The sequence below is a fragment of the Molossus molossus genome, unplaced genomic scaffold (genome assembly GCF_014108415.1).
Source record: "Molossus molossus isolate mMolMol1 unplaced genomic scaffold, mMolMol1.p scaffold_m16_p_2, whole genome shotgun sequence".
Lineage (NCBI taxonomy): Eukaryota > Metazoa > Chordata > Mammalia > Chiroptera > Molossidae > Molossus > Molossus molossus.
The window spans coordinates 8,859,433-8,960,450 of NW_023425355.1; the positions used below are offsets into that span (position 1 = coordinate 8,859,433).

The 101,018-nt window shown below is 39.0% G+C and overlaps 2 protein-coding genes across 6 annotated transcripts; both read right to left on the reverse strand.

The window, feature by feature from the left end:
• Nucleotides 1-41,489: 41,489 nt before the first annotated feature.
• Nucleotides 41,490-98,484, reverse strand: CYSLTR1 (cysteinyl leukotriene receptor 1). Of its 5 annotated transcripts, none has more exons than XM_036271740.1 (3): nt 98,254-98,484; nt 47,193-47,278; nt 41,490-42,640 (listed from the first exon to the last, which is right to left on the reverse strand). In XM_036271740.1, exon 3 carries the CDS (start codon nt 42,611-42,613, stop codon nt 41,591-41,593), a length of 1,023 nt encoding a protein of 340 aa, XP_036127633.1. In that variant the 5' UTR covers nt 42,614-42,640; nt 47,193-47,278; nt 98,254-98,484; the 3' UTR covers nt 41,490-41,590. The 5 variants fall into 5 exon arrangements, 3 of the variants coding, with proteins under 3 accessions (XP_036127633.1, XP_036127635.1, XP_036127634.1); XR_004960673.1 differs by lacking the exon at nt 41,490-42,640 and adding an exon at nt 43,054-43,104; XR_004960672.1 differs by lacking the exon at nt 41,490-42,640 and adding an exon at nt 46,421-46,433.
• LOC118636612 (tetraspanin-6-like) lies at nt 61,352-62,271 on the reverse strand. The gene has a single exon (XM_036271743.1). It carries the CDS (start codon nt 62,199-62,201, stop codon nt 61,464-61,466), a length of 738 nt encoding a protein of 245 aa, XP_036127636.1. The 5' UTR covers nt 62,202-62,271; the 3' UTR covers nt 61,352-61,463.
• Nucleotides 98,485-101,018: the final 2,534 nt, after the last annotated feature.

Sequence of the window (101,018 nt, forward strand, 5' to 3'; positions counted from 1 at the left end):
GGTTGGTTTTTTTTTTTGTACGTGTCCTTAGTGGGAACCAAACCCGGGACTCTCTGGTCCACAGGCTGACACTCCAAACACTGAGCCAAACCAGCCAGAGCATAAGGATGGGTTTTTTAAAGCCAGAGATTTAATTTGCTACTATCACTTTATATGAATGAAAATATAAATAAGACAAATGTAGACATTTACTTCTATAAATAACATTTTACGATAACAAATGACTATGCATTTAAAAAAATTTTCAGATAAATCATTCCTTCTAATTCTTCAAAAAAGGAAAAGAAATATTTTTGCTAATTTAATATAAAAATATAATTTTAAAGTCTAAGTTCCAATAGGAGTTCTGGTGAATAATTTCTGCCTAGAGTATATTTTGAAAGATGAGTATCATTTTAAAAAATGCTATATAAAACATAAATACTTTTGGAGGACTTCCATATGTACATATATGCATAGAGAAACGATTGGATGGAAATATATGATTTTACTAGGGGTTATCTTTGATTAAGTGGGATTACAGATGACATATTAAAAAAATGAGTGTTCTATATTTTCTAAATTTTCTAATATTACTCTATTTTATTCTTAAAATTATTTATTTATTTATTTTTGAATCCTCACCCAAAGATATTTTTCTATTTATCTTCAGATAGAGTGGGAAGGAGGGAGGGAGAGGGAGAGAAGGGGGGGGGAGAGAGAGAGAGAGAGAGAGAGAGAGAGAGGGAGAGAGAAACATCACCATGAGAGGGACACACCGACTGGTTGCCCCCTGCACAACTCTGACCAGGGCCAGGGATGAACTGCAACTGAGGTATGTGCCCTTGCCCGGAATTGAACCTGCAACTCTTTAGTCCATGGCCAACGCTTTAACTGCTGAGCCAAACCAGTTGGGGCTTATTCTTAAAATTAAAACATTATTTATTTTATAAGCAGGGGAAATGAGAGGGTAATACTAGGACAAATTTGCATCTGTACAACAAATACTGAAACACCAGAATCAAGATCCTCTTCTTCCCCACTTGAAGTCCGAAGAAATGATTTTAAAGGAAAATAAAAAGAAGTAAAAGGGTACATCTTTCAAGTAGAAATCCTAGCTGAGATTAAATATAGAGTTTGTGATTAAAAATTTGTATATATAGTATATGAATAGATTTGAGAATGGACTAGAGAAAATTCCAAGATCATCTATAAATAATGGATTATTAATGAAAACTGAAGATGTATGAGATACATACCCACTCTTCAGAAGCTGATATTGTAGATGGTAGTTATGTTTTTTATGAAGTGTTTTTTGGTGTCACCACAAGTCATGGAGTATAGGAATACATGACCATTGCTGACCTAGTATGGTATTTCTAACCTCAAAATTTCTCCATAAAGAAATACTTAAGTTACAAGTATTTTTTTTTTTCAAAAAATCCCCTAAGAAAAGCCAGAACTACAAACATCAGCCATAATTTTAAAATTATGTCTAGTTCTGACAAAAGCCCATGGGATTACATGTTACACATGTTATTATTCCTAGACACACTCTTGAGTTTCTATTTGAATGTTGTGACCTTTTACCCTGTCATGAAAACAATGTTACTGGTGAAACAGTTTTAAAGAATGAAGATGGTATACATATTATATCAGATAATATATTTATAAATACATTCCTTATGCTGGTCTCATATAATCCTGACTAAAATTATTTTAATCTCCAAAAAATTTAATTTTCTATGTTGAATAGAATAACATATATATAATAGAGGAATAAGATGTTATCATTAAAATGGTTTATTGAGATTTCAAGATGACTGCAGAGTAGATGGAAGCTACACACACCTGCTCCTGGCACCAAACCAAATTTACAGCTAAATTATAGACCAACCAACCTGAATACACAACTGAAGGCTAAACTAAAACATTATAACCAAGTATTTATAGAAAAAGCCACATAGAAACTGATAAGAAGGGTGAAGACATGGAAAGGGCTGGCCCCCACACCTATTTGTGATGGCTGAGAAGCCTGGAGGAATACCTTGGCTGCAAATCTCTCTACCCCCAGCAGCATGGGGTCTCAACCCTACACAGGGATCCCCAACTCAGAGCAATAGAGATAAGAAGAGCCCACATAGCACCTGGAAGTGAAAATCAGTGGGGATTTAGTCCACCTGGCAGAGAAGTGAGTCTGCTAGAGACCCAGACGCTGCCTTCCCATGGTTATACACTCTTATTGTTAAAGCCCTTGCCTGAGGAGTGCACTGACCAGTCCTCTAAGTATAGGCAACACCACTCTGCTGTGCTCAGGTGCTGCAGAGGGGTCTGCTGGTGGCACCCAGCAGGGACCTTTGGGGTAATCTTCTTCTGGAGAAGCTCTTGGCAGAAACTCAGACAATGATTGAACTGTGTAGCTTGGGGAAGAGGACCATTCTTCCCCACCTCAGGTGCACAGATAACCTCCCCTGCCTGTTGAATCACTTGATCTGCCCTTACACTCCTGTGGCCCTACCCTGCTAAGTTCAGTCATGCAGGGGGATCAGAGTGCCACACAAAGCTGAGAATTTTGGAGCACTGTCTTCTGGGGAGGCTTTTGTCTGGGAATCAGACGGGCGGGTGCTAGGTTGTGTGGTTATATCACAACATTGGGGGGCATCTCTGTCTCCCCTGTGAGCTCGGCCCATGCTAACCTGAAAGGGGAAGAAGTGCCTGCTTCCCTCCTACAGGCTTGCTGGCACCATCCCCAATGAGAGACTCCTTTGATCTGTCCTCCTGAGCCCCACTATCTCCACCCTGCTGACATTACTCCTGCAGAGGGGAGAGCTGGCTGCACCCAACCTGAACCTGCAGTATGCTTCTCCTGTGGGAGCTAGAGTTAGAATGCATAGCAGAGACTTGATAGTTTGGCTATGGAGTAGGGGCCACTTTCCCCTCATTGAATGCATGACTACACAGCCCCCAAGAAGGAGACCCACTAGTCCTGTCCTCCGGACCCCGGTTGCCCCACCCTACTGAACTCACAACCTGTGGAAGAGTCTGTGCACTGTGGCAAGCCTAGGCCAACTCTATAGTCTTTCTTCTAAAGGCTCTGGAGGAAGACCAGGTAACCTCAGGGAGAGGTGAAGTAGCTGACAGGTAGAGGCAGACCTCAGAGAGCCTCGAACCATTTATAGATCTGTCCGCAGTTCTAAGCTAGAGGAAGCTGACCCTTGTACAAAGACTTGCCCCTCCCAGGCACACTCAGGCCCAGTAGACACAGACACAAACAATGAATAGTGTGGTAGCTCCAGACACGTAGCCCAAGGCTGGTTACACACAATGTCTGACATCAACCTGTATCTGAACCCTGACCAGTGAACCCAGAACCAACACAACCAGTGGTGAGCTTTAGACCACTCCAGAGCTTGACCCAACTAGCCACACAAGCAGCACACTCAAAAAGGGATTCTGGCAGGCAGCAACCCTGCTGGGAATAACTCTGCCTCAGTGGGCAGCCCCTGCACAGTGTTTCATACATGATGACTGAGGTTTAGTTTTATAGTCAACCAGCCTGAAGGGTTAACTCCACCCATGAAAATGCCAACAGAATTCAAGACTTAACTATAACTGGGGGTGCACATAACTCACAAGAGACATTCCTGGAGCAAAGAGTTCAGGGGATCTGAAAGATTGCACAACTGAGCCCAACAAGACACCTTCATCATAAAGCCATCATAACAAGTTTGGGAGTCATAGCAGATATACCTAATACACATAGACAAAACAAAGAGACAGAGAAATATGCCTCAAATGAAAGAATGAGAGAAATACCCAGAAAAAGAATTAAATGAAATGGGAGCAACCAAAATGCCAGATGCAGAGTTTTAAAAAATGGTTACAATGATGCTCAAATACCTTAGGGGAAGAATGGTTGATCTCAATGAGAACTCAAACAAAGAGATAGTAAATATTAAAAATGACATATAAACTATAAAAAAGAACCAATCAGAAAGGAATAATACAATATATGAGATAAAGAATACACTTGAAGAAATTAACAGCAAGTGAGATGAAGCAGAGGATCAAATCAATGATTTAAAGGACAAGACAATAATAAGCACCCAAGCAGAGCATCAAAAAGAAAAGGATGTTAAAAAATGAGGAATGTAGCCCTGGCCTGTTTGGCTCAGTGGTTGGAGCGTCGGCCTGCGGTACAGAGAGACCCGGGTTCGGTTCCCGCTAAGGGCGCATACCTCGGTTGCAGTTTGTCCCCGGCCCTGGTTGGTCGTGCAGGTGGCAGCCACTCGATGTGTCCCTTCACATCGATGTTTCTCTCCCTCTCTTCCTCTCTCTCCCTCCCGCTCTACCTGAACAAAAAATGGAAAAATGTCCTCGGGTGAGGATAAAAAAAAAAAAAGAAAAAAAAAAGAGGAATGTATAAGAGACCTCTAGGATAACACCAAGCATGACAACATCAGCATCATAGGGATACCAGAAGAAGAAGAGAGTGAGCAAGGGATAGAGAACCTGTTTGAAGAAGTAATGGCTGAAAACTTCCCTAATCTGTGAAGGAGAAAGTAATACACATTCAGGAAGCACAGAGAGTCCCAATCAAGATAAACCCAAGGAAGGCCACACCATGACACATCATAATTAAAATGGCCAAGGTTAAAGACAAAGAGAGAATATTAAAAGCAACCAATGAGAGACAGTTACCTACAAAGGAGCTCCCATAAGACTGTCTGCTGATTTCTCAACAGAAATACTTCAGGCCAGAAGGGACTGGCATGAAATATTTAAAGTGTGAAAAGCAAGGATGTACAATCAAGACTACGCTATCCAGCAATGCTATCATTTAAAATTGAAGGCAACATAAAAAGATTCCCAGACCAAAAATAAATCTAAAGGTGTTCATTACCACCAAAGGAGTATTGTAAAAAATGTTAAAGGGTCAGCTTTAAGAAGAAGAAAAAGGTGTGTGTGTGTATGTGTGTATATATATATATATATATATATATACACACATACATACACACATACATACATACATATATATGCCTTTATATATATAAAGGCATAAAGAATAAAGTGGCAATAAATAAGTACCTATCAATAATAATCTTACATATAAATGGATTAAATGCTCCAATCAAAAGATACGAGTTAGCTGAATGGATAAGAAATCATGATTCTCTCTCTCTCTCTCCCCCCAAGAAACCTACCTCATACCTAAAGATACACACAGACTGAAAGAGAAGGGATAGAAAAAAATATTCCATGCAAATGGAAACAACAACAAAAGTAGGGTAGCAATACTCATATCAGGAAAAAATAGACTTTAAAACAAAGGCCAAAACAAGAGACAAGGAAGGTCAATATATAATACTAAGAGGATCATTCCAGCAAGACGTTATAACCCTTGTATACATATATGCACTCTAAATATGAAGAAAATCTTGGTGGACATTAAGGGAGAGATCAACAGCAATATAATTATAATAGGGGATTTTAACACCCCACTGAGATCAATGGGTAAATCTTCCAGATAAAAAAATCAATAAGGCAACAGCAACATTAAATGACACACTAGATCAGATGGATTTAATTTATATTTACAGAATATTTTATATAAAAGCAGCAGAATATACATTCTTCCCAAGTGCACATGGAATATTCTCAAAGATAGGCCAAATGTTAGGACACAAAATAAATCTTAATGAATTCAAAAAGATTGAAATCATATCAAGCATCTTCTCTGAACATAATGCTATGAAACTAGATATCATTTAGAAAGAAAAAAAACAATGAAAAGCATTCAAACACATGGAGGCTAAATAACATGTTATTAAGCAATGAAGAGATTAACAACAAGATCAAGGAAGAAATAAAAAAAGTTACTGAAAACAAATTAAAATGAACACACAACCCCAAATCTATGGGACCCAGCAAAAGCAGTCCTTGGAGGGAAGTTCATAGCACTACAGGCCTACCTCAAGAAACAAGAAAAATTTCTAATAAATGATCTAACCCTACAACTTAAAGAATTAGAAAGAGAACAACAAAAAAAGCCCAGAGGAAGTAGAAGGAAGGAAATAATAAAGGTTAGAGTGGAAATAAATTACATAGAGACTAATAAAACAATACAAAAGATCAATGAAACTAAGAGCTAGTTCTTAGAGAAGATAGACAAAATTTATGAAATATTAACCAGACTCCAAAAGAAAACAAAAAAGAGTGGGCTCAAATAAATAAATCAGAAATGAAAGAGGAGTTGTGCTGGCTGTGGCTCAGTGGTTAGAGGGTTGGTACATGCATCGAAAGGTCGTGGGTTTGATTCCCAGTCAAGGGCACGTACCTGGGTTGCAGGTTCCATCCCTTGCCCAAATTGGGGTATGTGTGGGAAGCAACCAATTGATCTGTGTCTCTCACATCAATGGTCTTTCTCTCTCTCCCTCTCTCCTTCCCATAGTCCTTTCCACTCTCTCTCTAAAAATCAGTGGAAAAAATATACTCGAGTGAGGATTAAAGAGAGAGAAAGGAAAAACTGAAATGAAAGAGAAGTAACAAATGACTACAAAGACACAAAAGATTGTAAGAAAATACTATGAACAACTATATTCCAACAAATTAGACAACCTGGGCAAAATGGATACATTCCTAGAAACATATAATCTTCCATAACTGAACCAGGAAGAATCAGAAAACTTGAAAAGACTGATTATAACCAATAAAATTAAAGCAGTAATTAAAAAAGAATACACCTCTCAGCAAACTAAGGTCCTGGACTGGATGGCTTCATAGGCAAATTTTACCAAATATTCAAAGAAGAACTAACACCTATCCCCCTTAAACTATTTTAAAAAATTCAAGATGAGGGATGAGCTCCAAGCTCTTTTTATGAGGCCAGTGTTATCTTAGTTCTAAAACCAGATAAAGACATTACAAAGAAAGAAAAGTATAGGCCAATATTCCTGATGAACATAGATACTAAATCCTCAACAAAATATTAGCAAACCAGATCCAGCAATCCATTAAAAAGATCATACACTACGATCAACTGGGATTTAATCTGGGGATGGAAAGTTGGTTAAATATTCGTAAATGAATAGAATACACGTGATACACCACATAAACAAAATGAAGAATAAAATCCCATGATCATATCAATAGAAGCAGAAAAAACATTTGATAAAACCCAGCACTCATTTTTATAAAAATTCTCAGCATTGTGGAAATAGAGGGATCATACCTCAACATAATAAAGGCCATATATGACAAACCCACAGCCAATATTACACTCCATGAGCAAAAACTGAAAGCGTTTTCCTTAAGATCAGAAATAAGACAGGGATGTCCACTTTCACTACACATATTCAAAATAGTACTGGAAGTCCTAGCCACAGCAATCAGACATGAAGAAAAAATAAAGGGATCCAAATTGGAAAGGAGGAAGTGAAACTGTCATTATTTGCAAATGACATGATATTGTATATAGAAAACCCTAAATACTCAGCCATAAAAACTACAAGATCTAATAAATGAATTTGGCAAAGTAGCAGAATACATAGTTAATATTCAGAAATTGGTGGTATTTTTATACATCAATAATGAACTATAAGAAAGAGAAATTAAGAAATCAGTCCCATTGACTATTGTAACAAAAACAAAATATAAGGTATATAGGAATAAATTTAACCAAGGAGTTAAAAGACCTGTTCTCAGAAAATGATAAGATACTGAAGGCAGAAACAAAGGAAGATACATATGAGTAGAATCATATACCGTGTTCATGGATAGAAAAAAGTAACATCTTTAAAATGTCTATACTATCCAAAGCAATGTACAGATTCAATAAAATTCCTATTAAAATACAAATAGCATAGCTCTCAGATGTAGAACAAATATTCTGAATGTTACATGGAAACCAAAAGACACTGAATAGCCTCTGCAATCTAGAGAAAGAAAAACAATGTTAGAGGTATCACACTACCAGATATCAAACTATACTACCAGGCCATAGCAATCAAAACAGCATGGTATTGGCACAAGAACAGGCATATAGATCAATCGAACAGAAAGAGCACAGAAATAAACCCACACATTTATATTCAATTAATATTTGACAAAGGAAGCAAGAACACACAATGGGCTAAAGACAGTCTCCTCAATAAATCGTGTTGAGAAAATTGGACAGATACATGCAAACAACAACAACAACAACAAAAAACTAGACCACCATCTTACACCATACACAAGAATAAATTCAAAATGGATTAAAGACTTAGATGTAAGTTGCAAAACCATAAAAAAATTTTGAAGAACACTGAGACATTTATCATAGCAATATTTTTGCCAATATCTCCTAGGTAAAGGAAAACAAAGAAGAAATAAACGAATAAGACTACTTCAAATTAAAATTCTTTTGCAAGCAAATGAAATAATCTACAAAATGAAAAATAACCTATTGTATGGGAGAACATATTTGTCAATGATACATCTGATAAGGGGTTAATTTCTGAATTATATAAAGAACTTATACAAGTCAACACCAAGAAGACAAACAACCCAATTAGTAAATGGGAAAAGGACCTGAATAGACACTTCTCCAAAGAGGACTTACAGATGGCCAATAGACATATGAAAAATGCCCAATGTCAGTAATCATCAGGGAGATGCAAACTAAAACCGCAATGAGATATCACCTTACACCTGTCAGAATGGCTATCATCAACACACCCACAAACAACAAGTTCTAGCAGGGATGTGAAGAAAAGGAAACCCTTGTGCATTTTTCAAAATGCAGACTAGTGCAGCCACTGTGGAAAAACAGTATGGACTTTCCTCAAAAAATTAAAAATGGAACTGCCTTTGACCCAGCAATCCCACTTTTGGGAATATATCTGAAGAAACTCGAAACAAATTCGAAAGAATATATCCACCCCTGTATTCATTGCAGCACTGTTTACAATAGCCAAGATCTGGAAACAGCCCAGGTGCCCATCAATAGATGAATGGATTAAAAAATCTGTGGTACATGTACACAATGGAATACTACTAGGCCATAAAAAGGAACTCTTACCTTTTGTGGCAGCATGCATGGACCTGGAGAGTATTATGCTAAGTGAAATAAATCAGTCAGAGAAAGACAAATATATGATGCCACTTATGTGTGGAATCTAATGAACAAAATAAACTGATGAATAAAATAGAAACAGAGGCATGGATACATGGAACAGACTGACAACTATCAGAGGGGAGAGTAGAGGGGGCTGGATAAAAGAAGGTGAAGGGACTAAGCAAAATCCCACATATATGTAAAACAAATAGACAGATAAACACTGTAGTGATAGCCAGAGCTGAACATTAAGAATGTAACAGAAATAGATTATCTTAAGTGTGAAATTTTATATTTCAGTCATTTAAAAAATTTAAATTTTAGCATAGGTGAATTATTTTTAATTTTTGAAAGACTTATATAGAAAGGAGAGCTTGTCCCAAGCAGAAAAAGACAAATACCACATGATCTCACTTATTTGTGGAATATAATGAACATAACAGTCTGAGGAATAGGGTAGACCCAGAAACATGGAAGTAGGGTACAGACTGGCAACCCTCAGAGGAGGTAGTGGGGGTAAGGAAGAGATAAACCACAGAACTTATATGCATGTACGCATAACCAATGGACATGGACAACAGAGCCAGGGATGGGGGGGGGATGGGGAGGAGGGTGTCAATGGGGTAAAAAAGGAGAAAGATCTGTAACAAAAATAAAAATAAAAATAAAATAGCCTCTCTCTCTCTCTCTCTCTCTCTCTCTCTCTCTCTCTCTCTCTCACACACACACACACACACACACACACACACAAGGGCTGGTCTATTTTTAGAAAAAAAATAAGTTTGATAAATTTAAAGTTGCTATGTTTTTCTTTTTAGAGACTATATTTAATTCACTAAGTAGTGTAATTAAAACAGAATGAGCCATGGCCGGTTTGGCTCAGCAGTTAGAGCGTCAGCCCGCAGACTGATGAGTCGTGGGTTCGATTCCAGTCAAGGACACGTACCTCAGTTGCGGTTTCTCCCGGCCTTGCTTGGAGTCATGGGGGGGGGGGACCAGTCAATGTGTACCTCTCACATGGATGTTTCTCTCTCTCTCGCTCTCTTGCTCTCTCCCTCTTTCACCCTCCCTCCCATTCTATCTGAAGATAATGGAAAAATATCCTCAGGTGAGAATTAAAAAAAATGAATGAGAATTTGTGAAAATATATATTTTCACTTAGAGATGAAAATACTGGTGAGCACTCCAAACTCTAAATCCAAATAATAGCAAAACAAACAAAACCCAACACACACACACACACACACACACACACACACACAAACGGTGTGTTAAGATTTTAGAGACCTTGAAAGCTGGCAAGTTTAAGTGACAGGTCATTATATTTTTTACTTTTCCCCCAATATTTCCAGAACAAGTTGCATTATGAATTGCAATTTCCGTTTACAGCACCATTGACATAGTAAAAGGGATGTTAAGATTAAAATTTACTAATTTAATTCTGTAATAAAATGCAAGGAATTTTAACTAGAGTTTAAAACTTGATCTGGAGACTTAGAATGTTAGGTTTGTTCTGATGAGCAGAGCAATTTAAATTAGGAGCTGGAATTGATTTTTCAATAAGCGCTTCAAGAGTTCAATAAAAGGAGTTAGCGCTGTAAAAGGTACTTATTCTTCTGCTAAATTCTGGCGCTTAGCAGTGATGAGCTGCATGAAGCCACCTTGAGTCTTGGAAAGATTTCACCACAGACTTGCGCTGAGACAGACAGAAAAACAGGTGGGAAAAAATAATTTCCAAAAATAAAAAAGAAACAACAACAATAAAAAACATCCTTTGCTAATTCTGCCATTCAGGTTTCTATTTATCACTTAATGAAAACTTATTATTAGGAACTTTCCAAATAATCTATTTTTGAACTTGAAAAGCAGTATAAAATAAAACTTTAAAATTTATTAACGAGAGTTATTTAAAAGTATTCTCAGGATACAAATGAGTTGTATCATTAATCTGCCTCCCTCCCTGAATATTTTATTCCTTTATCTTTGATTAAAAACAATTTATATGATCACTTATAGAGAAAAATATAAACAAAAGTTTCCAAGACAGAGTTTAATTTCCATTCTTTGCAAAAAATTTTTTTAGATAACAAAATACTTTAAAAAATTGTCATGGTAACTTACAAAAATAAACCATGAAAGCTCCTTGGTATTTGTCACCCACTTTTTATCACATAGATACTACTTTAAGAATCCTGTTTCACTTATATTAATTATGCTTTCAACCTTCTAAGAGAGAGTGGCGTGTCAAAGGAGGGGAAGCATGCAGGGGAGTGGGGTGGGGCCAGGCGGGGGTGGGAGGTAGTGGTATGTGGGTACTGGAGGGAGGAAAGGGTAGATTTCTCCCTGTAAAGTGTTTTAAATTATGAACTAATGCTTATGGTCCTTGATTCCTTTGAATATTTGTCAACATACTGATACATAATTACTTTATTCAATTCATTCAGCATCAGCCAAACTCCTTTAAAACAATTTGTCCTGTTGTCAAGGGATTGCTTATAATAAGAACAAATTTGAGAAAGAAAAAACTTTCAAGTATACCACTGAGAGAAACTCAGACAACTTGATTCAAAGGATTTCACAAGGTGCCCATTCAAGTCTTTAATAATAGAAATAATAATAATAATAATAATAATAATAATAAATTGCAGGTAGAAAAAGCAAGGGTTACCAGTTAGTTCTCTTTTTAGTTTTAGAAAAGTCAATGATTCACAGACATTGTTATAAAGGGTACCCTTGAGGTGTGATGCAAAGGATAAAGAAAAATCCCCAATAATTTCCAAACAAATCAACCTTTCCACCCTAAACCACAAATACTGATCCTTTAGGTGGTTAAATAAAAAAACAAACAAACAAACAAGCAAACAAACACCCAGCACTGGGCAAAACTCTTATGTACATTCCTAAAGGAATCTACATTTCCCCCTTCAATAAAATAAGCACCTAATAGCCAGCACTTACCAGTCAATGTCTACAGAAAGGGAAAAAAAGGCAGATTAAAATCAACACTGGGCAGAAATAGACAAGATTTTCCTGGAAACCGCCCTCTGACCCTAGGAGCTTCAGATTCTACAACTAACTGCACAGAAATCTATAGATGTTCCAAGGTTCAGGAACATAGAAAGTAGAGAAAAGAATGTCCAGAACCAGATCACTCTCCAGGTATTTCCTAGTCGGGACAGTGCGTTCCCATCAGGAAAAGAGACCGAGCTACAGTGACCAGTCCAAAATTAAGAAAGATAAAAGACCAGGCTGGAAAAGCAGTTACCAAATACAAAAACAAGCGGTGAAGTGAAGCTAAGCGAAGAGAGGGGAGCAGGAGGGACCTGGGGGCGGTGGAAGGAAGGTCCTTCCACGCGGCACCCAATGGCTGGCGAGGGAATGTGCCTTTCATACGGTCCCAATCTAAATGATTGGGTTCCCTTCGCCCTGACCCCCAACTCGGAAACTCTTCCCTCCAAAAATATCCCCTCACCTACTTGAGCTGGCCCAGCAGCCTTGTAACCCTATCCATCAGCATCCCAGCAACAGGCGAGCTCAGCTCTCCCGCCTGGCGGCACTGCGTCCCCCGCCCCCCGCCGGGTGCTATTACGCGCATTTCTTCGGGTCACTGCATCCACCCTGTCCTCTCCTAGAGCAGAAATCCCCACATAGAAGTCCTCTTGGAGGCTGTTCACGCCCCTTGGCATCTCAAAACACACCAACAGCCCTTGGGGGCAGAAGAAAGACACAAAGTTAGGAGCTACAGCAGCAGCTGTTCCTAGCCCAAGGACTGGGAGGGGAGGGGCAAGAAAGAAAAAGAAGAAAAGAAAGAGTGGCCGCAGTGGACTCAGCGGGGTCACAGGCCTGCCGGCCTGGGCCAACACTGACAGGTCACCAGGTCAGTAGGAAGGGCATGGCGGGAACTTCCAGGCTGCCTCCAGTCCCAGGGTGCTAAAAGAGACCTATTCTTTTCTATTTTACTCGTCTTCTCCGCGCTTTAAGAACTTGTGTCCCCTGAACGTCATCGTCACCTTTGTGATGGGCACGAAACAAGTTACCTCAAAAAGAACTGGGGTGGCGGACAGAGTAACTTCCAGACCTCAATGTCTGGGGTCAGCAATAGGCAGGGTAAGACCTGGACACCGCACGTCTCTGCTACTGAGCGCTGGGCAGGGAGGACAAAGTGAATCGCCAGGGTGCCAGGTTGGATGAAAGATGGTTCCTGAAAAGCACCCACCAGCGGAGGTTATATAACAGATGGAACTTTCTTTGTGGGCCCTAAGTAGCCTTTTGCATTTTTCTCTAGTCCTTTTAGTCAAGAAATTAGGGGTGACCATGGAGTGGCCCCCCCTTTTTTTGCCTAGTTTACAGGTCCTTCCCAGATATGTCCAGCACAATTGCCAATCTCTTCAGCCTCGCCCTTTTAAAGAGACATCAAAGGACTCAGTGTGTGCCTGTCCAGGCAGGGGAGTGGAGAGCTATTGTTCCAGAGTGCTTTGACGGGAGGGCCATTACCTCATTGTATACCAGGCTATTCACTCATTTGCGCAATTGTGGGACCCACCAACCTTTTCTTCCGTTCTCTTGAGATTAGCGCTCCCAATTTGCAAACCTATCTCCTTGGCCATTTCATTGTGTGAATTCTGTTTCTTCAGGGTCTGCAGCAGCTGCGCCCCCAAATGAAAGAGGAAATTGCTGAATCATAGGGTTGAACACAAGTGTTAGCTAACAAAAGGGTTTGTGAGGGGAAAGGGCAGGGGCACTTAACAAATACTATAACTCACAATGACCTGTGTGGCCAGGCTCCCTCTTCCCCACCAATCCCCATGCTTTCCAATAAGTTGATGTGAGAGTTTCCCCAGCTTGGCTGAGGCAAGAGTAAACAAGCTGTTATTTAAGAGTTACAGGGATGCTAATATTTGACAAGAGACAAATACCAGGAGATGAGTTTGGGGAATGGTGGGTCTTAGACGGGAGTTCAGTGAATTCAATGAAATCCAACTGCCTTTATTGAGAATTTACTGCTGCCGGCATCAGAAAGAGAGGAATATTTGTAGAGGAGGTGAAATATGTTCCCTACTGCCTAAACTGAGGCAACCTGGTGAAAAAGTTTGGGAGGTTGGAGAGTACGTAGGGGCAGCAAGGCCTGAAGACATCAGGCAAGCAGGAACAGCTCTGGGGAGTGGAACTGGGTGCTGCCTATACCAGAGAGACCAAGGTGAGACCAGTGTAGAGACAGATGGAAGAGGTAAGGACAAAGTGAGCTCACAAATAAAGCATTGGGATGGACACGTGGGAATTGAGAATAAAAAGTTAACAAGAAAGTCAATAAATCCCCAAGGTTTAGAGTACTAAAGGAGCCAACTGGTCTGATCTGGAGGAGAAACAAAGAGGGTCTGGAAGAGACTGGAGCAGGAGGACAATTAAAAATGAAAAGAACACTGACAGATGTACTGTAACTTACTTATGGAGTCAAATGTTTTAGTTTTTGGACCAGGGGCTGTTCAATCATCTCATTTAAGGGTGAAAGTGAGTCCAGTGAAGTGAGGAACTTGCTCTTTAGTGGCAAGACTGGTCTCCTGAGTCTCAACTCAGTGCTTTCCACCACCTACACCTTCAAAGTTTAGATAAAGAGATCTACACTACACTTTGCAGCACTACAGTTTACTTAGTTTAAGAGAGATTGTAGACTTGAGGTCTGTCACAATTGAAAGAAGGGAGAAAGGTTGTTTCTCTTTAGTCCTCAGGCTGTTGCTCTAACCACTGAGCAACCAATCAGGGCGAAAGGTTGTTTCTCAAAGGGCAGGTACCATGTCTTACATTTTTTACCCCGTTCACATGATCTCCTGGGTGGTAACCTCAAAATGACCCAAGAAATAGTAAGATCAAGCTGGGGAGTATGATTAGGGTCTTTATGTAAGCTGTTTTGGTCACTGAGGGTATGTTTATATGTGATCTTAAACAGGATTTCTTTGTAGAGACCTTTGACAGTGCACACAGAGACAGATAACTTATTTGCCAGGCAAATGACAAGCAACTCAGGAATTTACCACTAAAAGAATTTAGTCTATCTTTGGGCATCATGAAAACTTAGACAATTCAGAAAAGTAGAATATGAAGTTGGTGTACTGAAAACACCCTCCCTCATCCAAGTGTCGAAAATAAATAAATAAATAAATAAATAAATAAATAAATAAATAAATAAAGTCACTTTAAAATGAAGCCAGAGCTGCAATGTATTATGCCTCAAATCCCTGGAATGTTAAAACAGGGCAATATAACCCTTGGCCTGCACCTGGGACATTTATCCCAAAAAAGTGTTTGCAAAGATAACAAGAAAGCAGTTAGAACTACTGACCTGATGGCTACTGAGACTGAAAATTAAAAACATTGTTTAGAATTAACATCACTTTGTTATGTTATCTGCACCAATAGAAATGTGTTCCTTCCATTGATGTAATTGTTCTCCTTGTCTTTCTAATAGAGACCCTCACCTTTGTCTCCAAATTGGAACACTATTTGGGCTTCTGCCTAAAACAATGAGTCCTAAATAGCTATTCTTTTTCCTTTTAATATTGTTTTATTAATTGATTTTTGTTACAGATGTTTCTCCTTTTTCCCCCATGGACACCCTCCTCCCTATCCTCCCCCAACTCCCACCTGGTCCCCAGCATTGGTGTCTGTGTCCATTGGTTGCACATATTTGCATATAAGTCACTTATAAGTGGTTTATATCTTCCCTCCCCCCACCCTCTCTTCTGAGGTTTGTCAGTCTGTACCCTTCTTCTATGTCTCTGGGTCTATTTTGTTCATCAGTTTGTTTTGTTCATTATATTCCACAAATAAGTGAGATCATGTGATACTTGTCTTTCTCTGATTGGCTTGATTCCCTTAGGATAATACTCTCCAGGTCCCTCCATGTTGTCTCAAAGGATAAAATATATTCTTATTGATATCTAGTAATCACTTGTTGCCTCTTACTTTGAAGGGCCTTTTTGTTTTTTAGGTTAGCATATCTGACATGGTCAAACAGAATCTAATGTGACCTCACCTTCATGGTCCATCATCCCCTGGGACTTTTATGCTCACCGCTTCCATGGATGGTTTCTCCTTGTTTGTGAAGCCCTCATAAGTTCATGAACCTACCTTCTTGTTTGGGAGAGGTCAAATAACTTCATTTGAAAGTAGGAGAGGTTTCTCTCTCAAGGGGGTGGTTTTCCCCTCAAGTGTTGCAATTGCCCCAGGTGCCCACATGTAGTTGAATGCCAGTGGAACAACAGAATGCCATTTACTGATAGGTTGTTACTCATTCGATTGTGCCCCATTGTTTCTTTTTCTTGTCTCTGTTATGTGGTTTATCAAAGAAAAAATATTTTATTAAATTTTTTTTTTCTTTATTGATTTTAGAGAGAGAGAGGAAGGGAGAGGGAGAGCGAGATAGAAACATTGATGAGAGAGAACATCAATTGGCTGGCTCCTGCACGCCCCTCATTGGGGATCAGGCTCACAACCTGGGCATGTGTCCTGACCAGGAATCGAACCAGTGACCTCTTGGTGCATGGGACCACACTCAACCACTGTGCCACACTGGCTGGACTAGAAAAAATATTTTATAAGGAGACTAATCCAAACCTCTCAGGGACAATAAAATGCATTCTTTAATTTATAAACAGAAGTTTCTAAAAGATAAACTAACTTCTAAATAAGCCTAAAGAAACTTTGGCCATCTGAGCTGGTACTTTAAAATTTCTTACTGTTTGTCCTGTCTGAAACTTGACAAGATATTTCAAAGAATTTAATAATTGGTAATGGGGAAATTGCACCACAGTATTACCGGCAATCGGACCTTGGTTCAGCAACCTCAGTACTTGAGTTCTGGTTAAGAAAGAATTCAGATACAAGACTCAAATTGTAAGATAAAGTTTACATATAAAGTCACAGAGGTAGAAAGAAGTGAGCCAGCTGGGCTGTGTGTGCTCAGGAAACAAGTTACAGAGTCAAAAGAAGGGCCTTGGAGCTTAGAAAAAGGAAAGCAGAGGTAACACACCTGGGGGAAAGAGACGGAGGAGGCACAGGTGTGCTCCAGAGGAGAAAAGGATGCCCTGGGGAAAGAAAGGGGTGGGGAAATTCCTGGACATGCTCAAGAGAGGGAACACCTCACTGGGTCCTCCATCCTGAGGGTTTGTATCCCTTCTCTAACCGTGGGGATTTTAGGGGAGGTTCCAGGGGAGGTGCTTAATAGAATATTCATCAGCTTTCCAGGTGTGTCCCCTCAGAGTTGTGGTCTCCACTGATTGGTTTGCCTCAGGGAAGGGTGTCTTTAGTCACTGTAGCTGCCCTTGATGTCGGCCATGGCGTTGCTCTGCCTGGACTTGTTGCTTTTCTGAGCCTGGAGCTGAAACACAACTGAGGCCTAGATGTTATCTCTCGTTTGACCAAATTTCTGTCTCTGTGGCCAACAGATCTGAGGCTTTGTTCCTAAGATTATTTAATGTGATCCAGAACCTCATTGTCCTGAGGGCTTAATGCTTAAAGGAGTGGTCAGGCAAGGGCTTATATGGGAGTGGTATGGGGCTATTGTCCTGCCCCCTTTATCCTCCTCTACGGGGGTCTAAAACCACATGACAGGCAATATGCCAAGGAAGGAAAGGTCAGGAAAGTGTCCAAACCGCATGACCAGCAATATGAAAGATCAGGGGGTCTAAACCAGTGATATGCTAGGGGAGGAGAGGTCACCCTGGGGGCTTTCTGCCCTAGTGGTATTCCATACCTGGGTTTAGAAAAAATAAGTTTATGTTATCTCTGTTACAGTGTTTGTCAACAAGAAAATAGCTTAGGATAATAATTGACTTTGCCTAATGTCTTGTAAAAATTTTATAAATAATCTAAGTATAATTAGTTAGAATTAATAAATTAAAGAGATAAAAGGTTTTTTTCTGGTGAAACTTTTCAATAATAATCGTTTTATGGTACATATATTTAAAAAGTTCTCAAATACTTTGGTAATTTGAAAACTTAGAGTTTTATTAAATTAAAAGATGGAAAATAATTGAATATCTAGATCATTTCCACATAATATGGAGCACTGAAACATTAATTACTAACAATCTATATTTATAGATTTTTAGCTTCTTTAAAATTTTTTATTGCATTTATTGGAGTGACATTGGTTAATAAAGTTATATAGATTTCAACTGTATTATCCTATTAATACATTATCTGTATATTTTATTGTGTTTATCACCCTAAGTAAAGTCTCCTTCCCTCACCATTTATCCCCCCTTTATTCTCTTCTACATACCCTACCCCCTTTCCCTCTAGTAATCACCATCCTGTTGTCTGTGTCTATAAATTTTTATTTTTTGTTTAATCTCTTCACCTTTTTTACTCAGCCCCACAACAAATCCCTACTCTGACAGCTGTCAGTTTGTTCTCTGTATCTATGGCTCTGTTTCTATTTTGTTTGTTTATCTTGTTCATTAGAGTCTACATATAAATGAGATCATGTAGTATTTTTCTTTCTCCGACTGGCTTATTTCCCTTAGCACAATACACTCCAGATCCATTCATGCTGTTGCAAAAGGTAAGAGTTCCTTCTTTTTTTTTTTGCAGCCAAGTAGTATTCCATTGTGTAAACATACCACAGCATTTATATCCACTCATCTACTGATGGGTGCTTGGGCTGCTTCTAAATCTTAGTTATTGTAAATAATGCTGCAGTGAGCATAGGTGTGTATATATTCTTTTGAATTAGTGTTTTGGGTTTCTTCAGATATATTCCTACAAGTGGAATCACTGGGTCATAAGGCAGTTCCATTTTAATTTTTGGAGGAAACTCCATACTGTTTCAACAGTGGCTGCACCAATCTGCATTCTCACTAATGGTGCACTAGGGTTTACTTTTCTCCACATCCTTGACAACACTTGTTTGTTTATTTATTAATGTGAGCAACTCTGACAGGTATAAGGTGATATCTCATTGTGGTTTTAATTTTCATTTCTATGATGATTAGTGATACTGAGCATCTTTTCATATGTCTATTGGCTATACATATGTCCACTTTGGAGAAGTGTCTATTCAGGTCCTTTGTTCATTTTTAAATTGGATTTGTGTGTGTGTGTGTGTTTAGTTGTATGAGTACATTATAAATTTTGAATATTAACTCTTTATTAGGTGTATTTTTTGCAATTATGTTCCCCTATTCAGTATATTATCTTTTGGTTTTATTGATGGTTTTCTTTGCTGTGTAAAAACTTTTTAGTTTGATGTAGTCCTTTTTGTTTATTTTTTTCTTTTGTTTCCCTTACCTAAGACAATATATCAGAAAAAATATTGCTAAAAGAATGTCGAAGGCTTTACTGCCAACGTTTTCTTCTAGAAGTTGTATGGTTTTGGGTCTCACATTTAAGTGTTTAATCTATTTTGAATTTATTTATTTATTTATTTATTTTTGGGTTACAGATATTTTACCTTTCTTACCCCATTGGCACCCCCCTCCCCACCCCACCCCCGCCCCATCCCCGGCTTAGTTGTCCATGTCCATTGGTCATGCATACATGCATATAAGTTCTGTGGTTTATCTCTTCCCACCCCACCTTCCTCTTCTGAGGGATGTCAGTCTGTGCCCTACTTCCATGTTTCTGGGTCTACTGTATTCCTCAGACTGTTATGTTCATTATATTCCGTATATAAGTGAGATCACATGGTATTTGTCTTTTTCTGCTTGGCTTATTTCACTTAGGATAATACTTTCCAGGTCCCTCCATGTCATCTCAAAGGATAAGAGATCTTTCTTTCTTATAGCTGCATAGTACTCCATTGTGTATATGTACCACTGCTTTTTTATCCATTCGTCCACTGATGGACACTTGGGCTGTTTCCAGCTCTTAGCTATTGTAAATAGTGCTGCTATGAACATGGGGGTACATATATTCTTCCTGATTGGTGTTTCAGGCTTCTTAGGGTATATTCCTAGAAGTGGGATCACTGGGTCAAATGGAAGTTCAATTTTTAATTTTTTGAGGTAACACCATATTGTTTTCCACAGCGGCTGCACCAGTCTGCATTCCCACCAGCAGTGTATTAGAGTCCCCTTTTCTCCATCCACACCCTCGCCAACACTTGTTGTTTGATGATTTGTTGATGGCGGCCATTCTGACAGGTGTGAGGTGATACCTCATTGTTGTTTTAATTTGCATCTCTCTGATGATTAGTGATGTTGAGCATTTATTCATATGTCTCTTGGCCATTTGTATGTCCTGTTTGGAGAGGTGTCTATTCAGCTCCTCTGCCCATTTTTTAATTGGGTTCTTTGTCTTCCTTTTGCTGAGTTGTGTGAGCACTCTATATATATTGGAAATTAACCCCTTATCTGATGTATCATTGGCAATGATGTTCTCCCATACAGTGGGTTGCCTTTCCATTTTGATGATTGTTTCTTTTGCTGTGCAGAAGCTTTTTAGTTTGATGTAGTCCCATGTGTTCATTTTCTCCTTTGTTTCTGTTGCCTTAGGTGATGTATCAGTGAAAATTCTGCTCCGTATGATGTCCGAAATTTTGTTGCCTACATTTTCTTCTAGAATTTTTATGGATTCACAGGTCACATTTAATTCTTTTATCCATTTTGAGTTTATTTTTGTGTATGGTGTAAGTTGATGGTCTAGTTTCATTTTTTTGCATGTAGCTGTCCAATTTTCCCAACACCATTTATTAAAGAGGCTGTCTTTACTCCACTGTACGCTCTTGCCACCTTTGTCAAATATTAATTGGGTGTATTGCTTTGGGTTCATTTCTGGGTTTTCAGTTCTGTTCCACTGGTCTATATGCCTGTTCTTGTGCCAGTACCAGGCTGTTTTGGTTACAATCGCTTTTTAGTATAACCTGATATCTGGTATTGTGATCCCACCTACTTTGTTCTTCTTTTTCAAGATTGCTGTGGCTATTCGGGGTCTTTTTTGGTTCCATATGAACTTTTGAAGTATTTGTTCTAGTTCTATGAAATATGTCATTGGTATTTTGATGGGGATTGCATTGAATCTATAGATTGCTTTGGGTAGTATGGACATTTTAATGATGTTAATTCTTCCAATCCATGAACAGGGTATGTGCTTCCACTTTTTTATATCTTCCTCTATTTCTTTTTTTAATGACCTGTAGTTTTCTGAAAATAGGTCCTTTACTTCTTTGGTTAAGTTTATTCTTAGGTATCTTAATTTTTTTGGCGCGATGGTAAATGGGATTGTTTTTTCAGTTTCTCTTTCTGTGAGTTCATCATTGGTGTACAAGAATGCCGTCGATTTCTTCACATTAATTTTGTATCCTGCTACTTTGCCAAATTTATTTATTAAGTCTAGTAGTTTTTTGATGGAGTCTTTAGGGTTTTCTATGTATAATATCATGTCATCTGCAAATAATGACAGTTTCACTTCCTCCTTTCCAATTTGGATCCCTTTTATTTTTTCTTCATGTCTGATTGCTGTGGCTAAGACTTCCAGTACAATGTTAAATAAGAGTGGCAAAAGTGGGCATCCCTGTCTTGTTCCTGTTCTCAATGGAAAATCTACTAGACTTAATAAATAAATGTTTTTAGTTTCTGTCAATTGAGTATGATGTTGGCTGTAGGTCTTTCATATATGGCCTTTATTATGTTGAGATATGATCCCTCTATTCCCACATTGCTGAGCGTTTTTATCAGAAATGGATGCTGGATTTTGTCGAATGCTTTTCCAGCATCTATTGATATGATCATGTGGTTTTTATTCTTCATTTTGTTTATGTAGTATATCACATTTATTGATTTGTGAATATTGTACAAGCCTTGCATCCCTGGGATGAATCCCACTTGGTCATGGTGAATAATTTTTTTGATGTATTTCTGGATCTGATTTGCTAATATTTTGTTCAGGATTTTGGCGTCTATGTTCATCAGGTATATTGGCCTGTTGTTTTCTTTCTTCGTAGTGTCTTTTCCTGGTTTTGGAATGAGAATTATGCTGGCCTCATAGAACGTGTTTGGAAATCTTCTTTCTTCTTGAATTTTTTGAAATAGTTTGAGGAGAATGGGTGTTAGTTCTTTTTGAATGTTTGGTAAAACCTTGCCCGTGAAGCCATCTGGGCCTGGGCTTTTGTTTGCTGGGAGAGTCTTGATTACCTCTTCAATTTCCTTAGTTGTTATTGGTCTGTTCAAGTTTTCTATCTCTTTCGGGTCCAGTTTTGGGAGTCTGTTTGTCCATTTTGCTTAGATTGTTGAATTTGTTGCCATATAGTTGTTCATAGTAGTTGTTAACGATCTTTTGTATTTCCGTGGTGTTGGTTGTTACTTCTCCTCTTTCATTTCTGATTTTGTGTATTTGGGTTCTCTCTCTTTGTTTCTTGGTGAGTCTAGCTAAGGGTCCATCAATCTTGTTTATCTTTTCGAAAAACCAGCTCTTTGTTTCATTGATCCTTTGAATTGTTTTTTTGGTCTCTATGTCATTTATTTCTGCTCTGATCTTTACTATTTCCTTCCTTCTACTTGCTCTGGGGTTTTCTTTTTGTTTGCTTTCTAATTCTTTAAGTTGTGAGGTTAGACAGTCAATTAGAAATTTTTCTTGTTTTTTTTTAGGTAGGCCTGTAGTGCTATGAACTTCCCTCTCAGAACTGCTTTCGCTGCATCCTATAGACTTTGTGTTGTTGTGTGTTCATTTTCATTGGTTTCCAGGAAGTTTTTAATTTCTTCCTTGATCTCCTCGGTGACCCATTCATTGTTTAATAACATGCTATTTAGCCTCCATGTGTTGAAATGTCTTTGCATGTTCTTGTTGCAATTGATTTTTAGTTTCATGCCATTGTGATCTGAGAAGATGCTTGGTATGATTTCAATGTTCTTGAACTTGTAGAGATTTAATTTGTGTTCTATCATGTGGTCTATCTTTGAGAATGTCCCATGTGCACTTCAGAAGAATGTTAATTCTGTAATTTTGGGGTGTAATTCTCTGTAGATATCTATTAAATCCATTTGGTCTAGTGCTTCATTTAGAGTCTCTGTTTCCTTGCTAATTTTTTGCCTAGAGGATCTATCCAGTGCTGTCAACGGGGTGTTGAAGTCCCCTGCTATGACTGTATTGTTGTCGATTTCTCCTTGGACGTCCTCCAGAAGATTTTTAATATATTTTGGTTCTCTTATATTGGGTGCATATATGTTTATCAAGGTTATATCTTCCTGTTGGATAGATCCTTTAAATATTATGTAGTGGCCTTCTTTGTCTCTAGTTATGGTCTTCGTTTTGAAATCTATTTTATCAGATATGAAAATTGCTACCCCAGCTTTTTTTTGCTTTCCATTTGCTTGGAAAATTTTTTTCCATCCCTTCACTTTCAATCTATATGAGTCTTTTGTTGTGAGGTGGGTCTCTTGTAAACAACATATAGATGAGTCATGCTTTCTTATCCAATCAGCTACTCTGTGTCTTTTTATGGGAGCTTCAATCCATTTACATTTAAGGTGATTATTCATATGTACTTATTTATTGCCATTTTTGTTTAGTCTGGTTCTAGTTTTCTTCCCATTTCTACTGCTAATTACAGCAGTCCTTTTAACATTTCTTGCAGTGCTAGTTTGGTGCTAATGTATTCCCTTAGCCTTTTTTTTTGGTCTGGGAAGCTCTTTATTTGACCTTCTATTTTGAATGATAGCCTTGCTGGGTAGAGTAGTCTTGGATTCAGATCCTTGTTTTTCATGACTTTGATTATTTCATGCCATTCCCTTCTGGCCTGTAGTGTTTCTTGTGAGAAGTCAGCTGAGTGCCTTATGGGGTTTCCTTTGTGGGTAACCTGTTGCTTATCTCTTGCTGCTTTTAGGATTCTCTCTTTGTCTTTAATTTGTGGCATTTTAATTACTATGTGTCTTGGTGTGGGCCTGTTTGGGTTCTTCTTACTTGGGACTCTCTGTGCTTCTTGAACTCGAATGCCTTCTTCCTTCACCAAATTTGGGAAGTTTTCTGTCACTATTTTTTTGAATATATTCTCTATCCCTTGCTCATTTTCTTCTTCAGGGACTCCTATGATGCGAATATTATTACGTTTCCAGTTGTCCCACAGTTCTCTTAAGCTGTCTTCCTGTTTTTTAATATTTTTTTCTTTTGTTTTTCTTATTGGTTGATTTTTTTCTACCCTGTCTTCTAATTCACTGATCCGTTCCTCAGCTTCCTCTACTCTGCTTTTTAAACCTTCCAATGTGTTTTTCATTTCTGATATGTCATTTTTTATCTCTTCTTGATGGTTTTTAATTTCCAGTTGGCTTATTTTCAGTGTCTCTATGTCCTTACTCATGCTGTTCAGCTTCCTCAAGATCATGGCTCTGAATTCTAGTTCTGTTTACATGCCTAATTGCTCCACATTGATCTTATCTTCAGTGGAGGTCTCTTGCTCTTTCATTTGGCTTCTGTTTCTGTGTTTCACCATTTTGGCTATCACTGTGGGCTTTGGAGCCTGTCAAGTTTTCCCTGTGTGTGTTGGTGTTCTGCTGTTTGTGGCTCCCTCTCCTATGTTTAGATGAGCGAGGGAGGACCCACGTTAAACACCACTGTCAAGTCTTACTTTCCTAGTTAAAGTTGCCAGCCCAGGAAAGGTACTGTTATCCTCTAGCTTTTTGCCTGGAGGCTAGCAGTCTAGGTTACTTGATGAGTTTTGGGTTGTCAGTTGATTGAAAAACTCCCTCAGATATTCAGCACAAGGGGCTTTCATGAGGGTGGGGCAGATGCTGGTTGTTAATGAGCTTCAATTAGCACTTCAGTGGCCCACAGGGTGCCGTTGGATCTCAGAGCCAGGGGCTGCTGCCTCTCCCCAGAGCCCTGGGAAGGAGCAATGTGGCCACCGTCCTGCGTGGCTGGCACTCAGCAAAAGCTCCGCGTGCCCTACAAATCCCGAGTGTCCCGACACATTTCCAGTCCAATCTGCCCTCCCTCTGCCGGAGCCCAAGGTGAGTGGCTGTGGCTTTTTTAGCCTCTGTCCCAGCTCTGCGCTGTGGAGCCGCTTGGGAGTGTAACCCGAGGGTGCTGCTCCCTGTTAAAGCTGCTGCCGAGCTGCTGACCATGGGCTCCCAGCCCCTGTCTCGCGCCTTCACAAGCCTACTGGGATGGAGCCAGTGTTATATGGTCCTCGCAAGCTGCTTTTCTGTTGCTTATCCCCATCAATTTGTCTGTGTTATAGTTGTAATTCCAGTTTGGTTCTGGGAGACGGTCTGTGTAGCTTCCGTTCACTCCGCCGCCATTTTTCCTTGAATTTATTTTTATATATGGTGTAAGAATGTGGTCTAGTTTCATTTATTTGCATGTATCTGTGCAATTTTCCCAACACTATTTACTGAATAGACCATCTTTACCCCCTTGTATGTACTTGCCACCTTTATAATATATTAACGACGAGAAAGCCTTGGGTTTATTTCTGGGCTCTCTATTCTGTTTCATTGATCTATGTATTTGTTTTTATGACATCACCATGCTGTTTTGATTACTATAGCCTTGTAGTAAATTTCAATGTCAGGTAGCATGATACCTCCATCTTTGTTCTTTTTTGTCAAGATTGCCATGGATACTCAGGTTCTTTTTTGTTGGTTTCATATAAATTTTAAGATTTTTTGTTGTATGAAATATGGCATTGTTATTTTGATAGAGATTGCATTGAATCTATAGATTTCTTTGGGTATTAAGGTCATTTTAATGATGTTAATTTTTCCTATCCATAAGCATGCTGTATCTTCTTTAATTTCTTTCTTCAATGTATTATAATTTGCTGAGTACAGGTCTTACACCTCCTTGGTTCAGTTTATTGGTAGGAATTTAATTTTTCTGATGCAAGTGTAAGTGGAATTGTTTTATTAATTTCCCTTTCTGATAGTTTATTATTGGTTTATAAAAATGCAACCAATTTATGATTTTTTTTTTTTTGCATTCTGCTATGTTGCTGAATTCATTCATGAGTTCTAGTAGTTTTTTGGTGGAGTCTTTAGGGTTCTCTCTATATAGTGTCATGTCATCTGCAAAGAATGATAGTTTCATGTCTTCCTTTACAGTTTGGATGCCTTTTATTTCTTTTTACTTGTCTGATTGCTGTGGCTAGGACTTACAATATGATGTTGAGTAAAAGTATTGAAAGTAGATGACCCTGTCTTGTTCCTGATATTAAATAAAATACTAGGGAATATAGGCAATAATATTAAAGTAACTATGTATGGTGACAGATGGGTGATGATTTACTGGGGTGATAACTTAGTAGGTTATATGATTTCCAATCACTGAGTTATATAATTGAAACTAACATAACATTGTATGTCAACTGTAATTGGAAAAAAAATTAAAAAATGCTTTTAGCTTTTCCCCATTGAGTATGATGTTAGTTGTGAATTTGTCATATATGACTTTATGTTGTGGTATGTTCCTTCTAATCATATTTTCCTCAGAGGTTTTATCCAATGGATGTTGGTTTTTGTCTAATGTATTTTTTTGCATCTATTGATATAATCATATGATTTTAATTCTTCATTTTCTTTTTTTTTTTTTAATCCTCACCCGAGGATATTTTTCCATTTTTTGTACAGATAGAGTGGGAGGGAGAGAGAGGAAGGGAGAGAGAGAGAGAAACATCGACGTGATGGGACACATCGAGCAGCTGCCACCCGCACGACCAACCAGGGCCGGGGACAAACTGCAACCGAAGTACGTGCTTTTAGCGGGAACCGAACCCGGGTCTCTCTGGACCACGGGCCGACGCTCTAACCGCTGAGCCAAACTGGCCAGGGCAATTCTTCATTTTCTTTATGTGATGTATCACATTAATTGACTTGATGCTATTAAAAAAACCTTGTGCCCTGGCAGGTGTGGCTCATTTGGTTGGGCGTCATCTTATGCACCTAAATGTTGCTGGTCAATTCCTGGTCAGAGCATATGCCTGGGCTGTGGGCTGGATCCCTGATGCAGGGTGTATAGGAGGCAGCCAATCAATGTTTCACTCTCACATCAATGTTTCTCTTTCTCTCTCCATCTCCCTTTAATTCTCTCTGAAAATCAATACAAATATTAAAAAAATAAAAATAAAAAACCTTGCATCCCAGGAATAAATTCCACTTTATCATTGTATATGATTGTATTAATGTGTTGCTGAATTTGGTTTGCTAATGTTTTGTTGAAGATTTTTTGATTCTACATTCATCAGAGATATTTTTATATAATTTTTTTGGTAGTGTCTTTATCTGATTTTCGTATTGACATAAACTCAACATGGATTTGGGAGCCTTTCTTTGATTTTTTTTTGGGAATTGTTTGAGAAGGACAGGTATTATATTGTTTTTTGTTTTTTTATTTTTATTTTTTAAATTAATTTATTTTTCTTACAAATATTTCTCGGTTCCTCCCACTGACTCCCCCTTCCCCTTCCCTCCCTGCCCTTACCCCAGCTTTTTTGTCCATGTCCACTGTTCATGTATACATGCATATAAGTTCTGTGGTTTATCTCCCCCCACCCCCCCTTCTGGGGATTGTCAGCCTGTACCCCACTTCTATGTCTCTGGGACTACCCCATTCTTCAGACTGTTATGTTCATTATATTCCACAAATAAGTGAGATCATATGATACTTGTCTTTCTCTGTTTGGCTTGTTTTGCTTAGAATAATATTTTCCAGGCTCCTCCAAGTCATCTCAAAGGATAAGATATCTTTCTTTCTTACAGCTGCATAGTACTCCATTGTGTATATGTACGACAGCTTTTTTATCCAATTGTATACTGATGGACAATTGGGCTCTTTCCAGATCTTAGGTATTGTAAATAGTGCTGCTATGAACATGGGGGTACATATATTCTTTCTGATTGGTGTTTCAGGCTTCTTAGGGTATATTCCTAGAAGTGGGATCACTGGGTCAAATGGGAGTTCAATTTTTAATTTTTTGAGGTAACACCATATTGTTTTCCATAGTGGCTGCACCAGTCTACATTCCCAAGAGCAGTGTACTAGAGTCCCCTTTTCTCCACACTCTTGCCAACACTTGTTGTTTGATGATTTGTTGATGGCAGCCATTATGACAGGTATGAGGTGATACCTCATTTTTATTTTAATTTGCATCTCTCTGATGATTAGTGATGTTGAGCATTTGTTCGTATGTCTCTTAGCCATTTGTATGTCCTGTTTGGAGAGGTGTCTAGTTCCTCTGCCCATTTTTTAATTGGGTTGTCTTCCTTTTGTTGAGTTGTATGAGCACTCTATATATATTGGAAATTAACTCCTTACCTGATGTATCATTGGCAATTATGATCTCCCATATAGTGGGTTGCCTTTACATTTTGATGATTGTATCTTTTGCTGTGCAAAAGATTTTGAGTTTGATGTAGTCCCATGTGTTCATTGTCTGCTTTGTTTCTGTTGCCTTAGGTGATGTATAAGTGAAAATTCTGCTGTGTATGATGTCTGAAATTTTGTTCCCTACATTTTCTTCTAGGATTTTTATGGATTTATGAGTCACATTTAAGTCTTTTATCCATTTTGAGTTTAATCTTGTGCATGGTGTAAGTTGATGATCTACGTTAATTTTTTTGCATGTAGCTGTCCAATTTCCCCGACACCATTTATTAAAGAGGCTGTCCTTATTCCACTGCATGCTCTTGCCATCTTTGTCAAATATTAATTGAACATATTGCCTTGGGTTCATTTCTGGGTTCTCTGTTCTGTTCCACTAGTCTATCTGCCTGTTATTGTGCCAGTACCAGGCTGTTTTGATTACAGTAGCTTTGTAGTGTAACCTGAAATCTCATAATGTGATCCCTCTTACTTTCTTCTTTTTTTTTTTTTCAAGATTGCTGTGGCTATTCGATGTCTTTTTTGCTTCCATATGAACTTTTGAAGTATTTGTTCTAGTTCTGTGAAGTATGTCACTGGTATTTTGATGGGGATTGCATTGAATCTATAGATTCCTTTGGGTAATATGGAAATTTAATGATGTTAATTCTTTTAATCCATGAACAAGGTATGTGCTTCCACTTTTTTATATCTTCCTCTATTTCTTTTTTCAATGACCTGTAGTTTTCTGCGAATAGGTCCTTTATTTCTTTGGTTAAGTTTATTCCTAGGTATCTTAATTTTTTTTGCTGTGATGGTAAATTGAATTGTTTTTTAGTTTCTCTTTCTGTGAGTTCATCATTGATGAATAAGAATGCCGTCGATTTCTTCACATTAATTTTGTATCCTGCTACTTTGCCAAATTCATTTATTAAGTTTAATACATTTTTGATGGAGTCTTTGGGGTTTTCTACGTATAGTATCATGTCATCTGCAAATTATGACAGTTTCACTTCCTCCTTTCCAATTTTGATCCCTTTTATTTTTTCTTCATGTCTGATTGCTGTTGCTAAGACTTCCAGTACAATGTTAAATAAGAGTGGCAAAAGTGGGAATTCTTGTCTTGTTCCTGTTCTTAAGGGAAATGCTTTTAATTTTTGACCATTGAGTGTAATGTTGGCTGTAGGTTTTTCATATATGGCCTTTATTATGTCGAGATATGATCCCTCTATTCCCAGATTGCTGAGCGTTTTTATCAGAAATGGGTGCTGCATTTTGTCAAATGACTTTTCAGTGTCTATTGATATGATCATATGATTTTTATCTTTTATTTTGTTTGTGTGGTGTACCACATTTATTGATTTGTGAATATTGCACCAGCCTTTCATCCCTGGGATGAATCCCACTTGGTCATGGTGAATAATTTTTTCGATGTATTGCTGGATTCGATTTGCTAGTATTTTGGCATGTATGTTCATCAGGGATATTGGCCTGTAGTTTTCTTTCTTTGTAGTGTCTTTTTCTGGTTTTGCAATTACAATTATGCTGGCCTCATAAAACGAGTTTGGAAGTCTTCCTTCTTCTTGAATTTTTTGAAATAGTTTGAGGAGAATGGGTATTAGTTCTTCTTTGAATGTTCAGTAAAATTCCTCCGTGAAGCTGTCTGGGCCTGGGCTATTGTTTGCTGGGAGAGTCTTGATTACATCTTCAATTTCTTTTGTTGTTATTGGTCTGTTCAAATGTTCTATCTCATCCCAGTTCAGTTTTGGGAGAGTACATGTTTCTAGAAACTTGTCCATTTCACTTAGATTGTTGAATTTGTTGCGGTATAATTGTTCATAATATTTGTTAATATTCCTTTGTATTTCTGTGCTATCAGTTGTTACCTCTCCTCTTACGTGTCTGATTTTCTTTATGCGGGTCCTCTCTTTTTGTTTCTTGGTGAGTCTGGCTAAGAGTTGATCAATCTTGTTTATCTTTTCAAAGAAACAGCTCTTTGTTTTATTGATCCTTTGAGTTTTTTTATGGTCTTCCTGTCATTTATTTGTGCTCTGATCTTTACTATTTCCTTCCTTCTACTTGCACTGGGGTTTTCTTTTTGTTAGCTTTTTAGTTCTTTAAGTTGTGAAGTTAGATATTCTATTAGAAATTTTTTGTTTCTTGAGGTAAGCCTGTAGTGCTATGCACTTCCCTCTCAGAACTGCTTTTGCTGCATCCCATAGATTTTTTTGTGGTTGTATGTTCATTTTCATTGGTTTTTAGGAAGTTTTTAATTTCTTCCTTGATCTCCATGGTAACCCATTCATTGTTCAATAACACGCTATTTAGCCTTCATGTTTTCAAATGTCTTTGCATGTTCTTGTTGCAATTGATTTCTAGTTTCATGCCATTGTGATCTGAGAAGATGCTTCATATGATTTCAATCTTTTTGAACTAGTAGAGGCTTAGTTTGTGCCCTAACATGTGGTCTGTCTTTGAGAATGTCCCATGTGCACTTGAGAAGAATGTGAATTCTGCAGTTTTGGCATGTAATTCTCTGTAGATATCTATTAAATCCAGTTGATCTAGTGCTTCATTTAGAGTTTGTGTTTCCTTGTTATTTTTTTGTATAGGAGATCTATCCAACCATGTGAGCCAGGTATTGAAGTCCCCTGCTATGACTGTATTGCTGTTGATTTCTCCTTTGAAGTCCTCCAGAAGATTTTTAATATATGTTGGTGCTCCTATATTGGGTGCATATATGTTTACCAAGGTTATATCTTCCTGTTGGATAGATCCTTTCAATATAATGTAGTGGCCTTTTTTGTCTCTAGTCATGGCCTTCATTTTGAAATCTATTTTATCAGATATAAGTATTCCTACTCCAGGTTTTTTTTTTCCTTTCCATTTGCTTTTAAGATTTTTTCCATCCCTTCACTTTCAACCTATGTGAGTTTTTTGTTGTGAAGTAGGTCTCTTGTAAACAAAATATATGTGAATCATGGTTTCTTATCCAGTCAGCTACTCTGTGTCTTTTTATTGGAGGATTCAAACCATTCACATTAAAGGTGATAATTGATATGTACTTATTTATTGCCATTTTTGTTTAGTATGGTTATATTTTTCTTTCTTTTTCTTCTACTAATTACAGTAGTCCTTTTAGCATATCTTGCAGAGCTGGTTTGGTGTTAATATTATTCCCTTTGCCTTTTTGTTTTGTTTTGTTTGGAAAGCTCTTAATTTGACCTTCTATTTTGAATGATAGCCTTGTTGGATAGAGTAGTCTTGGATTCAGAATCTTGGTTTTCATGACCTTGATTACCTCATGCCACTCCCTTCTGGCCTGTAGTTTTCTGTTGAGAAGTCAGCTGGGAGCCTTATGGGGTTTCCTTTGTAGGTAACCTGTTGCTTATCTCTTGCTGCCTTTAGGATTCTCTCTTTGTCTGTCATTTTTGGCATTTTAATTACTATGTGTCTTGGTGTGGGCCTCTTTGGGTTCTTCTTACTTCGGGCTCTCTGTGCTTCTTGAACTTGAATGCCTTCTTCCTTGACCAAGTTAGGAAAGTTTTCTATCACTATTTCTTCAAATATATTCTCTAACCCTTGCCCAATTTCTTCCCCTTGGGGTCTCCTATGATGTGAATGTTATTACATTTTCAGTTGTCTCACAAATCTCTTAAGCTGTGTTCCTGTTTTTTAATTGTTTTTTCCTTTTGGTTTTCTGATTGATTGATTTTTTCTATCCTGTCCTTTAATTCAGTGATCCGGTCCTCAGCTTCCTGTACTCTGCTGGTTAGTCCTTCCAATGTGTTCTTTATTTCTGCTATGTCATTCTTCATTTCCATTTGGTTGTTTTACAGTGTTTCTATATCTTTACTCATGGTGCTGATGTCCTTACTCATGCTGTTGAGCTTCTTCAAGATCATGGCTCTGAACTCTACCTCTGATTATTTGCTCAGCTGCATTTCATTGATATCATCTTCGATAGAGTTCTCTTGTTCTTTCATTTGGGATTTGTTTCTTTGTTTCACCATTTTGGCTATGTCAGTGGGTTATGGAGCCTGCCAAATTTTCCCTGTGGGTGTTGGTGTTCTGCTGTTTGTGGCTCCCTCTGTTGGGTTTGGATGGGCCTGGGCAGGCCCACATTAAACACCTCTGTGAAGTCTTACTTTCCTGGGTAGATTTGTAAGCGCAGGAAAGGTTCAGTTATCCTCTAGCTTTTTCCTCGTGGCTAGTAGTCTCAGTTTCCCAGTGCCTTGGAATGTAGCCCTGGTGTTCTGCGTAAGTGGATTTCCAGAGGATGAGATAGATGCTGGTTGGTAATGAGCCTCAGTTTGCATTTTTTTGCCTCTGGGAAAAGCTGAATCTCCCAGGGAGGGGTCTGCTGCTTTTCCCCACAGCTCTGGGAAGGAGCACACTGGCCACCGTTCTTTGTGGCTGCAACTCAGCAAAAACTCTGAGTGCCCTCCAAATCCCAGGTGTCCCCACAGAGTTCCAGCCCAGTCTGCCCTCCCTCTGCCATAGCCACCAGTTTAGTGGCTGTGGGTATTTTAGCACTCTGTCCTGGCTCTCTGTGTTGTGGAGTGGGCTTGGTCTTTATTCCCCAAGGGCGATGATCAGAGCTAAGACTGCTGCTGTGTGTGGACTCCCAGCCCACCACCCTCTTGTGCCTCTCCAGATCCTACCAGTGTTTTTGGTTATATGGTCCTGTCCCGCTGCTTTTCTGTTGCTTTTTTCTGAGGATTTCTGTTTATTTTAGTTGTAATTCCCGTTTGGTTCTAGGATGTCGTCTGCGTAGCTTCTATTCACTTAGCCTTTATTTTCACATCCTCTATGCCTGTCTTGTATGCAGCTGGGTTGCACAGGCCTTTCTGGTGCCCCTGCACCTTGCGGGTCCTGCGGGTAACTGGATCACCCAGTCCCTTTGGGGACCTCCCTCTATGCCTATGTTATGGGTTGCTGGGTCGCACAGGCCTCTCTGGTGCTTCAGCACTCCTCAGGTCCCATGGGTTACTGGATGGCACAGTCCCTGCTGGGTTGTGCTGGCCTTTCTGCTGCTTCAGCACTCCTCAGGTCCCGTAGGTAACTACATCTCACAGTCCCTACTGGGTCACACAGGCCTCTCTGGGGCCACCGCACCCTGCTGTTCCTGTGGGCGGGCAGCTGGATCGTACCAGTTTCTCTGGGGCTCCACCTTCCCACTGCTCTTGTGAACTGCTGGACTGCACAGGCCTCTGTGGAGCCCCAGGTCCTGCCACTGGCGGCTGGAGAGTGCTGCTGCTCAGTGGAGCACTCAACTCTTGCTCAGCCTTTGCTGTAGTTTTTGGGTATGGGTCTCAGCTGCTGGTCTGTGCTTCTGTTGCCTGGGGATAGATGTCTGCTTCCCAACCTCTGTTGCTGGGGGTATATCTGGACTCTGATCGATCTTCTACTATGGGGGATGGTGCTGGGCTCCGGGCTGTCTGTGGCTTCCGTGACCAGCACCTTAGGTGCTCCACTACTGTGCACCGGTCTGTGTTGACACAGTGTACACTGGTCCGATGGTGCCAGGTGTGCTGGTGGGCTCAGGTTGCTGGGCCCTAACTGCTCCCACTGCCTCCTCCCAGGGAAGACCCAGGATCTTCCAAAATGGTGGGACCTACCCAAGGTGCCCGGAGAAGCGCTCTGAAGGACCGCTTACCTCGGTAGCCGGCTCCTCCTGTCCACAGCACAGGAATTTTCTGCTCTGTGGCTCTGCACTGCTTGGGTTTGGTTGTTCACCTTCAAGTCCACTCACACTCTCTCACACACTCACCCTTCCTCAGGTCTTGCCCGCCACATCTCCTTGATTATTTTTTTAATGTTTGGTAAAATTCACCTGTGAAGCCATATGGTCTAGAATTTTTTTTTTTGTTGGGAGTTTTTTTGATTACTAATTAGATTTCTTAGGTAGTATCCTCTGTGTTAAGGTTTTTTGTTTCTTCTTGATTCAGTCTTGGAAGATTGCATGTTTGTACAAATTAATCCATTTTTTCCCAGATTGTCTAATTATTGGCATATAATAGTATTTTTATATGATTTTTTGTATTTCTGTGATGTAAGTTGTCACATCTCCTCTTTCATTTTTGATTATATCTATTTGAATCTTCTGTCTTTTTTTATGAGTCTGGATAAAGGTTTATAAATTTTGTATATCTTTTCAAAGAACTAGCTTTTGGTTTTATTATAATTTTTTAGATTTTATTTCTTTTATTTCTGCTCAGACCTTTATTATTCCCTCCTCTACTCCCTTTGGAATTTGTTGTTGTTTTTGGTGCATGGTTAGATTGTTTATGTGATTTTGTAATTTGTTTGTTTCTCAAGATATACATGTATTGCTATATATTTCCTTCTTAAGATTGCTTTTGTTGTGTCCCATAGATTTTGGTCATAGTGTTTTTATTTTCATTTGTCTCAAGGTGTATTTTGATTTTTAAAATCTCATTGTTAACTCCTTCATTGTTCAGAAACATGATTTTTAACCCCATGAGTTTGTGTGTTTTTCAGCTTTTCCTTGTAGTAGATTCTAGTTTTATACCATTTTGGTTAGAGAAGATATTTGATATAATTAAGCTACTTAAATATATTGAGAATTGTTTTGTGGCCTAACATGTCATTTATCTTGGAAAATGTTTCATGTATGCTTGAAAAAAATGTAATATTATTCTGCTTTAGAGTGCAATGCTCTGAAAATATAAATTAAATTCATCTGGTCTGTGCATCATTTAAGGCTACATTTTGTAGTTGATTTTTTTTTGGTCTGGAAGACTTTTCCATTGATGTCAACAGGATGTTAAAATCTCCCACTGTCACTGTATTATTGACAGTTTTTCTCTTTATGTCCATCAAGATTTTATTTATATATTTATGTACTTCTATGAATGGGTGAATAAATGTTTACAAGGGCTATATCCTCTAGTTAGATTGATCCTTTTGTCATTATGTAGTGCCTTTCTTTGTCTTTTATTATAGCCTTTGTTTTAAAGTCTATTTTGTCTGTATAAGTATTGCTACCCCTCGTATTTTTCATTTCTATTTGCATGAAATATCTTTTCCCATCCCTTTACTTTCATTCTGTGTGTATCTTTTATTCTGAGGTGGGTCCTTTTAGAGAGTGTATATAAGGGTCTTGTTTTTTTTTTTTTTTTTATCCATTCAGTTAGTACCCTATGTCTTTTGATTGAAAAATTTTATCCATTTATATTTAATGTGACCATTGATAGTTAAATAATTATTACCATCTTATTATTTATATTTATGTTCCTTTTCCTCTTCTTCTTCTTGAAAATGGCCCTTAAATATTTCTTGTAATGCTGGTTTGGTGGTAATAAACTCCTTTAGCTTTTTAATGTCTCTGAAGCCCTTTAATTCTAAATAATAGCTTTGCTGGGTAGAATAGTCTTGGTTGTGAATCCTCGCTTTTTATCATTTTGAATATTTCATGTCGATCTCTTCTGGGCTAAAATGTTTCTGTTGATAAATCAGCTGACAGTCTTATGGGAACTTTTTTGTAGGCAACAAACTATCTTTCTCTTGCTTTTATTCAGATTCTCTGTTTATCTTTAACGTTTGCCATTTTAATTATGATGTGTCTTGGTGTGGTATATTTTGGGTTCACCTTGTTTTGGACTCTGCACTTCTTGGATTTGTATTTCTATTTCCTTCACCAGGTTAGGGAAGTGTTCAGTCATTATTTCTTCAATCCCTTGCTCTCTCTCTTCTCCTTCTGGTACTTTTATGTTGCGAATGTTGTTATGCCTGATATTGTCCCAGAGGTCTCTTAAACTATCCTCATTTGTAAATTCTGTTTTCTTTTTACTGTTTTTAAAAAATATTTCTTACTGATTTTTTTTTGTAGAGAGAGAGGGAGAGAGAAATATATATGTGAGAGCAAAACATCAATTGGCTGCCTCCTGTATGCCCCCTACTGGGGATCAGGCCCACAACCAGGGCATTTTTCCTGATTGGGAATTGAACCAGCAACCTTTTGGTGCATGGGATGACACCCAACCAACTAAGCCACACTGGCTGGGGCTCTTTTTACTGTTTTGATTGGGTGTTTTTTTATGACTTTGTCTTTCAAATCACTGATTTGATACTCTGCTTCATCTAACCTGCTGTTGATTTCTTCTAGTGTATTCTTCATTTCAGTTATTAAGTCTTCATTTCTGACTGGTTCTTTTCATGATTTATATTTCCTTTTTTAATGCTTACTATCTCTTAGTTTAAGTTTTCATAGAGTTCTTTGAGCATCCTTATAATTAGTGTTTTGAATTCTGTATCTGGTCAATTGTTTGTCTGCATTTCATTTAATTGTCTTTCTGGAGATTTCTCCTGTTCATTTTTACTTTTTTTTAGACTTTTCTTTTTCTTTTTATTTTATTTTATTTTATTTTTTTATTTTTCCCCACATCTTTATTGTTGGATGTAAAATGTATTACAGATGTTCCACATTTTTCCCCCATTGACCCCCTCCTCCCCACTCCCGCCCCCCTCCCTCCTTTTCCCAAACTATTGTCCGTGTCCATTAGTTATGCATATAAGTTCTTTGGTTTATTTCCTCCCACCCCCCCCCAACCCCTTTCCCTTTGAGGTTTGTCAGTCTAGCAATGAATTTGTGCTTCTTAATCCCTTCACCTTTTTCATCCATTCCCCCAACCCCTTTCCCAACTGGCAACCAACAAAATGTTCTCTGTATCTATGAGAATGTTCCTGTTCTTCCTGTTCATTTTGTTTGTAAATTCCATTGTTGATAGATATGTATTCATTGCCATTTTGTTTGTTCATACATTTTATCTTTTTCTTTAAAAAGACCCTTCATCATTTCATATAATAACGGTTTGGTAGTGATGAACTCCTTTAACTTTTTCTTGTCTGGGAAAGTTTTTATATGGCCATCGATTCTAAATGACAGCTTTGCAGGATAGAGTAATTTTGGTTGTAGGTTCTTGGTTTTCATCACTCTGAATATTTCTTGCCACTCCCTTCTGGCCTGCAAAGTTTCTTTTGAGAAATCAGCTGACAGCCTAATGGGAACTCCCTTGTAGGTAACTAGCTGCCTTTCTCTTGCTGCTTTAGGATTCTCTCTTTGTCTTGAACCTTTTGCATTTTGATGATGATGTGTCTTGGTGTGGGCCTCTTGGGGTTCATCTTGTTTGGGACTCTCTGTGCTTCCTGGACTTGTATGTCTGTTTCCTTCACCAAGTTAGGAAAGTTTTCTGCCATTATTGTTTCAAACAGGTTTTCGATTTCTTGTTCTCTCTCTTCTCCTTCCGGCACCCCCAAGATGCGAATGTTGGCACGCTTGAAGTTGTCCCAGAGGCTCCTTACACTATCCTCATTTTTTTGGATTCTTTTTTCTTTTTGCTGTTCTGGTTGGGCGTTTTTTGCTTCCTTATATTCCAAATCGATGGTTTGCTCCTTGGATTTACGTACTCTATTATTGAAGCTATGTAAATTATTCTTTATTTCAGTTAAAGCCTCCTTCGTTTCTAACTGTGCAGCGATCGTTTCTGACTGGTACTTTTTTATGCTCTTGAGGCCCTCACTGAGTTCATTGAGCATCCTTATAAGCAGTATTTTGAACTCAGCATCTGTTAGGTTGCTTATCTCCATTTCGCTTAGTTCTTTTCTTGGGGTTTTGTTCTGTTCTTTCATTTGGGACCTGTTTCTTTGTATCCTCATTTTGGCTGCCTCCCTGTGTTTGTTTCTGTGTATTACTTAATGAGAGGTAAGGGGCTCGCTGAGACCCGATGCTGCTCGTTTGAAAGAATTTAGGAAAAACCTGAAGCAGGATCCAAGACAGGCCAATCCTATGGTTAAGCAGGTAGCAACAGCTTGGGTGGGCTTGAAAGTTGTGTGGGGCGGGGCGGGGCGGGGCCTCAGGGAGTCAGCAGGGCGGGGCTACCAGTGTGAGCCAGGTTGCTGGAGTCCCAGATATGGCGACTGTCTGCCGCCCCAGGGAAGGGCTCACCAAAGGAACAAAGGCCTCTGACAGCACGTTTGTCCCCGAGGAAGCCCCCTCTCCAGCGCTCGCTCCAGTGCCAAACAGCTCAGTTCTTCCCTGTGTGTCTCTGGCGCCCCTCGAGCTGCCTCCCCTCCGAGCTTAGAGGGAGAGAGTCCCATAAGTCCGTGCGCGGGCCCTTTAGGGAGCTGCCTGTGGTTTCAGCCAGGTCAGCTTCCCTGAGCCTCAGTTTCTGCTGGTTTTTCCAGCCAGAAGTTATGGGGACTTCTCTTCCTGGCACTGGAAACCTGAGCGGGGCACCTGGTGTGGGTCGGGGACCCCTCAGTCCCCAGGAAGGACCTTCCCAGCCGCGGGAGCCTCCTGATTTTTATCCACCACACTTGGGTGTGGGACCAGCCCCGTTGCGCCACCGGGCCTCTGCCACCACCCCTCGCGCCTCCGCCCCTCCTACCGGTCTGGATGTGGCTGCTTTTTATTTTTTAATTCCGTAGTTGTAGGACTTCCATTCAGCTTGATTTCAGGCGGTTTTGGATGATGGTTGTTCTGTAGTTTTGTTGTAACTTGGATGTGGTTGTGGGAGAACGCGATACTGCGTTTCCCTACGCCGCCATCTTGACCGGAAGTCTCTAGACTTTTCTTTTTCTTATTTCAAAAAATTTTATTGAGGTAACATTGGTTAATAAAATTATATAGGTGTCAAGCATATAATTCTATGATACATCATCTGTATATTGCATTATGTGCCTACAACCCGAAGTCAAATAATCTTCTGTCACTATATATATATATATATCCATCCCCCTTTACTCCTTTATTACCTCCCACCCCCTTTCCCTTTGGTAACCACCATACTGTTGTCTGTGTCTATGAGTTTTTATTTGTTTTTCTTGTTTGTTCCTTTGTTGCTTTCAGTTTTCTATCCCATATATGAGTAAAATGATGTGGTTGTTAACATTTTCTATCTGACTTATTTCACTTAGCATGATATTCTGAAGATCTAGCTATGCTGTCACAAATGGTATATTTGATCTTTTCTTATGGCTGAGTAGTATTCCACTGTATATATGTACCATATCTTCTTTATCCATTCATCTATGGAAGGGTATTTTCATGTCTTGACCAACATGAATAATGCTGCAATAGGGGTGCATATATCTTTGTGAAAATTTTTTTTCAATATTTTGGGGAAGATACCCAGAAGAGGGATTGCTGGGTCATATGGTAAATCTGTTCTTTATTTCTGAAAAACTTCCATACCATTTTCCATAGTGGCTGTATAAGTTTACATTCCCACCAGCAGTAAATGAGGGTTCCTTTTTCTCCACAACTTCTTCAATACTTGTTATTACTTGTCTCGTTGATAATAGGCATTCTAACAGGTGTGAAGTGGTATCTCGTTGTAGTTTTGATTTGCATTTCCCTAATAGCTAGTGAAGATGATGTGGCCAAGACATGGAGATAACCAAAGTGTCCTTCAATAGATTATTTGATAAAGAAGATGTGGTACATATATACAACACAATACTACTCAGCCATAAGAAAAGATGAAATACTGCCATATGCAATGACATGATAATGTCATGCAAAGTGAAACAAGTCAGACAGAAGAAGTTAAGAACCATGTGATTTCAATCATATGTGGGATCTAAAACTGAAAACAACAAATGAACAAACAAGAAAAACAAGCAAAAACTCACAGACACAAACAACAGTATGGTGGTTACCATGGAGAATGGGGGTGAGTAGGTAATGAAAGGTAAAGGGTGTCAAATATATGATTATGGGAAATGATTTGACATTGGGTGATGGGCACATAATGCAATATACAGATCATGTGTCATAGAAATGTACACTTGAAACCTATATATTATTAACCGATGTTACCTCTATAAATTTAATAAAAAATGGGCATCAATTATTACTAGGCCTTTGAGGTCCTCTCTTTTTCATGTTTTGAATTTTTTTCCCTATGGGGTTGCAATATTAGATGTGAAATAGAAATAACATACACATTGAGAAAGAACTTCTCCTTTCATAACTGTACCTTTTCTTCACTATTATCATTTATTTCCTCTGGGGTAATGTGCCTTTTGCAACACAGAATTAAGGAACAGACCACACTTTGGCAAAAGCTTGTCTATGAAAATTATATTTCAGCCATAATCAAGTTGTTTCTGCTGTTTTAAGAACAAAGCTTCTCCTGTAATATAAAAACCACTATAAACATATCCTTGATATTCCTGTCAATGCCAATATAAAAGTAAAAAGTATAAAACAATAATAAAACTTATAATTAACTTCTACTCATAAATGTATATCATAGAACAAAATCTCTTACATATATTTATACATGCATAAATATAAGTATTCATTAAAACAGTCTGTAATATCAACATTTACATTTTTACTTAAAAACCCATTTTAGTTGAATTTGATCTCAGTAATAATCATGTAGAAAAGTAGACCTTTTTTCATCTTCTTTAGATAAATTTTTAATTACTTCTGTTCAAATATACAAATGCCAGTTGTTTGGTTTCTTAAGGAAGGTCTGTGTGTCATGTAGGGAGAGAATTCCCTTTAAGAACCTCAAAAATTAACAAAAACTCCACCATTCTCTTTTGAGGGCTGAGTAAGCAGCAAAAGAAAATTGGACACAAACTAGCCTTTGACCATGTTTATCTTCTTCAGATTCCAGACTGTACATTGCATGGAGCCTTTAGGGCCATTTGGCCAACTACCAGATTGTTCTAGCACTTGCACATTCTCTTTTATGGAAGAAATGGCCCTACTTTGCCTACCCAGTCAAACTACAAAGGAATAATGTGACAGCAGAACATTCTCTGTAGCTCCTAGGTCATTCCAGTTCTCATTTGATGGCATGCATGCAAAGGGATATGTTAGTATGATTGAGAACTATTGCTAATTTTACATCTCAAAAGGCGAGTTCTTATCTATCTTTTGTAAAGCTTTTATTTGAGGCAGAAAACCTTGATTTTGGATCCATTATTTTTAGTACCAATACACAAATATTCTTCACCTTTTGGCAAATGATCAAATATATAATTTAGTTAATAGTTGTGGGCTATAATTTAAAATACTTTTTGGATCTCTGATAATGTGGATGCATAAATAAGAGAGACTTATAGGTACACATTCAATTATTTGTAAATTGTTAATGGAATTTTAAATTTTTATTGTAAACTATTTGAGAAAATACTTGCTCAGGAAACTCCTTTTCATTGATTTGCATTGGAGATGGGTTGACACTATTCTTTAAATATTTCATCTCCTTTTTCTGGCAATGAGGCCTTCTTCTTGGGTACGTAAGTCATGCTGGACAAAGAATGCTGTCTAAATGTAGACAGCCTTCTCCTAAAGTTCCCCCCTGAAAAAAAATATAGGAGAGGGTCAAAACAACAATTTGATGCAGCCAGAGATAAGGTTATGACCACTGACTTTTGCATTCTAAGGACAGAATCACAAGGTTTTGTTTCATTGTGTAAAAAGTGAAGGTGGATGGTACGTTGAATATGATATGGCATAAAGCTAATAAAAAAGGCAGCTGTCACAACTATAATCATTCCTATAGCCTTTTTACGACTTGACAGATTTTTCTTCATTGAATTTTTTAGTAAGGTCAAAATTATCATTGTGTAACAGACAATTATGATAATAAAAGGAATGATAAATCCAATAAACAATGACACATAATGCAAGACCAAAATGTAATTTTTAGCTTGATTATCCTGTGGAGGCTCAAAGCACTTGGTATGGTTTTTCTCATCTTTGTAAGGTGGGGACATTAAAAATGGAGAACTGGTCAAAATCACAAAAATCCAAATACTAACACACACAAATCTGGCTTTTTTCTGTGTAACCAAATTAATGTTCTGGACCGGGAAAACAATTGCAATGCACCGGAAAAAGCTCATGGCTGTCATAAAGAAGATGCTACAATAGAGATTGACATACAAGGCATAGGTGCTGAGGCGGCACAAAAAGTCACCAAAGAGCCAAATGCCTTTGTGAACATAATACACCACGCGGAGAGGCAGTGTACACACACACAGAAGATCTGCTATTGCTAAATTAATCATGTATATTTGGAATGCTGACTTCTCATGGTATGTTTTTATGAGAACATAGAGCACAAAACCATTGCCAAAGAAACCCACAACGGAGATCATAGAGTACAAGGTGGAATACACTTGATTGCGGAAGTCATCAATAGTGTCATTGCATATGATATTACTGGCAGAAGATACTGTCATATTTCCAACTCCATCCATGTTTCTCTAGGAATGTCTGCTTGGTGCCTACAATATATATATATAAAAATCTTGTCAATTTTTACCAGACCATATGTAATAGGAGCTACTAAGTTTTCACTTTATAGTGTCACTATGTATGCATTTTAAGCATGGCAGGAAGCAAGGGTGGTGGGGCAATGAGGAAGAATTCAACTGCACCTAGTCCCCAGGAGAAGCCCTCTTTTTTCCCTCCTTTCCCACCCATGTTTGCCTGATGGACTTCCTCTTAATCGTCAAGATCTAGCTAAAACAGCTCTACTTTATTTTCAATCTTGTGTCCTGGCCAGTTTGGCTCAGCGGTTAGAGCGTCGACCTGTGGTCCTGAGAGACCCGGGTTTGGTTCCCGCTAAGGGCACGTACCTCGGTTGCAGTTTGTCCTTGGCCCTGGTTGGGTTGTGCGGGTGGCAGCCACTCGATGTGTCCCTTTCACGTTGATGTTTCTATCTCTCTCTCTCTCCCTCCCACTCTATCTGAAAAAAAAAAAGGAAAAATGTCCTCAGGTGAGGGTTAAAAAAAAAGTATTTTCAATCTTGTTACTCTAGTATTATTCTGTAAATCTTCTTTTAAAGTAAGTTTGTTTTTCAGTTAGAGTAAAGCTCTAAAGAGAGTGGTTTCGTAAATATGAATCTATCTATCAATTTATTTATCATCTATCATGTATTTATTAGAAGAGCACTGAATTCTCGTGGAGGATAAAATCTGGGTGAAAATGTGTGGTTGTCCCAAGAAGAGGGCTTCCTAAATAACACATGCTAGATGATGCTCTTACCTAGGGAAAAATAATTGGATTTGTTATTCATGGAACTCACTCCCCAGGGAGATAATCTTTTTTTTTTTTTTTTTATCCTCACCTGAGGACACTTTTCCATTTTTTGTTCAGGTAGAGTATGAGGGGGAGAAATGAAGAGAGAGAGAAACATCGATGTGAAAGGGACACATCGAGTGGCTGCCACCCGCACGACCAACCAGGGCCGGGGACAAACTGCAACCGAGGTACGTGCCCTTAGCGGGAACCGAACCCGGGTCTCTCGGGACCGCAGGCCGACGCTCTAACCGCTGAGCCAAACCGGCCAGGGCTAATCTTTTTTTTTTTTAATCCTCATCCAAGGAAATTTTTCCATTTTTGGTTCAGATAGAGGGGGGGGGGGAGAGAGAGAGAGAGAGAGAAACATCGACGTGAAAGGGACACATCGAGTGGCTGCCACCCACACGACCCAACCATGGCCGGGGACAAACTGCAACCGAGGTACGTGCCCTTAGCAGGAACCGAACCCAGGTCTCTCTGGACTGCAGGCTGATGCTCTAACCGCTGAGCCAAACCAGTCAGGGCCTGGGCAATAATCTTAATCTAGAATATGATTGATTCTATTTAGAACCACAGAACACCAAGGCTAGAGACATTTTAGAAGCCATCCAATTATTTTAATGAAGAAAATACTTACAAAGAAGTAAAATGCTTTTCTAAAATCTGTACCATAAGTTAAGGCTTTGAGGAAAGTCATAGCATAACTCATTGGAATATACCTTCTGGGTGAGGATATTGCAGCTGTCCATCCTTGTTCTCTTCCTAGACTCACACTCAAAGCCTTACTGTTGAAAAATACATGATCATTTCTTTCATAGCAAGAAGTTTTTACTTAGTCTAGCCTAGTTTAACTATATCAGGGCAGTTAATCAGGGCAATCAACAAGCTCAGATCAGATAAAAATGGGGAAAGGATAGTATGGAAGCAAGTGATTTCTTTAGTGTTCCTTCAGATTATTTTCCTTTATTCTTTAAGGAGTTGGGAACAACTCATCAATATATAATGTGGTAGATAACATTTAAAAATATTTATTGTTGAGAATATTACAGATGCCACCCCCTTTTCTTAGATAACATTTGATTGGAATCTAATTTGTTGGTCTTTTACATAGCTCTTGCTCCATTGTAAGAGCAGAGTCGGGATTTGTAAGTTGAAAAGACTGCTTGAGCAAAAAAGAACTGCCAGCAATAGAGGGGTCTGGTCTCGTCTCTGCATTAGGGACACAGAAACAGACAGCTATGGTAGTGGTTGTAGGTGGGATATAACTGCCCAGGCTTACTACTGCTAGCAAGTATATTTGCTGCAAAGATGTGTCATCCACCCATCCATCTAGGTTAGGTCCATTGTTTCCTTTAATTAAAAATGTCATTATTTTCACCAAGAACTATTGGTATATGATAAAAAAAATTGAAGATGAGTCGTTCTGAGGGTGTATATTTTAAGATGATAGAAAAAAATGAGTTTGCTATTCCCAACCTCTGCATTATTTCTGTTTGCTTTCCAGGTACCTACCTGCCTCTTTCACTATTTGTCCTCTGAGCTCAGGTGTAATTGTGGAAGAAAGGGAAACGGCCTAAATTTAATGTAGTTTTTTTTTTTTTTTTGGTTCCCTTGTATTGGCTTTTCCCAAAATAATACAGCAGTGTTATGTTGTGAATCACTAGATGGTGCTGTTGAGATTATTGATGTAGCCTTTGTTTTAAGAACTACTATTGAAGGGTGTTAGATAATTACCATCTGTCTTTTCTACCACCATCGGTCCGAACTATACCCTGCCACAGACTCTTTCCAGAATAATTCCCCATACATTCTAACTTTCAATTACATCATGTCCTTGCTCTAAAACCTTCAGTGGTTCCTGAGCACCTTCAGAATAAAATCCAGATTCCTTGGCTCTGTACAGTCTGGTTGCAACTAAACTTTCCTAGCTTCTCTCTCACTTCTTCCTTTTGCAGATCCTACAATTTGATGGAACAACTATATAGTATATATAGCTATATATATATATATAGTATATATAGCTATACTAAGGATAGGTTTTTACATGTTTTCCCACCTGCCTATCTTTCTTCATGAATTTCTTCTTCTTGAAATGCCATTTCCTCAATCTATTTGCAAAAACTACCCATCCTTCAGCTCAAATTACACCATCTTAACCAAGCCTTTTCTCAGCCTCTATCCAAAGTAATTTCTATACATTTCCCTCCTAGGGGACTTTTAATCTATCTTGAAGATCAATGATTTGTATGCATGTGTTATCTTCCTTCACAGACTTTCTGGATGATACATAAGATAGCATCACACACTGGGCTAACAAATATGTACCTTGCTCATAAGTGCTCAATAAATGTTAATTGAGTGACTGAGTAAATGAATGATGGAATAAGTTTATTATTTGAAAAGATTGTGTATCCTTCTAAATCATTTAAAGTTATCTTTTGATTCTAATATCACTGAAAACCTTTCCAGCCCCAGAGTCTAAAGTGACTGTTGCCCAGCTGGTGTGGCTCAGTGGTTGAGTGTTGACCTATGCACCAAGAGGTCGGCAGTTCGACTCCTGGTCAGGGAATATGCCCAGGATGTGGGCCCAATTCCCCGTGGGGGGAATGCAGGAGGTGGCCAGTCAGTGCTCTCTCTTATCAATGTTTCTATCTCTCTCTCCCTCTCTCTTCCTCTCTCTCTAAAAATCAGTAAAGAAAGAAAAATAAAATGGCTCTGTTAAGTAAAACTGCTTCCTAAAGTATTAAGGAAGGCTCTATTGTAAGGCTAAGTGTAAGATTAAAAAAATAGCCCTGGCCGGTTTGGCTCAGCGGTTAGAGCGTCCGCCTGCGGTCCGGAGAGACCTGGGTTCGGTTCCCGCTAGGGGCATGTACCTCGGTTGCAGTTTGTCCCTGGCCTTGGTTGGTCGTGCGGGTGGCAGCCACTCGATGTGTCCCTTTCACGTCGATGTTTCCCTCTCTCTCTCTCTCTTCTGTTCTCTCCCTCCCACTCTATCTGTGCAAAAAATGGAAAAATGTCCTCTGGTGAGGATTAAAAAAAAAAAAAACCCATATCTTGATACAGAGTAATAATTTGTTTATTTGTCTGTTAAATATTATAAGTACATTAAAAATTTCCAGATCTTTGAATAAGATATGCCAAATAAAACTGATAAAGAAATGCATAAAAACAGACAAAGCAACAGATGATCTTTAGTCCCATTAAAGGACTTCTCAGTTCTTGCAGACTGAAATAAGCTTGCCTAGTAATTTCTATATTTAGGTTCCATGGTTTATTTTTTAACGAATCAAGTCAACTGACTTAACAGTAAGCCATTAAAAAAGACTGTAAAACTCTCAGACAAATAATAAATCCTAAAGAGGTAGGGATATTTTAGTCCAAGCCACTCATTTTACAGATGATGGCTTTGCTTGCCTTAAACAACATTTAATTCATATTTATAGAAATACTGTGAGCCCTTAATAATGAGACCCACACTATGCGGATATAGAGATGCCTAATATCCCATCTCTGCCTTCAAAGAGCTCACAGTCTGATGGGGGAGAGGAGTGATGACTCAGAAGTATAGAGAGGTTACAATACAGTATGGTAAGAATTATCTTAGCACAAAACAAGTGGGTTATTAATTGATTAATATAAGCAAGCAATAAACATAAATGAAATTAATTTTAGTGCAGATAATAAAGGAAGTTATTTTTTTGGGATACTTTGTAAGTGGAAGAAACAAGAATCATTTAGAAAATGAAGCCATACCTCCTTGTAGCACTACAGTATTCTTCACAAATGTTCCTGGTTTGCGGTCAGTGTCTCTTATGATGTAATATCAGATGAAACCTGAACTGAAATCATAATGATGAAAAGGAAGTTAATGATATTAGAAGCAATCTAGAAGTGTCACGGGAACTTAGCAGCTTTAAACACAGATCCAGGGTGTGTGATGGGACATCAAAGCTCTAATGACAGATTTAAGACTAGTTATTGGATTCCATGCCTCATTCTTTTCTCTTTATTCATTTTTATACCCCCAGGGGCAAAACTTGGAAAACAGACCGGGGCTGATCATTGATGTTTGCTTCTGTGTGCATGTAACTTCTGTATCTAAAGCTAAACACAGTACTATAAACATTCCTTTTGCTATGAAACTAGGGTATTTCCCCCATTTTCTCTTCTAAATGGTTTTTTATAAGTTCAAAGGGGAAATAATTTAGGAGTTCATATCTAAGGATCTAGTTTTTTTAAAGAAGAAGAGTTAGAACATCAAAAATATCAAATATATCTCTTTGGGATGTCTGAGGGACAATTTTCCCTGAATGAAGGATAGCTTAGAGGACCATGGACTTTTCTCTCTAAAAACTCATAATAGCAGTTATTATTTATATGATTAATTTGGCATATATTATATACCTTTGGAGATCAACTGTTTCGTAGTTTGTATAGTTAACTCTTCATGAGTGCATGTCTATTCTGTCCAATTAAACTATATCACAAATTCTAACAAAGTATAACAAGTCTTCAAGAAATGACCAAAGAAGGGCTTTCTTGGAATAGTAGCAACTTGAACACTTTTCTTCTAAATTTGTGTTGCCGAAGATTGAGTTGGCATCACTTACTTCTTATTTAGGCCACAGGAACATGAACTGACTCCTCCTAAATTAATTTTAACAGCTCACACACAATAGTTACTGGGGAGTATTGTTGACTTCTGTTTTGACTTTCCTTCATTCTGTTATTTGCATTTTTAAAAAAATCCTCACCCAAGGACATGCTGAGAGACAGGAAGAGAGAGACAGAGAGAGACAGTGATTGGCTGCCTTCCGAATGTGCCTTGACCCGGAATTGAACCAGCAACATTTTGGTGCACAGACGATGCTCAACCAACTGAGCCACTCTGGATAGGCTTTTATTTACCTTTTTATTGTTTGCCCCTCAAAATAATTGTTTACTTTAAAATATATATATCTTGGGGAAAAATTAATATATTTAAAAAAATAAACCACAGAACTTACATGCATGTATGTATGAATAATGGACATGGACAACAAAGGTGGGGACAGGGTGGGGAGGGAAGAGGAGGGGGAATCAGTGGGGGAAAAAGGAGAAACATCTGTAACAAAACTAAATAAATTAATTAAAAAATTAAAAGATTCTGTGAATTATAAAAAATAAAATAAAATATGTTTTGATCGATTTTTTTTTGGAGAGAGGAGGGGAGAAAGAGATAGAAACATTGATGTGAGGGAGAAACATTGATTGTCTGCCTCCTGCACAACCCCCACTGGGGATGGAGCCTCCAGCCCAGGCATGTGCCTGGACTGGGAGTCGAACCAGGACCTCTCACGACACGGGATGACACTCAATAAGTGAGCCACACTGGCTAGGCAGGAAAATATTAATATTAAGAAAAAATTTGTGTTTCCCTACCAATTTGGTCCTTGTTTGCAACGACCCCAGAGGCTTGGCGCTTTAAAATAAACATCTTCCTGACATGATACTATACGTAAAAAACCCCAAAGACTCCATCAAAAATTTACTAGGCTTAATAAATGAATTTGGCAAAGTAGCAGGATACAAAATTAACGTCAAGAAATCAATGGCATTCTTATACACCAATGATAAACTCACAGAAAGAGAAACTAAAAAAACAACAACAAAAAACCATTTACCATCGCGGCAAAAAAATTAAGATACCTAGGAATAAACTTAACCAAAGAAATAAAGGATCTATTCGCAGAAAACTACAGGTCATTGAAAAAAGAAAATAGAGGAAGATATAAAAAAGTGGAAGCACATACTTTGTTCATAGATTGGAAGAATCAACATCATTAAAATGTCCATACTACCCAAAGCAATCTATAGATTCAATGCAATCCCCATCAAAATACCAACAACATACTTCACAGAACTAGAACAAATACTTCAAAAGTTCATATGGAACCAAAAAAGACCTCGAATAGCCACAGCAATCTTGAAAAAGAAGGACAAAGTTGGAGGAATCACATTACCAGATTTCAGGTTATACTAAAAAGCCACTGTAATCAAAACAGCCTGGTACTGGCACAAGAACAGGCATATAGACCAGTGGAACAGAACAGGGAAAGGTTACCCTGATATGCTGATTTAGAATTCTGACAGTCTTGCCAGGCATATCCCTTGACTGTAGTATAGTGCCTGGCCAAAGTAGGCTAATATCTTTGCTCTTTAGATCAGTGATTTGTCCTGAGACCATCTTATAGTACCACAGTTTAACTTCTTTTTATTTTATCCTATCATCATTAACATTTTTTTATTAATTTATTTTTATTACAGAGGTTTCTCCTTTTTTCCCCATTGACACCCTCCTCCCATCCCCTGCACTCCGTCCCCAGCTTTGTTGTCTGTGTCTGGCGGTTATGTGTACATGCATATAAGTTCTGTGGTTGATCTCTTCCCTCCCCCTCCACTACCTCTTCTGAGGGTTGTCAGTCTGTACCCTACTTTCACATCTCTGGGTCTACACTGTTCCTCAGACTGTTATGTTTATTATAGTCCACAAATAAGTGAGATCATATGATATTTGTCTTTCTCTGCTTGGATTGTTTCACTTAGGATAATACTTTCCAGGTCCCTCCATGTTGTCTCAAAGGATAAGAGATCTTTCTTTCTTACCGCTGCATAGTACTCCATTGTGTATATGTACCACAGCTTTTTTATCCATTCGTCTACTAGTGGACACTTGGGCTGTTTCCAGATCTTAGCTGTTGTAAATAGTGCTGCTATGAACATGGGGGTACATATATTCTTCCTGATTGGTGTTTCAGCCTTCTTAGGGTATATTCCCAGCAGTGGGATCACTGGGTCAAATGGAAGTTCAATTTTTAATTTTTTGAGGTAGCACCATATTGTTTTCCATAGCGGATGCACCAGTCTGCATTCCCACCAGCAGTGTATTAGAGTCCCCTTTTCTCCACACCCTCGCCAACACTTGTTGTTTGATGATTTGTTGATGGCAGCCATTCTGACAGGTGTGAGGTGATACCTCATTGTTGTTTTAATTTGCATCTCTCTGATGATTAGTGATGTTGAGCATTTCTTCATATGTCTCTGGGCCATTTGTATGTCCTCTTTGGAGAGGTGTCTATTCAACTCCTCTGCCCATTTTTTAATTGGTTTCTTTGTCTTCCTTTTGTTGAGTTGTGTGAGCACTCTATATATATTGGAAATTAACCCCTTATCTGATACATCATTGGCAATGATGTTCTCCCATACAGTGGGTTGCTTTTCCATTTTGATGATTGTTTCTTTTGCTGTGCAGAAGCTTTTTAGTTTAATGTAGTCCCATGTGTTCATTTTCTCCTTTATTTCTGTTGCCTTAGGTGATGTATCAGTGAAAATTCTGCTCCGTATGATGTCCGAAATTTTGTTGCCTACATTTTCTTCTAGAATTTTTATGGATTCACGGGTCACATTTAAGTCTTTTATCCATTTTGAGTTTATTTTTGTGTATGGTGTAAGTTGATGGTCTAGTTTCATTTTTTTTGCATGTAGCTGTCCAATTTTCCCAACACCATTTATTAAAGAGGCTGTCTTTACTCCACTGTATGCTCTTGCCACCTTTGTCAAATATTAATTGAGCGTATTGCCTTGGGTCCATTTCTGGGTTTTCAGTTCTGTTCCACTGGTCTATATGCCTGTTCTTGTGCCAGTACCAGGCTGTTTTGGTTACAGTCGCTTTGTAGTATAACCTGATATCTGGTATTGTGATCCCACCTACTTTGTTCTTTTTTTTCAAGATTGCTGTGGCTATTCGGGGTCTTTTTTGGTTCCATATGAACTTTTGAAGTATTTGTTCTAGTTCTATGAAATATGTCGTTGGTATTTTGATGGGGATTGCATTGAATCTATAGATTGCTTTGGGTAGTATGGACATTTTAATGATGTTAATTCTTCCAATCCATGAACAGGGTATGTGCTTCCACTTTTTTATATCTTCCTCTATTTCTTTTTTCAATGACCTGTAGTTTTCTGCGAATAGATCCTTTACTTCTTTGGTTAAGTTTATTCCTAGGTATCGTAATTTTTTTGGCGCGATGGTAAATGGGATTGTTTTTTCAGTTTCTCTTTCTGTGAGTTCATCATTAGTGTACAAGAATGCCGTCGATTTCTTGACGTTAATTTTGTATCCTGCTACTTTGGAAAATTCATTTATTAAGTCCAGTAGATTTTTGATGGAGTTTTTAGGGTTTTCTATGTATAATATCATGTCATCTGCAAATAATGACAGTTTCACTTCCTCCTTTCCAATTTGGATCCCTTTTATTTTTTCTTCATGTCTGATTGCTGTGGCTAAGAATTGCAGTACAATGTTAAATAAGAGTGGTGAAAGTGGACATCCCTGTCTTGTTCCTGTTCTTAATGGAAATGTTTTTAGTTTCTGTCCATTGAGTATGATGTTGGCTGTAGGTCTTTCATATATGGCCTTTATTATGTCGAGATATGATCCCTCTATTCCTACATTACTGAGCGTTTTTATCAGAAATGGATGCTGTATTTTGTCGAATGCTTTTTCAGCATCTAGTGATATGATCATGTGTTTTTTGTTTTTTTTTTCCCTCACCCAAGGACATTTTCCCGTTTTATTGTTCAGGTAGAGTGGGAGGGAGAGAGAGGAACAGAGAGAGAGAGAAACATCGATGTGAAAGGAACACATAGAGTGGCTGCCACCCGCACGACCGACCAGGCCCAGGGACAAACTGCAACCGAGGTACGCGCCCTTAGCGGGAACCGAACCCGGGTCTCTCAGGACCGCAGGTCGAAGCTCTAACCGCTGAGCCAAACCAGCCAGGGCGATCATGTGGTTTTTATTCTTCATTTTGTGTTTGTGGTGTATCACGTTTATTGATTTGCGAATATTGTACCAGCCTTGCATCCCTGGAATGAATCCCACTTGGTCATGGTGAATAATTTTTTTGATGTATTTCTGGATTTGATTTGCTAATATTTTGTTCAGGATTTTGGCGTCTATGTTCATCAGGGATATTGGCCTGTAGTTTTCTTTCTTCGTAGTGTCTTTTTCTGGTTTTGGAATTAGAATTATGCTGGCCTTATAGAACGTGTATGGAAGTCTTCCTTCTTCTTGAATTTTTTGAAATAGTTTGAGGAGAATGGGTGTTAGTTCTTTTTTGAATGTTTGGTAAAACTCCCCTGTGAAGCCATCTGGGCCTGGGCTTTTGTTTGCTGGGAGAGTCTTTTTTTTTTTTTTTTAATTTTTTTTTTTAATCCTCACCCCAGGACATTTTTCCATTTTTTGTACAGATAGAGTGGGAGGGAGAGAGAGGAAGAGAGAGAGAGAGAAGCAGCGATGTGAAAGGGGCACATCGAGTGGCTGCCACCCGCACGACCAACCAGGGCCGGGGACAAACTGCAACCGAAGTACGTGCCCTTAGCGGGAACCGAACCCGGGTCTCTCCAGACCGCAGGCTGACGCTCTAACCGCTGAGCCAAACCGGCCAGGGCTGCTGGGAGAGTCTTGATTACCTCTTCAATTTCCTTAGTTGTTATTGGTCTGTTCAAGTTTTCTCTCTCTTCCGGGAATAGTTTTGGGAGACTGTGTGTTTCTAGAAATTTGTCCATTTCGCTTAGATTGTCGAATTTGTTGCCATACAGTTGTTCATAGTAGTTGTTAACGATCTTTTGTATTTCCGTGGTGTTGGTTGTTACTTCTCCTCTTTCATTTCCGATTTTGTGTATTTGGGTTCTCTCTCTTTGTTTCTTGGTGAGTCTAGCTAAGGGTCCATCAATCTTGTTTATCTTTTCGAAAAACCAGCTCTTTGTTTCATTGATCCTTTGAATTGTTTTTTTGGTCTCTATGTCATTTATTTCTGCTCTGTTCTTAGTATTTCCTTTTTTCTACTTGCTCTGGGGTTTTCTTTTTGTTTGCTCTCTTGTTCTTTAAGTTGTGAGGTTAGACAGTCAATTAGAAATTTTTCTTGTTTTTTGAGGTAGGCCTGTAGTGCTATGAACTTCCCTCTCAGAACTGCTTTCGCTGCATCCCATAGATTTTGTGTTGTTGTGTGTTCATTTTCATTGGTTTCCAGGAAGTTTTTAATTTCTTCCTTGATCTCCTCTGTTACCCATCCATTGTTTAATAACATGCTATTCAGCCTCCATGTGTTGATATGTCTTTGCATGTTCTTCTTGCAATTGATTTCTAGTTTCATGGCATTGTGATCTGAGAAGATGCTTGATATGATTTCAATGTTCTTGAACTTGTAGAGATTTAGTTTGTGTCCTATCATGTGGTCTATCTTTGAGAATGTCTCATGTGCACTTGAGAAGAATGTGAATTCTGCAGTTTTGGGGTGTAATTCTCTGTAGATATCTATTAAATCCATTTGGTCTAGTGCTTCATTTAGAGTCTCTGTTTCCTTGCTAATTTTTTGCCTAGGGGATCTATCCAGTGCTGTCAACAGGGTGTTGAAGTCCCCTGCTATGATTGTATTGTTGTCGATTTCTCCTTGGAAGTCCTCCAGAAGATTTTTAATATATTTTGGTGCTCCTATATTGGGTGCATATATGTTTTTCAAGGTTATATCTTCCTGTTGGATAGATCCTTTCGATATTATGTAGTGGTCGTCTTTGTCTCTAGTTATGGTCTTCATTTTGAAATCTATTTTATCAGATATGAGAATTGCTACCCCAGCTTTTTTTTGCTTTCCATTTGCTTGGAAAATTTTTTTCATCCCTTCACTTTCAACCTATGTGAGTCTTTTGTTGAGAGGTGGGTCTCTTGTAAACAACATATAGATGAGGCATGCTTTCTTATCCAATCAGCTACTCTGTGTCTTTTTATGGGAGCATTCAATCCATTTACGTTTAAGGTGATTATTGATATGTACTTATTTATTGCCATTTTTGTTTAGTGTGGTTCTATTTTTCTTCCCATTTCTACTGCTAATTACAGCAGTCCTTTTAACATTTCTTGCAGTGCTGGTTTGGTGCTAATGTATTCCCTTAGCCTTTTTTTTTTTTTTGTCTGGGAAGCTCTTTATTTGATCTTCTATTTTGAATGATAGCCTTGCTGGGTAGAGTAGTCTTGGATTCAGATTCTTGTTTTTCATTACTTTGATTACTTCATGTCATTCTCTTCTGGCCTGTAGTGTTTCTTGTGAGAAGTCAGCTGAGAGCCTTATGGGGTTCCCTTTGTATGTAACCTGTTGCTTATCTCTTGCTGCTTTTAGGATTCTCTCTTTGTCGTTAATTTGTGGCATTTTAATTACTATGTGTCTTGGTGTGGGCCTGTTTGGGTTCTTCTTACTTGGGACTCTCTGTGCTTCTTGAACTTGAATGCCTTCTTCCTTCACCAAATTAGGGAAGTTTTCTGTCATTATTTTTTTGAATATATTCTCTATCCCTTGGTCATTTTCTTCTTCTTCGGGGATTCCTATGATGTGAATATTATTACGTTTCCAGTTGTCCCACAGTTCTCTTAGGCTGTCTTCCTGTTTTTTAATATTTTTTTCCTTTTGTTTTTCTGATTGGTTGATTTTTTTCTACCCTGTCTTCTAATTCACTGAGCCGGTCCTCAGCTTCCCCTACTCTGCTTTTTAAACCTTCCAATGTGTTTTTCATTTCTGATATATAATTTTTTATCTCTTCTTGTTGGTTTTTAATTTCCAGTTGGCTTATTTTCAGTGTCTCCATGTCCTTACTCATGCTGTTCAGCTTCCTCAAGATCATGGCTCTGAATTCTAGCTCTGTTAACATGCCTAATTGCTCCACATTGATCTCATCTTCGGTTGAGGTCTCTTGCTCTTTCATCTGGCTTCTGTTTCTGTGTTTCACCATTTTGGCTATCACTGTGGGCTTTGGAGCCTGTCAAGTTGTCCCTGTGGGTGTTGGTGTTCTGCTGTTTGTGGCTCCCTCTCCTGTGTTTAGATGAGCGAGGGAGGACCCACGTTGAACACCACTGTCAAGTCTTACTTTCCTGGTTAAAGTTGCCAGCCCAGGAAAGGTACTGTTATTCTCTAGCTTTTTGCCTGGAGGCTAGCAGTCTAGGTTACTTGATGAGTTTTGGGTTGTCAGTTGATTGAAAAACTCCCTCAGGTGCTTTGCACAAGGGGATTTCCCGAGGGTGGGGCAGATGCTGGTTGTTAGTGAGCCTCAATTAGCCCTTCAATGGCCCACAGGGTGGGGTTGGATCTCCGAGGGAGGGGCTGCTGCTCTCCTCAGAGCCCTGGGAAGGAGCAATGTGCCCACCGTCCTGGGTGGCTGCAACTCAGCAAAAGCTCTGAGCGCCCTCCAGATACTGAGTGTCCCGACACAGCTCCAGTCCAGTCTGCCCTCCCTCTGCCGGAGCCTAAGGTTAGTGGCTGTGCCTGTTTCAGCCTCTGTCCCGGCTCTGCGCTGTGCAGCCGCCTGGGAGTGTAACCCGAGGGCGCTGCTCCCTGTTAAAGCTGCTGACGAGCTGCTGACCATGGGCTCCCAGCCCCTGTCTCACGCCTTCGCAAGCCTACTGGGATGGAGCCAGTGTTATATGGTCCTCGCAAGCTGCTTTTCTGTTGCTTTTCCCCATCAATTTGTCTGTGTTATAGTTGTAATTCCAGTTTGGTTCTGGGAGATGGTCTGTGTAGCTTCCGTTCACTCTGCCACCATTTTTCCTCCGCCCGATTTTTTAATTGGGTTCTTTGTCTTCCTTTTGTTGAGTTGTATGAGCACTCTATATATTTTGGAAATTAACCCTGTATCTGATGTATCATTGGCAGTTACGCTCTCCCATACAGTGGGTAGCCTTTCCATTTTGATGATTGCATCTTTCGCTGTGCAGAAGCTTTTGAGTTTGATGTAGTCCCATGTGTTCATTTTCTCCTTTGTTTCTGTTGCTTAGGTGATGTATCAGTGAAAATTCTGCTGCGTATGATGTCTGAAATTTTGTTGTCTACAGTTTCTTTTAGGATTTTTATGGATTCATGAGTCACATTTAAGTCTTTTATCCATTTCAAGTTTATTCTTGTGTATAGTGTAAGTTGATGGTCTAGTTTCATTTTGTTGCATGCAGCTGTCCAATTTTCCCAACACTGTTTATTAAAGAGGCTGCCTTTACTCCATTGTATGCTCTTGACCCCTTTGTCAAATATTAATTGAGCATAATGTCTTGGGTCCATTTCTGGGTTCTCTGTTCTGTTCCACTGGTCTATATGCCTGTTCTTGTGCCAGTACCAGGCTGTTTTGATTACAGTGGCTTTGTAGTATAACCTGATACCTGGTATTGTGATCCTACCTACTTTGTTCTTCTTTCTCAAGACTGCTGTGGCTATTCAGGGTCTTTTTTGGTTCCATATAAACTTCTGGAGTATTTGCTCTAGTTTTTGAAATATGTCGTTGGTATTTTGATGGTGATTGCATTGAATCTATAGATTGCTTTGAGTAGTATGGACATTTTAATGATGCTAATTCTTCCAATCCATGAGCAAAGTATGTGCTTTCACTTTTTTATATCTTCCTCCATTTCTTTTTTCAATGACCAGTAGTTTTTTGCAAATAGGTCCTTTATTTCTTTGGTTAAGTTTATTTCTAGGTATCTTAATTTTTTGCTGCAATGCTAAATGGGATTGTTTTTTCAGTTTCTCTTTCTGTGAGTTCATCATTGGTGTATAAGAATGCCTTTGATTTCTTGACGTTAATTTTGTATCCAACTACTTTGCCAAATTCATTTATTAAATCTAGTAGATTTTTGATGGAATCTTTAGGGTTTTCTATGCATAATATCATGTCATCTGTGAATAATGACAGTTTCAGTTCCTCCTTTCCAATTTGGATTCCTTTTATTTTTTCTTCCTGTCTGATTGCTGTGTCTAAGACTTCCAGTACTATGTTAAATAAGAGTGACGAAAGTGGGCATCCCTGTCTTGTTCCTGTTCTTCAGGAAAATGTTTTTGTATTTTGCCCATTGAGTATGATGTTGGCTGTAGGTCTTTCATATATAACCTTTATTATGTCGAGATATGATCCCTCTATTCCCAGATTGCTGAGCATTTTTATCACAAATGGATGCTGGATTTTGTCGAATACTTTTTCAGCATCTATTGATATGATCATGTGGTTTTTATTCTTCATTTTGTTTATGTGGTGTATCACATTTATTGATTTGCAAATATTGTACTAGCCTTGCATCCCTGGGATGAATCCCATTGGTCATGGTGAATAATTTTTTTGGTGTATTGCTGGATTCGATTTGCTAGTATTTTGTTCAGGATTTTGGCATGTATGTTCATCAGGGATATTGGCCTGTAGTTTTCTGTCTTTGTAGTGTCTTTTTCTGGTTTTGGAATTAGAATTATGCTGGCCTTATAAAATGAGTTTGAAAGTCTTCCTTCTTGAATATTTTGAAATAGTTTGAAGAGAATGGGTATTAGTTCTTCTTTGAATGTTCGGTAAAATTTCCCCCGTGAAGCCATGTAAGCCTGGGCTTTTGTTTACTGGGAGAGTCTTGATTACATTTTCAATTTCTTTTGTTGTTTTTGGTTTGTTCAAGTTTTCTCTCTCTTCTCGGTTTAGTTTTGTGAGACTGCTTGTTGGTAATTCGTCCATTTCGCTTAGATTGTCGAATTTGTTGCCATATAATTGTTCGTAGTACTTGTTAACAATCGTTTGTGTTTCTGTGGTGTCAGTTGTTACTTCTCCTTTTTCATTTCTGATTTTGTGTATTTGGGTTCTCTCTTTTTGTCTCTTGGTGAGTCTAGCTAAGGGTCCATCAATCTTGTTTATCTTTTTCAAAAGCCAGCTCTTTGTTTAATTGATCTTTGAATTGATTTTTGGTCTCCATGTCATTTATTTCTGCTCTGATCTTTACTACTTCCTTCCTTTTACTTGCTCAGGGTTTTTTTTTGTTTTTTGTTTGTTTGTTTGTTTGCTTTCTAGTTCTTTAAGTTGTGTGGTTAGATAGTCTATTAGAAATTTTTCTTGTTTCTTGAGGTAGGCCTGTAGTGCTATGAACTTCCCTCTCAGAACTGCCTTCACTGCATCCCATAGATTTTTTGTTGTTTTATATTCATTTTCACTGGTTTCCAGGAATCTTAAAATTTCTTCCTTGATGTCTTTGGAAACCCATTCATTGTTTAATAAACATGGTATTTAGCCTCCATGTGGTCAAATGTCTTTACATGTTCTTGTTGCAATTGATTTCTAGTTTCATGCCATTGTGAACTGAGAAGATGCTTGAATCATTTCAAACTTCATGACCTTGTAGAGACCTATTTTTTGTCCTAACATGTGGTCTATTTGAGAATGTCCCATGTGCACTTGAGAAGAATGTGAATTCTGTAGTTTTGGGGTATAATTCTCTGTATATCTATTAAATCCATTTGGTCTGGTGCTTCATTTAGAGTCTTTTTTTTTCTTGAGAATTTTTTTGTCTAGAGGATCTATCCAGTGATGTCAGCGAGGTGTTGATATCCCCTGCTTACCAAAGTTATATATTCCTGCTGGATAGGTCCTTTCAATATTATGTAGTGACCTTCTTTGTCTCTAGTTATAGCCTTCATTTTGAAATCTACTTTATCAGATAGGAGTATTGCTACCCCACTTTTATTTTTTCCTTTCCATTTGCTTGGAAGATTTTTTTTCCATCCCGTCACTTTCAACCTCTTTGAGTCTTTTGTTGTGAGGTGGGTCTCTTGTAAACAACATATATATGGGTCATGCTTTCTTTTTTTTTTTTTTAATCCTCACCGGAGGACATTTTTCCATTTTTCACTCAGATAGAGCGGGAAGGAGAGAGAGGAAGAGAGAGAAACATCGATGTGAAAGGGACACATCGAGTGGCCGCCACCCACATGACCCAACCAGGGCTGGGGACAAACTGTAGCCAAGGTACATGCCCTTAGCGGGAACCGAACCCGGGTCTCTGTGGACCGCAGGCTGTGGGTCATGCTTTCTTATCCAATCAGCTACTCTGTGTCTTTTTATCAAAGCATTCAATCCATTTACATTTAAGGTGATTATTGATATGTACTTACTTATTGCCATTTTTGTTTAGTGTGGTTCTATTTTTCTTCCCATTTCTCCTGCTAATCATAGCAGTCCTTTTAACATTTCTTGCAGTGCTGATTTGGTGCTAATGTATTCCTTTAGCCTTTTTTGTGTGTGTGTGTCTGGGAAGCTCTTTTTTTTGACCTGCTAATCTGAATGATAGCCTTGCTGGATAGAGTAGTCTTGAATTCAGACACTTGTTTTTCATGACGTTGATTACTTCATGCCATTCTCTTCTGGCCTGTAGTGTTTCTGTTGAGAAGTCAGCTGAGAGCCTTATGGGGTTTCCTTTGTAGGTAACCTGTTGTTTATCTCTTGCTGCCTTTAGGATTCTCTCTTTGTCCTTAATTTTTGGCATTTTAATTACTTTGTGTCTTGGTATGGGCCTCTTTGTGTCCTTACTTGGGGCTCTGTGTGCTTCTTGAACTTGAATGCCTTCTTCCTTCACAAAATTAGGAAAGTTTTCTGTCAGTACTTCTTCAAATACATTTTCTAACCTTTGCTCATTTTCTTCTTCTTCAGGGACTCCTATGATGCGAATATTATTACAGTTCCAGTTGTCCCAAAGTTCTCTTAAGCTGTTTCCTGTTTTTTAATGTTTTTTTTTTTTTTCCTTTTGGTTTTCTGATTGGTTGATTTTTTTCTACCTTAACTTCTAATTCACTGATCTGATCCTCAGCTTCCTCTAATCTGCTCTTTAGTCCTTCCAGTGTGTTCTTTATTTCTGCCATGTCATTTTTCATTTCTTTTTGGTGGTTTTTAATTTCCAGTTGGTTGATTTTCAATATTTCTATGTCTTTACTCATGGTGTTGATGTCCTTACTTATGCTCTTGAGCTTCCTCAAGATCAGAGCTCTGAATTCTAGCTCTGTTAACTTGCTTAATTGCATTTTATTTATCTCATCTTTGGTAGAGGTCTTTTGTTCCCTCATTTGTATTTGTTTCTTTGTTTCACCATTTTGGCTATCTCTGGGTTTTGGAGCCTGCCAAATTTTCCCTGTGGGTGCTGTTGTTCTGCTGTTTGTGTCCCCTTCTACTGGGTTTCGATGAGCATGGGAGGACCCATGTTAAACACCACTGTGAAGTCTTACTTTCCTGGGTAGATTTGCAAGCTCAGGAAAGGTTCAGTTATCATCTAGTTTTTTTTTTTTTTTTTAGAGGAAAACAACATTTATTGTGTAAAAGTCTTATACTTATTAAAGGCACAAACTAAAACTAAGATTATTAAAGTTAACCACAATATTGGTAATTAAGTCATATCAATCTGGTAAGGAAATACCAGCTACAGCTAATGAAGATGAGTTGCTTTAAATTTCTCAGGAAAACACAATAATCCCGACACCATTAATTAAAACCTTTCAAGTGATAGAGGTAATATAAACATCAGTATGAACACCTTAACTTGGAGGCAAAGAAATGTAAAGTATAAGTGTGCTGCTATCTGATGTGTCACAGAACATGGCGGTGCCCTTTAGTCTTGGGTACCTTAGGTCAGAGACCATTACCACCATCTGGCAACTCTGATGGATGCCATCCAACTCCTGGCTGGAATTAAATTACACAATGTCACTCTCCATCTACTAGCAGAACAGAGACTAATCGAAACATTTTAACTTCTTGATGCAATTTATGCAATCAAACCAAATAACCTTATCAGAGAAGGGGCCAGTTAAAAGGGGTATAGTACATCAAAACAGAAAAGCCACAGTGCCTTTCAAAAGCCCTACATTGAGAAAAAACAATACTCAAGCGGAACACAGCACTGTTTCATTTACAATTTACTAGCTCTTCCAGTGTTTCAGAGTGATAAGGGAATTTCAATTAACTTACATAATGAATAGGACAAAAGATGGACTTATTACATATTGAACACATATCTAGATTGAATCAGACTATATTGGTGTAGTTTTTCGGTCTTTGGTGACATGAGGTAGTTTTCCAACCAGGTAATCTAGTAATTCACAGAGGGGAATGTAAATGTCCTTAAAGTTGGAGAGGAGTAAACTTGTGTAATGTTGGTTACACTATCTCATACTGGTTGTTTGTTATAGCGTGAGAGAGGCAGTAGGTGAGAAAGATTCCAATCACCTGGAAGCAAGCAACTCCAAAGGAAATTCCAGCAACAACTCCCATTTCTGATTCTATAATGGTCATCACCTTTATAAAACAACCTTTACTGTTTACTTTATCGGCATCTCTCTGAGGAGAACAATCTTCAACTTTACAGCAGCTCTTAGGAAATCCTTTTTCTATGAAATAATCAGTCTTCTCCCAATCTCTAAAGTTGGTGGCACCACAACAATGCAACATATTTTGAATCTTGTCTACTGCATTGCTTCTATAATCTCCCGTAGCATTATACTGCTTTAAAGCTTTCTCATAATTACTCTTAGAGCTTGCCTTAATCTCATGTCTGAAAACAAATCCTATGATGGCAGCAACCAGTTCAACCAAAAAAATGAGAGTCAGAAACATTGCATACAGTTTTAGCATCCACGCAGAAGCTCGGCAGGTAGCAAAACAGCCAAAGGTGCCCAAAAGAATGATGACAGTGCCAGTGACAATGAGCACAAAGGGAACATTGATGGCCTTCTCATTTAAAAGGGAAAAATAATTATCCAGGCTCACCTTGCCCCAGATGCCAACAGCAAGAAGGATAACACCAGTGATCCAGAAGATGAAAGTGTAGATCAGGAGGACACTCTTGAAACAAGTAATGACTGGTTTAGTCTGCAGTCTCCTGGACGGGGACGCCATTACTAGCCCAGTACCCTGCCCTGCCACACTTGGCGATCAGAACAGAGAAAGCAAAAAGCGGCATCCTCGAGTCTCCCCGGAAACTGCCGAAAACACGAGCATCCACAACTCTATCATCTAGTTTTTGTCTGGAGGCTATTAGTTGTGGTTACTTGAAGAGTCTTGGGTTCTCAGTTGAATGAAAAACTCCCTCAGGTGTTCAGTGTAAGAAGTTTTCTCAAGGGTGGGGCAGATGCTGTTTCTTAATGAGCCTCAATTTTCATTTCAATGGCTCACCTGGGTGGGGTTGAATGTCTGAGGGAGAGGGCACTGCCTCTCCCCAGAGCCCTGCGAAGGAGTAATATGGCCATCGTCCTGCGTGGTGGCAACTCAGGAAAATCTGTGAGCGTCTTCCAAGTCCTGAGTGTCCCCACAAGTCTCAGTTTAGTGTTCCCTCCCTCTGCTGGAGCCCAAGGTGAGTGGCTGTGGCTATTTTATTTTTATTTATTTATTTATTTTTTAAATCTTTATTGTTGGATGTAAAATGTATTACAGATGTTCCACATTTTTCCCCCTTGACCCCCTCCTCCCCCTCCCACCTTTTCCCACACTATTGTCTGTGTCCATTGGTTATGCATATAGGTTCTTTGGTTTATTTCTTCCCACCCCCCCAACCCCTTTCCCTTTGAGGTTGTCTGTCTAGCAACGAATTTGTGCTTCTTAATCCCTTCACCTTTTTCACCCATTCCCCCAACCCCCCTCCCAACTGGCAACCAACAAAATGTTCTCTGTATCTATGAGAATGTTTCTGTTCTTCCTGTTCATTTTGTTTGTAGATTCCATTGTTTTTTTGTTGTTTTTTTTATCATCCTCACCCGAGGACATTTTTCCATTTTTTGTTCAGGTAGAGTGGGAGGGAGAGAGAGGAACAGAGAGAGAGAGAAACATCGATGTGAAAGGGACACATCGAGTGGTCGCCACCCACACAAACAACCAGGGCCAGGGACAAACTGCAACCAAGATACATGCCCTCAGTGGGAACCAAACCCGGGTCTCTCCAGACCGCAGGCCGATGCTCTAACCGCTGAGCCAAACCGGCCAGAGCGATTCCATTGTTGATAGATATGTATTCATTGCCATTTTGTTTGTTCATATATTTTATCTTTTTCTTCATAAAGACCCTTCATCATTTCATATAATAACGGTTTGGTGGTGACGAACTCCTTTAACTTTTTCTTGTCTGGGAAAGTTTTTATATGTCCATCGATTCTAAATGACAGCTTTGCAGGACAGAGTAATCTTGGTTGTAGGTTCTTGCTTTTCATCACTCTGAATATTTCTTGCCACTCCCTTCTGGCCTGCAAAGTTTCTTTTGAGAAATCAGCTGACAGCCTAATGGGAACTCCCTTGTAGGTAACTAGCTGCCTTTCTCTTGCTGCTTTTAAGATTCTCTCTTTGTCTGGAACCTTTTGCATTTTGATGATGATGTGTCTTGGTGTGGGCCTCTTGGGGTTCATCTTGTTTGGGACTCTCTGTGCTTCCTGGACTTGTATGTCTGTTTCCTTCACCAAGTTAGGAAAGTTTTCTGCCATTATTGTTTCAAACAGGTTTTCCATTTCTTGTTCTCGCTCTTCTCCTTCTGGCACCCCCAAGATGTGAATGTTGGCACGCTTGAAGTTGTCCCAGAGGCTCCTTACACTATCCTCATTTTTTTGGATTCTTTTTTCTTTTTGCTGTTCTGATTGGGTGTTTTTTGCTTCCTTATATTCCAAATCGATGGTTTGCTCCTTGGATTTACGTACTCTATTATTGAAGCTGTGTAAATTATTCTTTATTTCAGTTAATGCCTCCTTCAATTCTAACTGTGTATCCATGGTTTCTAACTGGTCCTTTTTTATGCTCTTGAGGCCCTCCCTAAGTTCACTGAGGTTCTCACTAAGTTCATGGAGCATCCTTATAAGCAGTATTTTGAACTCAGTATCTGTTAGGTGGCTTATCTCCATTTCGCTTAGTTCTTTTCTTGGGGTTTTGTTCTGTTCTTTCATTTGGGACCTGTTTCTTTGTCTCCTCATTTTGGCTGCCTCCCTGTGTTTGTTTCAGTGTATTACTTAATGAGAGGTATGGGGCTCGCTGAGACCAGATGCTGCTCATTTGAAAGAATTTAGGAAAAACCTGAAGCAGGATCCAAGACAGGCCAATCCTATGGTTAAGCAAGTGGCAACAGCTTGGGTGGGCTTGAAAGTTGGGTGGGGCTGGGCGGGGCCTCAGGGGGTAACCAGGGCGGGGCCTCCAGTGTGAGCCAGGTTGCTGGAGTACTAGATATGGCGACTTTCTGCCACCCCCGGGAAGGGCTCATCAAAGGAACAAAGGCGGCTGTGGCTATTTTAGCGCTCTGTCTCGGTCCTCTGCACTGTGGAGTTGCTTGGGAGTTTAACCCCGAGAGCACTGCTCACCGCTAAGACCGCAGCTGTCCATGGGCTCTCAGCCCCCTTCTCACGCCTCTGCAATCCTACCAAGATTGATTCAGTGTCCCTGGTTATATGGTCCTTGCAAGCTGCTTTTTTGTTGCTTTTTCCTGATGATTTGTCTTTATTTTAGTTGTAATTCCAGTTTGGTCCTGGGAGATGGTCTGTGTAGTTCACATTCACTCTGCCACCATTTTGGCTCCTATGCTGTCATCATTTAAAAGCATGCATGGTTTCCACCCAGTACATCCCCCCATCACTCCAGGGTCTACCTCCAGCCTTGCCCCACTTGAATCATCTTTTGAATAATGAAACATCTATTTTGACCTTATTATTTATTCAATTCAAACAAATCATAAACATTTTTGTTTCCTTAAAAGTAAGATCTTGGGATGTACTCAAGTATACTTGATGTATTCAACAACCCTAATCAGGGGAGATGCCAGGGTCAAGTTTGGTCAGGAGGGTGAGAGATGGGAGTTCATTTCCTTTCTAACATTTGGACTTTAAAATTATTTAGTTGTGGGTTCCTGATAAACTTATTAAGAAATTGAGGAAACAAGAGAAGGAGTGGAGAAAATGAAGATTACTGGAGGGGGCACCACTTATCGTTTTCCTCTACCAGCCAATGTCAGAGTTAATCTGCCAACATGGGGTCAACTTAAGTAGCTGACTCAAGAGGGAGAAAAATTGGTAAAGTGTCAAGGAGCTCCGCTTACCCCATCCTCATTATTCTTGGCTAGCCTTGCAATTGTGATGATGCAGGTGAGCTCTAGTAAAGGAGAAAATTTTACTTATTGGTCATATATTTCTAACCCACCTTTGACGTGAGGTATGTCTTGGTTTGATACTACCATAACTGTATATACTAATGAAATTGCCTCATGCCAGGGCCTTTTGATGTTCAAGAACCTTTAAACCAGAAGAGGAAGAAATGATAATGCCTAACTATACTACAGGAGTCATAGGTCCTCCTATATGTATAGGGAAGGATAGCCATTGTTTAACTCCTTGTTTACAAGTATGGCTGTCAATTCAAAGAAATTCTACAAAAAGGGAATCAGGTAGAAAATTGTTCTTATTAGCAATGCAAAACTTTAATGGCACCTGAAACCAATGACTCTAGGGGACCTCCAGATCTACCTCCATATAACACTCCTGTCTTTTCTCAAATGTCTGAATGGGTACATTGGACATTATGTAGGGGAGAATGTAAGTGAGTTTTAGTTAATACTTCCTATGGAAGTGTTATTCATTGGAGCCCTATTGGCTCTGCTCACTCTAAAGGCTCAGGAGGAGATCTGAGGTGGCATGGGAACCTATTACTGCATAAAATTTCTACTTCAGTGGATAGTCCCATTCATTGGAATGGAGGAAGATTTTTTAGTCCTAGTCCTTACATTACTGGGTTTGCTACTCAACACCATATATGGAAAATTGGTGCTGCTATGCATTCTTTAACTTCCTGGACTGGAAAAATGTTTAATGTAAGTGATCATAACTATACTTTGACTTTAAACCAGAATTTAACCCACTATATTCAAGCATGTGTTTGAATATATTATCTGATTCTTAAAGAGAGATTACCTAGAATGCCATTACTGGAGAGATCAGTTGTTATAATTGTTCCTTGTATTCCTGTATTAACTCTACCATACAGTTACAGGCGAACGAAAGGTTTTATTTCCTAAGAGCATGGACAGGGGTGTGGATTCCTGTCTCTCTTGATAGACCATGGCAAGAGAGCCCCATGATGAGAATGCTTTGGAATGTTGCCAGGAGACTCTTAAAAAGAAGTAAAAGATTTCTGGGACTTTTAATAGCTGCAATATTAGGACTCATAGCTATCACAGCTACGGCGGCTATTGCGGGAATAGCTCTGCATAATGTAATTCAGACTGCTAAATATATTCAAGAATGGCATAAATCATTGGAACAACTTTGGGTGGCTCAGAGACAAATTGATATTGAAATGCAATCTGAAATAGCTGACTTAAATCAAGCTGTAATTTTATTCGATGATCAACTACAGAGTTTAAAAAATCGTGTAACTTTAAAATGTGATTGGAGTCAATCTTCTTTTTGTATTACTCCTGTACCTTATAATGCAACTGAGTTTCCATGGGAATGTGTTAAAAAACATTTGTTAAATCATGATAATTTGACTGAACATATAATGGCTTTGCAAACTAAAATCCATAGTACATTTGTGAAACAATTAGAGCTTATCCAAAATGGAGATATTCTTCAAGGAATGATGGACGGGTTGTCAAAATTAAATCCTGTGGAACACATAGAGGGTTTAATTGGTTCAATATCAGGAACGCTATTACTAATTCTTGTTATATTCTTTATTCTATTTTCAGTCTGCCGCAGGCACCAGCAACAACAAGAAGTAATATTGGCCAAAAGTGCTGGTTTATTTTTCTATTATGCTTCACAAGCTGGCACAAAACAAAAAGGGCGAAATGATGGATTCCTGAGAATCAGAACACAGCCAAGGACATTCGCCCGGAGTTGACTTGCAAGCAAGTCACGCTGGCCAAGCAACTGCAAGCGGTTTTTGGAACAGTCTTGGACTGTCTCTGAGTTCTCAGGGTCATTATGACCCTAGTAAAAGAAAACATATATTGTTATGCCTTGCAGACATGGGAAAGTCCCTTTACAATAATCTTAAAACACATAGGCTACATTCCTCTCTTTCTTTCTTTTTCTTTTTTATCCTCACCCGAGGATATTTTTCCATTTTTTTGTACAGATAGAATGGGAGGGAGAGAGAGGAAGGGAGAGAGAGTGAGAAACATCGACATGAAGGGACACATCGAGTGGCCGCCACCTGCACGACCAACCAGGGCCGGGGACAAACTGCAACCGAAGTACGTGCCCTTAGCGGGAACCGAACCCGGGTCTCTCCGGACCGCAGGCTGACGCTCTAACCGCTGAGCCAAACTGGCCAGGGCTACATTCCTTTCTTAAGACATCCTGTTAAGATGGTTTTTAACCTTTTTCCTTTTTTATAAATTACAGTTAAGCATTGTTTGAGCTTAGATGTAACCTTGGGTGGTGGGACACTGATTTATGTAACATTACACAATAAAAGCCATGATGTTTAGGAGGAGTTTTGCTACATGCCTGAGAGAGCTGTAGTCCTCCGTTCATCTTGAATAGATCTTGCCTGCTGATACTTTCTTTGCCTCTCCGATCATTTTGAATGCAACACTTAAGTATACTTGATGTATTCAACAACCCTAATCAAGGGAGATGCCAGGGTCAAGTTGGTCAGGAGGGTGAGAGATGGGAGTTTGTTTTCTTTCTAACATTTGGACTTTAAAATTATTTTAGGAGATGACTTTAGTTCTGGAAGTTGGTTCCCAGAAGATTGTGAGAAAATTTCCAAAAATGGACAAATAAGAACATCTGTATTAGTCTAAATTTTGTGGGTTATTAAAGGTACAAGGAACCAAAGTAGTTCTTATTAGAGGAAGATATACTTTCTATGAGGGGCAAGGAAATAAGTGAAAATTTACACTGACACTACTTTGTTTTCTGAAATATAGGAACATAATGGAAAAATTCAAAATTAGAGAAAAATATGGTTTATTTTAAGGTCAGCTTGTTGATTTTACAAAAAGTACCTTTTTGAAAGGTAGATATAGTGTTGAGGGGGTGGCAGTAAGTCTCTCCAGTTCACATTATGGGAAAGTAAGAAGGCTAAAGATGTTTAAAACATCCAAAATTTCACAGCGAGATGATAAACTTAAAAAAACATTAATTTTCAACTTCAGTTTACACTCAATGTTATCTTGTATTAGTTTTAGGTTACAACATAGTGGTTAGACAATCATATAGTTTACAAACTATTCCTCTTATATTTCCAGTACCCACCTGGCACCATACACAATCAATGCGATATTATTGACTATATTCCCTATGCTATACTTTACATCCCTAGGACTATTTTGTAACTACCAATATGTACTTAATCTCTTTACCTTTTTCACCCAGTCCCCCAAACTCCCTCTCCTCTGGCAATCACCAGTCTGCTTCCTGCATTTATAAGTCTGTTTCAATTTTGTTTGTTCATGAATTTTGTTCTTTAGATTCTGCATGTTAGTAAAATTATATGGTATTTGTCTTTCTCTGACTGACTTCACTTAACATAATACCCTCCAGGTCCATCCATGCGGTTGCAAATGGTAATACTTTATTCTTTTTTATGACTGGGTAATATTCCATTGTATAAATACACTTCAGCTTTTTAAAAAAATTAACTAATTTATTTTTGTTACAGATGTTTCTCCTTTTTCCCCCACTGATTCCCCTCTGCCCCTCCCTCCTTGCCCTGTCCCCAGCTTTGTTGTCCATGTCCATTGTTCATGCATAGATGCATATAAATTCTGTGGTTTACCTCTCCCCCACCACCCCTTCTTCTGGGAATTGTCAGTCTGTACCCCACTTCCACGTCTCTGGGACTACCCCATTCAACAGACTGTTATGTTCATTATGTTCCACAAATAAGTGAGATCATATGATACTTTTCTTTCTCTGTTTGGCTTGTTTCGCTTAGGATAACACTTTCCAGGTCCCTCCATGTCACCTCAAAGGATAAGAGATCTTTCTTTCTTACCGCTGCATAGTACTCCATGGTGTATATGTACCACGGCTTTTTTATCCATTCGTCTACTGATGGACACTTGGGCTGTTTCCAGATCTTAGCTATTGTAAATAGTGCTGCTATGAACATGAGGGTATATATATTTTTTCTGATTGGTATTTCTGGCTTCTTAGGGTATAGTCCTAGAAGTGAGATCGCTGGATCAAATGGCAATTCAATTTTGAATTTTTTGAGGTAACACCATAGTGTTTTCCATAGTGGCTGCACCAGTCTGCATTCCCACCAGCAGTGTACTAGAGTCCCCTTTTCTCCACATCCTAGCCAACTCTTGTTTGATGATTTGTTGATGGTGGTCATTCTGACAGGTGTGAGGTGATGCCTCATTGTTGTTTTAATTTGCATCTCTCTGATGATTAGTGATGTTGAGCATTTCTTCATATGTCTCTTAGCCATTTGTATGTCCTGTTTTGAGAGGTGTCTATTCAAGTCCTCTGCCCATTTTTAATTGGGTTCTTTGTCTTCCTTTGTTGAGTTGTATGAGTACTCTATATATTTTGGAAATTAGCCCCTTATCTGATATATTATTGGCAATTATGCTCTCCCATACAGTGGGTTGCCTTTCTACCTTTCTATTTTGGTGGTTATTTATTTATTTATTTATTTATTTGTGCAGACGCTTTTGAGTTTGATATAGTCCCATGTGTTCATTATTCTCCTTTGTTTCTGTTGCCTTAGGTGATGGATGTATCAGTGAAAATTCTGCTGTGTACGATGTCTGAAATTTTGTTGCCTACATTTTCTTCTAGGACTTTTATGGATTCATGAGTCACATTTAAGTCTTTTATCCATTTTGAGTTTTTTCTTGTGCATGCTGTCAGTTGATGGTCTAGTTTCATTTTTTTTGCATGTAGCTGTTCAATTTTCCCAACACCATTTATTAAAGAGGCTGTCTTTATTCCACTGTATGCTCTTGCCACCTTTGTCAAATATTAATTGACCATAATGTCTTGGGTCCATTTCCTGGTTCCCTGTTCTGTTCCACTGGTCTATATGCCTGTTCTTGTGCCAGTACCAGACTGTTTTGATTACAGTGGCTTTTTAGTATAACCTGAAATCTGGTAATGTGATCCCTCCAACTTTGTTCTTCTTTTTCAAGATTGCTGTGGCTATTCGAGGTCTTTTTTTGGTTCCATATGAACTTTTGGAATATTTGTTCTAGTTTTGTGAAGTATGTCGTTGGTATTTTGATGGGGATTGCATTGAATCTATAGATTGCTTTGGGTAGTATGGACATTTTAATGATGCTAATTCTTCCAATCCATGAACAGGGTATGTGCTTCCACTTTTTTATATCTTCCTCTATTTCTTTTTTCAATGACCTGTAGTTTTCTTTGAATAGGTCCTTTATTTCTTTGGTAAAGTTTATTTCTAGGTATCTTAATTTTTTTTTGCTGTGGTGGTAAATGGGATTGTTTTTTTAGTTTCTCTTTCTGTGAGTTCATCATTGGTGTATAAGAATGCCATCAATTTTTTGACATTAATTTTGTGTCCTGCTACTTTGCCAAATTCATTTGTTAAGTCTAGTAAATGTTTGATGGAGTCTTTGGGGCTTTCCACGTAAAGTATCATGTCATCTGCAAATAATGACAATTTCACTTCCTCCTTTCTAATTTGGATCCCTTTTATTTTTTCTTCCTGTCTGATTGCTGTGGCTAAGACTTCCAGTACAATGTTAAATAAGAGTGGCGAAAGTGGACATCCCTGTCTTGTTCCTGTTCTTAATGGAAATGTTTTTAGTTTCTGTCCATTGAGTATGATGTTGGCTGTAGGTCTTTCATATATGGCCTTTATTATGTCGAGATATGATCCCTCTATTCCCAGATTGCTGAGCATTTTAATCAGAAATGGGCGCTGGATTTTGTCAAATACTTTTTCAGCATTTGTTGATATGATCATGTGATTTTTATCTTTCATCTTGTTTATGTGGTGTATCACATTTATTGATATGTGAATATTGTACCAGCCTTGCATCCCTGGGATGAATCCCACTTGGGTCGCACAGGCCTCTCTGGTGCCCCCACACCCTGCAGTTCCCATGGGCGGGCAGCTGGATCGTACCTGTCTCTTTTGGGGTCCGGCTTCCCACTGCTCTTGTGGGCTACTGGACTGTACAGGCCTCTGTGGAGCCTCAGGTCTTGCAGCTGGTGGTTGGGGAGTGCTACTGCCCTGTGGGGCTCAACTCCTGCTCTGCTTTTGCTGTAGTTTTTGAGGATGTGTCTCAGCTGCTGGTCTTTGCTTCTGTGCTTCTGTTGCCTGGGGATGGATGTCTGCTCCCCAGCCTCTGTTGCTGGTGCTATATCTGGACTCTGATTGGGCTGCTACTGTGGGGGATGGTGCTGGGCTCCCGGCTGTCTGCGGCTTCTGTGACCAGCACCTTGGGAATTCCACTACTGTGCACTGGTCTGTGTTGACACAGATTGTCCACTGGTCCGATAGTGCCAGGTGTGCTGGTGGGCTCAGGTTGCTGGGCCCTAGCTGCTCCCACTGCCTCCACCCAAGGGAAACCAGGGATTTTCCAAAATGGTGGGGCCTCCCTGCGGCACAGGGAGAAGTGCCCTGAAGGCCCGCTTACCATGGTAGCTGGCTGCTCCCATCCACAGCACAGGAACTTTCTGCTCAGAGTCTGCACTGCTCGGGTTTGGTCATCCACCTTCACATCCACTCACACTCTCTCACACACTTACTCTCCCTCTGGTCCTGCCCGCCGCCATCTTCCCACATCCCTATGTCAGCTTTTTTATCTACTCGTTTATTGATGTCCTGCTTCCATATCTTGGCTATTGCAAATAACACTGCAATGACCATAGGAGTGAATGTATTCTTCAGTATTAGTGTTTTGGTTTTTTTCAGGTGTAGTCCCTGAAGTGGAATTGCTGGATGATAAGGCAGTTCCATTTTTAATTTTTTGAGGAAACTCCATACTGTTTTCCACAGTGGTTGCACTAGTCTGCATCTCTACCAACAGTGCACAAGGGTTCCCCTTTCTCCCCATCCTTGCCAGCACTTGTTCTTTATGGATTTATTGATGAGAACCATTGTATGAGGTGATATTTCATTGTGGTTTTAATGTGCATTTGTCCGATGATTAGTAACATTGAGCATCGTTTCATGTGTCTATTGGCCATCTGTATGTTCTCTTTGGAGAAGTATCTATTCAGGTCCTCTGCCTGAGATGATAAACTTTTGTCATTTTAAAGTTTCAGATTTAAAGGAAATGTTCAAAGAGACAATCCTTTAATTAAGCTTTAAAAATAGGAATGAGCCCTGGCCGGTTTGGCTCAGTGGTTGGAGTGTTGGTCTGTGGTCCAGAGAGACCCAGGTTCGGTTCCCGCTAAGAGCACGTACCTCAGTTGCAGTTCGTCCCCGGCCCCGGTTGGGTTGTGTGGGTGGCAGCCACTTGATGTGTCCCTTTCACGTCGATGTTTCTTTCTCTCTCCCTCCCTCCCTCCCTCCCTCCCTCCCTCCCTCCCTCCCTCCCACTCTATCTGAACAAAATATTGAAAAATGTCCTCAGGTAAGGATGAAAATAAATAAATAAATAAATAAAAATAGAAATAAGACTCACATAAGTTGCAGAGGACATATTGTATGTTAAGTCAAATTGGTTCTGTAATAAGTTGCAAAGAGAAAGAGAGCTTGTTTCTTGTCATATTTATTGACTGTCTAGTGATTTGTAATTGCCTGTGCACTTTCATTTTTCATAATTCTTGCAAACTACTAAAATTTTCAATCTAAGAGATCTATGTAGATAGTTATTGCCAAGCAGTCAACACTTACTGAGTGATTATAGAGAAGAACTTAAGAATGACCTTGTATGGGAATGAGAAGACTTGGTGAGAAATGAAGCCAAATAACTTTGCTTTCCCTGGTGGATCCATCATCCCTGTATTTTACTCTGAGATTAATTTTAGTTCTATTCTATACCATCTCTTATTTACAGCAAGGTATCTGTTTTGTAAATGAAGATATTTTGGTTATACTAAACTACTCCTCCTTCAAGAAAGGAGAAAAACTCAGCTTAATTTTCTAATAAGAGAAGGTCAATTTGGACATGGTGGCAGAAACACAGTAGACTTTAAGTCAGGATAAGTCTGATTTTGATTCTTGGTTTCTCCACTTACTAGCTGTGACCTTGGGTGTTACTTAACCTTGCTGATACTCAGTTTTCTTATCTGTAAAATGAAGATAATGAAGGATAAGAGACAGCTAAGAAATACCAAAGAGAGACAAGAAGAAAACAAAAAAACCTCTACTCATGTACAAGTCAAAAGAGCAGTTTTAAGGAGGACTGTGGTCACTGATTTCAAAACTTTCCAAGAGACCAAAGAAAATTTAGTTTAAAAATGGCTATTTTATTTGGTCATTAGGAAGCCAGTGGTGACCTTGGAGAAAATATTTTCAGTAAAGCATTGAGTTAAAAACCAAAATACAAGGGTTAAAACTTTTAATCAGACTTCTTGGTCTCCATTAAATAATCATCATCAATAAGAAGATAAAAAGGATGAAAGAAGGTATATTAATTTTCTACTGTCGTGTAACAAATTATTGCAAATTAAAATAGCACCCTCTTATTTTCTCATAGTTTTCATGGGTCAGGAGTTCACATACAAATTAGCTGGCTCCTTTGTTTAGGGTCTCACAGGGCTGTTATCAACTCAGTCTGAACTGTGACCTCATTTGAGGCTAGGGATCCTCTTTCAAGATCACTGGTTGTTAGCAGAATTCATTCCTTGTTATTGTATGATTGAGATCTCATTTTCTTGCTGCCTTTTGGCCAGGAACCACTCTTAGCAACTAGAGGTCACCCTCAGGCTCTTGATGAATATCCCCCTTCTCTCACAACATGGCTGTTTGCTTTCTGCTAGGTTATCAGGAGAAAGGTCTTTCTCTTCAAATCTTTCTGATTTCTAGACCCTTTTTTTTAAAGGGCTCACTCTATCCAATAGTCTCACCAGGATAATCTCCTTTTTATTTAACTGAAAACCACCTGATTAGTACCCTAACACAAGAATAAGCCCCCTTATATTCACAAGCCCCATTTATACTCAGGGGAGGAGATTATACAGGGCTTGTACATAAGGGGGTAAGAATCCTGAGAATCATCTTTGAATTCTGTCTACCAAAGAAAAAATGCCTAGAGGGGATTTTTTTGGGAGGAAATGTAGTCCAAAGCCAAGCTAGAAAAATCTGAAAAAATATGGCAGCCATGGAAGTATGGAATGATAAATAGAAATGTAAGGATAGTTGGTTAAGATGCTTTGGGTGGATGTTCATTTTATCTGAGACACATTTTTTTTCCTGGCAAGTTAAGAGTGAAACAGTGTGTTCTGCGTATAAATATCACAACAAAAGAGGATTGTCAAAAACCTTTTCCTTGAGTCCAGGTGAGATCTCCTGGCTAAATTATAGCAAAAGCTGGGAATGCAGCTAAAGATTTCCAGATAAAGGCAAAGTTTTGCAATGTTGAAAGAATCTCTTTAAACAGGCACATATGCCACTAAAGAAAGATCCTATGGAGAAACAGAAGACCACCCAGTTGCCCTTTAGTGTGGAGCAGCAGATTGTACCTTATTTCTTTGAGTGTTACAGAAAACAATGCAGTTACATTCTTCTCAGGCATACACACAGGTTTGAGACATTGACAAGAACCTTTCCAGGTATCTATTCTTAGTGAATATAGTGAATTGAAAATAGTCTATGAAAATATATGTAAATGTTGTATTACAAGTTAATTGAATTGAATTGAATTGAACAAACCTTTTCTGTTTTTTATTATCTGATTGATTGCTTATTATTTGCCACAAATAGAATAAAATGAAATGTCTGTTGAACCTTGTCTAGATTACCTCAAACTATTAAATATTCAGCTAAACTTACTAAGGTTAAAACTGAAAAATTTAAAAGATAAGGCTGAAAAACTGAATTGCTAAGTTTAACTTCTATATGTAGAAAGATATTGCTAAAGATATAATATCAGTTTATATTAAATACTAAGAATTATTGAGAAGAAATTAAATTGCTTTGATAAAGAGAAGAGTCGGATTTAAAACTTTAAATTCTGTCCTGGCTGGTTTGGCTCAGTGGTTAGAGTGTCAGCCCGCGGTCCAGAGAGACCCAGGTTTGGTTCCCACTAAAGGCATGTACCTTGGTTGCAGTTTGTCCCCGGCCCCAGTTGGGGTCGAGTGGGTGGCAACCATTCGATGTGTCTCTCTCATGTCGATGTTTCTCTCTCTCTTCCTCCCTCTCTATCTGAAGACGCCAAAATGTCCTCAGGTGAGGATAAAAATTTTTTTAAAAAAATAAAACTTCAAATTCTAAATGTAGGCAACAAAATTTCGAACATCATACGCAGCAGAATTTTCACTGATACATCACCTAAGGCAACAGAAACAAAGAAAAAAAATGAACACATGAGACTACATCGAACTAAAAAGCTTCTGCACAACAAAAGAAACCACCACCAAAATGGAAAGGCAACCCACTGTATGGGAGAGCATAATTGCTAATAATATATCAGATAAGGGGTTAATTTTTAAAATATATAGAATACTCATACAACTCAACAAAAGAAAGACAAAGAACCCAATTAAAAAATGGGCAGAGGAGCTGAATAGACACCTCTCCAAACAGGACATACAAATAGCCAAGAGACCTATGAAGAAATGATCAACATCACTAATCACCAGAGAGATGTAAATTAAAACAACAATGAGGAGAGGACCGAAAAATGGCGGCGGAGTGAACGGAGTTACACAGACCATCTCCCAGAACCAAACTGGAATTACAACTATAACATAGACAAATCGACGGGAAAAACCAACAGAAAAGCAGCTTGCGAGGACCATACAACCAGGGACACTGACTCCATCCCGGTAGGCTTGTGAAGGCGCGAGATGGGGGCTGGGAGCCCACGGTCGGCAGCTCGGCAGCGGCCTCAGCTGGGAGCAGCGCCCTCGGGTTGCACTCCCAGGCGGCTCCACAGCGCAGAGCCGGAACAGAGGCTGAAACAGCCACAGCCACTCACCTTGGGCTCCGGCAGAGGGAGGGCAGACTGGACTGGAGCTGTGTCGGGACACTCAGGGTTTGGAGGGTGCTCAGAGCTTTGGCTGAGTGCAGCCACTCAGGACGGTCGCCACACTGCTCCTTCCTAGGGCTCTGAGGAGAGGCAGCAGCCCCTCCCTTGGAGATCCAACCCCACCCTGTGGGCCATTGAAGTGCTAATTGAGGCTCACTAACAACCAGCATCTGCCCCACACTCGTGAAAGCCCCTTGGCTGAGCACCAGAGGGAGTTTTTCAATCAACTGACAACCCAAAACTCATCAATTAACCTAGACTGCTAGCCTCCAGGCAAAAAGCTAGAGGATAACAGTATGTTTCCTGGGCTGGCAACTTTAACCAGGAAAGTAAGACTTGACAGTGGTGTTCAACGTGGGTCCTCCCACGCTCATCTAAACACAGGAGAGGGAGCCACAAACAGCAGAACACCAACACCCACAGGGAGAACTTGACAGGCTCCAAAGCCCACAGTGATAGCCAAAATGGTGAAACACAGAAACAGAAGCCAGATGAAAGAGCAAGAGACCTCCACCGAAGATGAGATCAATGTGGAGCAATTAGGCATGTTAACAGAGCTAGAATTCAGAGCCATGATCTTGAGGAAGCTGAACAGCATGAGTAAGGACATAGAGACACTGAAAATAAGCCAACTGGAAATTAAAAACCAACAAGAAGAGATAAAAAATGACATATCCGAAATGAAAAACACATTGGAAGGTTTAAAAAGCAGAGTAGGGGAAGCTGAGGACCGGCTCAGTGAATTAGAAGACAGGGTAGAAAAAATCAACCAATCAGAAAAACAAAAGGAAAAAACTATTAAAAAACAGGAAGACAGCTTAAGAGAACTATGGGACAACTGGAAACGTAATAATATTCGCATCATAGGAGTCCCCGAAGAAGAAGAAAAGGAGCAAGGGATAGAGAATATATTCAAAAAAATAGTGAGAGAAAACTTCCCTAATTTGGTGAAGGAAGAAGGCATTCAAGTTCAAGAAGCACAGAGAGTCCCAAGTAAGAAGAACCCAAACAGGCCCACACCAAGACACATAGTAATTAAAATGCCACAAATTAAAGACAAAGAGAGAATCCTAAAAGCAGCAAGAGATAAGCAACAGGTTACCTACAAAGGGAACCCCATAAGGCTCTCAGCTGACTTCTCACAAGAAACACTACAGGCCAGAAGAGAATGGCATGAAGTAATCAAAGTCATGAAAAACAAGAATCTGAATCCAAGACTACTCTACCCAGCAAGGCTATCATTCAAAATAGAAGATCAAATAAAGAGCTTCCCAGACAAAAAAAGGCTAAGGGAATACATTAGCACCAAACCAGCACTGCAAGAAATGTTAAAAGGACTGCTGTAATTAGCAGTAGAAATGGGAAGAAAACTAGAACCAGACTAAACAAAAATGGCAATAAATAAGTACATATCAGTAATCACCTTAAACATAAATGGATTGAATGCTCCCATAAAGAGACACAGAGTAGCTGATTGGATAAGAAAGCATGCCTCATCTATATGTTGTTTACAAGAGACCCACCTCTCAACAAAAGACTCACATAGGTTGAAAGTGAAGGGATGGAAAAAAATTTTCCAAGCAAATGGAAAGCAAAAAAAATCTGGGGTAACAATTCTCATATCTGATAAAATAGATTTCAAAATGAAGACCATAACTAGAGACAAAGACGGCCACTACATAATATTGAAAGGATCTATCCAACAGGAAGATATAACCTTGATAAACATATATGCACCCAATATAGGAGCACCAAAATATTTTAAAAATCTTCTGGAGGACTTCCAAGGAGAAATCGACAACAATACAATCATAGCAGGGGACTTCAACACCCCGTTGACAGCACTGGATAGGTCCTCTAGGAAAAAATTAGCAAGGAAACAGAGACTCTAAATGAAGCACTAGAACAAATGGATTTAATAGATATCTACAGAGAATTACACCCCAAAACTACAGAATACACATACTTCTCAAGTGCACATGGGACATTCTCAAAGATAGACCACATGATAGGACACAAACTAAATCTCTACAAGTTCAAGAACATTGAAATCATATCAAGCATCTTCTCAGATCACAATGGCATGAAACTAGAAATCAATTGCAAGAAGAACATGCAAAGACATTTCAACACATGGAGGCTAAATAGCATGTTATTAAACAATGAATGGGTCACCGAGGAGATCAAGGAAGAAATTAAAAACTTCCTGGAAACCAATGAAAATGAACACACAACAACACAAAATCTATGGGATGCAGCGAAAGCAGTTCTGAGAGGGAAGTTCATAGCACTACAGGCCTACCTCAAAAAACAAGAAAAATTTCTAATTGACTGTCTAACCTCACAACTTAAAGAATTAGAAAGCAAACAAAAAGAAAACCCCAGAGCAAGTAGAAGGAAGGAAATAGTAAAAATCAGAGCAGAAATAAATGACATAGAGACCAAAAAAACAATTCAAAGGATCAATGAAACAAAGAGCTGGTTTTTCGAAAAGATAAACAAGATTGATGGACCCTTAGCTAGACTCACCAAGAAACAAAGAGAGAAAACCCAAATACACAAAATCAGAAATAAAAGAGGAGAAGTAACAACGAACACCACGGAAATACAAAAGATCATTAACAACTACTATGAACAACTATATGGCAACAAATTCGACAATCTAAGCGAAATGGACAGGTTTCTAGAAACACACAGTCTCCCAAAACTATTCCCGGAAGAGATAGAAAACTTGAACAGACCAATAACAACTAAGGAAATTGAAGAGGTAATCAAGACTCTCCCAGCAAACAAAAGCCCAGGCCCAGATGGTTTCACGGGGGAGTTTTACGGAACATTCAAAAAAGAACTAACACCCATTCTCCTCAAGCTATTTCAAAAAATTCAAGAAGAAGGAAGATTTCCAAACACGTTCTATGAGGCCAGCATAATTCGAATTCCAAAACCAGGAAAAGACACTACGAAGAAAGAAAACAACAGGCCAATATCCCTGATGAACATAGACGCCAAAATCCTGAACAAAATATTAGCAAATCGGATCCAGAAATACATCAAAAAAATTATTCACCATGACCAAGTGGGATTCATTCCAGGGATGCAAGGCTGGTACAATATTCGCAAATCAATAAACGTGATACACCACATAAACAAAATGAAGAATAAAAACCACATGATCATATCAATAGATGCTGAAAAAGCATTCGACAACATCCAGCATCCATTTCTGATAAAAACACTTAGCAATGTAGGAATAGAGGGATCATATCTCGACATAATAAAGGCCATATATGAAAGACCTACAGCCAACATCATACTCAATGGACAGAAACTAAAAACATTTCCATTAAGAACAGAAACAAGACAGGGATGTCCACTTTCGCCACTCTTATTTAACATTGTACTGGAAGTCTTAGCCACAGCAATCAGACATGAAGAAAAAATAAAAGGGATCCAAATTGGAATGGAGGAAGTGAAACTGTCATTATTTGCAGACGACATGATATTGTACATAGAAAACTCTAAAGACTCCATCAAAAATCTATTAGACTTAATAAATGAATTTGGCAAAGTAGCAGGATACAAAATTAATGTCAAGAAATCGACGGCATTCTTGTACATCAATGATGAACTCACAGAAAGAGAAACTGAAAAAACAATCCCATTTACCATCGCTCCAAAAAAATTACGATACCTAGGAATAAACTTAACCAAAGAAGTAAAGGACCTATTTGCAGAAAACTACAGGTCATTGAAAAAAGAAATAGAGGAAGATATAAAAAAGTGGAAGCACATATCCTGTTCATGGATTGGAAGAATTAACATCATTAAAATGTCCATACTACCCAAAGCAATCTATAGTTTCAATGCAATCCCGATCAAAATACCAACGACATATTTCATAGAACTAGAACAAATACTTCAAAAGTTCATATGGAACCAAAAAAGACCCCGAATAGCCACAGCAATCTTGAAAAAGAAGAACAAAGTAGGTGGGATTACAATACCAGATATTAGGTTATACTACAAAGCGACTGTAACCAAAACAGCCTGGTACTGGCACAAGAACAGGCATATAGACCAGTGGAACAGAACTGAAAACCCAGAAATGGACCCAAGGCAATACGCTCAATTAATATTTGACAAAGGTGGCAAGAGCATACAGTGGAGTAAAGACAGCCTCTTTAATAAATGGTGTTGGGAAAATTGGACAGCTACATGCAAAAAAATGAAACTAGACCATCAACTTACACCATACACAAAAATAAACTCAAAATGGATAAAAGACTTAAATGTGACCCGTGAATCCATAAAAATTCTAGAAGAAAATGTAGGCAACAAAATTTCGAACATCATACGCAGCAGAATTTTCAGTGATACATCACCTAAGGCAACAGAAATAAAGGAGAAAATGAACACATGGGACTACATCAAACTAAAAAGCTTCTGCACAGCAAAAGAAACAATCATCAAAATGGAAAGGCAACCCACTGTATGGGAGAACATCATTGCCAATGATGTATCCGATAAGGGGTTAATTTCCAATATATATAGAGTGCTCATACAACTCCACAAAAGGAAGACAAAGAACCCAATTAAAAAATGGGCAGAGGAGCTGAATAGACACCTCTCCAAACAGGACATACAAATGGCCAAGAGACATATGAAGAAATGCTCAACATCACTAATCATCAGAGAGATGCAAATTAAAACAACAATGAGGTATCACCTCACACCTGTCAGAATGGCCGCCATCAACAAATCATCAAACAAGTGTTGGCGAGGGTGTGGAGAAAAGGGGACTCTAATACACTGCTGGTGGGAATGCAGACTGGTGCAGCCGCTATGGAAAATAATATGGTGCTACCTCAAAAAATTAAAAATTGAACGTCCATTTGACCCAGTGATCCCACTGCTGGGAATATACCCTAAGAAGGCTGAAACACCAATCAGGAAGAATATATGTACCCCCATGTTCATAGCAGCACTATTTACAACAGCTAAGATCTGGAAACAGCCCAAGTGTCCACCAGTAGACGAATGGATAAAAAAGCTGTGGTACATATACACAATGGAGTACTATGCAGCGGTAAGAAAGAAAGATCTCTTATCCTTTGAGACGACATGGAGGGACCTGGAAAGTATTATCCTAAGTGAAAGAAGCCAAGCAGAAAAAGACAAGTACCACATGATCTCACTTATATATGGAATATAATGAACATAACAGTCTGAGGAATACAGTAGACCCAGACACATGGAAGTAGGGCACAGACTGACATCCCTCAGAAGAGGGGATGGGGGGGGGTGGGGGGTGGGAAGAGATAAACCACAGAACTTATATGCATGTATGCATGACCAATGGACATGGACAACTAAGCCGGGGAGAGGGTGGAGGGGGGTGGGGTGGGGGGTGCCAATGGGTTAAAAAGGTAAAATATCTGTAACAAAAAAATAAATAAAAATTCATAAATAAAAAAAAATAAAATAAAACAACAATGAGGTATCATCTCACACCTGTCAGAATGGCCGCCATCAACAAATCATCAAACAACAAGTGTTGGTGAGGATGTAGAGAAAAGGGGACTCTGGTACACTGCTGGTGGGAATGCAGACTGGTGCAGCCACTATGGAAAACACTCTGGTATTACCTCAAAAAATTAAAAATTGAATTGCCATTTGATCCAGTGATCCCACTTCTAGGAATATACCCTAAGAAGCCTAAAACACCAATCAGAAAGAATATATGTATCCCCATGTTCATAGCAGCACTACAGTAGCTAAGATCTGGAAACAGCCTGAGTGTCCATCAGTATACAAATGAATAAAAAAGCTGTGGTACATATACACAATGGAGTACTATGCAGCTGTGAAAAAGAAAGATCTCTTATCCTTTGAGACGACATGGAGGGACCTGGAAAGTATTATCCTAAGCAAAACAAGCCAAGCAGAGAAAGACAAATATCACATAATCTCACTAATTTGTGGAATATAATGGACATAACAGTCTGAGGAATTGGGTAGACCCAGCGACGTGGAAGTGGGGTACAGACTGACAACCCTCAGAAGAGGGCGTGGTGGGGGGAGGGAAGAGATAAATCACAGAACTTATATGTATGTATGCATAACTGATGGACACGGACAACAAAGCTGGATATGAGGTGGGGAGGATGGGGAGGAGAGTGTCAATGGGGAAAAAATGGAGAAACATCTGTAACAAAAATAAATTAATAAAAAATTATATAAAATAGAAAATAAAAAATAAAACTTTAAATTCTATACTTCATAACATACTCAATAATAAAACAAAAAGATGATATAACTATAGAACTTAAGAATTTATGCCTAATATTATAGTCATTCATTCAAAATATTTTCTAAGCCTCCATTATTTCTATTTATGTACTGGGTTTAACTCTTCTTACCTGAATGTCCTTAGGACAGGCAGCTTATCTCACTCATTTTGGTGTTCTCAGCAAGATTAGGTAGGGGTTTGAGACATAGTACACCCTCAGAAGTGTTACTGACTGGTATTGATTGGACAGACTTATGATCTATGTTGGTCTGGTACTGATATAGCTGTATTTCACAGGGTTGGCTTTGGCCTGCCACTCTTGTTAATATCCTCAATAATAGGCAAGAAAGCAGGATTATTACTATTATTATTATTATTTTAATCCTCACCAGAGGATATTTTTCTATTTATCTTCAGGTAGAGTGGGAGGGAGGGAGTGAAAGAGAGAGAAATATTGACATGAGAGAGACACATTGACTGGTTGCCTTCCGCACAACCCCAACCCGGGCCGGGGATGAACCACAACCAAGATATGTGCCCTTGGCCAGAATTGAACCCGTGACTCATTGGTCTGTGGGCTGAATCTCTAACCACTGAGCCAGACCAGCCAGGGCCAGACTTATTATTTACTGCAGATGTTACCAACTGGTGGGTGAGGGTTACAATTCTGAATAACTGGGAAATTAAATTAAATGGGAGAAGTAATTAAGATGAATGCTCAGCAAGTTGGTTATATACCAGTTAGGAAATGTAATGTTTTGTTGTGAGAACAGCTAAAAAGAAAGAAAGAGAGGCAGGGAGGGAGGAAGAGAGAGAGATTGAGAGGAGAAAGTAATAAAAAACAAATAAGCTAGGTATAAGAGGAGAAGGAAATAAAGAACAAATAAGCTAGGTATAAGCATGGAAACAACCTTCACCTTGTTCATAAACCAGCCACGAGGAGGTAGTCCTTACTGAACACTGCCTTGACCATATCTTCCATCTTAGAATCTCCAGATTGCCTTTAGGAGAAAATGTAAATTTCCTTGCACTAGACTGTACTAATTACTTCTTCTAGTCCATTCTATTATTGTAAATCTGTTGGCATAATATCATATTTCCTTCTTTGAGGTATGTGCAATTATTTGACAACTTCTACCAGTGATACCTTGGCATTCTTTACAACACCAAATGGCAGGACAAAAAGTAACTTAGCACTGTCCTGGTGTTCAGGTTTTCATGAGAAGTTGAGACCAGACATCATCACTGAGTCATGTGAGAAGAACGAGAGCTATGTTTCCCCATAACTGTTAGGTGAACAAGTCAGTAAAAAGTAAGTACGTGTCTGGATAATGAAAACAATTCTTAAAAAGCGGTGCTTCATTGAAGGAAGCTTTCAGAAGTGGCTACAAAATCTCTGTTTGGGATCGAATGACCTAGTTTTATAGAATGTCAGAGCCAGAAGAGAACTTAAAAAACATCCAATCCAACCCCACTCTCTTCATGACCCAGAAAGATACAAACAGAATCAGACACAGAGCCAGGATACCTGACTCACAGTCCAGCACTATTTTCATTGTACCACACTATAAACTTTCAGATTCTACAAGACCTGTCACTTAACACTGACATAAGACAAACTCATATACTGGTACAAAGCATGGCTGTTGAACAAACTGTTATGTAGAGGGCCACACAGTAAGCCAAGTATTGGTGCATTTCTTTGTTCTTTCTTTGGTAATAATATGGGGATATTAGAAATTTCAGCTTTCTTTAAAAATTAAAAAAAAAATCCTCACCTGAGTATATGTTTTTATCGATTTTAAGAGAGAGAGGAAGGGACAGGGAGAGAGAGAGAGAGAGATAAAAGCATCGATGTAAGAAACAAACATCGACTAGTTGATCCTGTATGCACCCTGATTGGAGATTGAACCTGCAACCTGGGTAAGTGCCCTCATGGGGAATCAAACACACACCAGCCAGGGCATAGCTTTCTTTTTAATTTTCTTGTTTCTGTTCTGTTGAGTCTGTCTTTATCGCTTATGCTGAATTAGTTATCTTAAAGCACAGTTGTGATCTTATCACTTCCCTTTCAAAAGTCTCCAGTGACCTATTAAGTTAAACTCAAAACATCGTTCAAGATTACAATAATATTCTATCTTAACCTTATAGAGTCACTTTCCATGGTTTATGACTTATTTCAATAGTGTTCAGCAGTCTGGGTGTAAGAGAGAGAAAATACAAATGCTCAAATTGATGTAAGATTAGACGGGTACTGGAGCAAATGTTATGGAAAGAAAATGGGGTAAAGGAAGTTGAGAATGCTACATAAAGAATAGTTAAAAGTAAAGCCATGAAGAAGTTTTAGTGGATTGGAAGAAAATGGATGGGCCAGGAGACTGGAAGTTTCATTGAGATTTAAGAACTGGTGTAGTAGCAATAAGGGAATAAAAGAACTGAAAGTATAGGAGCTTATGGTCAGAGCATGTACATTGGAGTATAAGCTTCCAATTATGTGTTGATAAATAAGGCCCCAAGTATGACCATGGAATGAGTAACCAAGGTGGAATGTGAATGAATGTTTTTCCAGATAAGGTGATCAAGTACATTTGAGGTTATTTTACTGGGTTGGTTGTTCACATGGAAGATGAAGTTACCAGGATTTGGGGTAGAAAGGAAGATTGTAAGCCAAATACCAAAATATTTAGTGAATTTGGGAAAAAGAAGTCCTAGGGCAATAATTGATGACATTAATAAGGAGGATTAGAGGGTAGCATAGATGAATGGCTTGTGCATTATGACCAAAGGGTTTGTTTAAAGTGGCACCAGGGAGTTTTCTGGTCAAGGTGGTGGTGTAGGTAAATGTGGTGCTTGAATCCTCTCACAACCACATCATAATGACAACTAAACTACAGAAAAACCATTATTCAGATCTTCCTGAAATCTAGCTTAAAGGAAGTCATACAACTAGGGATTTGAAGAAGCCACATCAAAACTGGTAGGAGGGTTGGAGATATAGATCAGGCTGGTCCCACATCCATGTGTGGTAGATAAAAATTGAGAGGTTCTCCTTGAGGAGTGAGGGGTCCCAGTCCCACACCAGGCCTCCCAGCCCAGGATTCCAGAGTGAGGAAGAGAAGTCCCCATAACTTCTGGCTGTAAAAACCAGCAGGGATTGTGGCTGAGGGAGACAGAGGGCCTCTAGAGTCCCAGGCATTTTTCATAAAGGGCTCATGCACTGACTTACTCAGACTAACTCTCTCTGAGTTCCAGCTCCTGGAGCAGCAGCTTAAAAGGCACCAGGGACATAGAGGGAGGAACTGAATTGTCTGGCATCAGGGTGAGAGCTGGAGGGCAGCTTTCTCCCAGAGAGAAGTGCTGTCAGAGGCCATCGTTCCTTTTATGACAATCCCTCACCCACCACAGAACTGGCAGGTAGGTGCCATATCTGAGTCTCCATCAACCTGGTTCACACTGTTTGCCCCACCCAACTTGCAGGCCCTCCCAAGCCATTTAGTGGCTTTTCCATACAAATGGCCTCTCTTGCATCATGCTCTGGACTTTCCTAAAATCTCTTAAACAAGCAGCATCTGGCCTCTACATACCCCATACCTCTTATTAAGTGGCCCCAGGCCTGGCACTGTTGGTAGCCAGCCTTAGTTTGCAGCTTGGCTTCTCCTGGGCACCGCCAGGCCTAGCACGAGTAGCAGCCATCTTAAGATTGCTCTGTAGCTTGTGCCAGGTGGCCTCAGGCATGGGCCACACACATTGGGTATACTTGAACTTTCTGGGAGGCCCCAGAGCCAGTGCAACTGTGGACATCTTCAAACCATACCAGATTACAATCCTACCAACTTCATGAGCAACACAGTCAAGGGGTGAACTTTGTAAGCACCAAAGCCCCACTGAAGCAAGTTCTGCTCCACAGGGTCAACAGGAGTTGCACCTGGTCCTAGCAACTTATTGGTCTGGGAGTCAATCCCTCCCAGTGACACTCACAGCAATTAAGGCTCAACTACAACAGGACAGTGCACATAGAGCACCCAGCTCATGTGACTGGGGAGCCTGCACCACTGGGCCCTACAGGACATCTATTATACATGGCTACTCTACCTACCAAGTCCGGGAGATGTAGCAGCTCTACTTAATACATAGAAACAAACATAGGGAAGCAGTCAGAATAGGGAAGTAGAGACAAAGAAAGAGATAACAAATGAAAGAACAGGAGAAATCTCCAGAAAAATAACTAAATGAAATGGATGCAAGCAAACTACCAGATACAGAATTTAAAACAATGGTTATAAGGATGCTCAAGGAACTTAGTGAGAACTTCAATAGCATAGAAACCAAAAAAAAAAAAAAAAAGAATCAGTCAGAAATGAAGGATGCACTAACTGAAATGAAGAATACACTAGGGAAAATTAACATTAGAGTAGGTGAAGCTAAGAATCAAACCATCAATTTGGAATATAAGGAAGCAGAAACCACTCAATCAGAACAGCAATAAATAAATTAATTAATTTAAAAAATGAGGATAGTGCAAGGAGCCTCTGGGACAACTTTAAGCGTACCAGCATTTGCATCTTGGGGGTGCCAGAAGGAGAAGATAAAAAATTGAAAACCTATCTGAAGAAATAATGACAGAAAACTTTAAAGTAGCAAGAGAAAAGCAGTTAGTTACCTACAAGGGAGCTCCCATAGGCCTGTCAGCTGATTTCTCAGTGAAAACTTTGCAGACCAGAAGGGAGTGGCAAGAAATATTCAAAGTGATGAAAAGAAGGACCCACAACCAAGATTACTCTATGCAGCAAAGCTATCATTTAGAATGGAAGGACATATAAAGAGCTTCCCAGACAAGCAAAAGCTAAAGGAGTTCATTATCACCAAATTAGTATTACGTGAAATGTTAAATGGTCTTCTTTAAGAAGAAAAAAAGAAAATTAAAAATATAAACAATAAAATGGCAATAAATATTTATCTATCAACAAATGAATCTAAAAAGTAAATAAATGAACAAGTAGAACAGAAACAGACTCAGATACAGAGAACATTTTCATGGTTGCCACATGGGAGGTGGGTTGGAGGGATGGGTGAAAAAGGTGAAGGGATTAAGAAGTACAAATCAGTATTAATAAAATAGTCGTGGGGATATGAAATACAGCATAGGATATATAGTCAATGATATTCTAATAACTATGTATGGTGTCAGATGAGTGTGACATTTATCAGGATGGTCACTTAGTAAGTTATATAATATCTAATCAATGGGGCATATGCCTGAAACTAATATAATATTGTATGTCAACTGTAATTGAGAAATAAAAAATGATTAAAAAACAAACAAAAAATTAAATAAAGTGTCACCAAGGAGCCAGCAGACATATAGACTCTCTAGGTCTCACAGTACATGGGATACAGAAAAATAAGCAGCTTATGTTTTTGTGAATGTTAGCAAACATTTTTTCAATTAAAATTGACATTCAATGTTACATCAGTTTCAGGTGTCCAGCATAGTGGTTAGATATTTATATAACTTATGAAGTGATCCCCCCATAAATCTAGTACCCCCCTGACACCATACATAGTTATTACAGTATTATTAACTATATTCCCTTTGCTGTACTTTATATCCTTATGGCTAACTTTTTTTTTAAATCCTCACCCAAGGACACTTTTTGCATTTATCTTCAGATAGAGTGGGAGGGAGAGAGGGAGGATGAGAAAGAGAGAAACATCGATGTGAGACAGACACATCAACTGGCTGCCACCCACACAACCCCAACCGGGGCTGGGGACAAACCGCAACCAAGGTACCGGCCCTTAACGGGAACTGAACCGGGGCCTCTCCAGTCCGCAGGCCGACATGCTAACTGCTGAACCAAACTGGCCAGGGCCCTATGGCTACTTTTTAAAAAATTTTTTTATTGATTTTTAGAGAGAGAGGAGGGGAGAGGGGGAGAGAGAGAGAGAGAAACATTGATGTGATAGAGCAACATTGATCAGTTGCCTCCAGTATGCACCCTGACCGGGGACTGAACCCTCAACCTGAGCACGTGCCCTGATCAGGAATTGAACTGGTGACCTTTCAGTGCATGGGACAATGCTCAACCAAATGAGCCATGCTGGCCAGGGCTGTGACTATTTTGTAACGGCCAATTTGTACTTCTTAATCCCTCACCTTTTTTTTTTCTTTTTTTTTTTTATGAGCCCCCCTCCCCCTCACCTGGCAACCATCAGTTTGTTGTAAACAGTCTACATTTGATGGTGAGGACGAAGTTTCTCTTAAGGCAAGGAGGTGGTGGGAGAATTATTTGAAGAGGTTTAGAATGTAGGAGTACTAACTTATAATGGAAAGCGAGTTCCAGAGGGCAAAGGGAGGTAAGGGTTAGTAGAAAGGTTAGGTGTGGAAGGAAGAATTAGGAGGGAGGAAGTACAGGTTATTCTCAGGATATTAGAACCTTAGAAAGCAGTTAACCACAGAAGTTGATGGTTCAACTACAGAGTTCAGTTTTCTGTTTCTACTTACTTTGTGTTTCTACTTCTTTGTACTTTTTCTTAGACTATTTTCTTTATTTGTTTAATATTTACCATTAAATTATAGACTTTTTGAGGATGAACACTGGATATAATTAATATGAGTAGTTTTTGTAGGACCTAGCAAGGAGTATTACACTTGGTGCTCGATAAATGTGTTAAATCAGAGTAACTCATTTCAAAATTGCTTTATTGAGGCACAGTAGATCTATAGTTCATTTATTATATTAATTTCTTATTTTTCCTTTGGTGTTACTTTTAAACAGTAACAGAGATTTTTTTAGGACATCTTACCAAAGCAAAAAAGTACAACTTTGTATGAGAGCTAAATTTAAGCTGTTTGTTTCTCATCCAACTAAAGAGATATGCAAATCTGACAGCAGAATTATAATTTACTGTGGGTCAGCTGAAAGTGGGTCCAGTAGCTTCAACTAGATTGCAGGTTCCTTGAAAACAGTGGTTATATCTTCATGTTTTCTTTTTCCTGTTTTACTTCCCCTTATACTTTTTCATGTTTCTTCTAGAGTAGTTAGAAGGAACATAATGAATGGCTAGTGAAATTCTATATCATTCTCTTTTAAGAAAATACTATTAATTCATGTCACTAAAATGTGCCCTTTGTTATTTCAAAAATAGGTTCCAGTTTGAGCCAGAAGTGGTCTTTGAAATCCTGTTCCATGCCCTGGCCAGTTTGGCTCAGCGGTTAGAGCATTGGCCTGCAGTCCGGAGATCCTGTTCCAATGAATTTTTACATGTGAAAAAACTGAAACGTAGAGATGGTAGTAGAATGGTCATGACTTGTTCAAGAGTACATAGTAGCAGGGCTGGAATAGAGTTCAGGCATTACAGTCATCAGTCCAATTGTGCTACTACACTGCTGCCCCAATACCAGCTCTTCCTTTTCACCTCCCTTCATCAATGATTGATTTTTCAGATAGTCTATTGAAGTTGTCAGTGCAACTAAAAGCTGTGACATGCAAATGTTTGGTGTTTAGTTTTTTTTTTTTCTCTTTCCCTTCAAGAATTTATCAATTTCCATGGCATAAAGAGATCACTCTCATGAGGATAACTCAAAAGCTTTCACCCTGGCCAGTGTGGCTCAGTTGGTTGGGTGTTGCCCTGCACACTGAAAGGTGGCTGGTTTGATTCTTGGTAGGAGCACATGCCTGAGTTATGAGTTTGATTCCCAATTAGGGGACATGCAGGAGGTAGCCGATTGATGTTTTGCTCTCACATCCATGTTTCTCTCTTCTGCCTCCCTTTCCCTTCCTCTGTCTCTAAAAATCAATAAAAATTCTTTAAAACATATCTCTATCTCAGCCACAAAATACCTTTAGTCTCACATTTTCAACTGCCTATTTGATTGCTTTTCTTGGAACACATGCCTTGTTCTCTGTTTCAAATGCTTACAGACAAATATGTTTTTCCCTCCAAAATCAACTTCTTCAACTAATTTTTCTTTTTCTTTCTCATGGACATGAATAATCTTCTAGTCACTCGGGCACAGAACCTGATAGTCATATTTGATGCCACTCCAGCCTGACCTCATCCCTCACATGCAGATCCCAAGTTTTGTTCATTTTTTGATTGCAGTATCTCCCGATTCTCTCTCTTCTACCAACTTAGTTCAGGATTCTTATCACATCATTCCTTGGCTAGTTGAAGATACTTGAACTATGCATCCTCTTTCACCCATACATATAAGGTCAAAGAGGTGAACTTGGCAATTTTCTACTTATAATTCAAGATTCAAGTTGAAGTTATCATTCTCTACAAATGTTCCCTTGTTCGTGGTTCTATTATCTTATTTTTTTTTACAGTGCTGTAATTTCTCCTTTTATTTTTATTCTTTGTTAATTCTCATCTATGGATTTTTTCCCTTGATTCTTTTTAGAGAGAGTGGGGGAGAGAGAGAGAGAGAGGAGAGAGAGAAACATCTATGTGTGACAGACACATCAATTGATTGCCTCCCACACACACCCTGACTGGGGCTGGGTATTGAACCTGCAACCTAGGTATGTGCTCTTGACCAGGAATCAAACCTGTGACCCTCCAATGTGGCCCTCTAGTGCGTGGGCCAATGCTCTAATCACTTAGCTACACCAGCCAGGGCTTTAATTACTCTTTTTGCTTACAAATCTGTCATACCTATTTGGAGGGTGAGCCCATTAATGACAGTTAGCCTAATTTATTAATTTTCTCCTAATTGAGCTCCTTTTCTCCTAATTGAGCAACTTTGGAAGAGTAATTCTATGGTATTAAGTGCTTTTGACTAATAGGGTATTTAACTCTCCAGGATGGGTTCTACAAGATCTAGAGAGAAGTTTGTCTTTGTGTGTGTGTGTGTGTGTGTGTGTGGAAATACAGTTGCTATTGTGCAAGGATCTAGATAATGGTGGAAAGTGGAAGTGAAATGTGGACACCTCTAGGAGGGTAGAGTCCAGAAAAACTGAAAAATCTGAGTATAGGGGACCATGATGTGTGAATGGACACTTTATAAATCACTGAGGGAGTAAGGAATGAGGGTGGGCAGATGAATCCACACATGTAGGAAGAAACAAAAGGCAAAGAACTTAAAACAAAGAAAGGCAAAAGTGCTCTGGTGGGGCTGAAGGACAGTTCAGAAGTGGCCTAGGCCAGAGATTGATGAGACTCTAAAGATGGTGACGATAAGGTCTGGGTGAAACTACTGACGGATGTTTTTTAATTCAGCCAAAAGGAGAGACCAAAAGATTAAATCAGTATTTGGATGTATTTTTATGACTATTAAGTTGAATGACTCCCCAAGACTTCCTTTACTTTTCTGGTGAATATTAGCACGCACCGGATGGTCTGTCTGTGTTGCAGGACTGCCCACAGGAGTGGGATGATGAGGGTAGGGCCAAAGCAGAAGAGAAAGTGGGGGAGGTTGCAACTCAGAGCTCAGCTTTCTAAGGCGGATACTTCTTTCAATTTCGCTGAGCAGTGGCAGGATGCAGGAAGCTTAGTTTTCATGAGGGTGCAGTTCATGGGGCCCTACTTTTATTTGGTCAACTCCCCAATGCCCTTTGCTCCTATTCTCCATGTATCCTATTATTGTCAAATGAAAAAAATTAGTTGTGCTGCTCAGCCTGTAAGTCTGAATTCAGGGAGGTGGGGGACAATCTGTCCCCGCCCCCAGTTTTATTGAGGTATAAGTCTCTAATTAATTACCAGAAACTTGGGATCCCTGGAAGTTCTGAGGCTGTTACTCACAGCTGACCCTGAGGCTTGGCTCTAACTTCTTGGTATTTAGATGCCTGGTTCTTGGAAGCAAAATAATTCTTCTCTAGGAGACTGCTTTTTATTGAAGGATTTTGTTTTGAACAAGAATCCAAATTTAGGTTAAATATAAAGGGTGACAAATTTGTAATGAAGACCAGCTTTTAATATCTTCTGAGGAATTTCAGAATAAGTACATAAGATGTATCAGAGATGTTTGAGTGCTGTAATTATTAGCTTCATTCCATGAATCATATTGAATCCATGACAACAGAAAGACAATGCTATGTAAAAACAGAAGCTGTCAATATGAAATAGATGAGAAATCTTAACAAGTCTTATATGTTAGATATCTCAAATTGTGATTCCAAACTGGATTTTTTTTTTTCCTTTTTAGGGAAAAGTTGTTGATGGAAAAGAAAAGAAAGCCCGAATATGCTACGGGACTAAGTCTAGATTTCAGCTCCTTTTCCTTTTCCATCAGCTAGATTTTAGTAGGGGCTCAAAAGTCTGGCATATATTGATTCTACAAACACTCTAAATAAGGTAATTACATTTTAGTCATGAAAAGGAAAATCAACTCTGTGTTAAAGTGCTCAAAGGTCTATGTTTATTCTTCTGTTTGTCTCTTTCCCCCTATTTCTAGCAGGGCCCCTCCTTCGCTTCTCCCAAATATTTATTGATTTTTCTTTCACCTTTCTCTCATATGAACTCCCTCCTAAATGCAGAAGCAAAACTGGTGGGGCACAAAGAATGGAGGGATCGTGATAGGATGAAATGAAATGTGAAAGCAGGATAACATTTTGTGGTGTACAACTCACATTTAAACAATGGTCTTCTCTTCCAAGCTACAAAGAGTTCTCAACTGAAGGCAAAAATAATCATCAGTTGATGTTTTAGAACCAGTAATGTAACATGAATTAATGGATTTAAGATGTCTGGATTTATAATCTGATTAAATGACGTCCTTTGTTGCCTTTTCTTTAAGGATAATGATATGCCACTGCTATGAGTCTATCAGACTTCTTAGCAGTTGTATTTCTTCAATGTCAACCAACAAAGTGCTATTCTGGCTCATGAATGACATTTGTAGGGTTGATTAACATAAATCTGTCTCCTGGAAGTTTGCTTATCCTGGTTGAACTGGAAAATATGGTTTCTCACTGGCTTTTAAATCATACCATGTAGACATCCATGTAGCCTGAAATCCAAATAACATTGATTTGAGGGATAAAAGTGACTTTAGGTCTGAGTTTTATGGAGAGACACATGCACTACACCTACCTATATATTCTGGGAACATGATTTGTATTATAGCCAAGTCTGTGGTTGGACAAGTGGCGTTAGGACGAAGTACTGAAATATTGTGTTATATACAGAAGTTGATGTAAAAATTGTTTTTTTTTTTATCCTCACCCGAGGACATTTTTCCATTTTTTGTTCAGATAGAGCAGGAGGGAGAGAGAGGAAGAGAGAGAGAGAGAGAAACATCGATGTGAAGGGACACATCAAGTGGCTGCCAACCGCACGAACAACCAGGGCCGGGGACAAACTGCAACCGAGGTACATGCCCTTAGCGGGAACCCAACCCGGGTCTCTCTGTACCGCAGGCCGACACTCCAACCACTGAGCCAAAATGGCCAGGGCTAAAAATTGTTTTGACTCTCAGCATTTAATCGTAAGAATAATGGACATAATGGAAGTAATAGCTAATGAATAAACATGGATAGTGTTTTCACAGAAATACTTCTTAAATACTACTCTTAAATACTTTCTTTCTTTCCAAATTCACATTGAGGCTTGCACAGGTATTGTAGAGTTAGTGGTAACCAGAGGAATGGATCCTACAGACAGGTCCTAGGAGTTGGATGAAATTGCTGATACTGAGAGTGAGGCTCCTGGTCTAGAGGTATAATGTTGGGAGCAGAAAGTAACCAGCCCTACTCCATCCACATGCTATAAAGTTTGTTGGTGTATTTTATTCACCAGGAATGAAATTTAAACAAACCATTTTGGGTGGTGTTTTATATTTTCAAGTTGCTTTCACATTTATATTTATTTTAAATAATCTAAAAAAATATTCCTATAAGCTCATTACTACATTTGACATATGAGGAAACCAAGATAAACTGATGTTTAGTAACTTGCTAAAGAACACATAGCTGATGACAAGGCAAAACTAAGATGAACTCCCAGTTATCCAGGCCATGTCCTTTCCACTGAAATCTGATCAGCAAGATTAGAGCAGCCACTGGTAGGTTGCACAGTTCATGAGAGTTCAAACTGGAAGATTGCTTGAAGCAAAATTGTCCATGCTTGCTTATGTTAGGATAACTTAGCATTTACTGAGTGCTCATGGTGTTTATGAAGCACTATGTTAGTTATTGTTGGGAAAGAGAGATTTAAACGAATAAATAATGTGATACCTTCCCTCAAGATGCTTGGTATCTTTTGAGAAGAATTGTATTTCTGTTATAGGATAGTGAGAAGCTAGGAAAATTCCTAAGCAAGTGCAATAGGAAACTGAGACAAGAAAATTAAACAAGGCTAAACAGTTTGGACAGCTTGTAGCTGGCTTGTAAATAACAAGTCATTGCCCGGCCGGTGTGGCTCAGTGGTTGAGCATTGACCCATGCACCAAGAGGTCGCCAGTTTGATTCCTGGTCAGGGCACATGGGCAGGCTGTGGGCCAAATCTCCAGTGGGGGGTGTGCAGGAGGGCCAATCAATGTTCTCTCTCATTGATGTTTCTAGCTCTCTCTCCCTCTCCCTTCCTTTCTCTCTAAAAATCAATAAAGAAACAAACAAACAAAGAAACAAGTCATTATCTTCCCCAAACCAAGGACACTTGAAAGCAAATTGTTAAAGCCTCCCCAACTAGAGATGCAGGAAAGGTGGGGGGAAGGGGAAAGGAAAAAAGGGCTGTTTTATTTTACTCCCTAAACAGAGAAGCCAGCAGTCTAGCCAGCAGTCTCAGGGCTTGGCAAGATAGAATTGCCAGGTGTTTCTCATGGATTCTGGGAAGGCCACAACAAAGTAAAAAGGGATCTTGAGAATGAATCTGTACCATATCTGGCAAAGGAATTTAAAACCTATAAACAAAAAAGCATAACATACTAAGCCTCTACCAGGTAAGGACTGCCCAAATTATTTGGGAAGTCCATCAGCACCTTATAGGGCAGATGTATGTTCATACATTTGCTCCTTTTGCCTCTTTAATAAATTTGCTTTGCTAGAACGCAACCATTTAGTATCACTGATTTGAAGTCTTTCCTGTGAAACTGACATGAACTGAGACAGGGCTGTCCCATAACACCTTTTTTGGTGTTTTGCAGTACCTATAACATTTCTATGGCTCTTATTTTTAAGGAACCTCTTCTTCCTCTGGCCTGAAAATGTAGGCAGTGCACAAAGTTCAGTCCTTAGTCATCTCTTAGATTTACTCTAAGTTGAGCCATTCTTATGACCTTGGCTATCAATCATCTTCCCCAGATTTAACTTTGGCCCATCACTCACTCAGGGCCATTATTTCCAACCATCCACAAGACAATGCTTCTTTGAATTGTTGTCATCTCCTCAAACTCAACAGGCCAAAACAGAACTAATCATGTCCTACACTCCCATTTCTATCCCCAAATTACCTATTTCTAGGAATAGCAGTAGCACTACAGAGCTCACTGGTTCCAATTTCAGAGATGTTTCTGACATTTCTTTTCTATGCTGCCTGTATCTAATCACTCACCAACTTCCACCTATTATTCCTTTTAAATGTTTCTTGAGTTCCTCTAAAGTCCATTTCCACCGTCATTAACCTAGCCTAGAGCCTCATTAAAATCTACTCTCATCTCCAGTTTTCTCAAGATGTACTGAGGACTGTGAAACTGTCAGATTCATCTCTTCAAAATATTTCATCACTTATTCAAAGTTTGCTGTTAAGATCCCATTAAAAAGTGTCTGGGGTTCAATGTATAATAGTTATTTTATATTTCTATCCAAATTCATTTCTTGTTATTCCTCTATTCAGTCCCTTTATGACAGAGCAGGCTCCTGGAGGTACCTGCAGGTACATCTATAAATTCCTCCAGGACAGGAACTACCATTCATCTTGCCTTGTGCCACATACTGTTTTAAGCTTAATCAATACTTATTTAACTGAATTGCAATGTATTTGAGAGATTTTAATAAGAACATAAGAAATAGTATTGTGTGCCCTGGCCGATTTGGCTCAGCAGTTAGAGCTTTGGCTTGCGGACCGGAGAGTCCCAGGTTTGGTTCCTGCTAAGGGCACGTACTTGGGTTGTAGTTTGTCCCCGGCCCCGGTTGGGGTCATGTGGATGGCAACCACTTGATGTGTCTCTCACATCGATGTTTCTCTCTCTCTCTTCCTCCCTCTCTCCCTCGCACTCTATCTGAAGATAAATGCAAAAATGTCCTTGGGTGAGGATAAAAAAAAAAAAAGAGATAGTATTGTGGATCGAAGTAGTAATCCACACAGAGCTATGTTTTTGGAGATTATAGTAGTTATCTTCCATGGCATTAAATGCACAAGGTTGGATATGTGCTTTAAGAATTGTTGTCATTCCCTTAATCTCTTATTATCATCCAATGATACAGCAAAAGCACATTTATAATGTCCTGGACCATAGAAAAATATCTTGATTTTATTCCAGATAACTAGTTCCTAAACACATCAGAAGTTTGATTAAAGGTAGGAGGGAAAAGGTAGTAGAAAATGAAATTGATAGTTCTAGATTAGGAAGACACAGAAATGCTGGGTTCAGACTGGACTCAACTTTCTGCAAACTTTCTTTAACGTATTATTGTTTTGGGGTTCACTGGTTCCCAGGCTGATTTATTTTATTTGCAGGAACTGGTGGGCATTACAATGCAGTCCCAATTCCAGGTTTAGTTACATTTGGTTTTTGAATAATCACTTGATAAATGTCTGGTGTCTATGGCCTCTCTCTAGATTTCAAAATAATCAGGCCACTGGAAGCCAGAATAATTGAATTCAAGATTCAAGGATTTTTCTTTTTTTTAGCCACAGATGGAGCCCACCAAACCATCCATTTACTTTGAAAACAGCTTCTTTGCTGCTAAGTAGAAGAATGCTCCTGGCCAACAATTTTGATTAAAATGTATGAAGTATTATTGGCTCTGTGAAAACCTGATCTATGTCAGATATGTCTGAGATACTATGTAGACAATGCGTTTTCCTTATAGTTCTGAGAGCTTTCTATTTTCAGTCTCTAATCATAATTTGCTAATTTCTAGTTGTGTAGTATGTTTCCAGAATATTTCTTAATCTCTCTGAGTCTATTTCCTTATTTGAAAAACAGGGATAATAACACCTATCTAAATTGCAGAATATTGAGATGTTCAAGTGGGATAATGAATGCGAAACTACCTTGTGAAAATACCAGATAATTCTTCACTGGTTAACCTTCAGCAGTCACTGTATATTTTCTTTCATTATTGAAGGAAACTGCCATTACAGAGTAGAGAAACTCCATTAAGCCCTTAAAATAGGATTTTAAAATATGACCTACATTTCCGACTTAATTGCAAAGTAGCTGGAGGCCTGGGGAATGTTCCCTCTGTATTTTGCCACATTGAGCCCCTACCCAGCAGAAGCGCTGAGCAGACTGATGAGATTATCAAGTGTCTGACCAAGAAATAAAGCAGAAAGAATTCATACTGGCAGCCTAATTTAAAGCAGGTAGGGTGTAGATCCCCAAACTCCCAGGCATTTGCTAAAATCAGCAGAATTTTACTACATACAGTTTTGGTCCTAGAATTGAAACTGAATCTTCTTACCTGGTAAATTCAAGGTTGACACTTTAGGGTTCTTTTGCATTCACTCTCAGAAGAAAACTCCAATTCTTCAATAAATCCAATCTACCTGTTTCTTGGAGAGCTAAGCCGTCATTGGTGATCTGCACAGTGAATCTAAATTGGAGGGAATCCCCAAAGCACACTTCATTCACAAGGCGCCCGCTCTTTAGAAGAGCTTCTTTGAAAATATGGGTTGCAGCTGTTTTTAAGAGCAGAGAGGGTAGAGCACATGCTAGCCAATGTATACAGAGTCTTCTTCCTCTTTCAGATTAGTCTTCAAACTGTTTAAAGCACGCCTAAATTCGGTTTCTCTGGTGCCAGATGGGGGAGGGGAAGGAAGAGGGAGGGAGGAAGAATAAAAACTGGAGACTTGTAGGTTATTGTGTGTATAAATGAGCTTTTATCCCTAGCCCCAGCAATAGAATTTCAGGAAATTGCACAGCAGCTCTGAGATGGGAAGCAGGAAGGAATGTATTCTGTCCAGTTTAGTTCTCTCTGATTTTAATGACTTGGGTATGGTTAGACTATTTGTAGGTGAGAAAGATAATCCTACCAGTATATACTGTCATTATGTGAAATTTGACCTTAGGCAAAATAAATTCTCTCTCTCTCTCCTTTTTGACACTTGCGGCTCTACCCACACTCTAGAAAGCCTTTTCCTTTCCAGTGCCTTATGTCCTGAAAAATAATTGCCTTAGTTTGAACTTGTTTTTCTGAAATCCCCATGACAATACCTTGCCTTCACTGAATTAAAAGTGGAGTTTTTCTCTCACACTGAGAATAGTCTGGAATGTCTGGGCTTGCTGTCAGTGGTCCTGTGTTAGGAATTTGGAAGCCAGGTCAATGCTCTTAATCTTTGGCTAGGCTCTGGGTGTTGGAACTATGAGATGCTCTGTCTGGCTTCTGGAGAATAGGAACATGACAATCTACTATATGCTGATTTGAGCTTTTTGTAGCATCTTTCTGATGTTGTGAAACAACTGAAGAGACCCTGATGTGAGTTGGTTGCATCAATTATATTGAGTTATATTATATAAGACAGTCTATACAGGGATAGGCATATTTATGCTTATTTTAACACTTTAAAAACTTGACCCAATAACTAATAACTAATTTGACTGTACTCAGTAACACACGAGCCCAGCAACAGCCCTCTAGCCTGTTATATGCTGCAGGGACAACCATTTACTCAAACTTTGCATCTATAGATACCAGAATTATCTCCCAGCCAACCTGGGGCCAAGGCTCTAAAGTTTCTGAAATATTCATCTTTGTTCATAGAATTCTTGGTTGTGGTAGTGATTGGGGGAGAGTTCAACAAACCAAATCAAAGGGGTAGGTAACATATGGACCCAAGACCAGATACTTTAATCATCCCTGTAGAGTTTTACTAACTAAAGTGACATATTAACTAGAATTTCTTCAACTAAATTTGGATCCCCAGAGATCTAGGGGAAAATTCATAAGGGAGATCGGGGGAGAGCTATCCCTTCCTCTCCAGTATGGACCATCATAGCTATCTTAAGCTATGGTGGAATAGTAGTTCATATTCAGGTAAAGAAGAAAAGAAAAAGGGGCTAAAATTTTTACCTTCAACATGGCACCACAGCCGCTGTGGCAGAGAGAGGATGCCCTGTGGCATTTCTGTGTTCTTTCCTACTTACTTCCTTCTTTAGCTGCTTCTCTGCTTTCTGAGTGATAGAAAGGTATTCCACCCATCCCCAAATTGGTCTTTGCCTTGTACAGCTACATCAATTTAGACCATGTTTACTATAATTGACAGCAGATTTTTTAAAAAAACTCCCTTCCTTACCGACATATCCTTTCTTTTACTTTTTATACATCTTCATTACATACTTATCCTCACATTTTCTCTCATTTCAGGAAATGGTGAAATGACCAGACTGATAATCTCTCTGCTGCCATCACTCCACTTTTTCTCATTTTCTGAGACTCTTTCAGGTCTTATTTTATTCTTAAATATTTTTTTCTTTATTGATTTTAGAGAGAGAGAAAGGAAGAGGCAGAGAGAGATAGAAACATTGATGAGAGAGAACATTGATTGGCTGCCTCCTGTACACTTCTCATTGGGGATTGGGCCCACAACCTGGGCATGTGCCCTGACCAGAAATCAAACCAGTGACCTCCTGGTGCATGGGTCAATGCTCAACCAATGAGCCACACTGGCTGGGCACAGATCTTATTTAAAAATGAGGTAGACAGTACCAAGTAGAAAAAGGTGAGGGAGAGGGAGAATTACATGTAATTTGATAGGGAGTCTGTCTTAGTGAAGTACAATTTGAATGGAAGGTTAAAGGCTTTTCATTCATACAACTTTCATAATATTAACGATGAGCTATAGGATTCATAGCTTACATGAACTCATAGAGCTGAAAAGAGGCCTTCAAAAATCATCTTGTTTAGACACTTTATTAAAACGAGTTCTTTTTTTTCTTTTTTATTAATTATTTTTTGTTACAGATGGTTCTCCTCCCCCCCCCACTGATTCCCCCCTCCTCCTCCCTCCCCGTCCTGTCCCCAGTTTGTTGTCCATGTCCACTGTAAAATGAATTCTTGAGTGTACGACAGGTCCCAGTTCATTGTGCTTTTAGCTGTTAGCTTATTGCCTTATTTGGTTTGTCAAACAAATAAATCTAGTCTAACTCACTCATATTACAGATAAGAAGACAGACTAGAGAGAAAGAGATTTCTAAAGATCTATTTGTTTTACCACAAAATCAAGAGGA

Bases quoted from the DNA above. Each gene is read 5' to 3' on its own strand.
- CYSLTR1 (XM_036271740.1), bottom strand. From the start codon at position 42,613: ATGGATGGAGTTGGAAATATGACAGTATCTTCTGCCAGTAATATCATA.
- LOC118636612 (XM_036271743.1), bottom strand. From the start codon at position 62,201: ATGGCGTCCCCGTCCAGGAGACTGCAGACTAAACCAGTCATTACTTGT.